The 144,179-nt window shown below is 44.1% G+C and overlaps 1 protein-coding gene across 6 annotated transcripts; it reads right to left on the bottom strand.

The window, feature by feature from the left end:
• Positions 1 to 13,088: 13,088 nt before the first annotated feature.
• On the bottom strand, positions 13,089 to 109,223 carry LOC141133212 (cAMP-dependent protein kinase catalytic subunit alpha). Of its 6 annotated transcripts, none has more exons than XM_073622440.1 (11): positions 109,032 to 109,223; positions 100,236 to 100,343; positions 45,694 to 45,755; positions 38,721 to 38,849; positions 36,167 to 36,265; positions 34,673 to 34,755; positions 34,466 to 34,592; positions 30,557 to 30,652; positions 23,699 to 23,821; positions 16,942 to 17,106; positions 13,089 to 15,423 (listed from the first exon to the last, which is right to left on the bottom strand). In XM_073622440.1, the coding sequence occupies exons 2-11, from the start codon at positions 100,279 to 100,281 to the stop codon at positions 15,298 to 15,300; spliced, it is 1,056 nt and encodes a 351-aa protein (XP_073478541.1). In that variant the 5' UTR covers positions 100,282 to 100,343; positions 109,032 to 109,223; the 3' UTR covers positions 13,089 to 15,297. The 6 variants fall into 6 exon arrangements, with proteins under 6 accessions (XP_073478541.1, XP_073478542.1, XP_073478540.1 ...); XM_073622441.1 differs by having other exon boundaries at positions 108,965 to 109,223; XM_073622439.1 differs by having other exon boundaries at positions 108,935 to 109,223.
• Positions 109,224 to 144,179: the final 34,956 nt, after the last annotated feature.

Below are 144,179 nucleotides of genomic sequence, written 5' to 3' on the forward strand. Positions count from 1 at the left end.
ATCTCTCTTTTTCCATGCAGAGAGAAAAAACAAAATGTATGTAAAAAATAAATTTAAAAAAATACCTAGATCATATGGGGAGGGGACTCAAATGTAGCGTTTGACCAGGGCCTAGACAAAAATGATCCTCTCAAAGGCAGACTAACACGCCCCACAAAATTAAGCACCAGAATAGCTAAAATGATTCACTCCCAAGGTTAAGTAGATATTTGGCGGGAGCTGAATCCCACAGGTAGGGACTTTACACACTTCTCCTCTCCCCACCAGACCTACGCAAGGATTGACCATATACTCACTCCGACTAGCCTCATCCCCCTTTCCTCTAAAGCTAAAATTCTAGATATAGTCTGGTCGGACCACTCACTGGTCCTCCTGACTTTGAAAAATGTTCTGTCGCGGAGCGGGGGCTCTTATTGGAGACTGAATGAATCTCTCCTGGGGGATCCGGTCCACGCCAAATTAATTGCTGATGCTATCAAAGAATACTTCAGTATAAATGATGTGGGAAACATCTCCCCTGAAACCCTTTGGGCAGCCCACAAGGCCTCGGTCCATGGCGAGCTCATCAGATTAGCCACTCAAGTTAAAAAGGAAAGGATGATAGACATTCATAGACTAGAGCAAAAATGTATTACTTCAAAAATCGAACACAAAAAAAACCCATCTAGGGAACTTAATGAACAATTAAATGCGATCAGATTGGAACTCAACCTAGCTTTAACGGCAAAAGCCTAAAAACATATTAGATGGAGTGGAGCAAAATTTTACTGTCATAGGGACAGAGTCGGGACGATGTTAGCCACGAAGCTCTCCCCCAAGCTCCACTCTCACACTTTCCCCAAATTGCGCATTGTGGGCCAACCTCCTACGGCCAAACCATCTAAAATCATGAAAGCCTTTCACGAATTTTACTCTGAATTATACAAAACCACACAAAAACCGAGAGACATCTCGATCGCTTCCTTTCTCTCGAGTCTTCACCTGCCCTCTCTATCCAAGGACCATAGAGATCTTATGGAAGAACCCTTTACCTCAGACGAGATAAGGGAAGTTATTAAAAACCTTAAGACAGGCTCGGCCCCGGGGCCGCACGGTTTGTCAGTTCCTTACTATAAGAAGTTCGGGGATATACTGGCCCCCCATATGGCAAAATTTTTCAACTCTAAGAAATCAGGCTCTCCCATGGACCCCCATCTGAACACAGCATTCATAGCAGTTATTCCCAAACCCAATAAGAACCACGAAGAAGTAGAGAACTATAGGCCCATTTCCCTAATCAATAATGATCTCAAGATTCTCACTAAAATCTTAGCCAACCGTCTCGCCTCCTTTATCAAACAGTACGTCCACAAAGATCAGGTAGGATTTATCCCGGGGAGGCAGGGCCCAGATCAAATTAGGAGAGCGGTGGACATTGTCTCCATTCTCCAATCTAATTGGGAGGGGGGCCCTAAACAGGCAGGAATGCTGTTGTCCTTAGATCTGCATAAGGCCTTCGACTCGATCGAATGGCCTTACCTTTTTTCTCTCCTGGAGAGCTGGGGTTTCGGGGCTGGCTTTATAGAGACTTTGCGATCCCTCTATTCCAACCCGGCAGCAGTTATCCGATTACAGGGCCAATATTCTAAACCCCTGCAAATAGCGAGAGGGACGAGACAGGGGTGCCCTCTCTCCCTTCTGATTTTCGCCACGGCCATAGAAACACTTGCGATAGCGATTAGATCAAACCCAAATATTCACGGCGTATCCTGTGGGGAACAAGTCCACAAGTGTGGGCTCTTCGCTGATGATATGCTCCTTTTTATAACGTCTCCCACCACATCACTCCCTAATTTATGCAAACTACTGAAAGAATTCTCTAGTATCTCCGGCCTTAAGGTCAACTATTCTAAATCATCGGCTTTAAATATCTCCCTCCAGACAGAAACAGTATCCGCACTTCAAAGCTCCTTTGACTTTAAATGGAATGACCAATGGATAGACTACTTAGGAATTAAACTTACAACTAAAACGGAACAATTATATCCCATTAACTTCCCTCCAATGTACCGAAAGTTAGCGCCTGATCTGGGAACATGGTCCAAGGGAGAGATTTCTTGGTTGGGCAGAGTTCATGCAGTAAAGATGACACTTTTGCCCAGACTCCTATACCTATTCAGGGCCATTCCGATAAACATTAACAAGGAACACTTATCCAAATTCCAAAAAAAGATCACCAAATTTATCTGGGGGGGGAGAGGACATAGATTTCAACAAAGAACCCTATTCCTCCCTAGAGCTCAGGGGGGCATGGGGGCTCCTCAGCTCTTCTGGTACTTCCAAGCTGCTAGGCTAGCCCAACTCTCCACCGTATACACTAAGGCTGAGAAGCCAGATTGGATTCAGATAGAGAGACGGGCAGCCCCCTCATACACCCTGGACTTTCTCCTCTGGACCACCCCCAAAAAGAGACCCCCAATACTATCCCCAATACTCTCCCCATCTCTATCTCAATCGTTTCACTTATGGGATAACCTGAGAAAAAATCCGGCCCTAATCTCGAGATGTCTTCCACTAGTGCACATCTTCAATAATCCTGATTTTGCCCCTGGGTTGGATATTAAAGCTTTTCGTTGGTGGCTGGACAAGGGACTGTACCGAATCGGACATTATTTCACGAATGAGGGACCAATTTCCTTGGAACTAGGTGCAAGGCTTCTTGAAATTCCGAACTCCGAGCATTTTAGATTCCACCAAATAAGACATTTCCTCTGCCAACTTTGGAGAGGAGGCACTCCCTCACATAACGCCTTCACGCCATATGAATTATGGTGTGGTCGCTCTTTGGAACAGAGGGGGGGGATCTCCGTTATCTACCAGTCACTAGCCCTCCACACCCAAAAGACTCCTTATATGTTTGACTGGGAAAGGGAACTTGGCATTGAATGGGAAATCTTTAAATGGATAAGCTCCTTTGACAGAGCCTTTAAAGGCATCAAAAATATCTCCTTAATTAAAGGTAGTATTAAGGTTATGACAAGATGGTATTTTACTCCTGCCAAGCTTTCCAGAATGTTCCCAACAGCTGACCCCAAATGTTTTCGTGGGTGTCAGCTCTTGGGCACAATGGCTCATGTCTGGTGGGAATGCCCTAGACTGAGGCCCTTCTGGGGTAAAATATTCTCCCTGATCCGGAAAATAACGCAGATTCAAATCCCGAAATCCCCGGCCATTGCTCTTCTCAATGATTACTTGCCCAAGACTCCAAAGCCTTCACGCAAACTTATACACTTCATCCTCCTAGGTGCAAAACTCACCATTGCTAAGGCTTGGAAACAGCCCAAAGTCTCGGTGAAAGCAGCAATTCGTAAAATTTCCTGGATTATGGCCCAGGAGAAATTAGCAAGTATTCTAGACGACAAAAAAACACAATTTGAAGCTATTTGGGAGCCTTGGGCACAGTTCGTTGGCATCTCTCTCATACCCGGAGTCCAACCCCAAAACTAAAAGTGGACAATTGGCGGGGCGGGGGCCCCTCCAGATGGCCAGCTAACCTTCCTTTCTTTCTTTCCTTCCTTCTCTAATTCTCTCCTACTCTTCCAGTTCTAGTGTTTTTGTTTGTGTTCACCCACTGGGGGAGACTAGGACAGATCCTTCTGTAATTGATGCAGTGTGTCTCTTGCACAGAGATTCTTAGTATTGGGACAGTTACCTGATTTTCGTTTCTTGTTTCACACAGAATGTTTATATCCCCCAGTAATTAATATGAAACGATTTTTGGACCCCAGGGCCTAAAGACAATCGTAGGGGAAGGGAGGCGCAGAGGCTCCTACTGTGCACAGCATGATCCCTTTTGGGGTGCCGGTGGGATCCCCTAGGGCCTCTCTAAGAAACGGTCATTGACCTTAGTGGTCCTTCTTTATATTTGTTCCAGTAATATTTCAATAGGTATTGGTCCTCTAGGCAATACCTAGACAGTTATTTTTTTTCAACCTTCTCACTGTAAGTTTATGTCCCCCTCAGGGGTTTGAGGTTTAAATACTGATGTAACTTGATCTTTTGATACAGATTTTGTATTCTATTCTATTTTTTGTTTTCTCGAAAAACCAATAAAAGATTTTGAAAGTAAAGTAAATAAAAAAAAATACCTAGATCAAAGTATGATCTGGGTCAGTGTTTGGGTCAAAGGTCAAAAGGTCATGGCCAGTAGATATTGGGCTGGATTTTTTTTTTAATTTTAAAAAAAAGCATTTTTTAAATTGGTGTCAGTGTGTTTTAGGTAGGATAAAAAAAAAAAAAAAAAAAAAAAAAAGTAATGCGCACTATTGTTTTTGAGCAATACTTATGCCCCATACACACGGTCGGATTTTCCGACGGAAAATGTGTGATAGGACCTTGTTGTCGGAAATTCCGACCGTGTGTGGGCTCCATCACACATTTTCCATCGGAATTTCCGACACACAAAGTTTGAGAGCAGGATATAAAATTTTCCGACAACAAAATCCGTTGTCGGAAATTCCAATCGTGTGTACACAAATCCGACGCACAAAGTGCCACGCATGCTCAGAATAAATAAAGAGATGAAAGCTATTGGCCACTGCCCCGTTTATAGTCCCGACGTACGTGTTTTACGTCACCACGTTTAGAACGATCGGATTTTCCGACAACTTTGTGTGACCGTGTGTATGCAAGACAAGTTTGAGCCAACATCCGTAGGAAAAAATCCATGGATTTTGTTGTTGGAATGTCCGAACAAAGTCCGACCATGTGTACGGGGCATAAGGGTACATAGAACTAACATACACATATGAGGTAATGCTGTGATCATCCGGACCAGGAAAATTTATTTTGCGTTATGTTTTTGGTGGTAAGTTATGGTAGTAACAAAAAATATACAGCCAATTTAAAAAATAATGATTTTTTTTTCTTTACAATTTTGCGCCCGTTTTCCTATGATAATTAAAAAAAATGAAAAATGCACATTAAAGCCCAACTTGCCCTGAAAAAAAAAAGGTATAATGCACAAAGTAGTTGGCAGGCAGGGGACAAATAACTACTTGCCCAGCACTGCCTATGTGCTTTGTGCAGCTGATCACTTCCCTATTACTGACTCACCAAGCCTTGTTCTGCACTGCCTGTGTGGAGTCAGCCATCTTAAGAGGCAGGCGTTTCGTCAGATTAGGCGACCCGTCAGAATGTGTAAGGCAAGTGACGTTCTGTCGCCACCATCTTGCTACACCCCGCACTCCTCCACAGTAAGTATACACCAAGAAGGGAGTAAGTAGACATCTTGTTACACCCACCAGAGTTTTGCATTTTACACTTTTTATTTTAACCACTTCCCGACCGGCGCACGCCAATGTACGTCGGCAGAATGGCACGGCTGGGCAAATGGGCGTACCTGTAAGTCCCGTTTGAATTCCCCGCCGTGCCATTGCGTGCGCGCCGGTCGGGAGCTCCGTGAGTCGGGTCGCGGGTCCTGCGGACTCAATCGCCGCGGGGATACCCGCGATCGCCTCACGGAGAGGACGAACAGGGAGATGCTAATGTAAACAAGCATCTCCCCGTTCTGCCTAGTGACAGTGTCACTGATCTCTGCTCCCTGTGATCGGGAGCAGAGATCAGTGATGTGTCACAGCTAGCCCATTCCCCCCATACAGTTAGAAAACACTCCCTAGTACTGACTTAACCCCTCCCCGCCCCCTAGTGGTTAACCCCTTCACTGCCAGTGTCATTTACTCAGGAATCAGTGCATTTTTATAGCACTGATTGCTGTATAAATGACAATGGTCCCAAAAATGTGTCAAAAATGTCTGATGTGTCCGTCATAATGTCGCAGTCACAATAAAAATTGCTGCCATTACTAGTAAAAAAAAAAAATATTAATAAAAATGCCATAAAACTATCCCCCATTTTGTAAACACTATAACTTTTGCGCAAACCAATCAATAATCGCTTATTGCAATTTTTTTTTTACCAAAAAATATGAAGAATACGTATCGGCCTAAACTGAGGAAAAAAAATGTTTTTTTAATTATTTTTTGGGGATATTTATTATAGCAAAAAGTAAAAAATAATGCGTTTTTTTCAAAATTATCGCTATTTTTTTGTTTATAGTGCAAAAAATAAAAACCGCAGAGGTGATCAAATACCACCAAAAGAAAGCTCTATTTGTGGGGAAAAAAAGGACGTTAATTTTGTTTGGGAGCCATGTCGCACGACCGCGCAATTGTCAGTTAAAGCGACGCAGTGCCGAATCACAAAAAGTGCTCTGGTCAGGAAGGGGGTAAATTCTTCCGGGGCTGAAGTGGTTAACAGTAAACTGAGTTTATATAATGAAATACAGTACTTACAACTCCGTGTGCATGTTTACATGCTGAATTTTAAAAGCAGCGAACTTCTGTCCGATTAGCAAACTTGTGAGATCCGCACGCTTGCCGCTGCTTTTAAGATTCAACATCTAAAAACAGTAAGACGGAGTTCTAAGTACTGTATTTCACTATATAAACTCAGTTTATTGTTAAAAAAACGTGTAAAATGCAAAACTCCGGTGTGTGTAACAAGATGTCCGCTTTCCCCCTTCTCAGTGTATCCTTACTGTGGAGGAGTGCGGGGTGTAGCAAGATGGCAGTGACGAAATGTCACTTCCGTTACACATTCTGACGGGTCGCCTAATCTGATGAAACGCAGGGCGTGTTTCATCATTGCAGAGCTGACTCCAGTTATTAAACTGCAACAATGTACCTAGCCCCAGGTGAGAGGCTGAAGCAGGGGTGGATCTGTGCTAGACATCTGAACACAACCAATAGCTTCACAGGCACCAGGAAATTTCATGACATCTCTAAGCCAGGATTTCCATCCAGGATGTAGACACTCACCCTTAATGTATGAACAAAGGGCTCTACATTCTGGAGGGAAAAACAGATAAGGGAGTTATTTGAGAGGAATCATGGACTTTACAGGCCCCAATGTATTAAAAAAAAAAAAAAAAAAAATTATTTATAACAAATGCACAAAGAACAAACTACAGCGTAGTAGCGTCGGCGGTAAAACGCCGCTATTTTTAGCGACGTTTTACAGGGCATTCACACTGGAGACAATGCTGCAGCTGTTTGAGGGCGGATTGCAGGCACTATTTTTCACGCTATAGCGCCTGCAAAACGCCCTCGGTGTGAAAGGGGTCTTATATACAGTATCTCACAAAAGTGAGTACACCCCTCACATTTTTGTAAATATTTTATTATATTTTTTCATGTGACAACACTGAAGAAATGACACTTTGCTACAATGTAAACTAGTGAGTGTACAGCTTGCATAACAGTGTAAATTCGCTGTCCCCTCAAAATAACTCACCACACAGACATTAATGTCTAAACCACTGGCAACAAAAGTGAGTGCACCCCTAAGTGAAAATGTCCAAATTGGGCCCAAAGTGTCAATATTTTGTGTGGCCACCATTATTTTCCAGCACTGCCTTAACCCTCTTGGGCATGGAGTTCACCAGAACTTCACAGGTTTCCACTGGTGTCCTCTTCCACTCCTCTATGATGACATCACAGAGCTGGATGTTAGAGACCTTGCGCTCCTCCACCTTCCGTTTGAGGATGCCCCACAGATGCTCCATAGGGTTTAGGTCTGGAGACATGCTTGGCCAGTCCATCACCTTTACCCTCAGCTTCTTCAGCAAGGCAGTGGTCATCTTGGAGGTGTGTTTGGGGTTGATAATACTGTCCTATGGCCCAGTCTCTGAAGGGAGGGGATCATTCTCTGCTTCAGTATGTCACAGTACATGTTGGCATTCATGGTTCCCTCAATGAACTGTAGCTCCCCAGTGCCGGTGTTCTGTCAATATGTGTCCTCCATCGAAAAGTGCCCGCGAATGCGCAGAACGGAAGGGAACTCCAGCTGATTTGCCGATCAGCTGGAGTGACGTCACAATAGCGCATGCGCACATCGTAGGAGGGTTTTTTCGATGGGAGATACCATTTCACAGGCACGATTGAAAGCTTTGCAAAGAGCGGAGGGACACCGTAGATATCAGATTATGCCTCACTGTAAACCGCAACAGTGAGGCACAATGACAAATAGTGTCCCTCCGCTGTTTGCATAGCATTAAATTGTGCCAGAGAAATGTTATCTCCCTTCAAAAAAAGGCTCTTACGGTGTGCGCATGCGCTATGGTGACGTCAGTCCAGCTGATCGGGAAATCAGCTGGAGTGCCGTTCCGTTCTGCCCATGCGTGGGCACTTTGACGGCGGGCACATATTGACAGAACACCGGCAGCACTCATCCAACCCAAGACCATGACACTCCCACCACCATGCTTGACTGTAGGCAAGACACACTTGTCTTTGTACTCCTCACCTGGTTGCCACCACACACGCTTCACACCATCTGAACCAAATCTTGGTCTCATCAGACCACAGGACATGATTCCAGTAATCCTTATCCTTAGGCCCCTTTCACACTGGGGCGGTTTGCAGGCGCTAATAATAGGGCTTTCACATTGAAGCGGTGCGCTGGCAGGACGGGAAAAAAAGTCCTGCTAGCAGCATCTTCGGAGCGGGGAAGGGGCGGTGTATACACCGCTCCTGCCCATTTTAAACAATGGGACAGTGCGGCTATATCGCCGGCAAAGCGCCTCTGCAGAGGCGCTTTGCGGTGGTTCTTAACCTTTTCTCGGCCGCTAGTGGGGGGTAAAACCACCCCCTTAGCGGCAGAATATCGACGGTAAAGCGCCGCTAACAATAGCGGCGATTTACTGTCGACGCCGCCCCAGTGTGAAAGGGGCCTTGGTCTGCTTCTGGGACGACAGCCATACAGTAACAGAGGGGGAATGGAGCGCTCACAGGTGCTGCTAGTGGGTAGATAAGGGGCAGTAGCGTGGGGGATAGGATATGTCCAGGGGGTAATAAACAGTTAAAGATGGTTAAGGCTTCTATGATGAGCGGTAGGCGGCTTGTCAGAGTAGAAGGGACACTGTGGTATGAAAAAGCAAAAAGAAAAGCAGCGCTGCTCTAAGGGTAGTATGTAGTTAAAAACACTATTTTATTGCAAATTGTACACTCATATTTGTGTGATAAGAAATAGGCATAGGTAGGTTCTCCTGGGCAACGCAGAGTCACATCACGAAACAGCTGGGCTATGGCGGGGCCGGCCTCGACCGCTTGCGGTGGTGTCCGTAGCTTCCGATGGCTTGGGGTTCCCTCAGACAGCGCGTCAGCAGGTTCCTAGGAAGATGACGTCAGGTGGAGGAGAGCGGGGGGGCGTGGCCGTAGCGCGCTCGCGTTCGGAGCATGCGTGCTCCTTCCTCAGGCCTGGCTTAGACCAATTTGATGCAGTGTGCGGCGTATGGTCTGAGCACTGACAGGCTGACCCCCCACCCCTTCAACCTCTGCAGCAATGCTGGCAGCACTCATATACTGTATCTATTTCCCAAACACAACCTCTGGATATGAGGCTGAGCACATGCACTCAACTTCTTTGGGCAACCATGGCGAGGCCTGTTCTGAGTGGAATCTGTCCTATCAAATCGCTGTATGGTCTTGGCCACCGTGCTGCAGCTCAGTTTCAGGGTCTTGGCAATCTTCTTATAGCCTAGGCCATCTTAATGTAGAGCAACAATTCTTTTTTTAAGATCCTCAGAAAGTTCTTTGCCATGAGGTGCCATGTTGAACTGTGTGGGAGAGTGAGAGCTATAACACCAAATTTACCACACCTGCTCCCCATTCACACCTGAGACCTTGTAACACTAATCGAGTCTCATGACACCGGGGAGGGAAAATGGCTTATCGGGCGCAATTTGGACATTTTCACTTAGGGGTGTACTCACTTTTGTTGCCAGCGGTTTAGACATTAATGGCTGTGTGTTGAGTTATTTTCATGGGACAGCAAATTTACACTGTTACACAAGCTGTACGCTCACTACTTTACATTGTAGCAAAGTGTCATTTCTAAGTGTTGTCACATGAAAAGATAGAATAAAATATTTACAAAAATGTGAGGGGTGTACTCACTTTTGTGAGATACTGTAGACAGTAATCAGCACATCCAACTCGAGCCGCTGGGCCCGGGTCAATAGGTTTCATGACCAGTGGGGGTTCCCTGAACAGAGTGGGAGCAGAATACTATTTTTAGAGGTACAAGCTCAACATGTTTCACGATATAACACTTCTTCAGGAGCTTATCAATATTTTTCACAGAGAGGAAGTGTATGTATATTAAAAAAAAAAAAACGACAGACACCTCTCCACCAGTAGACCTTACCTCCCGGCCAGGAATCCTAACATGATTGGGATTGCTTGCTTGCTCTGAGAAACTTGCACTCAATTATACCCAGGACACCTGTAGGAATTCAAAAAACCATTGACCAGTGCGGTCTATTAACACAATACAATAGCCTGTGTGAGCTTTATCTTCTCTATGCAATGATTACATGGCATGCACTTACTGTGTTTGTTGAGATGACATTCTAACTTTGTGAGTTGGCTACAAGCCTTTTGGCTCCCCTTGTATGCTGAACTACCTACATAGAGGAATTACACCTCATGGCCTTTTTATATACCGTACATACACTTACTCTCTGTGAAAACTATTGATAAGCTCCTGAAGAAGCGTCATGTCGCAAAACATGTTGAGCTTGTACCTCTAAAAATAGTGTTCTGCTCCCACTCTGTTCAGGGAACCCCTAGTGGTCATTAAACCTATTGACCCGGGCCCAGCGGCTAGAGTTGGATGTGCTGATTACCGCCTATACAAGTCTGTATTTTATATGTTTTTAAGTCATTTTTGTACATTTTTTTATAAATAAAAATTATTTAATACATTGGTGCCTGTAAAGTCCATGATTCCTCTTAAATAAATGTAATCTAGTTAATAGGACTTGGCACTTTTTACCATTATCTATACAACCACAGTTCCATCCTGTGGTGGTGTATTGGTGCTAGTTTATGTGCAGATGAGGGAGTTGTCAGGGGGGGAATACTGAGATCTCTACTTAAAAGAGAAGGAAATGTTGGTGTAGGCAACAAAGCTAGGACCCCAAGCAGCAAAATCCCAGTGCTAATGCTCCCATTGAATAGAAGCTGGAAGGATGTTTCAGTCCACCTGCATTCACACATACAACCCCAATTCCAAAAAAGTTGGGACGCTGTGCAAAATCTACATAAAGAGAATGCAATGATTTGCAAATCTCAAACCCATATTTTATTCACAATAGAAAACATATCAATTGTTTAACCACTTGCCGTCCGCCCACTGTCAAATGACGGAGGGGCGGTGCAGCACTCGTTCTGGGATGACGTCATATGACGTCGGCCCAGAACGGCCACTCTCGTGCGCAGGGCGGCGATCGCGGCCGTGCCGTATTGCTAGGACACGGTGCAACCCCGATCTCTGTAGAGCCGCGGCTCTTTAACCATGTGATCGGCTGTGTCCAATCACAGTCGGTCATAAGTAAACACGGAGGTGCCAGTAATCGGCTCTCATCGCTTCACGCTGACAGAGTGCGTGGCGAGGAGAGCCGATCAGCGGCATCTCCTCGCAGGGAAACATCTACACATGTAATCAGGGCACTGATCATCAGAGCCCCGATTACAATATAGTGACAGAAGTTAGCACCAGCAATCAGTGCCCATTAGTGATGCCAGTCAGTGCTGCCCATCAATGTCCATCAGTGCCACCTATCAATGGCTATAAATGCAGCATATTAGTGCCTCCTCATCAGCGCACATCAGTGAAGGGGAAAAATTACTTATTTACAAAATTTACCTTTCCATACACACTTATGCACCCCCCATACCATCAGAGATGCAGGCTTTTGAACTGAGCACTGATAACAAGCCCTCTCCTCATTAGTCCGGAGGATGCGGTGCCCACTGTTGCCAAAATGAATGTCAAATTTCAATTCATCTGACCACAGAACAATTTTCCACTTTGCAACAGACCATTTTAAATGAGCTGTAACTCAGAGAACAAGGGAGTTTTTGAATCATGTTCAGATATAGCCTCTTCTTTCCATGATAGAGTCTTAACTTACATTTTGGATGGCATAGCGAACTGTGTTCACAGACAGTGATTTTTGGAAGTATTCCTGAGCCCACGCAGCGATGTCCATCATAGAATCATGCTTGCTTCTAACAAAGTGCTGACTGATGAGCCGAAGATCACAGGCATCCAATATTGTGTTTTGGTCTGCGCACAGAGATTTCTGACTCTCTAAGACGCTCTTTTTATACCCAATCTGGTTACTGACCTGTTGCCAATTAACCCAACTAGTTGCAAAATGTTCTTCTAGCTCTTGTTAGTAGCACTTATTTTGTCAGCTTTTTGTTGCCCTGTTCCAACTTTTTTGAGACGAGTTGCTGCCATCACATTCAAAGTTACGTTATTTTTTCCTAAAATGGCACATTTTCTCAGTTTCAACATTTGATATGTTGTGTCCATTGTGAATAAAATATGGGTTTATGAAACTTGCAAATCATTGCATTCTGTTTTTTGAGGATTTACACAGAGTCCCGACTTTTTTGGAATTGGGGTTGTAGCTAGATAAATCATTTAAAGCGGGGTTCCACCCAAATTTTGAACAATATCTGTATGTATTCTCTTCCTTGCCTAGATGCTGACATGCCGTTTAAAAAAATTTAAATCGCCGTAATTACCTTTTATTTTTCTATTCTTCTTTGCACTTCCTGGTTCTCCTCCCGTGGGAGTAGGCGTGTTTCTAGCCTCTCCCAGACTCCTGGAAGCTAGTTTCAGGCTTCCCAGGATGCCACTGAGCATGTGCGGGAACGAGCGGTGAATGCTGGGAGCACAGCATTCACCACATCCAGGAAATAAATGCTTGTGGGCTTCAAATGCCCACAATGAAGATGGAAACCGCCTGCAGTGAATAATATAAGTTATTCTTTCCGACGAAATCTGACACAGGCGGACATATTACACACAATATGTGAGTATGTAATGCTGAGAAGAAAAGTTTGTGAATGAACTAAAAAAAAATACCAAAAAAACGATAGATAGGTGGACCCCCGCTTTAAGCCGGAGGCAGAAAAAGTTTGGTATGCTTGACAATAATACCATACCAGGATGTACAGAAAAAACATTTGACATTTTTTTTTAAACAAAACTTTATTGGTATTTTTTTCTCAAATGTTTACAGTATAACACATGTAAGAAGTGAATGTGTGTTTGTGTGTGTGCATATATATACACATATATATGTATATATATATATAGAATTTAAGTGAAAACGCAATTGAAATTCACAGATCTGCCCCCAAATTATCCCACTTCCCTCACCACGTCTGTAATAAGCCAACCCCTCATGACAAATATTTGGAAAAGCCTACCTTTCATGTTTTATCACCCTCATGCTGGATTAAAAATGGTCCTTTCCAAAATTGACCCTCCTAACTTAAGTCTTTAAAGCCACAGCACAGCTGGGGACTTGGTATTACTTCCAAACTAGTATTTAGCTCCGCAGAATGTACATTATTATGTAATAAATCAGAGAGATTGTCCCAGGACCCTACTATGCGGATCATGGGGGCATGATTATGGTTATTGAAGTCACAAATTACCAAAAACCCATTTCACCTAATGTTCTGTGGATCTGCCATTATTGATTGTATTACACTCAATCAAAGTGCTTGTTTGTTTTAAACATAGAAGCCCCCGTGTGCCATTTTGTTTAAAACAGCCTGTCAACATGCCATTGTTCTAGGACCACAAGGAATGCCCTTGGAAACAGGCCATTAAAATTAAGGATGTATCTGCTAAAATTGATTTAGGGATGATATTCAGAGTCTGTACCCAAATGAATAAAGCAGAGAGCTTTACGGTCCCGTCTTTCCAGCTACCAAAAACCTTCCCATGACATCAACTTCAAAATTGTGCTCTACTGGAAACATGGTTCCATCAAAAAAGGTATGAACCTCCATAAAAAGGGGCAGTTTGAGGTCTCCAAGCCAAGACAATAGGATAGCAATGGTGATGCTGGAGATAAACACATATATATTTATATATACTGCCCATTTTTTTTGTAACATTGAACAAAATCCACAAGAGTATTCACTCATTTGAAAAAAAAAGACAATACCTGTAGTGCAACGTGGACTGGAAGAGACCTTCAAGGTGCCCAATATTCATTGAAAAAAAAAAAAAAAAAAAAACACTCCCATTAACTGAAAGGTTTGTTGAATGGTACAGGTAAACAGGACAGAACCTACTTCTGGGCAGAAAAAAATAAATAAATTCTAGGCTTACTACATATTTTAAAAACAAAGCTAAATCAAGCCTTTAAACAGAATGAAGGACCACATCAACTGACTTTGTCCTAGACAAAGAAGCCTCACTATAGCCAAAAACGTATGCTGGTACTTTGAGATACCACGACTGCTGTATTGCCATCAATTCCCAAATTTTTCAAGTTAAGCTACAACTGCAGCTGAATTATATCAAGTCCCTCTTGACTTGAGTAAAAGGACTCACCAGTAAAATGGCACTCAAAGACAACAGGGATGACAAAAGCCACAGAAGCAGTCCAACGGCCACCACCTCCCTTTCAGAAAATAATTCTGAGGATTGGTAAATAACTTACTTTAAATAACCCCCCCCCCCCCCCCCATTATTCTGGTTTTGTGTATAAACACCAATAAAGGACCTACCAGACAAAGATTATGGCATCGATGATGGGAGAAGTGGTTAATACAGAGGCAAAAATGTGCTACGTGAACTAAACAGTGGTGTAAGGTGGGGATAAAAACTGGCACTTTCAGTTTAAAAGTCATTCTAGGATAGGGAAAGCTGGGAAACAGGACAGTGATCGGTGGGGAAAGAATTCAGATTAAAACAGTTCATTATTAATAAACTATGTAAACTAAATGATTAAAACCATTAGCCAAGCTCTTCGAATGAAAATGGTTAAAAAAAAAAAAAATAAAAAATAATAATAACAGGCCCCAACTCCTGAGGAATATGGGCCTGCCCCAAAGGTTCTGGCTCCACCCTAGAGGAACCACTCACATTTAAATAACTCTTGGCCCCTCAGATCTGTCAAGGAGAGAAGCAAAAGTGTGAGCGAGGTGGGGTATGACAGAGAATGGAGTTTTCTCCAGGACCAATCGAAACCAGCACCACCAGATCCAGGATAAAATAAGATGGCCTCCAAGTTGAATCTGCACCACTAATAAAAAGCTAGAGAGGTGGGGAGTGTGAAAGGGAAGGAGAAGTTTGTGTGCCGGTCAGTGGCGTTCTCTCCATCGGTCTCACTTGATCGCGGGAAGTCTTGAGTAATGGCTCCTGCTATCAGGGCGCTCTTCAGAACTCTGAGAATTCTTTGGCGCATTTATCTGTAATGGAGATTCTGATCTCTTCCTCTTCATAATCATCAAAATTACTTGTGTCACCCGGCCCTTTGCATTTGGGTATGAAGGGTGCCTCCACCTAAAACACAGACAAAATCGGTTTACAATCAAAGGACTAAAACATGGAAGATAAGACAGAAATATTTCAACTATCAAATCCCACTTCAGCTTACCCAGCAGTATTTCCCACAAGGAAAATACAATACAGTGCATGTATGTGGAAATCAGTTTTTTTTTTTTAGTAAAGCATACGGTTAATTGCTACAGCAAAGACATTTCAGACTGGGGGCCGGAAACCAGTCGATCGCGGACAGGCAACCGGTAGAATGTGTCCCTTCCACCCGACCCCTGGTACCTGGACAGGAGGGGTGATGGGGGAAGCATTTGCTGGAACCGATCCCCCTCTAATCATCCCCCTGCAGCAGCTGAAAGCTGGCTTCTCCTTCACTCCCTCCTGCCAGCATTCATCTATTGCAGGAGGAAAACAGAGGGGATCAGTTCCAGTAAATGCCACCCCTCCTGTGCATGGTTCCCCTTCCTTCTTCTGCCTGTCCCCACCGTGTGCTCTCTCCCCTGCAGCGCTGCCAGCTTCCCCGCCTCTCCTGATGGCTGCTGCAGGGATTCTTTCAGGACAGAGAGCAGAGGAAGAGGCCGGTAAATTTCATTTACCGGCCCCTTCCTTTTCTGAATGGACAAAGTGAGTGATTGTTACCACTCACTTTGCTCAATCATAGCTGAAGTATAGTAAACTGTTTACTATAATTCAGTTTGAGAGTGAACAGGGAGACTGCAGAGCTCTTCCTGTTCATTCATTCTGTGCAGCTGAGGTGCTGAACCCTAGTGATCTTTGATCTCCTATATGTTGTTCAGGTAGATCTCTGCCTCTCAAAAGTTTGCTTATCCCCGTTTTAGACTACTGTGTGCTTTCAAACTTGTGGCCAACGCAGAATGTCCTTTACTGTTCTAGCATGACTGTGCTCTGTGCCCAAAGTCAGCTCTATAAAGACATAATTTGATAAGTTTTGTCTTAGAGGAACCTGAATGGTCCTCCAACACTACAACCTCTGTTTAGATTAATTGTACTGCCAACTGCAAGCCAAGATCTTCTCGTCCAAAATCAGTACACTACCTCTCAAATTCTCCTTTGGCTGAAGGACTACAAATTCACTCCAAAATCTCTCGGAAAGAGTTCCCGAAAGAGTGGAGGCTGCTATAGCTGCAAACCATGTCCATGGTTTTGGAATAGGATTACCAACAATCTCATAGGTGTCCTCAAACATTTGGCCATAGAATGTATTACTTACAATTGTACCGAGGAGACAAAATGTCAGAGATCACCTACACCTGTTTACAAAGACAAATTGACTGTTGCCTGGGAATTCTGTAATTTGGTGGGAAAACCCTGTAATTTGTACAAAATGTGTATGCAATAGATTGTAAGCTCTTGTGAGCAGGGCTCAGCGTGTACTAAGAAAAATATGGTTTATTCTGTAGCTAGATGGTAGGGTAACAATTCATTTTTTTGTTAACAAATTCATCCTTCAGCTTTCCCTTTAAGATTCAGGTTCTCCCAATTTCCTTGTCTGTTGTCACATACCTTCTTTTGATAGACTGCAATCCAGTCCGTGGTGCTGAACCATTTATGGCCCTTGATATCACTCACGCCATTCTTCAGATTCCCAAATCGTTTGGTAAGGTCAACCTGCAAAAGGTTTCTGAGAAGATCCTTCAGATCAGAGCTGAAGTGAGAAGGGAAGCGTACCTGTAGAAGTAACAGAGTTCAGTGAGGGAAAATGGTAAGCCTTGGCGAGGGGATGCAATTCAAGCTAAACTCTAGGCAGACACTAACAAATTCAGCTCTGTATTCAATAATAAATCATTACATTTATTTTTTTTAAATGCAGCCAGCCTAATACCTCATTTAAACTAGTATGGTTTTTTTTTTTTACAGTCCCCTACACTGCAGCACTAAAACGGGTGGTCAATCAGTTTGGAGGCACGCAACAGTATTGCCAAGAACTGTGCTAACAGGACAGGGCAGTGAGCAGAGGGATGACCTCATCACTCTGCTGATGCTCTTTAACTGTCTAGTCAGTAGGTTAGCAGACGAGAAAAAAAAGACGCCATTGAATTCCCTAAAGTGCATCAAAAATAAACAACAACATTTTAATGTATTGCGATTTGCCATTCCTTGGGTGGCTGCATTCTTTTTTTTTTCTGAATATTTTTTCCTTTCATTTTACCTGATGAGCCTGCCAGTAATACACTTCTTGTCCTACAATGACAGACTATACAGGAACCATAGCCAGCACTTATTTGAACTACAAACACCTCCCCCTTCCTTTACCACCATAACAAAGGAGGTGGTGTATTGTAGTTTGCAGAAGAGAGCTGGTAAAACCTGATAACAATGTGTGAGATTTCAGTTCATTGCATAAGAGATTACATAGACACTGGATTACTGAAAGGATCAACAGGTCATTTTTAGTACTTGCATAATTTGTACTAAAAGAAAAATTCTAGGTAACCCTACCTGATCTTAAAAATACTCCAGCCCCACTCCAAACACCTATGCTTGCTAAGCAGAGTAAGAAATATTCATATACCTGCCTATTTTAATGCCGCACCGGTCTGGTCACATGATCTCGCGGTGTATCAGCCAGCAGCTGGTTACAGGAACGGAGGAGAGTGCGCAATGCCTGAGTGGCAAGCCACCCATAGGCGTACTATGGCCCATTCATCACTGGCACTCCCTAACCTCTCCTGCTGTGGAAGAGAGCTGGATCTAATGACCAGATCAGTGTAGCATAAAAATAGGCAAGTATATAAATCTTTTTTACACAGTAATGCCCTGTACACACGGTCGGACATTGATCGGACATTCTGACAACAAAATCCATGGATTTTTTCCGACGGATGTTGGCTCAAACTTGTCTTGCATACACACGGTCACACAAAGTTGTCGGAAAATCTGATCGTTCTGAACGCGGTGACGTAAAACACGTACGTCGGGACTATAAACGGGGCAGTAGCCAATAGCTTTCATCTCTTTATTTATTCCGAGCATGCGTGGCACTTTGTGCGTCGGATTTGTGTACACACGATTGGAATTTCCGACAAATTTTATATCCTGCTCTCAAACTTTGTGTGTCGGAAAATCTGATGGAAAATGTCCGATGGAGCCCACACACGGTCGGAATTTCCGACAACACGCTCCGATCGGACATTTTCCATCGGAAAATCCGACCGTGTGTACGGGGCATAAGTGTTAGGAGGGGAGAGAGGGAGTATCTTTAAGATTAGTTGGTGTATCCTAGAATTCTACTTTAAAAAGTGAAGTTCCGCCGAATATTTATTTATTTTATACTGCTACAGCTGCTGACTCTTAAAACATGGACACTTACCTGTCCAGGGCGCTTGCGATGTCAGCACCTGAAGACGATCTGTGACTCGGCTCTCGGGTGGAGGCACCGCCATCTTCGGTAAGGGAGTCAGGAAATGAAGCCTTGCGGCTTCATAGCCTGGTTCCCTACTGCGCATGTGCGAGTCACGCTGCGTGATCCCACTGGTCCCTGGCGTAATCCCACTGGCGGAGGGGGGGCGCAGCGGAGGAGGTGATGGATATGGCATAGATATCCGCGGATACCCAGGCTACCTATGTCTGTAAGTGGGAGCCAACACCTGGAACAGGTATCTGCTCCCCCCTGAAAGGTGCCAAATGTGACACCAGAGGGGGGGAAGGAATCTAAAAAGCGGAAGTTCTATTTTTGGGTGGAACTCCACTTTAACTTAAAAAAAGGAAACCAACGCACCCTGTGGATTTTCTGCATATGGTCTAGGAATGTGATAGAGTTAGGACTTTTTGGTCCCAGATGACTTCCTTTATTTCATCCACATTTAATCTCCCCAAGATCTGTAATCCCAAATGGTGCTTATTGGGTGTCTTTGAAGATTTGGATCTTAGTGCCATGCAAAAAACACTTTCTACTAATTCTTCTATATATTATGCTAGGAAAATAGTGGCGCCCCAATGGATATACACAGAATCCCTCCATATTACTATGTGGAAGAGACTAACTAATCAAAAAAATGCCTCTATATAAACTAACCTACAAGGCTAGAACGTCCACATTTTTCTTATTAAATTTGGGGTGCCTGGTTACATAGTTAAGTTGACTCCCCTTTGTCCTTGATTATTCCCCATCACTTTAGAAAACCCTGCTTTTTATGACGTCCCTACAGATATACTGAGTAAAAATCAAAAGACACGGGTATAGTTCTCTATGAGAAGGGTTTATTTTGGTTTAGATGGCAGGTGAAAAATAGTCATGATCTGGCAAGTCCTTTTGTACTTTTATTTAAAGCTACCTTGGTTTTGTTGTCCTCCATAATTTTATTTTATCTTTTACATATATCAGTTGATTGTATATTTCACCTACAGTATTTCCTGCACAGCTGTTTTATCATCTCCTATATACACTTCACTGCCCCCTTTATTAGGTACACCTTACTAGTACCAGGTTGGACCTCTTTTTGCCTTCAGACCTGCCCTAATTCTTCATAGCACAGATTCAACACGGTGTTGGAAACATTCCCCAGAGATTTTGGTCCATATTGAGATGATAGCGTCACGCAGTTATGCAGATTTGTCGGCTGCACATCCATGATGGGAATCTCCCGTTTCATCACATCCCAAAGGTGCTCTATTGGATTGAGATCTGATGACTGTGGAGGCCATTGGAGTACAGTGACCTCATTGTTATGTTCAAGAAACCAGTGGTGAGATGATTTGAGCTTTGTGACATGGTGCATTATCCTGCTGAAAGTAGCCATCAGAAGATGTGTACACTGTAGTCATAAAGGGATGGACATGGTCAGCAACAATACTCAGGTAAACCATGGTGTTTAAATGATGATCAACTGGTACTAAGGGGCCCAAAGTGTGCCAAGAAAATATCCCCCACACCATTACACCACCAGTCTGAACCATTGATACAAGGCAGGATGGATCCATGTTTTCATGTTGTTTACACCAAATTCTGACCCGACCATCTGAATGTCACAGCTGAAATAAAGACTCATCAGACCAGGCAATGTTTTTCCAATCTTCTATTGTCCAATTTTGGTGAGCCTGTGCGAATTGTAGCCTCAGTTTCCTGTTCTTAGCTGACAGGAGTGGCACCTGGTGTGGTCTTCTGCTGCTGTAGCCCATCTGCTTCAAGGTTCGATGTATTCTGCATTCAGAGATGGTATTCTGCATACCTTGGTTGGAACGAGTGGTTTTTGCGTTACTGTTGCCCCTCTATCATCTCGAACCAGTCCGCCCATTCTCCTCTGACAGCACCAAGGCATTTCCATCCACACAACTGCCGCTCACTGGATATTTTCTCTTTTCCAGGCCATTCTCTGTAAACCCTAGAGATGGTCGTGCGTGAAAATGCCAGTAGATCAGCAGTTTTTGAAATACTCAGACCAACCCGTCTGGCAACAACAACCATGCCACGTTCATAGTCACTTAAATCGTCTTTCTTCCTCATTCTGATGCTCGGTTTGAACTTCAGCAAGTCATCTTCACCACGTCTAGATGCCTAAATGAATTGAGTTGCTGCCATGCGATTGGCTGATTAGCAATTTGTGTTACCAAGCAACTGAAGAGGTGTAAAACAGAAAATTATGTTACGACATAGAGATTATGTTGACACATATCATTCCGATCCCCACTATTACCACCAACCTCCCCTTGCCACATACAATAGGTTCTCTCCCCTTAGAGGGATGAGGGATGATGAATACAGAGAGGACTATAGACATAATACTGGATCTTGGCATGAACGATCATATTATCACCAACCCAATGCTAACCAATACAGTGGCCAGGTTTTTCACGAGGACCAAAGACCACGAAAAAGGGGCCCAGATCTAAGAGAGGCACAAGGGGAGGGAGGAGAACACAATGGAGGAAAAAGAAGGAGAACTTGAGAGGCCAAGGAGTTTTCAATTTAAGTGCCAAGTCATTGACCAAGGGTAGGACCCCACTGCCGCCATACTTTTACAGCGCTGATTTTACGAATTTCATGTGAGTGTATCTCTTTTTTAATAAATTTGGTACTTGTTTTACAGAATCACACTATGTGGCCTTTTTCCTTCCTGCTACACAATACTGCTATCTGCTTCCCAACATCATCCCGAGGGACCTACTAGCATCCGGTTTGCTCTTGGATTTCCATCCTCACCACTCCTCCGGAACATCTACCATCACCCACCACCCAAGTCTAATTCGACCCAGTTGGGCGTATGCCCCCTTGGGTCTACGTGATCTGGTAAGCCTCCCTATTGGTGGTGGTGGTGTGTCTCCTCTGTGTTCACTCCAGATGTCACACATTTGATATGTTCCTCACACGAAGTCACTGAATTTACATCAACCATTTTATGAGTCTTATATACATGGAGGACTTTCTTCTAAGTTTTTCTTCGATATTTTTCATCATTGGTTGGACATTGTTTTCATGTTGAACTTTTAGCGCTACACATAATTTTCTGTTTTACTGTCATATGCCCATATCCTATTGGCCGTGTTAGCTGCTTATTCCTCTTTCTAGGCAGTGCAGAATTACTTGTTATCCTTCTCTTAATTGAAGAGGTGTACCTAATAAAGTGGCCAGTGAGTGTATACTGCACTTTTCTCGTGAAGTTTGACTCGATACCACTTCATTTGATAATACTTTAAACTATGTTCAAAAGAACTCCAAAGATCCCATCACCACATGTTACACTCACCAGATCACAAAATGAAATTCACCTTGGGGTAAAACCACCTTCTCACACCCCATTTAACTGTGCCTGGGAATCCTCTTCTCATCAGGAACTCCCGGTATACACTACACACTATGCACAGCAATCCACTCCCATAAAAGTTCATTGGATACTAGGAGCTTTCCCTCGTCAGCCGTGACCAACAATAAAAACAAATGTCTCATAGCGTAACTCTGTTATATTTATTTCTCCAGTAACCCCCCCCCCCCCCCCCCCCCCCAACAATTGCACTTACAATCTTAAAACCTTTAAAAGCACGTATACAATCAGATCATAAGTCAGCCATAGAGCTGCACGATTCTGGCTAAAATGGGAATCACGATTTTTTTAGAAGATAGATCACGATTCTCGCGGCGTAACATCATCTTTCACATTAAAAGGGCCAACTTTACTGTTTCGTTTTTTTTTTTTTTTTAATTCATTGAAGTGTATTTTTTCCCCCAAAAAATTGCGTTTGAAAGACCGCTGGGTAAATACAGTGTGACATAAAACACTGTATAGAGATGGAGATGGTCAGGGGGGTTGAATCGAGAATCACTATTTTTTTTTAACGATTAATTATGCAGCTGTAGTGAGCCACTGCGTGAAGCTCTCATCGCTCGTAGAACAGCTGATCGCGGTGGAGCCGGGTTAATCCACACACTTGTTGACTGACTCTATAGCCACGTGGTCACGACCTAATGCGCTTCATCATAGACTTCGTCTGAGGATGAAGCTCCTAATATCCAATGTACTCTTGGATTGCTGTGTGTAGTGTATACCGGGATTTGCCGATGAGAAGAGGATTCCCAGGCACAGTTAAATGCAGTGTGAGAAGATGGTTTTACACCCCCAAGGCAAATTTCATTTTGTGATCTGGTGAGTGTAACATGAATAGGAAGCGAGAATCCACGAGGTGTGGTGACGGGATCTTTGGAGTACTTTTGAATGTCTTCCCCTGCTCTATATGAGAGATCTCATTAACTCTTGGACTCACTTGGTGTACGGTTAGATTGCGACTATGACATTAAACATATAAATTTAGCGCTGCCAACACTTTCTCTCTCTCGGCGGACAAGGCATTTTGAACATTTTTCATGTGGAATTTGGTAGTGGCTTTCTATATACAGATATTTTTTGTGTATGAACTTTAATGTAATATATGTGCGCTAGGGGAAGTGATATTACACACATCTCTGATGTGACAACATTGCTTTTTATAGAATTCTTTGAATACTGTCAACTACTTAATATACCGCAACTTTGCATTGTGAATGTGCATGTATTTCTTTTTGTGCATATACAAAAAAAAAAAAAGAAACTAATGCAGCCACCACAACTAAGAACTGGTAATATTCAATATATATATTTTTGGTTTAGATATACTTTAAGTTATGTCATCCACCTAGCTGCACTGTGGCAGAGCTATGCAAGACTCAGGACTGAATGGACAGAAATACAAATCCTTTGACAGCTAAAACAGCTCCCATTTTTCATTTTATCTGTAAATGTCACTGCTGACCTGGAGTTTAGCTTTAAAAGAACAAACATGAATTATGTACCTTCCCAGATACAATCTTTTCATAGATCTGAATGGGCTGATCTGCAAAGAATGGAGGATAACCTGCAGCCATCTCATAAATCAGGACACCGAGCGCCCACCAGTCCACAGCTTTATTATATCCCTAGGAGAGAGAAGAGAGAAACCATTATAGACCAGGAACTAGCATGATAGAATTGTACTGCTGGAGTCCTGTGTAGGTTCCCTGCCTATACACATGGAGTGTAGATTTTTCCCAGGTTTATGTGAGGTCCCTGCTGTGTGTTGGTCTCTCCGTACAATCCATAAACACACGGCTGGCTAAATGAGCAAACTGCCAATACCGAGTGGATGTGGGATACGTGACATGTGTGTAACATTAACAATCCTTCAATGTCCATCGACAGGGCTAGGCTCCACCGACAGGGCTAGGCTCCACCGACAGGTCTAGGCTCCACCGACAGGTCTAGGCTCCACCGACAGGTCTAGGCTCCACCGACAGGTCTAGGCTCCATCGACAGGTCTAGGCTCCATCGACAGGTCTAGGCTCCATCGACAGGTCTAGGCTCTGGTGTGAGGGTCTCCATCAGGTTAAAGAACCAGTTTGGTAATTAAAATGGTTTTAGGGCTCATTGTCATGGCCTTAGAATGAACATATTTCTTTAGAGGGTATGGCTAAGTGTTTCCGATCAGCTGTGAACAGGAACCCTGTACAAATCAGAGACAGGCTCCATAGCTGTACATCTGTAATCTCATATGGAGAGATTACCTGCGGCTAGGGACCGGTAGGTGGCCCTGGTCTATGTAGAGCAACTCATCTATTCCTAGCTACAAATAACCACTCCTTGAGTAATTACATGAGAACAGCCAATCAACAGCGTCAGCCTGTCATTGATTTGTATAGGCCTCCTGTTCACAGATGATCTCGAACACCCGGCCATACCTGGCACAGAAATGGCCTATTCCGGGCGGTGTACACCCTGAACAATCGCTAAGACTAAGCCCTTTCTGCACATCCTTGAGGGTGTAGATACAACTGTGCATGTTCTTTATATACAGTCCTGGTCACAGTGAAGGGAGCCAAAATTATAGTTCTTGACTTCTAATAAAGTGAAGTGATGCGAGACGAAACCAGATGAGTGCCTGTCACCCAATTTATCAGAAGGTGTTGCCTAAACGCAGCCACCACACTGCTTGGTTTTATTAGCCAGAACAACCTCCTCTGTGTACGGCTCAAAGTAGGTTTTCACCTGTTAAAAAAAAGTCAGCTTTTATTAAGAACTAACCCCCCTAACTGCCAATGAGTGGGTCTCCGTGACAAGAAGACTCATATAGCACAACAGTACAAGGGAATAAGGCCCCTTTTACACGGGCGCTCTGATCAGGTTGGCCTGTCAGTTTTTCATGCGGACCTGATTGGAAGCTCCATTCACCTCTATGGGGCAGTGGATGTCAGAGGTGACATGTCCGCCAACACCCGCTGCTACCCGATCTGTGAAATCCAGACAGATAGGAGACCCGATTTTCCATTCAAACAACAGACTTGGGGGGGCACACCCTAAAAATGAATTTACATTCAAAATGATGCTGCTACAACCAGAACAGAACAAAATATATTATAGTGCACACATATAAAAATGACATTAAAAATACCCCCCCCCCCATTACCTCTTATTAGTGTCCACCTGTGTTATAGGAGGAATCCTTATAGTCCTCCCACAAAGAGGAGTTTGTCTCCCATGGTTGAGAAGTGGGATCTTCCATTCTATGATTAGTGTAGGACCCACTGATATTGGGGTACTTTGACGCAGTAGTGGGCTTAGGACTATAAGGCCATATTGTGTGACCAAATCCCCATTTTTTTTTTAATATGTTCAGGTGTTTTAAATAGCCTTGCAGGATTTAATATCATTTTTGTATGTGTGCACTGTAATCTATTTTGTTCTGTTTTCCATCCGTCTGAAGGATCGGATGAAAATGGACCGGCGGTCCATTTTTATCCGCTCTTCCATAGAGGAGACAGGCTCTGACAGGTCTGTCTCTGCACAGTAAGCGGACACGGACCTGTCTTCTGCCTGCTCAATGGATCGATCCCCTGCTGAGTAAAGCAGAGTCCTTATGAAAGGACCCCAACAGTTGTTATAGCTTTGCCCTGATCTTACCATGCTTTGGTGAGATGAAATGCTATTCATTCTGAATGGCACTGCATCTACAAAATGCATGTAATGCATGTAAGCTGAAAAGCAACGCAGCACAATGCATGGCATCCCGCCGTTACAAGGTGCTGCCATAAAATGCAAACAGTTCCTATTTGTTCATCTGTTGAATTGCAGACCAATTATTTTGAATGGGCTGCTTAAAAGGCATAGCCCACCTTTTGCAAAATTATTATTATTAAAGTAGAAGTCTGATCAAAACCTAAACTTAAAGTATAACTATAGGGCAAAACTTTTTTTTTATAGTATTGGACAGAGTGGAGAGGGATCAGAACACCAGTCAGTTTTTATTGCTGTCTGTGTGAGATTCACCCTCTCTACTTGTCCTGTTTAACATTATCATTGAAAATAAAATCCCACATTTTGGGTTGTCCCTAGAAAAGTAATAGAGGGGAAATCTTCCAATGGGGACACTAGTTCTGATGACTTAGAAGGCCCAAAGGAATTGCCTGAACTTGCATGGAATACCTGTCACTTCCTGTTTGAGGATGGGACAGGAAGTGAAGAGAACTCTCAGCAATGGGACACAGATGTCAAAAATGAAATAGATAATTCTACTTTAAAGTGGTTGTAAACCTCAGACATGAAAACATATCCTCCTATAGTGTGCGTTGTTTCAGTTAAGAGCACTTCATGTAATTTCTGGCTGCTGCTCCGTTCCTCTGCTATGAGTATGAATCACTTCTGACAAGTTTTCCTGAAACCAGGAGAAAAATGGTGACAGAGGAGGGATCTCCAACACACAGCCTGTGATTGGCAGCCTCAGCTCTGTTCCTGTGTGCTGTGGGGCGTGTTCCTTCTCTCCAATCAGCTCTCGGCTCTCCTCACTGAACTCTGCAGAGTAACTTCAGCTCTCCGCCCCAGCTCAGACACGCTTTATAAATCCTGGACCTTGAACAAATGTAGAGACGAGAAGACTGCAGATAAACAGGTACAACTTATGTAGGAGGATTTGTTTCATCTCTGTGTATCATCTGAGGCCATTCACTTCACGGGGTGTATGGAGGGTTTATAACCACTTTAACCATGTTCCCAACCCCATTCTAGTAGGTTTAAGCTTAGTTTTACTGGGCTTCAGCTTTAAATGTTGGCATTGAAGGCAGCAGAACATTGCGATAATGGTGGGTGCACTGCATGCGCTCCTGTAAATTCTTCCCCCAGCCCTCCGTACTAAACTTCAGTTATAGGGCTGGAGGAAGTAAACATTGGACTACAAGTGTAGTGACATCAACCGCACTTGTGCTCCACTGAGATCCGTCGCCCTCCACCATGGTGTTAAATAGGATTGTAGCTTTTCTATTAAAAGAAATCTGTGAATTGATGACGCAGACGGAGCCATGCACAGCCATACTAAATTTAAAAGAAGAAAAACAGGGAGAAGCTCCCTGCCATTCAAATAAGTCGAGGTGGGGGGGGATATGCAATGTTTGATGTTACAGCCTAAATATGGGTGCAACATAAAGCATGATCCCAAAGGTGGACTCTGTTTTAGCACCGTGCACCATATTGCACGAATGGGCCCTAAAAAGGTTATACCAGGCATCCTATGGCCCCTGCTTTTAGGCAGAACTTTTACTTTACTTACTTTACTTACATTTAAAGGGGTTGTAAAGGTAAAAATTTTTTCACCTTAATGCATTCTATGCATTAAGGTGAAAAAACTTTTGACAGTACCGCCGCCCCCAGCCCCCCCGTTTTACTTACCTGACGCCTCAAATCTTCGCTCCTCGTCCTCGTCAGCTTCATTGCAGCTCAGCCTGGTCGCTGATTGGCTGCAGTGGATGGATTGAAAGCAGCGCAGCCATTGGCTCGCGCTGCTGTCAATCACATCCGATGACGCGGCGCGCCGGGGGGCGGGGCCGAGTGATACAGCGAGCGGCTATAGCCGCCGGCTGTATCACGGGAGCGCGCCCGCAAGCACTCACCACCGTGCGAGGGAGCTCGCATGAAGGTGGTAAATGCTTGCGGGGAGGAGCTGAAACAGCCGCCGAGGGACCCCAGAAGACCAGGTTCGGGGCCACTCTGTGCAGAACGAGCTGCACAGTGAAGGTAAGTATAACATGTTTGTTATTTAAAAAAAAAAAAAAAAAACATCTTTACAACCCCTTTAAAATAGCTGACAAGTCTGTTTAAGCAGTGCTAACTTGCAGTTTATATGGGTGTGAGTGACAGTAGGCAAAAGGAAGTTTATCTGACAACAGAGAGAGGAGAATTATATATAAAAATAAATGCTCGTCCTTCAAATATATGCAAATACAACAAACTAGTTTAAAATGTGATCTCATTTACATCTTTGATAGCACATGTGTCTATGGAAGTGTACACACACACACACACACACACACACACACACACGTGTCCATGGAAGTGTACACACACACACACACACACACACACGTGTCCATGGAAGTGTACACACACACACACGTGATCCTGCACTAAGGAAATTACAGAAGCATGTAGATTCACTGTACATCTGCTAGTGTAGGTTGTAGCTTGTCATAGCAGAAGTCTTTAAATTTTTCTTATGTCCTCCATCATGGACCAGAGCTACTAAGTGCAGCCGCTTCTGCTGCTATAAGCCACAATTATTGCATTCACAAAGTCTAGGCACAGAGAAATCACATAGAAAGCCTTTGTTATATTAACCATTTGCCTACTGTAGGCTGTGTGAGATATATATGATAGAGATAGATAGATCTCTCTATCTATACACACATCTCTATCGAGATTATATCGATATATATCGAGAGAGATTATATATAGAGAGAGTCTCTCTCTCTCTCTCCAAACCATGTACGGACAGGCTGATTGTACCCAAGTCAATACATGGATCGACTTTGGTACAAACAGCATGTCGTATTTTCAGGATGCAATTATTGCCAACAGCTATAGCCGCTAGCAATAATCACTGTGTTCTCCTGGCAGAGGCAGCTTCCTGCTGGACTATATTGATGGAGACAGAGTTATTTTCTTTCCTGCAACCCATGGGTGCAGGAAAGAAAATTGTATAATTTATGGCTAGCATAAGAGACCCCTTATGTCTCAATAAAGAGTACATGTTACTGCTCAAAGCTATGATAAGGGGCTTGTTCACCTGTTGTGATAGCAATATTTACTTAACCTGTTGCCGACCAGCCGCCCTCATTATATGGCAGCAGGTTGGCACGGCTGCAGTAGGTGTACGTCAGCCGCTTTAACAGCTGTGGGAGGCGCGCGTGCCTGGCAGCCACGATGTCCGCCAGCCACCCACGATCGCTCCACAAAGAGCCAGAATGGGGATGTGTCAATGTAAACAAACAGTTGCCAGTTCTGACAGGGGAGGAAAGAGATCGTTTGTTCCTAGTGATCAGGAACAGCGATCTCTCTCCTCCTCCAGTCGGTCCCCTCCGCCAACAGTAAGAAATACCTCACAGGGAACACATTTAACCCTTTGATCACCCCCTAGTGTTACCCCCTTCCCTGCCAGTGACATTTGCACAGTAATCAGTGCATTTTTATAGCACTGATCGATGTATAAATGTCAATGGTCCTAAAAAAAGTGTCAAGTGTCCAATCAAGTGTCCACCACAATGTCGCAGTCCCGCTAAAGATTGCTGATCACCGCCATTACTAGTAAAAAAAAAAAAAAAAAAAAATGCCATAAATATATCCCCTATTTTGTAGACACTATAACTTTTGTGCAAACCAATCAATATACGCTTATTGCAATTTTTTTTTTACCAAAAATATGTAGAATACATATTTTAATACATGAAGAAATTTGTTTTTTTTTGGATATTTATTATAGCAAAAAGTAAAAAATATTGTTTTTTTTTCAAAATTGTTTTTCTTGTTTAGAGCGTAAAAAACAAAAACCGCAGGAGGTGATCAAATACTACCAAAAGGAAGCTCTATTTGTGGGGAAAAAAAAAGGATATAAATTTTGTTTGTGTACAATGTCGCACAACCGCGCAATTGTCAGTTAAAGCGAAGCAGTACTGTATAGTAAAAAATGGCCTGGTCAGGAAGGAGGTAAATCCTTCCAGGGCTGAAGTGGTTAAATAAAATAAAAAATAAAATAAAATAAAAAATAATAATAATTTCAAAGAAGCATCCCTTGTGCTCACAAGCAAATGCTAACACACATGTAGGTGAGGCATGCATATGTAAACATTACACCACATGTGAAATATCGCCTCGAATGTCAGAGAGAAAAATAATTCTAGAGCCAGATCTCACATTTAACTCTAAACTGGAAACTTGTAAAGGTTTTAAATGGGTCGTCTATGAACAATTTTAGGTACTGTAGGTACACAATTTTAAATCTTGACATGTTTGGCATCTGTTTACTCAATGCAGCATATTTTAGATGTTACCAAAAAGCATGGTATTATATTGTGTTTGTGTGCACTAAAATTCATTTATGTGTATTTTTTTCCTAAAAATTTGCGTTTGATAAATGGCTGCCCAAATATCACCTGGCATAAAAAATTGCAACAACCACCACTATTCTCCACAGCCTCCCCTTTCAGAAAATATATAATGCCTGGAGTTCTAAGTAATGCTTTAGCAAAAAAATGATGATTTTAAATGTGCTGTATGGGGGAAAGAAAGCACAAAATAAAAATGCAAAATAATCCCAGACGGCAAGTGCTTAATGAATACCACAAACATAATCTCACCTTGCTGAGGATGATTTCAGGGGCCAAGTACTCTGGGGTCCCACACAGAGTCCATGTTCTTCCTTTGACTCTCTTGGCAAAACCAAAATCTGTCACCTAGAAGAAAGAAACAGGACCAATAATTAGCTCAGATTTAACGTGCATTTCCTGGACACAATTCTAGCATCAGTTGGCAGATGTCTGTTACTGCAGGTGCTGAGATCCCCCGACCCTTCAACACAAGCTAGTGACTTTTTTTTTTAAAAATGATAACTTCTCTTTTATGACATACTTTATTATAGACCCAGTGATGTGCTCACTAGGTCTCTATGTCATGCAGACAGATCAAGGCTGGCAGGAGAGTCCAGCAGGGTCGTTGTACACAGCTTCCGAAGAACCATCAAATCACCCCGGCCTCAGTGCTTCTCTCAAGAATCCATGATCCTGATACAAGCAGGAAGCCAGGAAATGGCTTACAGTGTGCAGTGAAATCAGAGTAAACTGTTTAAGTACAGGAGACGAGCCGGTCCAACTGTGCAAGACTGAAGGTGAGGCTGGAGTTCAGCTTTGAAGTGCCAGATCAAATGTATTGCATCAATTTCCTCTTTATTCAGTTCAATGCTTTATATGCACCTTGAATAGTTGCGTCTTTATGGCCCCTTGGGGAGGGGTAGTTCTAGCAGACAGCAGATACAATACTAATATCTCTTATACACTGCAGTATTTAAAGCGGAGGTTCACCAAAAAATTGAACCTCCGTTTTCGTAACCCTCCCCCCCTCCGGTGTCACATTTGGCATCTTTCAGGGGCAAGGGGGGTGCAGATACCTGTCTAAGACAGGTATTTGCACCCACTTCCGGGCATAGACTCCCACGGGAGTCTATGCCTCTTCCCATCCCGCTGCGCTGTCTGCTGGGACACACACGGGTCCCAGAGACAGCATGGACCATTCAGATTGCACTGCGCAACTCGCGCATGCACAGTAGGGAAACGGGAAGTAACCCTGCAAGGCTTCATTTCCTGATTCCCATACCGAAGATGGCGGCGGCAGCATCCGTGGAACGAGGGACTGTTCGGCCTCGGGTGTCGACATAGCTGGACCCTGGACAGGTAAGTGTCCATATTTTAAAAGTCAGAAGCTGCAGTATTTGTAGCGGCTGAATTTAAAAAAAAAAAAAATTTTCGCAGGACTCCCTTTTTAACTAAAGGCAAATGTACTTTGTTTTTAGTTTTGGATGGAGCAGGGAAGGATTAGAACACCTATCAAGTTTTTTTTGCTGTCCGTGTCCCTGTTAGAGAGAGGTTCACCCTCATTCATTAAAGGATATCTAAAAGTTTGTTTAAAAAAAATAAAAAAATAAAACAAACATGTCATACTTACCTCCTTCTGTGCAGTTGGTTTTGCTGTTTTCACTATAATATCACTGCTTTATAAATAAAGTAATATTGTGTCTTCATAGAAACTAGAAGTGCTAAAATATTTTCATATTTATTATTATCTATTTATCTGATCACAAAAAAACAGCAAAGTAGAATATAAAAAAAAAAGAAAGAAAAAAAAAAATGAAAAAAAAAGGGTTTGACACACTTTAGAAGGAAAAAGAAAAGTTGCCATCAACAATTCTACTTTAGCTACAGTTTTGATAAACCAGCACCTGTGCACATGACAGCTAGAAAATTAAAAAAAAATAATTATAATATATTAATTACAATAATATATCGAGCCTGTAGATGGCAGTGTAATCAGTAAACTAAAACCATGTAAATCAGCAGTAATGCAAATAGTTTGACATTCAGCACACAAGAGCACCATCTAGAGGCTCCAATGAAAAAAAAAAACGCCCATTGGATCTCATCTTGGTCTTAGCCCAGTGCTTCCCAGTCTTAGCTCAATGAAAATCTGTTGAATGAATACCAGATTTTGTATTTAACAAGTGCTGGTCTTTAAAGCTGAAGGCTAGCTGTTTTTTTTTTTTAATCAGCACCAGGGACCTAACTAACTGTAATGAAGTGTGCCCCATGCACACAGTAGGTATAGAAATCTATTGCAGAGTCCCTCCTTATATTGCCGAACTTCTGGCGCTGCTTGGGTTAACAGCAGCGCCTCCTCCATGCAGATGCGAGGTGTTCTGTGATTGGAGAAGGCAGATCTTGTCATTCATGTGCCCATCCTCCATTCACAGGAACCCTGTGTGTTCTAGGAAAGAATACTACAAATGAATGAGTTGGGCAGAAGGGGAGGGTGCAACTCTTTCACACTTGTAGTGGCTGATCTAAAAGTGGTTTAAAAGAGTCAAGGTTTTTTATCTTCATGCATTCTATACATGAAGGTGAAAAAACCTTCAGTGTGCAGTCCCCCCCTCCCTGATACCTACCCAAGCCCCATCTCAATCAATGTGCTCGAGAGCAGAGGCTCTCCCAGGTCTCTCTCTCCTTATTGGCTGAGCCACAGCAGCGGGAGACACTGGCTTCCGCTGATGTCAATCACAGGCAGTGAGGGGGGAGTGGGACACACAGAGACACACAGAGGAAGCTCGGGAGCGAGCATGCATGAGTAGCCCAGAGTAACCACTAAGGGGCACTAAGGGAGGGGGCCGAGAAGCAGAGGATCCAAGCTGCTCTGTGTAAAACCATGGCACAGAGCAGGTAAGTATGATATGTATTATTTTAAAGAAGTAGTACAGCCAAAGCTCATTTGGCTGTACTTCCCTTGATGAAGCCCGCTGTCGGCTGTTGTCACAGAGCCGGTCCAGCCTTTCAGCGGGCCGCTGAGAGCCTGAGTTGGCAGCTCCCATCCCTTCCACACCCCAGCGCTCCAGTGAGACTGACGGTCACCGGCTCTCTGAGAACCGAGCGATGGGTGGTGTTTGAGCGATCAGTTCTCAGTGTTCGAGATGGTGGGGGACAGAGGCAGCATCCAGCTAGGCAAGTATGATTCTTAAAAAAAGGAAGAAAAAAAAATAACAAAAAAAAAAAAAAAAAAAACACCCCATTACCATATTTCTCTTTTAAAGGAAAAAAAAAAAAAAAAAAAAAAAAAAAAAAAAAAAAAAAAAACACTAAACCTTTAGAACTATGTTAACTCCAGCAGTGCCAGAAGATCAGCACTGTGTGGAGAAGATTCTAAACCTATACAGCAGCCAGCTGGAAATGAGGCACACTTCTTACAATTCTTTTTTGCTTTTGTATAGTAAATTGGTTTGCTTTATACAATATAAGGGTTCTCATACACTAATTATCCTACCAAAGGCACTTTGTTACTTGTAGCAGCCTTGGAATCCACCTCCTTGAAAGATAACAGCATGATCAGTTCGAGGTAGGGGTCGACCGATTATCGGAGTGGCCGATTTTTTTTTTGGGGGGGGGGGGTTGGGGGGCGATATTCACATTTTTCAAATCATCATTATCGGTCAGGATATTACAGATATTGGTCCCCTGTCCCCCGTGCGGCGCTCACTGCAGTCTCTGCCAATCTCTGTAAGCGGGGCGGCAGAGAAATGACATCATCTCACTGTCCGCCTTGCATAACCGATGTTCCGCCCCTACAGCAGGGCCGCGAAGGTTGCGCCGCTGGGGAGAGGCTGCCAGAAGTAGTGTAAGTAGTGACAAGGTGCATATGGGTGGCAGGAGACAGTGGCAAGTGACGGTGATGAACAGATTATCGGCACCTGATATTGGCCTGAAAGGCGGCCGAAAAAAAAAAAAAAAGCTATCGGCCCTGAAAAAACAATACCCCTAGCTCGAGGTTCCCAACACTAAATGAAGGTAAAAGACTCTGCTCTGTTTGGGATTCCTGCCTACCAGAAGGTAGGAATATTGTACTAACCTGAACATGAAAACACTGGATAACACATATAATGCAATAGGACAAATATCAAGGTAAAATGGATCTCTCTGTTCATATTTAATCAGCATGCAGATGTACAATACCTGTATGTAACCTTGCTGGTCTATGAGCAGGTTTTCTGGTTTCAGGTCTCTATAGATTAGATCCAAAGAGTGCAGATACTCGAACGTTAATACAATCTGAGATGCATAGAATCGGGCGTGAGGTTCACTGTATGGGGAAAGGCAAGATGTTAGCGACACATGGATGGAAATACTCTCTTCATCTTTAAAATGGTAACAGCGCATTACCTGAAGCGTCCGATCCGGCGCAAGTGAGAGAACATCTCACCCCCTGCTACATATTCCATAACCATGTACAGGTTAGTGTTGTCCTGAAAAACAGAACAGAGGTAGAAGATAAATGGGGAAACTGGAAAGGTTAGAGGCAGGAGACCAACGACAAGACTGCCAGTAACGAGGTGGAGGATGATGGAGCCCCAGACAGGGAGTGGTGAGGTAGACTGGTGATAATGGGATGAGAGCATATTGGGAGGACACCGGGAGATAAACCGGTGATAGCAGTGCATGGTCAGAGAGGCAGGAGGTAGTAAGGAAGATAGGTTATGATTGGACAAGTCCATCAAGGTTGGACTTGATGGACGTGTGTCTTTTTTCGACCTCACCTACTATGTAACTATGATGGTGGCGATAGTACAGAGGCTGGGCACATTACAGCAGACTGGTAATAACACTGTGCTGGCAGAGAGGCAGGTGGTAGTGGGGAAGGTCAGTAATGATGGTGGTGATCGTATAGAGACAAGGCACATTACAGCAGAGTGGTGATAATATTGTGCTAGTAGAGAGACTAGTGGGACAGACCAGTTCTGATGGCAATGATCATATAGAGCAGCCTTGCTCAACCTTTTCAACGCAGAGGAACCCTTGAAATAGTTCTCCAGTCTCAGGGAACCCCTGCTAAAAACTAGAAATCTACAACTCATGATACATTAGTGTGATGGTCAGTGGGAAGAATGGTCCTTACACTTGTGGCCATTGAGAAGAATTACCTCCTCACAGATAGCTAAAAAGATCAGTGGTGTCATTGGGAAGTTATCTGAGAGGCAGAAATTGCCCAATGCTGAAGGAACCCCTAGCAACCTCTGGAGGAACCCTAGTTGAGAATCACTGATATAGAGGCAGGACATGTTACAGCACAGTGAGAACATTGTACTAGCAGAGAGACAGGGAGTAATGAGGAAGACCAGTTGATATTGGTAGTATGGAGGCAGGACACATTACAGCAGAATGGGGATAACCCTGTGCTGGCAGAGATGGGCGGTATTGAGTAAGACAGGTTATGATGACAGCAATGGTATAGAAGCAGGACATATTATATCAGAATGGGGATAACACTGTGCTGGCAGAGATGGGCGGTATTGAGTAAGACAGGTTATGATGACAGCAATGGTATAGAAGCAGGACATATTATATCAGAATGGGGATAACACTGTGCTGGCAGAGAGACAGGAGGCAGCGAGGAAGACCGGTGAATAAATGATGACAGTATAAAAAGGTAGAATACTGCAGCAGACTGGGGAGAACACTTTGCTGGGTTGGAGACATGATGTATAGAGGCAAACTGATGACAACTGAAGATGGTGGAGATACAATGAGAGTTAATTGTTATACAGTCAGAAAAAAAACCCAAAAAAACAAAACAGATCTGAGGAGGTTGGAAAAAACAGAGTAAGAAATGAAGTTTTACCCCATATACAGATATTCAGTGTGTTTCACGTAAGTTACCTTAAATGAATACTCCAACCGAACAAGAAAAGGGAAATTAACAGCCTGTAGGATCCGCTTCTCATTCAGCGTGTGCTCAATCTGCTTCAATTTCACCACCTGAAGACCAAGCAGAGGGTCATAATTAGTGTCTTATGGTCCTGCAGATGGTAGAGGAAGGTAGAACATACCAGCACAATCCTGGTGTCCACCAACAACAAACAAAACTTGGTTACATGAGGGTTGGCGTGGTGAAGGCAGAAGAGGACCCATCCCAGGAGGAGCAAGGAGTAGTTGGCCAACCAAAAACCCAAAACCTAGAAAAGTGTGAGTTTCGCTCTGCCTGACCCCCAAGTAATGAGATTATTACTCAAGAACAGATCAAAGCTCAACAGTCAATGCCATTAATAAAAGAACTGGAGGGATGAATTAGCTAAGGTACTAAAGGGTAGACATTACGCTATGGGCCAGTCTGCTCTAGGGCTTGTTTAGACTTGCGGTTGGAAAGGGAGGGGGCGGTAAAAACAGGTGGCTGAGCCTAGTTTTTAGTGCCCCTCCCCTTAAGCTGGACGGGGGTATTATACATGCTGTGACAAAAAGGATTCCTTCTGATACATTTGGCAGGCAGTACTGCCACAAACACGATCTATTCAAGTGAATGGGGCCACGCTGTAACTATCCTGCAATATCGAGTAATGCACACAGTGGCAGCATGATGGTGTGGCATTTACAGGGTTAAAACAGGCGGTGAGGCGGAGACATAAAACCTGGTTATAATGGGGTGCCCCCAACTTCCTTTGCTAGAGGTCATAAGGGCCTGTAGCCTAATACGTCTTTGTACCAGGAATATATCACACAATGATTAAAGCGGTAGTAAACCGCTGCTTTTTTTAATCTGCAAGGCAATGGCATAATGTGCTAGTATGCATCGCATACGTTTAGATATTTACGCTATCTATAGGTAAGCCTTATTATGGCTTACCTATATGTAAAAATGATGCATGGAAATTTACTCCCACTTTAAGGGTTAACAAAGTCTACAAGGTAAAGGGACTCTTGCTGTTCTGCAAATATTAAAACTTGCCCTGCAAAAGAGCATGCAAGCCCGATGCCCAGAACTACAAAATGTATTTTTTATGTGGACAAATCAAAATAGCAGGAAGGGGTAGGTATCCTAGAACAGTGGTTCTCAACTCCTGTCCCCAGGGCCCACTAACAGGCCAGGTTTGCAAGATAACTGAAATACATTACAGGTCATATCATTTGCTGATCAGCGATTGCAGAATTCTAGTCTGCATCTCCTCAAGGTAATACATAAAACCTGGCCTGTTAGTGGGCCCTGAGGACAGGGTTGATGACCACTGTCCTAGGCTATACCAATCACGTTATGATCGCTGTAAAATCAATCAACTACAAAAAACTATATAACGAGGGCCTAAACTATTCCCCCAATCTGTAACCATCCAGGCAGGTCATTGCCTCAACATGGGCGCCCTGACTGGTCTGCAGCTACACAGCCCCATACACTACAAACTGCGATGCTCTGTGTGTTATGACACCTTTCTATGAGAACCAGCATTCACCTTTCCAGTTTTGAGTTACAGTATCTCTTCTATTGGATTTGGACTACATAGGCCAGCCTTAGCTCCCCACATACATCAATGAGCCTTGGCCCGCCAGTGACCCTGTTGCCAATTTTTCCTTCCTTGGACCCCTTTTGGTAGGTCCTGACCATTGCAGACAGGGAATATCCCATAAGAGCTGCAGTTTTGGAGTTGCTCTGACCCAGTCATCTAACCATTACAATTTGGCTTTTGTCAAAGTCATGTTTAAAACCTTATGCTTACATTTTTTCTATTTTCAACACATTAATTTCAAGGACAACATGATCACTTGCTGCCTAATATATCCCACCCACTTTCAGGTGCCATTGTCACAAGTTAACCAATGGTGTTAACTTTACCAGTGGTCATAATGAGAGAATATCACACACACACACATAGATACAGATACATATATAATATATAGATAGATAGAGAGATAGAGAGAGATATGATGTAGATGGAGATGATAGAGATGGAGATGATGTAGAAGGAGATGATAGAGATGGAGATGATAGAGATGGAGATGATAGAGATGATAAAGACGGTGATAGAGATGATAGAGATATATCTATCTATCTATAAAATTCAGGTAGGTTACTTCTATTGTGCCTTAGTACGTTATATAGAGATCAGTGTCAGGGTGGACTCCCAATATTCCACCAATATCAATAGTAAAAAAATATAAAACGACGGGACATGTTCTCCAATGCAAATATGTATTTATATCAAATGCTCTTCAAGGCATATAAAAGTTACATAGCCATGTAACTATTTTATGCCTTGAAGAGCATTTGATATAAATACATTATATATATATATATATATATATATATATATATATATATATATATATATATATATATATATATATATATATATATATATATATATATATATATACACACACACAAACATAGTTTTCCTTTAAATGCATAATATCAGGTCCATGAGATTCTGATTACAGGCCTTACCTTTTGCTTGTCCAGGATCTTCATAGCATAATGATGCCCATTCTCCTTATGTCTTACAAGCATCACTCGTCCAAACGAGCCTGTGCCCAGCGTCTTAATGCGTTCAAACTGGTCCAAATGAGCAGTGTTCTAAAGAATGACAGATAAGGAGGACTAAGAATACATCTGCACTGTGGGGGACATGCTGGTTGTAGGCGGTGTACTGTGTGTATGGGTCTATACAATACATAGAGTTTCTACAGCTTACATGTTCAACACTATTCAAAAAAAAAAAAAAGGCCCAAGTCCCACACCTGCAGCAACCAATCAGAAGTCACCTTGACCTGGTCAGACTTCAGGTTTGTTAAGCACTTTCAGCAGCTGATTTAAACACTTACTGGACATGCAGCTTCTTTATCTTTTATTCCTTGCCTATGTCCCAGTTTAAGCTGGCGCCATGCTTGCTGCCCCAGGTTTCCGGTTGGCTCCTTTCTATTGCAGCATCCTGCAGAGTCATGCAGGGACTGAAGTTGTCTGCCTACACTGTGTGCATCATAGAAAACACACAGCCCAATAGCCCAGGATGCCAAGGCACTCCCCTGCTAACAGACTGACAGGAGACTGCACTGTCCACGGTTAACTCTTTCCTGTGCAGACCGGATGTTCCAAGAAGCAGCACTGAAATCTGTAAACTGCAACTGCTGGGCTAAGAATTCTAAAAAACTGGCATATGTGTTTTTTTATTATTGTGCTCAATGTATTACACTAAAAACCCTGAGGGTTTAATCCTGGTTTACACGGCCATGACTTCTCATGCAACTTGCTGTGACATAGAAAGTTGTGTGACAAATCAAAACACATTTATTTCAATGAGTGTCATCTTTTCTGCACCTTCCTTGGGACAGGAGTGCCATAGACTGCAATATTAAAAATCACAAAATTCACAAGGAAGTCTTTTATTTGTCTTATCTTTGCGACTTTGGCTGGGAGTTTAGAGGGATTTGCACGTTCAATAATATGTGTCACACTCTGTATTGTTGATTGGCCAAAGTCACAAAACATCAAAGCTGTATTAAAGTCCATTGAAGTTGCAAGCAAGTTCCAATGCAAAGTCACCCTGAAAGTTGCATGCCCTTGGGGTTCCAGCAGTGTGAAATGAGCTTTTATACTACTTTAAGTGCATTCTGATTGGCTGCTAAAGATTATGGATTTTCTTTTTTCTTTTTTTATTTCATGCCTCGATTCTCCCATTGTTCCTGCTGCTTCTGGCTCAATCATTTAGATTTGTTATAGGATCCATTCACATTACAACACATTGAACAGTAGGCAGCACAGGACCCCTTAAAGCAGGGGTAGGCAACCTCGGCTCTCCAGCTGTTTTGAAACTACAAGTCCCATGAGACATTGCAAGACCCTGACAATCACAGGCGATGGGATTTGTAGTTTCACTACAGCTGTAGGGCAGAGGTTACCTACCCCTGCCTTAAAGGAGAAGTTCACCTTTCATAACATGTTACACCCATATTCCTGATGTAACATGTTATGAATGCACCGGCCCCTGCAACTCCCGCGGTGATCTTTCCCCTCAAAACAGAACGCGGTCCTGCAGGGCTCCGCCCACCCGCCTGCGTCGTTCATTCACATCGCTCTGTAAATGGAAAAGGACAAGGATCGATAGCCTTTGCGGCTCTCAGCTTGTAGTTTTCAATGAACTACCAATGGTGCTGTGGTAGTTCATTCATACAAGTTACAGGCAAGCCTATACACTGACAGGTCTGCATGAGACCAGCATAACACCAGCGACCTGCTGATTACCGGTGCAATGCTTTACAAGCTCCTGCAACTAAAATAAATGCTTTTTTTTTTTTTTAATCTGCAAAAAAAAAAAAAAAAAAAAAAAAAAAAAAGTGCATTTATTATTTTTTGTGAAAAGGTGAACTAACTTCTCCTACAACACCAGGTCATTGTGCCCACGCTCGTTACCTGGGTTGATTTACTAAAAGGTAAATAGACTGTGCGCTCTGCAAGTGCAGTCGCTCCAAAGCTTAGTAAATGAGGCAATGCTTCACTTTGCAAAGATTGCAATGAGAAAAAAAAAAAAAAAAAGAAAAAAAAAGCATTTTTACTTGCACATGATTTTATGGAAGTCAGCAGCGCCCCCCAATTTACTAAGCTCTGGAGCAAATGCACTTGCAGAGTGCAGTCTATTCCCCTTTAGTAAATTAAACCCTATGGTGTCATTCATTATATATTGCACACTAATGCATAGGAGCTCTAATGCACTGCAACAAATGCAAACGGCACCTATTTTACATGCAATGAGGTGCATCACTGATAAGTTCATTATACATTGTGGAATACATGGGCCCTAACTGAATGCTGCCTGCTGTTGGCATGTGTTCATGGCACACTGCATTGTGCTGGGCTTCAAAACATTTCAGTGCATGTAGATTCTGGAGGTGTGTTAGGGTACCATTCAAAAGCTAGGGAAATACATAAAAGCGTTACCTGTGTTATCTTTCCTGCTGCGGATTTGAACTTTGCAATACAGAATGCCTATCTGATAAGACTTTCGGTGCTAAAAGCTCAACTCCAGGCACCGTAAATCTTTTTGTGTAAAGGCATTTGAAGAGTCCTTTGCCTTTAAACCCACCTCCAGTGATGATCACTCTTCGCGCAATCCGTCTAGTTTACTTACTGGAGGATGTACCTCTCCCACTTCTGTACTGTACTTCCACCCTGCTAGGATAGACGCCCCGCAGATCTCATAGATCCAAGTGCTATGGTTATGTCTCCGGCCCCCTCTCCCCTTGGTCATTCATAAAAAGAAGCCTGGGCCTGCATGTTTTGTAAATGGCCTGGAGGGGATGACAACTGAAAAACAATTGTAGTGCAGGGGACCATCAGACCTGCAGTGCTTACATCCTAGAGGGATGGAATTATTATTATTATACAGGATTTATATAGCGCCAACAGTTTACGCAGCGCTTTACAACATGAGGGCAGACAGTACAAGTACAATACAATTCAATACAGGAGGAATCAGAGAGCCCTGCTCGTTAGAGCTTACAATCTAGGAGAATTATAGTAGGAGTTGTACTCCGACCCCCCCCCCCCAAAGTGTAACTAAGACCTCGTTCACCCGAGTGGCAGTAAAGAAACAGTATTTGAGCTGCAGTATTATTTTATACAGATATATTCGTGGAAGGGATCCAAAATTTTACCCACATGTCATCAACCCAAAAAGAGGAACAAAGAAAGAGGAAAAAAAACACTCGTGGTCTAGGATGGCTCATTGGCAATAGATAAAAACGTCAAATTCTAAGATATCATAATTTATTATAAACATAGCATAAAATCTCAGAACAAATGGGTATAAAGAGCTCATCATGTAACATGCTAAACGCACCGCGCGGTCGCAAGCCGCTTCTTCAAGACTCTATATTTGCATAGAACAAAAGTTCTTTCAAGGATTTATATCAAATCTAAAAATTAGAAAAGAGTATAATGGAGATAACATTCCAACGGTGCAGAGACAAACATATACACGGCATTCTTATCCTGAAAACCACATGAAATCAATCCTGCCCATCAGGAGAATGCAGCAAAGGACCAAGAAAAAAATTACTTTATATAAATCTGGATATTTTTTTTTTCTTGGTCCTTTGCCTTCTTCTCCTGATGGGCAGCATTGATTTCATGTGGTTTTCAGGTAAAGAATGCTGTGCATATGTTTGTCTTTGCACCATTGGAATTTTATCTCATGATCTTTTTTTCTAATTTTTACAATTGACTCCCTGCAAACTCTTGCAAGAAATTTGTTATATGCCAATATACACTCTCAGGCCACTTTATTAGGTACACCTTGCTAGTACCGGGTTGGACCCCCTTTTGCCTTCAGAACTGTCTTAATTCTTCATGGCAAAGATTTAACAAGGTGTTGGAAACATTCCTCAAAGATTTTGGTCCATATTGACATAACATCACACAGTTGTAGCCATCAGAAGATGGGTACACTGTAGTCATAAAGGGATGGACATGGTCAGCAACAATACTCAGGTAGGACGTGGTGTTTAAATGATGCTCAGTTGGTATTAAGGGGCCCAAAGGGTGCCAAGAAAATATCCCCCCCACCATTACACCAACACCAACAGCCTGAACCATTGATACAAGGCAGGATGATCCATGCTTTCATGTTGTTTACACCAATTTCTGACCCCACCATCTGAATATCACAGCTGAAATTGAGACTCATCAGACCAGGCAACATTTTTCCAATCTTCTATTGTCCAATTTTGGTGAGCTGGAGCGAATTGTAGACTCAGTTTCCGGTTCTTAGCAGACAGTAGAGGCACCCGGTGTGGTCTTCTGCTGCTGTAGCCCATCCGCTTCAATGTTCAATATGTTGTGCGTTTAGAGATGGTATTCTGCATACCTTGGTTGGAACGAGTGGTTGAGTTACTGTTGCCTTACTATCATCTCAAACCAGTCTGCCCATTCTCCTTTGACATCAACAAGGCATTTTCCTCCATACAACTTCCACTCACTGGATATTTTCTCTTTTTCGGACCATTCTGTGCAAACCCGAGAGATGGTTGTTTGTGAAAATCCCAGCAGAACAGCAGCTTTTGAAATACTCAGACCAGCCCCTCTTTCACCAACCACGCCACGTTCAAAGTCACTTAAATCCCCTTTCCGATGCTCGAACTTCAGTAAGTCACCATGTCTAGATGCCCAAATGCATTGAGTAGCTGCCATGTGATTGGCTGATTAGCAATTTGTGCTACCAAACAATTGAACAGGTGTGTCTAATAAAGTGGCCAGTGAGTGTAGAGTCATGAAGAAGCGGCTTGTGACTGCGAAACGCGTTGTACCATGTGACATTTGTAAAATGGAAGAATTAATTTTCCCTAATTAAATGACGTGATCGCACCATTTGTTGGGAGATTTTTGCTGTTTATAATAAACTATGATATTTTAGAATTTGACGTTTTTTTTTCCATTACCAATGAGCCATCCTAGATCACCTGGTTTGGTTGTTCTTTATTTGAGCTGCAGTATTACTGTCTACCATCCGCTCACCTAAAAGAACATGCAGCCACTCAGAGCTGTACACATCATGGCCACCACACAAATACCACCCGAAATGTTACCCATAAATGACATTAAACAGGACAAATAGAGAGGATGAATCTCCATAACAGGGGAACAGACAGCAATAAAAACTGGCAGGTCTTCTAGTACTTCTACACTGTATCAAAAAAAAAAAAAAAAAGAAGTTTTAAGTTTTGCCTTAAAGGGGTTGTAAACAGTCGTGTTTTTTCACCTTAAAATGGATGTAAACCCGAAATTATTATTTTTTTTTTGATGTCATAATGTAGAGTATAAGATTTCCTATCATTTGAGCCCAGCCTTGCCACAAAGAGTTAATCCAGCTCTGAGCAATCCTCTTTTATTGTTCAGTGAGATAAAACTTGACAAAGAGAAAAACTTTGTCAAATCCTCCCCCTTGCTGTGAGTGACGGGTGAGTGCACTAGCCTAAGACATGCATTATTTTTTTAATTCCCTCCCACTCCTTTCTTCAGCAGCTCTACAAGGATTGGCTGTTCCACACCTCAGCATGATTTGGCATTCTGAAGTCATGTGGTTACTTTTCTGTCTTTTCACTGGATGTTAGAGATCATAGCAGAAGTTCAGTGTAAGAAATACACAGGAGAAAATGCATATTGACAAGGGGAGTGTAGAGGTGGGCGGGGAGTCTACTGACATCACGACTCCACCCACCGAGCTCCAGACAACAGACCCACCCACAGAATCTGTAGTTTTTTGGCTCTCATAACAGACAGAGGGGAGACATTTGACAGGTAAAGATACATGCAGGAGGCATGTATATCCTTATAGATAACCCCTATGGCAGTAGTTTAGAAAGGATGAGAGTGGGTTTACATCCATTTTAATGTATCCTGTAAATTAAGGTGAAAACTTCTGACACTGACCGGCCCCCCAATTTTACTCACCTGAGCCCCGTTCGTTCCCTTGGCGGAGACGTGCTCTAGCTCTCTGGCCGGGGTTCTCGTCTCTTGATTGGATAGATTTATAGTAGCGCAGCCATTGGCTTCCCCTGCTGTCAATCAAATCCAATGATGCGGGCACCGGGGGGCGGGGCCAAGTCTGGCATTCTGTGTCTATGTACGCAAATGCTGGGAGCGCGCCCGCAAGGTACCCCCCCCCCACCCCCGAAGAGCGCTTCTCCCAGGGGATTTATTAATGCGAGGAGCCAAAAGCACCGCCGGGGGACACCAGAATGTAATGATCGGAGCCACACTGTGCAAAACTAACTGCACAGTGGAGGCAAGTATAATATGTTTCTTATTTAAAAAAAAAAAAAAAAGAAAAAACAAAGGTTTAGTCACTTTAATTAGTTCTACATTGAGCTCCAGGCTGGGTTCACACTTGTGCGATCACAGACATTGCATGCGATTCGCACCACATTGCTGTGCAGATCACATGCGATGTCTGTGCGATGCAAACTGTATGGCTGAAATCGCATCAAAATGGTGCAGGACCCTTTTTTTGGTCTGCACTGGAATTGGATCGCATTGGGTTCACACCCATGCGATCCGATTTCTGCACCATTTGACAGTTCGCACTGTGATCTGCAAACCGATCTGGGGGTATCATTAACTTTACATCGACACCCACAGCGGTTAGCAGACCTCAGTGTGAACCAGTGTGTGCGATGCAGGAACTGGCACTGAATCGCAGAGTTTCCCCGCATTGCATCAGTGTGAACCAGGACTGAACTATCAAACTTTCTTTACTGAAGTGTGGATATCAGCAGCAGGAACTTCAGACCAGAGATTTAATACAGTTAATTGTTCGGTAAATGTCCCCATCTTTATAAAGCGGATTGGAAGCCATACTATAGACATTGTCCCTGCGTATGTAGTAGGTGATGCAATGTGCACAGCACATAGAGCTGTAGAGTGTTACCTGTGCGGGGTTTTCCCATTTCTTCAAAAAGTCTTCCTTTGCTTTGGCTAGGAATTCTTTCACTGAAGAAAAAAAAAAAGAAAAAAGAAAGATTAAGAACCTGAAGAAGATTCTGACATTCTAGATAAAACAAAAATTGTAACTCCACAACAAAACCTCTAAACAAACACTTTGAGGTCCTCTTCCAAAAACACTCGTTGGACGAACGTCACATTCGCACAGGCTGTATGAATTTTGGCCATAATTTCTGTAATAGATGCATTCCTTTGTCAGCGCCATCTAGTGGCAGAAATGCAATACAGCATTCCGACATTCCTCAATGCGAAAACTGTACTGCATTTTGACCACTAAGTGGAGTGGACGATCGTAGGAATCATTCCATTACAGAAATACCTGCATGAACGAGTGACATTTGACCAACTAATAAAAGTACACACTTTAGTCATCATGGGAACTGTTTTAACCACCAAAGGAATTGGCTTGCTAATTGGACAACAAAGAAGAAGCAGATAGATGGGGTCACCCTTCTGCTCACTCCTCCTGGTAGCACATGTGTACTGCAGCAGAGCAAGATTGGCTCCTAGAGCTGCCCCTCCATGTACACTATATTGTCATGAGTATTGGGACTCCTGCCTTTACACGCACATGAACTTTAATGGCGTCCCAGTCTTAGTCCATAGGGTTCAATATGGAGTTGGCCCACCCTTTACAGCTTCCTCTCTTCTGGGAAGGCTGTCCACAAGGTTTAGAAGTGTGTCTATGGGAATGTTTGACTATTCTTCCCGAAGCACATTTGTGAGGTTAGGCACTGATGTGGACGAGAAGGCTTGGCTCGCAGTCTCCACTCTAATTCATTCCAAAGGTGTTCTATCGGGTTGAGGTCAGGACTCTGTGCAGGCCAGTCAGGCTCCTCCACCCAAAAGTCACTCATCCATGTCTTTATGGACTTTGCTTTGTGCACTGGTCCAAATCATTTGGTGGAGGTGGATGTGGGGTTGTCTTTCAGGGGTTGGGCTTGGCCCCTTAGTTCTGAAGAGAACTCTTATGCCCGGTACACACAATGAAATTATCGGATGAAAAAAAAAAAAAAAAAATCAATAAAAATGCCATAAAACTATCCCCTATTTTGTAGACGCTATAACTTTTGTGCAAACCCATCAATAAACGATTGTGATTTTTTTAACCAAAAATATGTAGAAGAATACGTATTGGCCTAACCTGAGGGAAAAAAAAAAATGTTTATTTATTTTGGGGGGATAGCAAAATATTATAGCTATTATAGCAAAAAGTAAAAAATAATGCATTTTTTTTCAAAACTGTTGCCCTTTTTTGTTTATAGCGCAAAAAATAAAAACCGCAATCAATCAAATACCACCAAAAGAAAGCTTTATTTGTGGGGAAAAATTTTGTTTGGGAGCCACGTGTCATGACCGTGCAATTGTCAGTTAAAGCGACGCAGTGCCGAATCACAAAAAGTGATTGGTCAAATGGTCCGGGGCTTAAGCGGTTAAATAAGGTGAATGCGTTTAGCCAACAATTGACAGAGTAAACGCAGTCTCAAAATTTATTAGAATAGTCATGCAAACATAAACTGGGCCCTCAGGGGATATAAATTGAGGCCTAGTCATGGCTGGGATCTGTATGTCACTTCCTGTTTCCCTCACATGCAGCAGTTTACTTCATTTGAGGGGAGTCCACACTCCTTGATGGATGTTATTCACTCCATTCACTCCCTTCACATTTCAGCACTTAACTTTAGCATGGTCTGCCATATACATTGTCTCATACATCACTGTATTCACTCTCATGGTTCATTCATGTGCACACCATTACACATTCATCTCACTGTCTGAGTTTCCAAGTCCATCTAGCTTCTATACACACACACACACACTATATTATGTGTGAAGATAGATATATATATATATATAATGTTTTTCATTACATTGCATACTCCATGGTTACTCTGTTGGTATAGTACTAAAAAAAAAAAAAATAATATAGTATTAATCAGTCAAAAAAAAAACAAAAAAAAAAAAAACACAGCACTCGATTCGAATCGTGAATTGAGTTTTTTTTTTTTTTTTTTTAAAGATTTTTTTTTTTTTTTTGAGAAAATCACCCAGCTCTACTAGTAGTGCATCGATAAACATCAAGACTGTTGCTGAATCCTGCTCAATGTGTCCAAGGAATCAATGCAGCTCCAGACAGACACCTGGGAGTAGAGGGAGTTCATAGAAAGAATTTACATGCAGATCGTGGACCTGGAGACAATCTTATTTAGGAAAAATACCGTGGAGACCGGAGAAAAGCTGCAATGATTCCTTGGACACATTGAGGAGGATTCAGCAACAGTCTTGATGTTTAATCGATGACCTGAAGTGACTCCCAGATAAAATACCCATATATCCTACTTATGGGTGTATTTATTATATATATATATATATATATATATATATATATATATATATATATATATATATATATATATATATGTATGTATGTATGTATGTATATATATATATATATATTTATTATTTCACATAATCAGTGAACCTCTTATGGTGATTATCTGCAGTTTTTGTACTATAAAAGGGCTAATTTGTGTTTTTTAACCGCATCATTACAGGTGGAAAATAAATAAATAAAAACATGCTGCTGCTACTAAATGTCTTTTGCTGGTCGATTTTCGGACGTGAATATTCTTTGTACATTCACAAATTTCTCCTGCTTTTAACATTCAATTTTAAAAAGAATGTAATTTCTGAACGAAAAGCACATACACTGTCTGGAAAATTCCTTCGACCTAAAAGTTTTCTATTCTGCTCCTTCCAATTTTACCATCACTGTGGTCACAACCGAACGTCGATTTGACCCTACTAATGATAAGAAAATTGAACGAACGTCGTTAAAAATGAACATCTTGAAAAGAAAAAATGGTTTGTATATGACCAGCATAAGTGACAGCAGGCGCAGATTGTATCAAGCTACCTGCCTATGACAAGAGAGTCCGTCATGCATAATAATATATTACAGTCCTGTCTAAAAATCTGCAAAACAGCGTTTTAGGTCTGTTTACATTTTTTTTTTACCTTTGAATAAAACTTCTGATCTGATGCTTTTTACCACATTCAACCTTTAATAGTGTATATATATATCTTCTGTCTGTTATTCTCAGAGTGGATTAGATATTTTGTTTCTTAACCATATAGCTGGTTATTTATATTACCACTGCATAGAGATATTTAAGAATAAATTATCTTTTTTTTTTTTAAACTTTTTTTTAACTATATATATTAGCTACATTATACACCAAAACTTTCTTTTTATTTTTATCCTATTTAAAGTGGAGGTCCACCCTAAAAAAAGCACATTTGAAAAAAAAAAAAAAAAAAAAGAAAATTTTAAAACTTACCTAAACCCTTGTTGCTAGGAAGTCTTGGTAATCTGCCTCTTCCTATTCCGTGGCGTGTTCTGCTCCTCGGTGAGCGGCCCCGCTGCCTTCTGGGAACTGTGTTTGTTCCCAGAAAACCACGGGGCCATTCACAGAGCGCTCGCGCGTGTGCAGCAGGAAACTGGCAGTGAGGCTCCACTGCCTGTTTCCCTTACTTAGGATGGCGGTGCCGGGACCAGAGAGCCGAGGGACGGGTCGGCCGACATCGCGGGCACCCAGGACAGGTAATTCTACTTTAAGTCAGCAGCTACAGTGTTTATAGCTGCTGACTGTAAAAAAAAAAAAAATTTCGCTGGCTGGAATCCCACTTTAATTGAAAAAATAAATAAATAAAAAATCAGCCAACTATTTGATTATGAAAATAATAATTAGTTGCAGCCCTAATTATGAGCAACCAGCTTGTAGCGTTCATTCTTCCTGTGCAGGTTAGAACAGTCTGACTGGTTACAATGGCTACCAGTGACTCTACTATGGAGTTTCTGAGCCGGCAGACGAATGGCGCGCTCAGACACATCCTTCCCGCTGGACCGTGTTCCACAACTGTTCTACATCAGATAAGGAGGTCATCAGCCGTACACCCACAGTGCTGGAAGTTTCCACCTGTCTTACCAGTGCAACATAAATAACGATAATAACATAGTAAATGGGGTGTATGTGCTGAGTAGGTGGACAAGAAATGGCTCATCGCCTCACATGTTCCCACAGATAACAAGAAAGTTTATTATGGCTTCTGTCCTCAGCAATAGACAAGAACTACTTGCATAACCCCCCACCATCCTTCTCCGTCACAACGGTCCCCCTAAAGCCCCTTTCACACTACCGCAACTTCAAAAGGCACACTATCCTGCCGCCATTCCAGGTAATGCCTGTGTAAAATTGAGGTATATGGACCTCAACTCGCATGAAAGTCGGACCAAAGTAGTACAGGGACTGCTTTGAAGTCAGTACAACTTGAAGTCGCACATATATGAATGCTTATCATTGGAAATTGTGGGGGGGGGGGGGAACTTGTCATGCAACTTTGCAGTCCCAAATCACACAAGTTTGAAAGGGGCCTAGGGCAGACCATACATTATTTTTTCATTCAACCAGTGGGTTGATTTTTTATAGATAGATAGATAGATATATATATATATATATATATATATATATATATATATATATATATATATATATATATATATATCTATCTATCTATCTATCTATCTATCTATCTATCTCTCTATATACACACACACACATACATACATACATACACACACATACACATATACATACACACACACACACCGTCCCCCATCACCACACTCAGTGTTGATGGGGGGAATGCTTCCCACAATACTACTGTTTGGTGCCAGTAGGGAGCCTCCCCTGCCAGCAGGATGTAGGAGGGTGCAATGATCAGTGTTGTCAGCTATAGGCGGCAGCACTGATTGCACGGCAAAAACCCGATCAACAGACCAACTTCTGTACAACCAGCCTACGTACACATGGAGTGAAATTCGGAAGTTCCTGCTGAACTGCTCGAATTTCGATCCATGTATGGTCAGCTTTACAAGGAAACGCACTTGATGATACACTCCACAGACACTGGGGCCTCTAGAACAGGAAGTGAAGGGAAATCTCCCCAATGGGCCACAGACAGAACAAAACCTAAAATAAATAAAATGGTTTGGATTTACATGTACTGTACTTTAAAACGTAACAAAAGGACTTCAATACATATTTCCTATGTAAAATGCTGCTGCCGGCTCCCTGCACTGATGTTTACATGTTTGAAAGATAAAAACACTTCATCTCTGCTTCTATTACTTGACTATTAAAGAGGAAGTAAACCTTGATGGGTTTTACTTCCTCTTTATTTCCCTGCAAAGGCAAAGCATAATGGGCTACTATGCATCGTAAAGTAGCCCATTATGTGTCACTTACCTGAAACCGAAGCCTGAGATGTCACCGCTGTCTCCACTAGCAGCGAGCGGTCATCTTCACCCCTTTTCCTTCCGGGGCCGCGAAATCCGGCTCTGTGACTGGCCAGAGTCGGGTGACATCACTCCCACGCATGCGCGCCAGATACGCCAGTCATGGCATTACCCCCTTTAGAAACAGCACGATCTGCCCTTTCTAAAGTGCGCATGCGCAGCAGACATCAGCGCACGGCTTTATTGTACATATCTCCTAAACGAGTGGTCATCAACCCTGTCCTCAGGGCCCACTAACAGGCCAGGCTTTATGTATTACCTTGGGGAGATGCAGACTAGAATACTGCAATCACTGAGCAGCAAATGATATCACCTGTGATGTATTTCAGTTATCTTGCAACCCTGGCCTGTTAGTGGGCCCCGAGGACAGGGTTGATGACCACTGTCCTAAACCATGGCGGTTCAGGATATATTTGCAGCACCTACAATATAGGCTCACCTGTAGGTAAAAATGGTTGTACAGAGTGTACAACCACTTTAATCCAAGAAAGACTTATAAGGTAAATTCACCTTTATAGAAAATCTGTAAGGTGATCTTACACTGGACTCCCTCCCTCCCCCCCCCCCCCAGGTCCCGCTATACCGGAGTCTCGCAATCCCCCACTGTGAGACGCCACTTTACCAGTCCGGGGATTTGAAATTCTCCTGGCTGTCTCGGCTTTCCTCCAGCGTGAACAGGATGGTCTAGGCAGGTTCTGATTGGTCAGCGCCGTCCATGTGACAGTGTCGCCCACTTAGAATGCCCTCTATCCGTACACACTGAGATTAACCACTTCAGCCCCAGAAGATTTGCCTGCTCAATGACCAGGCCACTTTTTGGGATACGGCACTGTGTCGCTTTAACTGACAATTGCGCGGTTGTGCGATGCTGTACCCAAACAAAATTGACGTCCTTTTTTCCCACAAATAGAGCTTTCTTTTGGTGGTATTTGATCACCTTTGCGGTTTTTCTTTTTTGCGCTATAAACAAAAGAGCGACAAGTTGCGTTGCTGCAAAATGAACACAGAAGATCCCTCCCTCCGTATGGGTGCCAGAGGGAGAATGCTTTGCATTTGCACAATAAATGCAAAGTGTTCTCCGATTGGATGAGGGGGAGAGGTGGGGTTGTGAGGTCACAATCTTCACCTTGTCCAATCAGACAATGCTTTGCCTTCACTAAGAAAATACAAAGTGTTCTCTGAATGGTGCCTGTGCCGAGCGGGTGACCTCCTGTGCTTAGTAAGCAGCACAGCCACTCGGCACAGGATGTGGAAACTAGTGGAGATCACTGGAGTGGAGAGTCTACCAGCTTCCACAAGGATCCCACAGGTACAGTCAGGGAAAAAAAGTGTTTGATGCCCTGCTGAGTTTGTACGTTTGCCCACTGACAAAGAAATCTTAAGTCTATAATTTTATTGGTAGGTGTTTTTCAACAGCGATAGACAGAACAAAAAAAAAAAAAAAAAATCCAGAAAAACGCATTAAAAAAAAAAAAAAAGTTATATATTGATTTGTATTTTAATGAGTGAAATAAGTATTTGATCCCCTATCAATTGGCAAGATTTCTGGCTCCCAGGTAACAAGCTGAGATTAGGAGCACTCTCTTAAAGGGCTTGTTACCTGTATAAAAGACACCTGTCCACAGAAGCAAATCAAATCAGATTCCAATCTCTCCACCATGGCCAAGATCAAAGAGCTGTCCAAAGATGTCAGGGACAAGATTGTAGACCTACACAAGGCTGGAATGGGCTACAAGACCATCGCCAAGCAGCTTGGTGAGAGGGCGACAACAGTTGGTGCGATTATTCACAAATAAAAGAAAATACAAAATAACTGTCAATCTTCCTCTGTCTGGTCTCACCTCGTGGAGTTTCAATGATCATGAGAACTGTGAGGAATCAGCCCAGAACTACACGAGAGAATCTTGTCAATGATCTCAAGACAACTGGGACCATAGTCACCAAGAAAACAATTGGTAACACACTACGCCGTGAAGGACTGAAATCCTGCAGCGCCTGCAAGGTCCCCATGTTCAAGAAAGCACATGTACAGGCCCATCTGAAGTTTGCTAATGAACATCTGAATGATTCAGAGAACTGGGTGAGTGTTGTGGTATATGAGACCAAAACTCGAGATCTTTGGCATCAACTCAACTCCCTGTGATTGGAGGAAGAGGAATGCTGCCTATGACCCCAAGAACACCATCCCCTCCGTCAAACATGGTAGGTGGAAACATTATGCTTTGGGGATTTTTTTCTTCTAAAGGGGACAGGACAACTTCATTGCATCAAAGGGACGATGGATGGGGCCAAGTGCTATCAAATCTTGGGTGAGAACCTCCTTCCCTCAGCCAGGGCATTGAAAATAGGTCTTGGATGGGTATTCCAGCATGACAATGACACAAAACACACAACCAAGGCATGATCATTTATTTGTCAGTGGGCAAACGTACAAAATCAGCAGGTGATCAAATACTTTTTTCTCTCACTGTACAGTATATGCATAGTTACAATGGCCCAAACTGGAAAAATAGTCCTATGTGGAATTCAGCTTTAACATAGCTTTTTTTTTTCTAGATACAGTAGGTCAACTTTACAGAAAAACGTAACCTGCATGTTTAGGGAACTATCTAAAGAACGGTTCTCTATCTCAGGCCAATCACTATTAAGAGACCATGACCTCCATCATGTGGGGTTGTGGCTTCCTATCTCCTCCAGAGTCTTCAGCCATGATAGTCCCCAGCACCGCACAGCAAGCAATCGGCAGTCCAGCACAGGCACTCCCTGAACGGTAACTCCTCCCACCACCTAGCCCGGTACTGGGGGGTGTGCACTTGTGGGATCTTGAGAATTGGAGCTGGGTGTCAGATGGGGCTCAAGTACCAATTTCTCCCCCTGCGGCACCTTGCCGTCATATGATCAAAACATTTGCACAAAATGCAGCGGAGGAAACCTACTCTAATAGACACTTTCCTAGCACTGCATGAGTATAGGATTCTATGGCACATGTTCTTTTTATGGTACGAGATCTGGAGCTGGACAGATGTGTTCCTATATAATGCCTGCTATATACAGTATGTCTATTGACTATGTCTATAGCAAACATGCTATAATCACACAAAAAAAGTTTATACTCGTACAATAAAAGTACGAGAATATCTGCAACTCTATGCTTTTATTGTATACCAGTGTAAACTTTTTTTTTTTTTTATCCCTCAGGCCGGATTTACACCTCGGAGTGGCCATAATGCACGTAACATGCATTGCTGTATTGGGTGTCACTCAATTTACATTTCACTCATTTTTTAAACAAGAAAGGTTTATAAAAATGTTAGATATTACACAAATAAAAATGTACAGCAGCAGTACTGGGTTTGCATAAGAGACAACACAAATACAAATCCAACAGTCGTAAGAACAGATCAGTTGTTACAAAGCAAATTCAAGAGAGCAAAAGTATGACCTTGCAAGGTCATATCCATAAATACAGAAAAGTGGAATCAGCGTCGACCCCGAAGGTACATCCACATAAAACTGCTAAGTAGTATGTGGAAATACTGGAAAAATACAACCGCAAAATATAAGCAATAAACATTTCTATTTAAAGTGGTTGTAACCCAAAAAAAAAAATTATAAAAAAACCCCCTGTAAGACAAAAAGCCATAATGAGCTAGTATTGCAATGGATACCAGCTCATTATGAAATACTTACCTTAGATTGAAGCTGTTGCAGTGGCCCCACACACTGCTGTGACCGGCGACATGTCTCTCCGGGTTCGCGGGCTCCGTTGTGATTGGCTGGACCCGCAATGATGTCATAGCACGCTGCCGAACAAACGGCACGAGTGGCCCGTTTCTTCAGTGTGCATGCACTGATAACGTTGGAGCAGGCCTATATGGTAAATATCTCCTAAACCGTGCAGGTATAGGAGATATTTACAGCACCTACAGGTAATCCTAATTATAGGCTTACCTGTAGGTACAAGTGGTATATCTAGGTTTACAACCACTTTAGGTTTTATGAAAAATAATCCATTGAGGGTCTGTGCTAGCAGATGCATTAATCTTTACAGTATGAATGTTATATTCATTTCCTTTTATAAGGTTTCGATATGCTGTCCATATTTTCCATTCTGTGTAAATGTCACTCATTTAAAATGACACACCAACATGCTAAGGTAACACACAGGGATGTTCAATTCCTATCACCCGACGCTTGGGACATGCAGATCTGGGCACCAGGCAAGACTTTTTTTTTTTTTTACTTACATTTAGCCCTGCTGTGGGCAAGCAGCAGGGTTTAGGGTCGGTTCACACTGGGACGACTTGGGATCCGACTTGTACGCCCTCAAGTCGCCCCAAAAAGAGATTCACATTTAAGTGAATGGGAGCGTCTTAATAGACACTACTGAAGTCGCTCCGACTTCAGAGCGTACTCCCTGTACTACTTTGATCCGACTTTGATCCGACTTCAGCCTATTGACTATCATTAAAGTCAGATCAAAGTCGGATCGCCGTCTCGCATGATCCGACTTCGGCATGCGACTTGTGCTCAGATGATCTTGAGGGGGAACTCCGCGCCAAATTTTAAATAAAAATCCGGCATGGGTTCCCCCTCCAAGGGCATACCAGGCCCTTGGGTCCGGTATGGACCTTGAGGGGAACCCCCTACGCCGAAAAGGCGGCGTGGGGGGTCCCCCAATCCATACCAGACCCTTATCCGAGCACGCAGCCCAGCCGGACAGGAATGGGGGTGGGGGACGAGCCAGCGCCCCCCCCCCATCCTGAACCGTACCAGGCCGCATGCCCTCAACATGGGGGGGGGTCGGTGCCTTGGGGAAGGGGGGCGCGCTGCGGGCCCCCCCCCCCCAAAGCACCTTGTCCCCATGTTGATGAGGACAAGGGCCTCTTCCCGACAACCCTGGCCGTTGGTTGTCGGGGTCTGCGGGCGGAGGGCTTATCAGAATCCGGGAGCCCCCTTTAATAAAGGGGGCCCCCAGATCCCGGCCCCCCACCCTATGTGAATAAGTATGGGGTACATCGTACCCCTACCCATTCACCTAGGGAAAAAGTGTCAATTTAAAAAAAAAACACTACATAGATTTTTAAAGTATTTTATTAGACAGCTCCGGGGGTCTTCTTCCGACTTCGGGGGTCTCTCCGGTTCTTCTCCGCGCTCTCCGGATCTTCTGCCGGGCTCCTCCGCTATTTTCTGCTCTTTTGCCGCTCTTTTGCTATAGCGAAGGAGCCCGGTCTTCAATCTTCTGCCTTCTGCCCTCTTCTCCTGATGTTGACACGACGCTCTCTGGGGCTGGAATGCACTCTGAGCGCTCCGCTCTGACTTATATAGGTGGTGACCACGCCCCCTTATGCCGTCACAGTCCCTGGGCATGCTGGGACTGTGACGTTTTAGGGGGCGTGGTCATCACCCAATGACCACGCCCCCTTATGCAGTCATAGTCCCAGCATGCCCAGGGACTGTGACGGCATAAGGGGGCGGGGTCACCGCCTATATAAGTCAGAGCGGAGCGCACAGAGAGCATTCTAGCCGGAGAGAGCGTCGTGTCAACATCAGAAGAAGAGGAGAGGGCAGAAGGCAGAAGACGGAAGACCGGGCTCCTCCGCTTTAGCAAAAGAGCGGCAGAAGAGAGCGGAGGAGCCCGGAGGAAGATCCGGAGAGCGTGGAGAAGAACCGGAGAGACCCCCGAAGTCGGAAGAAGACCCCCGGAGCTGTCTAATAAAATACTTTAAAAATCTATGTAGTGTTTTTTTTTATATTGACACTTTTTCCCTAGGTGAATGGGTAGGGGTACGATGTACCCCATACTCATTCACATAGGGTGGGGGGCCGGGATCTGGGGGCCCCCTCTTATTAAAGGGGGCTCCCGGATTCTGATAAGCCCTCCGCCCGCAGACCCCGACAACCAACGGCCAGGGTTGTCGGGAAGAGGCCCTTGTCCTCATCAACATGGGGACAAGGTGCTTTGGGGGGGGGGGCCGCAACGAGCCCCCTCCCCCAAGGCACCAACCCCCCATGTTGAGGGCATGCGGCCTGGTACGGTTCAGGAGGGGGGGGGGGCGCTCGCTCGTCCCCACTCCCATTCCTGTCCGGCCGGGCTGCGTGCTCGGATAAGGGTCTGGTATGGATTGGGGGGGACCCCCCACGCCGTTTTTTCGGCGTAGGGGGTTCCCCTCAAGGTCCATACCAGACCCAAGGGCCTGGTATGCTCCTGGAGGGGGAACCCATGCCGGTTTTTTATTTAAAATTTGGCGCAGAGTTCCCCCTAAAGATTCATACCAAACACAGTGGCGGGGATCCAAGTCGGATCCCCGTTCATTGAAAGTCGGACACATGTCGCAGGGCAAAGTCGGATCCTGAAGTCGCGTTGCAAAGTCGCGTTGAAGTCGTGTTGCCCCTGTGTGAATCGAGCCTTAGAGGTGATGGTTGGCAATCTTGTCAAAGCAATTCAAGCAGTCAACTAGCCACTGGATCGCTTTTACAAGCAACGGGAGGGGATGTCCCCTCCCCCCCGTCACCTTCTGCTGGCTGTTCCATCCCACCGCGATACCCAATCGACCAGTTGGCAGATCATAGAGGCAGACAAAGACAGCTCTGTCCGCATCTATGCTATAGGACAGTGTTTCTCAACTCCAGTCCTCAAGGCGCCCCAACAGGTCATGTTTTCAGGATTTCCCTCAGATGAAAGGGCTGTGGTAATTACTAAGGCAGTGAAACTGATCAAATCACCTGTGCAAAATAATGGAAAACCTGAAAACATGACCTGTTGGGGCGCCTTGAGGACTGGAGTTGAGAAACACTGCTATAGGAAATGATGAGCATAGAGTTGTGCTCATAAGTTTACATGGCAGAATTTATGATTTCTTGGCCATTTTTCAGAGAATATGAATGACACCACAAAAACTTTTTTCACTCATGGTTAGTGTTTGGCTGAAGTCATTTATTATCAATCAACTGTGTTTACTCTTTTTAAAATTATAATCACAACAGAAACTACCCAAATGGCCCTGATCAAAAGTTTACATACCCTGGTGATTTTGACCGGATAACATGCACACAAGTTGACACAAAGGGTTTTGAATGGCTATTAAAAGGTAACCATCCTCACCTGTGATGTGTGCGCGTGTGTGTGTGTGTGTGTGTGTGTGTGTGTGTGTGTGTGTGTGTGTGTGTGTGTGTGTAAAAGGTCAATGAGTTTCTGGACTCCTTACAGACCACGGCGGACTTCCAATCACAGCGGGAGCGGTGCTGCAGCGGCACGCCCCGGGCCAAGTAGATTGGGACCCCGATTTAGTCCCTTGGACAAGTAGTTTTTTTTTTATAAATCCACACCCCTGAACACATCTGAATTGTAGCACACAGAAGTGCTTTGCCGTATGTTGCATTACAAAAAAAGGGTCATGGGTGGTTTCCAACACACTGGGGGTTATTTACTAAAGGCAAATCCACTTTGCACTACAAGTGCACTTGGAAGTGCAGTCGCTTTAGATTTGAGGGGGACATGCAAGGAAAATAAACAGCATTTTAGCTTGTATATGATTGATTGATAAAATCAGCAGAGCTTCCACTCATTTCAGATCTTCCCCTCAGATCTAAAGCGACTGCACTTCCAAGTGCACTTGTAGTGCAAAGTGGATTCGCCTTTCGTAAATCAACCCCAACGTGTTGCATTGGCAGCCCATTCACATTGAATGGGCTGACTTGACATACGTTAGCACATTGCAAAGTAGTAAATGGGTGCTTACCGTTTTTGGCACAGAAGGTTTTGTAAGAATTTACTGGGCCCCCATCTCACAAAGGAGAGATCCACTGCTCAAGATGAATCCACTCACCAAAATCACAGCCACCTGCCACTTGAAAGCACTTGGTGATATAAACCAAAAAGACTAAAAACAGGCCATAGATTATGTGATTTTCTTTCCTGCAACCAAGGGGTGCAAGAAAAAAAAAAAAACTGCTAGATTCCCCCATCCACACAGTCAGTGTTGATGGGGGAAGCCCTCCCGTGAAGCGATTGTGTTCACCCAACGGGGAACCGTCCTTGCCGGTGTTCTGCCGAGAAAGGTCCCCTCAGCGCATAATGACCCCCCTGTACTGCTCAAGCACAGCGCTTGCGCAGTACGAACAACAAGGGAGCTGCCGAAAATATCCGAAGCTGAACAGCTGTGAGTCAGCTGTACACGGCGCCTGCGCAATGAGCAGGACATTGTGCCCGACGCTGCTGCACGCTCCCGATGCTCGTGCTACTCTGCAAGGGGCGGATGTATTACTGTGATATCACATAAGCATAACAATATACTGTGGCAAGTATTGTGAGAAGTATTGAAATCGTCCATGAAGATGGCAAAACCCGCCCTTAATGTGTTGAAACATGCCGTAATATAGCTGCCCCTTGCAGAGTAGCAGGAGCATTGGGAGTGTGCAGCATTGTCTGGTAGCATCGGGAGCGTGTGGTAGAATGTGGTGTTCAATGTGGTCTTCATTGCGCAGACTCTCAGCTGTGTATGTTCGGCTATTTTCGGCTCGGTAGTGCTTCGTACTGCGCAAGCGCTGTGCCTGTGGAGTACAGGGGGGGGGGTCATTATCCGCCGGGGGGAACTTTTTCGGCAAGACACCGGGACAACATAGAGATTACTGCTAGTGGTTATAGCTGCTTGCAGTAATCATATGCTAAAAATCTAACACGCTGGTTGTATCCCAGTCATAATAATTTATAATATATATAAAAAATATACACACACACACACTTAAGTACAATTAGCCTGCCCGTAGACTGATCGAACCTTGGCTGGTCCCTGCTGAACTGCCAAATATTTGATGCATCTATGACTGGAATAAGAGTCAGCTAGTCTGCGTTTGGGTGCTTACCTTATGGCTGCTTCTACACTGGGGCGTTTTTCAGGCACTAAAGGGCTAAAAGTTTAGCGCCTGAAAAATGCCTCACCTGTAGCCCCAGTGTGAGCCTGAGTACTTTCACACTGTGGCGGTGTGCTTGCAGGATGTTAGAAAAAGTCCTGCAAGCAGCATCCTTCGGGGGTGCGGGAGTGTTGTATACACCACTCCTCCACCGCCCCTGACATTGGAATCAATGGGCACCGCTGCTGAAGAGCCTGCAAAACACTTCGGCAGCAGCGCTTTTCAGCCTTTATTTGGCCGCTAGCGGGGGTTAAAAGCGTCAGCTAGTGGTCAAAAAGCACCGCTATTACAGCGGTAAATCGCCGTTAAAATTAGTGGCGCTTTACCGCTAACGCCCCCGCCCCAGTGTGAAAGTAGCCTAAAGAATGCAGCGTCATAACAGGAAAATTGTACCATGTACCAGACTGTGTGATGTGGAAGAGAGACAGTCAAGTGACTCAAGTGGTGGCATTAGCCAGTGACATACAGCTACCACATAATAATATACTATTCAGTCTATACAACTAGTAATGATTGGCCAGAATTTTAAATAGACATGCTGAATGACAATTAAAGCTTAAAAAACGACACTAATATACATGAAGTTAATTTTTCAAACACTTCAATATAAATGTGCATGTTTATGCCTATTAAGGAGGGGTGACGGTCACCCTAAAAAACAGAACACCATCGCCCTGGCTATTGTTGAAAGAAAAATAGTAAATGGCCACAAAAATCCAACTCTGTTAACTCTTTCTGTAAGGGTGGGTTCATCTATGCGAATTGGATGCGTGTTTCCCAGCATCAAATTTGCTTAGCAGGAGATTGTGATCAGCTCTCTATGGAGCCGGTTCACATATCTCCGCTGCGGCTCCGGTGCCAATTGCCCAGTAGTCCTGTGGGTCTTCAAGGCTGAATTCAACCCAAAATTCAGGCTAAAATCGGACCTGAAAAAGGTGAATGGAGACGCACCGGACCCCTGCTGTGAGCCACTGCGTGTTCTAGTGTGAACCCAGCGTAAAAATAAATAAATAAAAAGGCACAGCTGAGGGATGTCCAGAGCCGGCCATACGAGCAAAGCAAATTTCTTTCCTGCAACCCAAATTTGCTTAATTCCCCCCATCACAGATAGTGTTGATGGGGAATCCCTCCTGCTGGGCCCATCATCTTACCTCAGCGGGGGGCAGGTAGGAGAAGCCGTCCCCGCTGGGAGAAGACAATGATTATTGTTAGTGGCTATATATAGCAGACGATAGCGATAATCTCAAAATAATCCCATCAACTTGGTACATTCAGCCTGCCGCATGTGATGCGGTTACTGTGCATTTCAAAAAGTAATGCATGCAGGTTTCAGCCCATTCAAAATGAATAAGGATAAAATTGCACTGCACAGAACTGCAAGTTGATCGCACAGGAACCGCACAGTGTTTGTGGGATTCACATGCAGTTCCTAGTGTGATTGGGCTTCCAGGCTGGCCATACACTGTACGAATTTCAACTGGTTTCTGACCCAACCAAAACTCACTCTGTGGGTGGCCCTGTTGGATGTCTCCCTCCCAACATCCATTGAAAAATTGAAGGAGCAACGCAGAACATTTTCAGCTGAACAGTGGCTGCATCTAATCAAATTCAGGAGCCATTTGGATATTTGAATAGCCAATGGGGCCAGTTGTCAAAATACAATAGGTGCAGCGGGAGATTCGCCCATCCTTGCCATTAGCCGAAGAAAAAAAAAAAAAAAATCTAAAAGGAGTATGGCCAGCTTTACATTGCTTACTAGTCTAACTAAAACCAGCAGAATCAGGCGACTTGACTTTAGTGCTATAAGCACCTAAAAGGCAAAGCAACAGACTTGCCTTAATCCCCCCACACTTATCAGAATGAAATTGAAGCCCAACTCTAGGAACCATGAAATGATCCCCTGCACTGGCGTTGTGCTCATCCATCCCATCCATTTAGAGCCAGGAGATAAAGAAATATCACATATTCCAGGTGCTTGTGCACCCAAGAAATGACAGGCCTTCTGTGTAGCCTGCCTGTTGAGAATCAATGAGTGACGGAGAGATGCAGAGGCTGTACGGATCTTCCCGCACATATCAGCGTTTACATCAATACAGAGAGAGACTCACAGCTGTACATGCAGATCATCTACTTCCAAAGCTATGCGTCCATTCCAGTATGGATCTAACCACTGGCGTTTGCAGGAAGATCTGTACAGCTGTTGACAGGTCAGGCACTGTTGGACGAGAAGGCCTGGCTCGCAGTCTCCTCTCCAATTCATCCCAAAGGTGTTCTATCGGGTTGAGGTCAGGACTCTGTGCAGGCCAGTCAAGTTCCTCCACCCCAAACTCACTCATCCATGTCTTTATGAACCTTGCTTTGTGCACTGGTCCAAATCATTTGGTGGACAGGGGATTATGGGGTGGGGTTGCTTTTCAGGGGTTGGGCTTGGCCCCTTAGTTCCATTTAATGCCTCATACACACGCTCCGAATATCGTACGACCGTTCTCGCTTAAATAGTCGCAAGTAGAAATTGAATAGCTAATAAAGTCACGAAAATTCTCGTACGACAGACAAAAAAAAAAAAAATCGGAAGTGATGTCATGTGTTGTAATGTATTTGTATTGTATTTTCGGACGACAACTATACCAACTAAACGAAAATCATACGAGGAAAATTTTCGTGTATGTCCGATCTAATAATATTGGATGAACGATGGTGATCGGCTGTCGAAAGTAGTGTACACACAATCCGAATATCGTACGATCCTTCCTCGGACGACCGTTTTCGTACGATATTCGGATGGTGTGTAAGGGAACTCTTAAGGCGTCAGCATACCAAGACCATACCAACTTTGTGGGAACGGCTCCTTCCTGTTCCAACATGACTGCACACCAGAGCACAAAGCAAGGTCCATAAAAACATGGATGAGCGATTTTGGAGTGGAGGAACTTGACTGGCCTGCAGAGAGATCTGACCTCAACCCGATAGAACACCTTTGGGATGAAATAGAGCGGAGACTGCGAGCCAGGCCTTCTTGTCCACATCAGTGCCGGACCTCACAAATGCGCTTCTGGAAGAATGGTCAAACATTCCCACAGACACACTCCTAAACCTTGTGGACAGCCTTCCCAGAAGAGTATTATAGCTGTAAAGGGTGGGCCAACTCCATACTGAACCCTACCGACTAAGGCTGGGATGCCATTAAAGTTCTTGTGCATGTAAAGGCAGACATCCCAATACTTTTGGCAATATAGTGTATAGGCCCATTTGAATGAGGCCTTATAGTGTGGATATAGTTGCGTTATTGCAGGTGGTTTATAACCAGGAAAACCTCGACACCTCTGCAGTGTAAGGACACAGAAGAGCAAAATGGAACCACAATCTCCTACAAAGTAAAAAAGTTTTCTCCTTAGCAGTATAGAGAGCAGGGCTCCTTATCCACCTAGGACCTGCTGTGTTCCAGGTCTGTGCACAACCAGAGATAAGAAAGATAACACGGAGGACGGAGCTGCTTCCACAAGGTCCTGCAAGGTGACACCAGCTGAACGCTCCGATTTCCACCCTGCATGTAGAATGGAGTGGCTCCAGCTCTGATAGAATGACATGAGCTCACACTAGACATCAGTGCTGTCAGACGGGAACATCATTAGGCAATTGTAATACTTTACCGGAGGCCACTCCTGTCGGCAGCACAGAGGCAAACCGGTTATGTCAGCTGTGCGGAGGGCGTAAAAGATTTTATAGACGGATTACTAGGTAACTCGTAAAAATTCCATGTAAATGTGGATCCATGATCACTTCTAATGACAGGCCCATGGCACTGCCATTATGGGGTGATCATATTTTAGGCCTTATATTAGTCACATAGGCAAAACATATGGCTTTGCTACTGCAGGACCAACATAAAGTTGTAAAGAGGACATTCTTTTGTAAGAGGAGACGCTCAATTTATACCTCTGGGGGGTGGGCAAGCTCCGACTCTGCCGTCTATAACCCCTTGCTGCACGGCGGATCCTTAAGCCAATGAGACGGAGGTCCTGATCATGCGACCACTGTAATTGGCCATTACATGATTGGGAGTCCATTTCACAAGCTCCTTATCATAAATGGTTACTGGGAGCTCGGATCAGAGATGGGCATTAAAGTGGAACCAAATCCATTTATTTAACAGTTTGAAAATACAGTTACATTCCTGGCACTAATATAACAAATTGTGCTCTCAACCAAACTGTCAAACCATCAAATAGCTGGTGTCATAACTGATCACATGTGCAGCATCATGGTAGTGGAACATCAGAGGCCAAGATGGCAACTTCCCTGGCTTAAAAGGATAGAAAGGTTTAGTTCCGCTTTAAAAAAAGAGGAAGTAAACACTGATGGGTTTTACTTCCTCTTTTGCTCCCCGCAAGGCCTGCAAATTAAAAGCATAAAGCGCTAGTAGCATCGCCTACTAGCCCATTATATGATACTTACCTGCAAACGAAGCCCGCGCTGTCCTCTGTACAGGCCGCGTCCATCTTCGCCCTTCTTCCTTCCGGGGCCGCGGACTCCGGCTCTGTGACTGGCCGGTGGTCCGTTTCTTCACAGCACATGCGTTCACGGCGCACTACAAGTGAATTCTGTTCTACACGGCACATGTTTAGGAGATATTTCCACAAGCTATAGGCAAGCCTTATTCTAGGCTTACTGTACCTATAGGTAAAGGTCACACAAGGGTTTACAACCACTTTTAGGCCCACACACTGCACGTTTACATATGTGAGTTACGCTGGCAAGAACTGGTTAAAACATACATGTGATTTTCCTTGCCATACAATTCTGTGTGACTCAAGTCACATCTGAAATCGCACTAGTGTGAATGGAGCCTTAAAGTGGAACTTTACCCATAACTTGATGATAATGTTCTTTAGCAAGGTACATCCATTCCACATTAATAATTATGCTGCCAAAACTAGTGTGTGCTGTAAATTGCCTCCAGCATTGCTCCTGTTTCTTCTTGCTGGAGGCCACAATTTTACAATTTTACAACACTCCCAAACCACCCCAAAGATGCTTCTTGCAGAACTTTTCAGAACGTCCCGCAAGCACACCGCCCCAGTGTGAAAAGTTACACTCAATTGAATAGGGAGGTGTTTTTTTCAGGCGTTAGAGGCCATTTCTAGCGCTACTGAACTGCCTCCGTGTGAAAGCAGCCTAAGGGCCATATTTCAAATCGTCCATTACATTCTACAGAGGAAGTGTATTGTCACAATGTGGTTCTGTATGGGAGCTTCTCACTTGGAGATGGATTTCATGCTCTATTGATCCCTGTAATTCGGGATCAACACTGTTTGGTAAGAGGCCCTCTTCTCTTTTTTGAAGGAGCACTTCAGCACTTTTTAAAAGGATTCTTCTCCGCACCGAGCACCTTTATATCCATTATTTATACAAGGACTTTTTATTAAGAGACTCTTTATGACCTTTTTTGATTATTGACATCAATTGAATTTATTTGTACATTTTTTATTTACTGCTTGATTTGCACCATTTTTTTTTTTTTTTGCACAATCTTTTGCTTTTGTGGTTTACGTTACATACTGCTTAACTTACACGTTTGTTTGCACATTTTGTACTCTGAGTTCATAGATTAAGGCAGTTTTGGATTGATTTGATTATTACATTTAAAAAAGGGGCAGCAAAACTTTGTTTTAGATAAACTAGCCAATAACCAAGCCCAATAGCTGTTACATGGGATCAACTGTGGGTATAGGATGGTGTATGTGGCATTGTATAGTTTTGTTTTCCCCTTTTATAGGTTGAACTAAATTGACTTGTGTCTTTTTCAACTCGACTAACTGTAATTATATGTAACTAATGCAACTCCAAACCAGCGCAAGTTAATCCGACTTACACTCTGGCACGCAAATCGCAAGAAAGTTGCATCGAAGTAGTTCAGGAACTTTTTCTAAGTTGCATAGATTTGAACGGGTTCCACTAAAATCAATGGGCTGCGACTATCTGTCCAAAAATACTGGATGAACTTAGTGTGCAGAGGGTTCATCCAGTATTTGTAGTGTTAATATGTGGTCACACCCCTTAAGCACCTGGTATATTATAGGCATGTACAACTATTGGGCTCTGAGCATAGGTATATCTTGTTTCTTTTTTTAGGTGTCCAAATTCGCATGATAAGCTGCACAAGTATAAAAACAGAGCTACAGCCAAAATTCCAGTGCATTTTCTCGCCTGGGTGCCTACAGGTGCTGTGTACAGCTGCCTATGGACGGCAATGACAGGATAGGCAAAACATACTGTGCCTTAAATAAGTATTCATACCCCTTGACATTTTCCACATTTTGTAATGTTACAACCAAAAACGTAAATGTATTTTATTGGGATTTTATGCGATAGACCAACACAAAGTGGCACATAATTGTGAAACAAAAAGAAAACGATAAATGGTTTTCAACGTTTTTTTACAAGGAAATATCTGAAAAGTGTGGCGTGCATTTGTATTCAGCCCCCTATATTCTGATACCCCCAACTAAAATCTAGTGGAACCAATTGCCTAAAGAAGTCACGTAATTAGTAAAAAGAGTAGTGGAACCGAGTCCACCTGCGAGTAATTTAATATCAGTATAAATAACAGCTGTTCTGTAAAGCGCTCAGAGGTTTGTTAGAGAACCTTAGTGAACAAACAGCATCATGAAGAACAAGGAACACACCAGACAGGTCAGGGATAAAGTTGTGGAGCAGTTTAAAGCAGGGTTAGGTTATAAAAAAAAATATCCCAAGCTTTGAACATCTCAGTAAGCACTGTTCAATCCATCATCTGAAAACGGAAAGAGTATGGCACAACTGCAAACCTACCAAGACATGGCCGTCCACCTAAACTGACGGGCAAGGAGAACATCAATTAGAGAAGCAGCCAAGCTGCCCATGGTAACTATGGAGGAGCTGTAGGGGTTCACAGCTTAGATGGGAGAATCTGTCCACACGACAACTATTCGGGCTCTTTCACACGGGGCGGATCAGTGATGATCCGCCACGTGAACACACGCTTGCTCAGCGGGGATCGCTCCGCCGATCCCCGCTGAGCAGGAAGATGACAGGTCCATCGCTGCACAGTGTGCAGCGACGGACCTGTCAGAGCGCCGCTCTCCCCTATGGGGGATCGGGTGATGACGGACCGTAGTGTCCGTCCTCACCCGATCCGAAAACGGATGGAAAAGTAGGGTTTTCCTCCGTTACACTTTTCGGATCGGAGCGGGTCAGATGTCAGCGGACATGTCACCGCTGACATCCGACGCTCCATAGGGATACATGTATGTCCGTTTTTCATCCGAAAACGGAAGGATGAAAAACGGACATACGGATCCCTCGTGTGAAAGAGCCCTTAGTCGTGCACTCCACAAATCTGGCCTTTATGGAATGGTGGCAAGAAGAAAGCCATAAGAAGTCCCGTTTGCAGTTTGCAAGAAGCCATGTGGGGGACACAGCAAACATGTGGAAGAAGGTGCTCTGGTCAGATGAGACCAAAATGTAACTTTTTTGCCTAAAAGCAAAACGCTATGTGTGGGGGAAAACTAACATTGCACATCACCCTGAACACACCATGCCCACCGTGAAACATGGTGGTGGCAGAATCGTGTTGTGGGGATGCTTTTCTTCAGAAGGAACAGGGAAGCGATTTTGAGTTGATGGGAAGATGGATGGAGCCAAATACAGGGAAATCTTAGACGAAAACCTGTTAGAGTCTGCAAAATACTTGAGACTGGGGGGTGGAGGTTTACCTTCCAGCAGGACAATGACCCTAAACATACAGCCAAAGCTACAATGGAATGGTTTAGATCAAAGCATATTCATGTGTTAGAATGGCCCAGGCAAAGTGCAGACCTAAATCCAATTGAGAATCTGTGGTAAAATTGCTGTTCACAGACGCTCTCCATCCAATCTGACAAAGATTGAGCTATTTTGCAAAGAAGAATGGGCAAAAATGTCACTCTCTAGATGTGCAAAGCTGGTAGAGAAATCCCCAAAAAGACTTGCAGCTGTAATTGCAACAAAAGGTGGTTCTATAAAGCATTGACTCAGGGGGGCTGGGTACAAATGCACGCCACACTTTTCACGTATTTGTAAAAACTTTTGAAATCATCTTTCATTTCTTTTTACTTCACAATTATGTGCCACTTTGTGTTTCACATAAAATCCGAATACAATACATTTACGTTTTTGGTTGTAACATGACAAAACGTGGAAAAATTCAAGGGGTATGAATACTTTTTCAAGGCACTGTATACATCAAGGTGTACAACTTTGAACTCAGTCTAAATCCAGCGTTGTATGCCCGTACGCATGTGTGCGTTTCTATACACTGTGCGTATACACGCATGTAGCCACGTATGTAGCCACGTATGGCCACTGACTTCTATAAGCGGCTGTACACAGCACCTGTGGGCACCCTGGTGGGGAAATATGCCAGATCTTGCAGGTGCCCTAAAATACACATAGGAAAGTCCCAGTTAATGATGAGGTCACAGAACATAAAACCAAATTCTGGATGGACAAGCTAGATGAGGGCTCCGCGATCCATTCTATCCAATCAGATCCCTACATGAATGACCGACTGGCAGCAATTGACCACCAATCACCTGGACTTTCCATATTTTCTGAGGGCAGCAGAAACAGAGCAATCTGACTCAAAGCTCAAGCCAGTGTGATCCCAGCAGTCAAGGCTCAGGCTGGCACAGTGACACATGTCATGCAGAGCCATGGAGCTCAGTGATAAAACTCCAGAAAAAGAAAAAAAAACCCACAGGAAACTGCAATGACAGATTAAACTGAACAGCACCACCAAGCATGACCTACAATGGATTGCAGAGCATTGCACAAGCCCAAAGTTATTTAGGGATTATTTTAACTAAACATTAAGAGGGTGAGATAACAGAAGCATGCAGAGTATCGTGGAGCAGTGTGCATGCCAGGACAATGTTCAAAAGTAGAAGCGCCACAAGTATAAACGCAAATACCTTGCAGACTCTCAAAAGCGACCAGCGCACAAGGACATGCTTCATATACAGATACCAGAACATTTTAGAACTTTCCGTAGAACACACACACAAAAAAAAATTCCTTACAGAACATTGCACAATGCTGACAACTCCACACTGCAGAGCGTTTCACCTTACCCTGACCAAAACAAGAAAAGAACTGCAGTAATGAAGGGCACTGCGCAGTGAGTCGTAGGTCCCTACCCCGCATAGCATGGTGCACACTCACTCTCCCGATCCCAGCTTAGCACGTTGCTGGGCAGGCTGGGTGCCGGAGGGCTGGTAGGAGGCCCCGACTCCCTCCCCGGCGCTGGACTGCGGGCGCCACGGCTGAACACCCGCGAAGCCAAGTTCTCCAACTTCTGTAGGGCCGACATCCTGGGGCCAAAGTTGAAGATGGGGCTACTGATGAGGCCGTCACATTCAGCTTGGGGGGGGGGGCAGAGGAGATAGATGCCAGTAAATGGAGAAAGAGGGAGATTCAAAAGAAAACTGGGGAACTAGACAAGGCAAGAAGACAGTAAGAAGGGTCTACAACGGAGAGAGGGGAGGACAGACATGACCAGATCTGCTCTGGGGTAGAGAAGTTCTACAGAAGAGGGAGACGTGACCAAGGTAGCACACGGAGAGAAAGATCATGTTAAATATTAGGAAGAGGTGAAGAGGAAGGGAGGATAATCAGCCCTTCAATGAAGAGGCTGCAGGGCAGACTGAGCAATCTAGAAGTAAAAGAGCAAGCGTGCGAGACAGGAGGAGGCAAGACAAGACAAGGACAGACAGATGTACTACCAGGAGAATGAAGGAAGGAGAAAGGACTAGGCACAGAAGCTCAGCCTGCCTGCCCTCTTATCAGCTGGTTACAGGTCTCTTGTTGACAGGGGGGTGGAGGGAGAGCCAGATAAATACAAAGGGGAGGAGAAAGACCTGGAAGTGAGAGAGGAGGGAGAGAAGTAGAAACAAGAGTGATAATTAAACCGAGGGAAGATGACGGGCTGGATGGAGAGCCACACAGGTATACACTGCAGGTGAGAACGGGACAGAAATGGAGACCAACGATGAGGACGGAACGGGAACCAGCAGAACCGCACTCAAGGGTCACCAATAACAGAAGGGGTTAAAGTGAAAATATAAAAATATAATAGAATATATATCTATATCTAAATATAAAATATAATATAATATAATATAATATACACACACACATATATACATACACACACTCTTTAAGCCCCCATTCACACTTGTATTATATGTTAGGAAATTGAGGCTTTTTTTTCTGTGCACGTTTCCGTGTTTTTAGGAAACACGTATTTCCATGTTTTAGGAGTGAAGTGCCATACAGACGCTTCTTTGGCTGGAGCTGCGCATTTTGGTCTCATAGACTTATGCTTCCATTTAAGCCAATGGGGCCAGTAGATACAGTGGCTACATTCGTTTTTCATTTTTTGGGATTTTTGACTTGCCAGTAAAATCCTTTTTCTTGCAGGACAGGACAAAGGATCTTAAGAGAAGTATGGGGCTTTTTTTTTTAATTAAATAATCATACTTAAGGGGTTGTCAACCCTCATATATTTTCACCTTAAAGCGGAGTTCCGCCGAAAAAAAAAAAAAAAAAAAAAAAAAAGTAAAAGTCAGCAGCTACAAATACTGCAGCTGCTGACTTTTAATATATGGACACTTACCTGTCCAGGGCGCCCGCGATGTCGGCACCCGAAGCCGATCTGTCCCTTGGCTCCCGGGTGCAGGCGCCAGCATCTTCGGTAAGGGAATCAGGAAGTGTTGCGGCTTCACAGCCTGGTTCCCTATTGCGCATGCACGAGTCGTACTGCGCGATCTCACTGGTCCCTGCTGTCTTCTGGGACCTGTGTCTCCCAGAAGACAGCCGGGGGGGGGGGGGGGGGGGGGGGGGGGGGGCGCCATAGATAGCCCCAGATACTGCGGTGATCTATGCCCAGAAGTAGGAGCAAATACCTGGATTATAGGATTATACAGGTATCTGCTCCCCCCTGAAAGGTGCCAAAGGTGACACCGGAGAGGGGGGGGGATCCAAAAAGCAGAAGCTCTATTTTTGGGTGGAACTCCGCTTTAATGCATTAAGGTGAAAAACCTTCTGTAGTGCTGCAGCCCCCTCAGTGCCCCCGTTTTACTTACCTAAATGCTGTCTCTCTCTGGCTGGGAACGAGCACATCAGCTCTAGCTGGTGTTGTGATCTGATTGGATAGATTGATAGCAGCACAGCCATTGGCTCCCGCTGCTGTCAATCAAATCCAATGATGTGGGCACCAGGGGGCGGGGCCGAGTCATGCTTTCTGTGTGAATACACGCAAAAGCAGGACTCGGGAGCTTGCCCGCACGGGTGTCCACCAAGGAGAACACTTCTCCAAACATTGACACCCGATGCGGGCAGGAGCTACCAGCGCCACTGAGGGACCCCAGAAGAGGAGGATCGGGGCCACTCTGTGCAAAAAGAACTGCACAGTGGAGGCAAGTATGACCTGTTTGTTATTAAAAGAAAAACAAAAAAAACGAGGGTTTACAACCCCTTTAGCTAGGTGGATGCAGCATCTGTCCCCTGGCGCCTCTAAGACTGAGAACCGAGCAATCAAACACCGAAGATCGCTCGGTTATCACAGCTCCAAACACAAAGCTGGAATTTGTCAGTCACCGGCTCTCTGCTCTGCCTCCCTGCCACAACCCCCCCTCCCCCACACTCACTGGAACGCTGGGCTGTGGAGGGAACGGGAGCAGCTGGCTCAGGCTCTCGGCAGCTCGCTGGGAGGCTGAGCCGGGTGCCAGTCCTGACATGTGGGCGGATCCTGCCCAAGCCTGGACTGGCTCTAATGTCAGCAGACACCTGACTTCAACCCAGCGTCTGCTGAAAATGGGTAACAGGAGTGCAACACGATCTGCACTCCGGTGATCCACAGGAAAATTACAGCCAAGCGAGCTTTGGCTGTACTCCGCTTTTAAGCAGCCCATAGATGATACATTTTTTTTGTTCGACCAGCGAGAGAAAAAAAAAAAAAAAAACCCAAACAGTTTCCTCCATCCACACACTGGCAACTGCTGCCGTTGAGCAATTGTGTTCCGATGGTGGTAAGATCCTTTTTTTCTGCGGTCCTCTACGGGCGCTCTAAGCTACTTCTCTTTCATGCACCGCCAGAAGAAGCTGCTTCCTATGGGGTGAACCTGCGAGCACGTTGCGACGTGGCTCTGGTCCACAGGCGATGTGTCTATAGATGCACACAGCCCGGCTTGATCCCACCCTCATTCCCTCCTCACAGAATTTGATTAATAGCAGCAGGAGCCAATGGCTGAAATGTTTCCTCCAAAACCAATTCTTTAGGCAGCGCATCAGAAACTAAACTTACAAGAGACTAAAGAGGCTCTTTTGTGACCCCTGTGATCTATGGCTTCCAAGAGAACCTAGATTCTTCCTAAAATATCAGATGCCGTGGCAGAAAATTCCTCTATAGATAGGAGGAAGGGTTTACAGCTGGTGGGCCAGAAGAATTTCCAAAGGAAGGTCGGGCTGCAGGCAATAAGGGGGCACCAGGGTCCTCTGGAGAAAAGCTATTAATCCCCTGATCTGTTAGAGAAGCAGGGCCATCTGACCCCTTGGTGCCTATGATCTGCCAGGACTTTTCACTGCTGCTGAGAGGCAAGGGTGAAGACTTTTTGTCAGGCATTGGAGGCTGCTGAACCCAGGAAGCTCCTTAGGATTGCTGTGCTTTTTTTTTATTGGAGCCAACAGTCCAGCTGCCAAAAGGAAGCAAAATGGTGTGTAGTGGAGCCAAAGAAATCGAAGCCACGCAGGCGCAGTAGTGGTCCATGTGACAGACTTGCGCTAAAAGGGACCGAAAAAAAATGGCATGAAATTTTAAAGACTGGTGCATGGCTGCAAAACAACCTCTAGAAGTACTGCAGGCCACGCTCTGCTATAGCCACTATACATCAGAGAGCCAGCACACTGGGGAGAAATTCCTAAACAATTTATCATGGTTGAGGTCTCCCACTCTGGGCAGGATAACAGGAACCATCTCCATCCTGTATTCGCCCTCCACAATTAGCACATCTCTGAAGGGGACGTCAGATGCAATGGAGATGAACAAAAGGCAGGCATGTTTTGCAGTCCAGGTTGTGTGACAACCATGGTTCCCTCCATAGATATAAGTGGATGACATCAACCATGCAGTGAAAAAATGGGTGTAGGTAGGAAGGGACGGGAAGTGTTTTTTTGCAGGATCAGATGAAAATAAAAAGGGAAAAAGGGCTGAAAAAGAAAACAAATGCAGCTACAGCATCTAGAAACAGGTAAGCTATAATATGTTACAAATTTAAATAAAAAATGTGGCACTAATATCAAAAGGACACACACACACACTTTTTTTATATACACATACACATACATACATACTTATTATAAAAATAAATGTTGGAAAATCAAAGTGTGCGTCCTAGTGCCAACAACAAAACAATAGTCCCAACATATGAAAACAGTCCCAAATGGTAACTGAATCCGTGAAGAATTTTAATATATGAATATAGTTTATTTTTGTTCAATTTTCATTTACCTATAATTTTCAAAACTTTGATGTATGGTAATATCAGAATTGTATTTGTATTTTTTGTAATGCAAAGTAAGCAGTAATTGAAGTACTCTTATGTTTGATTCATCTAATAGATTAGAAGCTGGATTCTACATTGCATCCAAATGAGGCATGGATTGCGATTGTTTTTTGTGAAATAGAGGCTTGGGTATTCACGGTACTAAAGTAAGGCTTGGGTTGCAGCTTGTTCCGCCCCACATTTGGTTTCCCTCATTACATTTACTATATATGTAGCATGGTGACGAAACGCAAAGGGCAGAGCTATTACTTGTGACGTCACCATGCATCTTGCAACCAGGAAGTGACCAGTGTGATTTCCAGGATTGGAGTTCTGTATTGACAAGCACGCTCTGTTTTTAACATTGTAAGTGGTTAGTACTTTTTAAATAGATTCTCCCTTGTGGTTTTACGCTACGTGTTTTTTCTGACTCTCTCTCTCTTTGTGTCATGGTAGAATACCCTTTACATGCAGATGAGGCGCCCGTGAGACCATAAAAATGGAGACCTGGAGGTGGTACATGTTTTTCAACCAAAAGTACAGTAAAACCTTGGATTGCCCGCAAAATTGGTTCCAGAAACATGCTTGTTATCCAAAGCATTTGTATATCAAAGCAAATTTCCCCATAAGAAATAATGGAAACTCAAACAATTCGTTCCACAACTATTTATTCATAGGTCTTTCAGTTTATAGTCCATATAAAAAGATTATAGCAATGTGATACCATAAAATGGCCATCCACAAATGGAAGCCTCCACAAGGGGATTAGAAGCAAAACCCAGGATGAGCTACAGTGTAGAAAAGAGAAGAGAGGCGCCTCTAAGTGTAGCAATATGGTTACATTTAATGAAGGTACAACATTTAGCAACTCACATGGATAATGATTAAAACAGGCACATCTAAGTATGCAGTCATCCGGGGTAAAGCACAGAGCGTGCTTGTCAATACAGAACTCCAAACCTGGGAATCACACTGGTCACTTCCTGGTTGCAAGATGCATGGTGAAGTCACGAGTAATAGCTCTGCCCTTTGTGTTTCGTCACCATGCTACATATATGGTAAATGTCATGAGGGAAACCAAATGTGGGGCGGAACAAGCTGCAACCCAAGCCTCATTTTAGTACCATGAATACCCAAGCCTCTATTTCACAAAAAACAGTCGCAATCCATGCCTCAACAGATTCCTCGCGCCGCCAGCCACTACCCTGCAGTAGAACAATCTGAAAGTGAGGCGTGGAGCGCAACGTGGAAGGTGGTGACGTCGATGGCATTGCGGAGGATGGTCTATGTGGACAGTTTTACTCCGGATGCCTGCATACTAAGACGTGCCTCTTTTAATCATCAACCATGCAAGTTGCTAAATGTTGTACCTTCATTAAATGTAACCATATTACTACACTCAGAGGCACCTCCTCTATTTTATACTATGCGACATGACGCTACTTGTATATCAAATCAAAATGTATTTAAAAATGTTATTCGTCTTGCAAAACGCTCTCAAACCAAGTTACTCTTAAACCAAGGTTTTACTGTATACACAACTGAATGTGACTTTGTTAGTAAACAGTCCACTAGCTCCGGTAAGAGTCTTCTTACACTTAAGGTGGTGGTACACTTATGGTGTTTGGAGTATCCACCGATTTATATAAACCAGGATTCTTCACAGCTTCACTTACCACTTGGGACTGTTTTCATATGTTTGGGACCATTATCTTCATAATGTATTGGCTCTAGGATGCATGCTTTGCTTTTCCAACATTATATGTATGTCCTTTGATATTAGCGTGGCATTTTTTTTACATTTGTTACACAATTTATCTAAATTGTTATGCCAGCTGTTTGTTGGTCTTTTAGTGCGATTTCTTTTTTCTTTTTTTCTTTGCAATATATTACACTTTGGTTTTCGATATGCCAAATACATTATTAACACCCAATGCTTTACTGAAAAGTGACTGAAACAGCCAAAGTCTAAAGCTAATGAGAAGGGGATTCTGGGAATCAGGGCCCAGTCACACCATATTGTGTTGAGGTGTTGCATGTGCAGCAATGTAATGTAATGTGCTGTGTTACTGCAAACCTGGTCACACGGCCAATGCCAAGGTACTTGTCACATGATCTCCATCAGAGAAGACTGAAGAATTGATGTTTAGGCAGAGTCTTTCCGAACGGAAATTCCCTTCATCAGAGTCCAAGACTTTGGCCTAATGATTGGTTATGTGAACTGGTGTCAGCCATACCTATGCGCTCATGTTTTATTAAAAATCTTCCAAGTTAAATATTAATTTGAATAGGAATGCTTTTTGAATATTTTTCAACCCTTTTTATTTCTGTGTAATCTTGTATGGTTAGATGAAGCTTCATCACAGACCCTAGATTTAACCTGACCTGGCTCTGGTCCAGGTGGTGCGTCCAGATGCATGATTTTCTATAGGTAGAAACAGTTTAAGCGCTTAAAGGACAATTTCACTTTTTTTTTCTAAATTCCAGCTCCCCTATAAAATATAATAAAACTGCTTTCCATTTATACACACGCTTACCTCACTCTCTTTATGGCTGTTTAAAAACACTTATCTATTACTTCTGCCTTACTTCCTGGATAGACTTTAGGTCATGACACAGGAAGGAGTTAACCAGCTGAGGGTCGATGATGCATGGTGTGTGCCAATGAGATCAGTTGGTCAAATCCTTCCTGTATCATGACCTAAAGTCTGTCCAGGAAGTAAGGCAGAAGTAATGGAAGAGTGTTTTTGAACAGCCATGAAGAGAGTGAGGTAAGTGTGTGTAGAATAAATGGAAAGCGGTTTTATTTTTGCAAAAGAAGTACATTAATGCTATATTGGTACATAGGGGAGCTGGAATTAAAAAAAAAAAAGTGAACAAAGGGTGAACTTAGCCTTTAAGTTAATGAGATGTGTTTTTCTGCATTCAACACGTGTTTAAAACGTGCTTTAATTGCAACTCAGCCAGACCTATTGAGATCCGCTCCTGCTGCTTCAAAGGCTCCTCAGTTATAGATTAAACACAGGCTCTACACTGGGCCATTTGGAACTGCACTCAATCACTGCTACTGTGATAAAACAGTTACAGTAAAAGCACCCTGTTTACATATTCAGATCAGGGGTCAACAAAGGATACCAAAGACAAAACTAACAGAGTAAATTCCTAGACACAGCGATCTGGGGCATCCAAGGCACTTAACAAATGGCTGACCTGACATACCCATGCTTGATAGGCACCCGTTATGGCGTACAGTCAGCGTTTTGGAGAAGTGAGAAGTGGAACTTCACCCTACCTTGGTAAAACAAAAATTCACTCTAAAAAATTGTCCCTGTAATACAATAATAAAAAAAAAAAAATCCTAGTTCATGAAGTCCAGTATGGTTCTTCTTTGCAACCAAAGTTCTCCTTGGTATAAACAGGGCCAAGGAAAAAAAAACAAGCTTACTTACCGACCAGCTCGCAGACAAGCGAATAAACCTGTCTAACTGCTCAAATGAACTGAAAAATTCTAAAATACTGAAACAAAACATCAATTGAAGCCACTCTGCTCATCATATGCAGCCAATTGTGCCCATAATATGCAGCCAACTGTGCTCCATCAATTACAGCCACTGTGCCCCCCCCCCCCCGCCCGCTGTCTGCCCGGCACTTACCCCATCGTGGTGGTGGGTCAGGCAGGTCAGTCGGCGAGCTGTGGGAGGTGTAGTGCGGCGATGGATGACGTGTCATCCGTGCAAGTCTCCTTCCTGTTCTGCACGGCGGCCAATGGGATCGCCTCTACCTTCAGGCAATCAGGTGCCCGGTATTACATCCGGGCCTCATGACTGGCTGAGAGGCGATTCTGTGTTAGCAAAGATTAATTTGCTTTGCTAACACACCTGGGTGCACTGTGAGCGCAGTGCACCTTTTTTGAAGCCTATTAGAGCCTATGGCTCTAATCAGGGGCTTCAAAAACACCCACCCGCTGCTGGAATTCAGGCGCCCCCGCAAGGGGCCAGACACCTGAATGGGGGTGGCTACAGCGGCCGTGGACAGATTCGTACAATGCATGAATCTATCCATAGTACACAGAGGGGGTGGCTGGAGAGAGGGGGCGGCACCCGAGTGCCCCTAATGGACACACCGCCACTGTGTCTAACAGTATGCGTTAAAAGCAGGGGTTTAGTCTGCACGCATTTGCAAATGCATGTGTAAGCTACAGAGCCTCGCCAAGGCACCCTGGTATCTGTAGTTCCTATCACTAACTTATAAGTTGCCCCCCAATGCTGCTTACTGCAATAGCCAGTTATAGGTGGGGGCAGTGGCGCCTTTTTTGTATCACTGTATATTGGTCAGGCAACGCACTGACACCTTTGCAGACACTGAGCTATATGCTGGGTGTTCAGTATGCTCCTGTATCTTTATGGAGGGGTAGGCTCCCCTTCAGTCCATCTGCCCTCCATCTATCCATCAGAATGCATGTACTTCCACTGTGGTGTCACTTATAAGTTAGTTAGTGATGGGAACTACAGATACCAGGGTGCCCTGGCAAGGCTCTGTAGCTTATGCATGCATTTGCAAATGTGTGCAGACTAAACCCCTGCTTTTAACGCATACTGTTAGACGGGTTTATTCGGTTGTCTGAGAGCTGGTCGGTAAGTAAGCTTGGTTTTTTCCTTGGATTTATCCTTGGCCCTGTTTATACCTTAAAGTTGCCCTTCAATGCTGCTTACTGCGATGGCCAGTTACAGGTGGGGGCAGTGGCGCTTTTTTGTAACAAAGTTCTCCTTGAGCTGCTATGCCTCCCTTCTGCCATCTTCGAACCCCTCTTTGGAGTGGCATTCCGATTTTCCAGTGCCTGCAGAGACATGCCACAGGTGTTTCCCAGGTACATGGGAACTGGCAGAGACTTGCGGTCTGTCTTTGCAAGTGCAGGATTCCAACAGAAGGAAGCAGACCACCAGACCACTGCGGTCAATGAGACATGCAGTGTTTATACGCTAGTGGCCCGCTGAGCCATGAAGGTTCTACAAACCCCTGTTTGTAAACATTTGAGGGATGAAGAAGAAAGCATACATGAGTCTTTAACCCCAGGCAAGCCTATTGTGCTCCAGGTTGGGCTTTAAAGCAAACCATAGTCAACACTTTTTTTTTTTTAAGTCCACCTTCCACCCAGGGTGCTGACTACCTGAATAAAAATCTAATAGATAAGGTGAGGGGGAAGCGTCTTCCCTGCTGGACTACAGAGCACCTACCCTTCCTTATCTCCATAGGCTGCAAATGTTCTGTAATTGAGCAAGGGAAGAATGGAGGTAGTGCTGATGACACTGGTTCAGATTTTAATGCCATCAGCTCACAATACGAATTTAGGAGCTCATTGGAATTCTGGCAGGATCATTAGGCATTTTCTGTACTTGCAGGATGTTTAAAGGGATAAAACATAGGACATGTGCATGTATTGCAGAAATGACCGCAAGCCATAATCCGTCAAGGCACGGACTCCACTAAATCTCTGAAGGAATGTTGTGGTATCTGGCACCAAGCAGTCGGTGGCAGATCCTTTAGGTCTGTAAGTTTTGAGGTGGGACCTCCATGGATCGTACTGGTTTTCCCAGCATATCCCACAGATGCTCCATTGGATTGAGATCTGGAGAATCTGCAGGACAAGTTAACACCTCACACTCGTTGCTGTGTTTAAAACATTTTTAGAATTCATCAGACCAGACCGCATTCTTCCATTGCTCCATGGTCCAGTTCTGATACTCACATGCCCATTGTAGGCGCTTTTACATTTCGCCTAATAAAAGTGGACCGCCAAACACTTAAACAAAAAGTTCAGACTCACTAAAAATGCATCCACCATTGAAACGAGACATCCCTAAAATAAATTATAATATATATATATATATATATATATATATATATATATATATATATATATATATATATATATATATATATATATAATTTTATATTCCCAGACATACATTTTCAGGTTTATGGATCACAAGAACGCAACACCACCTCAGCGCTCACTCCGTCCCACATCCGATGGTGTATATGTGGTGCCCAAACCGATGCTGCCCTCCTTGAATGGGGAACTTCAAGTAACACTGAGAAAAGACACAGGAGGGCACAAACATCAAGTGCATTACCACCATCAAATTTATTGAATAAAAAGCAAGAAAAACAAACAAACATACTCACAAACATGAGAAGGTATGAGCAGATCAGGAAACAATTCCAGCTTAGGCGATGCTAAAGTAGCTGTAGCTGACGTGTTTCAGGGGACATGCCCTTTTCCTCAGAGCTCCGAGGAAGGGGGCATGTCCCCCAAAACATCAGCTTTCCACGAGCGGCTACTTTGGCATCGCCTAAGCTGGAGTTGATTTTCTGATATGCTCATACCTTCTCATGCTTGCGAGTATGTTTTTGTTACTTTTTATTCAATAAATGTGGTGGTGAAAATGCACTAGGCACTTGCGGCCTCCTGTGTCAGGTTTATTGATCTTACCTACTGACATAGCATGCAACAGCTAAAAATAGTTTTATCTTATCTTATTCAAAAGAGATACACAATGTTATGTGACCCACAGTTGCAGTGATTTGACTAAACTGACAAAGAACAAGAAACAACTGGCCAAAATGTTCCATGCCATCCAATACATTTTCAAGTGAAGGTTTGATTGACAGCTTTACTCCAAGACACTTTTCTACCCCCCAATAAAAAGGACCTGCTCTTCCAGATTTGGACAGACTGTCTGTAAATAGCGGCAAGCAGAGTTCATGTTTTCTTGTTATTGTTAGAACATAACCAGATTTACTCATTTTTTTCAACCGTTTACTCATTAATTAGCTCTCAAGCATTATTCCTTTGGCATGGTAAATAAGTAGCCAAAGCTGCTGTGCAGCACAGCACCCAGTACAGTGAACTGACCAGGAAAAACATTAAAAGGAGAATCACAGCGAAGTCTAGAAACCAAATAGAAACCGCACAGCTGAAGACATACAACCTCCTTGAAGACACCAAGCAAAAGTGGGATATAACCTCAGCCCCCCAAGTTTTTTGTGCCAATCTCCCACAGGTTACAGTAATCCCCATGGATGATAAACATTTTTTAAGAACTCTGAAGGTTCTTAATTATCTAGGTCAGGGGTCTCCAGACTTTTAAAAACAAAGGCCAGTTTACTATTACTTCAGACCTTGAGGGGGCCGGACTGGAGAGCAAAAATGCCCTGGCATCAGTGAACAATGTCTCAGGCTTAGTGGTCAGAGGGAGTAAAAAAAAAAAAAAAAAAAAAAAAGACATATTTGAGGAATTGTGCCTCATTGTTGGCGTCAGCTGAAAAAAAATAGCGTGCCACTGTTCTCATCAAGGAAAGGAATGGTTCCCCACTGTCAGCGTCAGTGGAAGGAAACTCCTCATCGGTGTCAGTGTGAAATATGCTGCCCCATTGTTGAGGTCAATGAAAGGAATGGCTCCCCATGGTCAATGACCGTGGAAAGAATAGCATTCCGTTGTTGGTGTCAGTAGAAGGCATGGTGCCCCATTGTTAATGTCAGTAGAAGTAATCAAGTTATTGGTGTCAGTGGGGGGGGAATGGTGCCTCAATGTTGGTGTCAGTGGGAGCATCTGGACCACAATTGAGACCACGGATCTAGGTCATGGCATATTTAGTTGTAGTTAGTGACATTCAACCTTTACTTGTTCTGTAATGTTGAAGAAATTTTGTAATTTATCCAAGCAGCTTTTTGAGTTCTAATAAGTGTCCCTTCCCTGAATAGAGGCGCCACTTTTGACACCAGTCTTCCCTATATAATGTCATTTTACCATCTCTACTCTAGCAATTTGACAATTCACACCTTTAGTCAAAAACACCTCTGTAGCCTTTCTGACACCAAGGATGGGATTATGCAACTAAAACAGGACGGTACCACAACTTTCACACCTCCCATCATGGTCTTGGAAATCAACTTTTGCCTTCACACATTCTAAGGTGACTTTGGGATTTTTGTTAACGTAAAATCCTTTATTCTGAGTTCACTGGCAGACACAGCCCTTCTGAACCTTGACCATAAAGTTATATATCGCCACGTACAGGAGTAGGACACTAGGCAGAAAATAACTCAGCACCGCTTATGGCAGGGGTGCCCAACCACCCTCTGATGTGGCCCGCCACTTCCTGCTCTGGGACGGCAGGTTGGCAAGTCAAGATGGCGGATTTTCGACCCGCCATCCCTGAGCATTAGCACGAAGACCAGAGCCGGCGCTAGAGGAAGCAGAGCCGATGGTTCCTGTATAAAACAGGAATGTGACAGGAGCAATACAGGAAGCATAAGCTCTGCTCTCTACTGCAGCTGCATGCTTCCTCCAGCACAGGCTCCTGTCACACTGATGCTCGGGGATGGTGGGTCGGGAACCAGCCAGCAATACCCACTAACAGTACCTGCCTGTTTTTCAGGTGGACCCAAATCAGACAGACACTCTATTCACATCTATAGAGTGGCAGATGTAAAAACGGACTTGAGTCCATTTACACCGCCCCATTTTCCAATGCGATCCACTTAAAAAAAAAAAAAAAAAAAAAAAAAACACAGAAGGGGATCCCTCCCGTTCTGTCTGGGCGGATAGGACTGCCTGCTTCGCTCATTGTGGCCCGCAACAGTTTACCAAGTCGCTAAAATGGCTCTTGCTCCTCAAAAGGTTGGCTTATGGGCAGCCCCTTCTAGCATAAAACCCCCTCTCTGCTATGCGAAATCCAGTTACTAACAAAGCAGTGGCAGAAAGCATAAAATGCCAACAGAGGGGTGGATGCTGTGTCCATCAATGAACTAAGAGAAAGGGATTTTACAGTGAGGAACAAAAAACAAAAAACAAAACAAACAAACAAAAAACCAACAATTTTCTCTTACGTTTGATGGACACAGCTCTTCGAAGTCTTTACCATAGGAACGTCCCAAAGCAGTGCCTCAACAAGGGGTGGTCAAACCAAAGGCAACTGGAGCAACCAGGCCAACCACAAAAACAACCCCTAAAAAAGGGGCAAACCTTAAACAGCAGTCTATAGCATAAAGGGGGTTTTATGGCAGAAGGGACTGCCCACAGGCGGTACCGAGTTCTTTTCTGCCTATTGTCCTACTCCTGTAGGTGGCTATATTCCCCCAAGGTCAAAATTCAGAAGAGCAGTGTCCATCAATGAACGCAAGAGAGAGAAATACAGTTGTTCTCATAAGTTTACATACCCTGGCAGAATTTATGATTTCTTGGCCATTTTTCAGAGAATATGAATGATAACACAAACATTTTTCTTTCACTTATGGTTAGTGTTTGGCTGAAGCCATTTATTATCAATCAACTGTGTTTACTCTTTTTAAATCATAATCACAACAGAAACTACCCAAATGACCCTGATCAAAAGTTTACATACCCTGGTGATTTTGGCCTGATAACAAGCATACAAGTTGACACAAAAGGGTTTTTTGAATGGCTATTAAAAGGTAACCATCCTCACCTGTGATCTGTTTGCTTGTAATTAGTGTGTGTATAAAAGGTCAATGAGTTTCTGGACTCCTGACAGACCCTTGCATCTTTCATCCAGTGCTACACTGACATTTCTGGATTCTGAGTCATGGGAAAAGCAAAAGAACTGTCAAAGGATCTGCGGGAAAAGGTAGTTGAACTGTATAAAACAGGAAAGGGATATAAAAAGATATTCAAGGAATTGAGAATGCCAATCAGCAGTGTTCAAACTCTAATCAAGAAGTGGAAAATGAGGGGTTCTGTTGAAACCAAACCACCTCCAGGTAGACCAACTAAAATTTCAGCCACAACTGTTAGGAAAATTGTTCGGGATGCAAAGAAAAACCCAAATAACTTCAGGTGAAATACAGGACTCTGAAAACATGTGGTGTGGCTGTTTCAAGATGCACAATAAGGAGGCACTGGAAGAAAGATGGGCTGCATGGCCGAGTCGCCAGAAGAAAGCCATTACTACGCAAATGCCACATAGTATCCCGCTTACAATATGCCAACCAGCACAGAGACAAGCCTCAAACCTTCTGGCACAGTCATTTGGAGTGATGAGCTTTTTGGCCACAACCATAAACACTACATTTGGAGAGGAGTCAACAAGGCCTATGATGAAAAGTACACCATTCCTACTGTGAAACTAGGGAGGTGGAAATTTGGTCAAATTTGATGGCAAGATGAACACCGTAGGTTATCAAAAAATACAGGAGGAACATTTGCATTCAGCCAGGAAGCTGCGCATGGGACGTACTTGGACATTCCAACATGACAATGATCCAAAACACAAGGCCAAGTCGACCTGTCATTGGCTACAGCAGAATAAAGTGAAGGCTCTGGAGTGGCCATCTCAGTCTCCTGACCTCAATATCATTGAGCCACTCTGAGGAGATCTCAAACATGCAGTTCATACAAGACAGCCCAAGAATTTACAGAAACTGGAGGCTTTTTGCCAAGAGGAACGGGCAGCTTTACCATCTGAGAAGATAAAGGGCCTCATCCACAAATATCACAAAAGACTTCAAGCTGTCACTGATGTTAAAGGTGGCAATACACGGTATTAACTGGGGTATGTAAACTTTTGATCAGGGTCATTTGGGTAGTTTCTGTTGTGATTACGATTTAAAAAAAAAAAAAAAAAATTAAAAACGGTTAAATCTGTTTTTACATTATCACATTTTGCAGCCAAAAATGAAGGCACCGGGTGTGGGAGGAGGAAAACCAGTCTTTATCTAGGAAGCAGAGTGGTTGATAACGGCAAATAAAGCTCCAGGGATCGGGGAAACCCTAGAACAGTGATGGCGAACCTTGGCACCCCAGATGTTTTGAAACCCCATTTCCCATGATACTCATGCACTCTGCAGTGTAGCTGAGCATCATGGGAAATGTAGTTCCAAAACATCTGGGGTGCCGAGGTTCGCCATCACTGCCCTAGAAGGTTTACACATAAAAATAGAGCTGGAACATTCACTTGGAGGGCCTGCTTTATGGATCTGGAGCCACCTTACAAAGTAGGGTGAGCCAACTGGTTTACTTTAACAGTTTCCTGTAACATGGGCAGTCTCTAACACGACAGTCTTCCCTGTCAAGAAAGCACAAGCCTGCTTTATAATCTGAACTTAGACAGAATATACCCCTGCAATGAGACGCCCCGCACTGCAAGGGTTAAATGCTTCTTTAGTCTGGTGGTGCAGGGATAAGGTACATTTTACTTCCCCTATCCCTTGGTCCAGCAGGCTCCAGCACTGTTCTCTTCTGATCAAAACTGAGGACTTTGGGTGGTCCCTCTTCTTCATTACAGGGCAATAAACTGGCCATAACCGTAGTAACCAAGATCCAAAGTGCCTTCGAGAGGCGGCAATGCATGGAAGGAGGGAGCCTGCAGAAGTAAGGAGCATCAGCATTTCACCTTATCCCTGCCCCTCTATAATAAATTCACAATTAACCCTTGCAGTGCTGGGGGAGGGTGGTTGGGGCGCGACCCACTACAAAGGTAGATTTTGTCCAAATCTCTGAGTGCCACAAGTCTGTATTGGAGATATAAATCTCCAGCCCCCAGGTTCTATGATCATTACCGTTCCTAAATCTGGATAGAACTGTTCCAGACTCCCAGGTCAGTCTGAAATCGTAACTCATACATCCCTGAGTTGCAAAATCTGATGCGGCTTATTAATCCCCCTTGTCAAAAAAGCATTCAAAAACAAAAAAACTTACACATGAGCGATTAGACATTCTTATGCCTGCCTTAGAATTCTCACCTACAGAAAAGGCAAAAACCTGCTTCCTAAAACTGAGCAACTGTTATCTCAAGCTTATACTGTAGCGCCACCCAGTGGGGAGTCTATTTGTGGAAATTTCCAGCTTGTTGTGTGTGAATTGCACTGTCACACAGGGGATGTATGATTTATAATCTGCTTCTACTATAAATTAACCACACCCAAGAGCACCGAGGTCAAGTTTTGTGTACATACAAACATTGCAAATTTCTCCACCCACAGCCCTTCAACTGTCTCCTCCAGTCACCACCCAGCACTGTACAGATCTCCTTTGCAGAGTGCGGCCTGCTCCATATTTGGCCATAAAGCCCTATTCTTGAACTACCAGCTTTCCTGTGCCATCCTCGCCCCAGAGTGCATGGTGCATCTTCCACAATGGCACCACCAGCTCTCTTGTGCCATCCTCACCTCAGAGTGCATGGTGCATCTACGGCAATGTATTTCCAACAATGGCACTGCCAGCTCTCCTGTCCTCACCCATAGTGCAGGGTGTATTTCCAACAATGGCACTGCCAGCTCTCCTGTCCTCACCCATAATGCAAGGTGTATTTCTAACAATGGCACTGCCAGCTCTCCTATCCTCACCCATAGTGCAGGGTGTATTTCTAACAATGGCACTGCCAGCTCTCCTATCCTCACCCATAGTGCAGGGTGTATTTCTAACAATGGTACTTTCAGCTCTCTTGTGTCATCCTCACCGCAGAGTGCATGGTGCATCTACCGCAATGGCAATGCCAGCTCTCCTGTCCTCATCCATAGTGCAGTGTGTATTTCCAACAATGGCACTGCCAGCTCTCCTGTCCTCACCCATAGTGCATGGTGTATCTACCACAATGGCACTGCCAGCTCTCCTGTCCTCACCCATAGTGCAGTGTGTATCTCCAACAATGGCACTGCCAGCTCTCCTGTCCTCACCCATAGTGCATGGTGTATCTACCACAATGGCACTGCCAGCTCTCCTGTCCTCATCCATAGTGCAGGGTGTATTTCTAACAATGGTACTTCCAGCTCTCCTATGCTATCCTCGCCCCAGACTGCATGGTGTATCTACTGCAGTGGCACCACCAGCTCTCCTGTGCTATCCTCACCCATAGTACAGGAGAGATTCACCAAACTAACACTGCCAGCCCTCCTGTGCTATCCTCACCCCAGAGTGCAGCATTTATCCACCACAATCATAATACCGGCTCTCCTGTTCTATTCTCACCCTAGAGTACAGAGTATTGTTACCACAATGGCGCTGCCTGTTCTGTACTTTCACCCCAGAGTTGTTATTATCCACCACAATGGCACTGCCAGCCCTGCTGTGCTATCCTCACCCCAGAGTGCAGTGTATATTCACCACAATGGTACAGCCTGCTCTCTTCTGCTATCCTCACCACAGAGTGCAGGATATATCCACCACAATTGTAGTACCTGCTCTCCTGTGCTATTCTCGCTGCAGAGGGCAGGATATATCTACTACAATGGCAATGCCAGCTGTCCTGTGCTATCCTGACCCCAGAGAGCAGTGCATATCCAGCACCATGGCACTGCCAGCTGTCCTGTGCTATCCTCACCCTAAAGTACAGAAAATATCCACCACAACGGCATTGCTTGTCAGCCTTTCTGCACTATCCTCGCCCCAGAATGCAAGGTATATCCACCCCAATGGCACTGCCCACTTTTCTGCACTATTCAGTCCCAGAGTACACAATGGCACTGCCCGCTCTCATGACCCGTACTTCATACCCACTAAAAGTGGGCTCATTCTCTAAAATTTCATATGAGCTTATACATGTTAATGCATTTCTGCAGCTTTCATTAAAATAACCCCCCCCCGTGCTCCTGTTCATGACAATGCTGTTTCCTAGCTGTGTTCCTGCATTGTCACCCTGTCACATGGGCTTCTGATGGGGACAACAAGTAGCCATTTCAACACATATTGCGTCAGGAAAATAGAGAAAAGCAATGCAGCCATGTAGGAGATCAGAGCTGAGATGCAATAAAGGATGAAAGAGACTTTTTTAAATAAAATACAAACAAGAACAATGCTGGTACTGAAGGGGTTAAACAATGGATCTTGATAATGGTGCACTAGAGATATTAAATGTACAGATCATACACAGGGGGAGGAGGAGGTGAAGGTGTTAAAGTGATCGTAAATGCATGATTTTTAAAAAAAATTAAAATAAACAAAAAAACAAACATGTCATACTTACCTGCTCTGTGATATGATATTGCAGAGAAGCCCTGATCCTCTCCTTCTAGAGTCCCCCACTGGTGCTCCTGGCTCCTCCTCCCCACTGAGTGTCCACCATGGGATGCCACTTACTATAGGGGCGTGTGTGCATGCTTGCTTCCGAGCCCCACTCTGTGTGTCCATTAGACACAGAGCATGGCTTGGCCCTGCCCCCTCCTCACTGGCTGATTGACAGCAGCAAGAGCCAATGGCTCCCACTGCTGAGTCTCAACCAATGAGAAGGTAGAGAGCTTCTGCTTTCACGCACATCACTGGATCGAGATCGGGCTCATACTGGGGTTTCCACCTCATCCCTTTAAAACCAAACACATATTAAATTACACAGGATCTGTGGCTGATCAATGTGGTAATTAAATTCATTTAGTGCCTGGAAGTACATCCCTCATTCTCTATTAAACCCATCAAAAGCCTAATACAGAATCCCATACCGTATCGTTCCAGCCCCTCTTGGTCCAGGGCAGGAGTGGAAGAAGTCAGGTGAGAAGTAGCCAGCTTCCAGCGCCGAACGATGCCTACGGTGGAGAGCATGGGCTGCTGAAACCGAGCATCTACCGAGAGTGGGTGCAACACTTTGCAGAGCCATAGAAGTAGGGGGGGGCAGGAAGAGACGCAATTGCCCACAGCTGACCCTGTTATGAGGGGTTGGGCCTGCTATTAATAACTGCTAAAGGGGATTAACCCGGGATAAAAGCTCATTAGCAGTGACCTGCGGTGTGGTGCGATTAACCCTTCCTTCATAGCGGCTCGGTTCCGCTTCCAAAAATCGTTCGAGTGTTCGATCGGTGCCTCATTAACCCATCACATGCCACATCCTAGTTCCTTCTGATCCATTTCCAACGTCCTACACTTCTCAGTTACCTGTAAGCCACCACCACCAAGAAATTAGTAGAAAGCGCCTACCACCCCCCCCCCTCTGGACAGAGCTATGAACGTCATTGATAGTCATAGGAAGCAGCAACAAGTGAAGTCAGCAACTCCATCAATGGCGTACAATCATCTCAATCCTCTGAGTGCACATCATCACAGATAACATCAAAGCTTTAATCTGTTTAGTGTCAGAAACGTACACGTCAGCTTATGTCAGGTTTCTATCCATTGCTAGAGAATACAAAAAATGAGCATACAATCTAAACCAGCAAGACTACATGCAAACTAGAAGGCTTATTTAAAGTATATCTATATATCCTAATGGAAAGATTTTTCGTTTTCTAAAACACAGTGCATCAAACAATTTCCATGGTTTTTCTTTCCTATAAAATACTGTTTTGCCTTTTTTTTTTTTTTTTTTTTTTTTTACCCTTTGTTGCACATCAGCCTATTTTATATGCCCATTGGTGGCACAACATTGCTTTATATTGCCTTTCCGCTATAATAAAAGGTGGACCATGACTGTGCAATGTGAGTCAGCACAACTGTTTGTAGACTTTACCAGAGGTGCATGTGACAGGGTCATAATGCAGGGGCACAACTCGTGGACACCCCAAAACTGGAAATGCATGGCAGGATCAGCAGGTATTATTTAAATAAAAGTTGCAGATTTAATAAAATTAAAAGCAACTTTTGATAGACCTACAATAAAAAAAAATTTAATAGCTTATATATCATATTTTATTGCTTGGGTTTAGATCTACTTGAGCTGCCAGGATTGAAAAAAAAAAAAAAAAAAAAAAAAAAAAAAGGGAAGAGCACAGGACCAGGGACAGAAAGGCTGGGGAAGAAAGCGGTAAATGATGCTGGATGTCTTCCAGCCAGGAAATGAGGAAGTCTCTGACGGGCTGCAGCTTCAAATGCACACTGTAAGAAGCACTCAGTGTTCAGTGAAATCAGAGTAAGCTATTTCAGTAGAGAAGAGGACCATGTACAACTGTGCAAGACTGAAGGCAAGTCTGGAGTCCAGCTTTAACCACATCCCACCCAGCCTATAGCAAAATGACAGCCGGGGAGAGGTTTAAAGCAGTGCTCCGTCCACCGCTGCAAAAATTAAGAGTCAGTAGCTACACATACTGCAGCTGCTGGCTTTTAATAATAGGACACTTACCTGTCCTGGAGTCCAGAGATGTCGGATGTTTTCATCAGCTGTCGGGTGCTGCCGCCGCCATTGTGGGTAAGGGAACCCGGCAGTGTAGCTTTGCTGCTTCACACCGGGAACCCTACTGCGCATGCACGAGGTCCCACACCTCTCCTACTGGCCCAGGGGCAGGGAGAGGTGGGGGGGAGCTGGGTAGTGACGTCATGGGCCACTCCTGGAAGTGGGAACAGGATACCTGTCAAAGCCCCCCACGAAAAAAGGTACCAAATGTGGCACCGGAGAAAACAAATCAGCGAAAGTACCACTTTTGGATGCAGCACGGTGATCGATCGGACACACCGCATCTCCGATCACAGTAAAGAGTCCATGATGTACTCTTTACCATGTGATCAGCTGCGCCAATCACAGCTGATCACAATGTAACTAGGAAGTTTTGGTTATCGGCATGCCTTTACTCACGCTGACCGCACATTAGTAGAGGAAAGCCAATAAGCAGCTTTCCTGACAGGGGAAGGTCTGTGCCGATAGTCAGTACAATGATTAGTGAGGCCCATCACCAAAGCCGGCCAGTGCCAACCAGCGATGCCCACCAGTGCCGCCTGTCAGTACCTCCTCATCATTGCCGCCCATTAGTGCTGCATGTTAGTGCCCCTTCACCAGCGCACATCAGTAAAGGAGAAAAATTACTTATTTACAACATTTCATAACAGAAACCAAGAAAAACGGGGGGGTTTTTTTCAAAATTTTTGGTCTTTTTTCATAAAAGAAAAACTCAGTGGTGATTAAACCAAAAGAAACTATCGGTCACAAAAAATTATAACAATTCTGTTTGGGTGCAGCGTTGCATGACCGCGCAATTTTCATTTAAAATGTGACAGCGCTCAAAGCTGAAAATTGGCCTGGGCAAGAATGGGGTAAAAATGCCCGGTATTGAATGGATTAAGGTCAAACCATGATCAAGGACTATTTTTGGACATTTGCCCTGTGAAAAAAAAATAAAGAAAAGAAAAAAACACTAAAAAACGAAGCGTGTGCCATGTATGGCTGCTGCGTTTGGGAAGACTCGTACTTTCCTACTTTCAAACAGCCTGTACAACAAGCACTGAACGTCCAACGCTTTCAACTGGAGTACAAAGATTACAGCATTTTGCTGGCTCTGCAGCTCATCCAATCTGAAAAACGCCTTGTATTCTTTTCAGAGAGTGCAAGGCATTCTGAGATTGGAGAAGGGGAGATTGTGACATTCATCCCCACCTCCTCCATTCACAGAGGATAAAGTTGGGTCTAAATAAATTAAACCAAGATTAGAGGAGTGCACAGAAAGGCTATTCTGGTTTATAATAGAAAAGAGTTCTTGCTCCAAGGCAGGATTTCCAGGTTTAAACAAATTTAAAATCTCATAGGTAGCTATAAAAGCTTGTTTATTTCTCAGCCATAGCTCCCCACTCCCCTCTTTGCGCTCTATGGGTTTTACTGCACCAGCGACAAGATGCATTCACCTTCCACGGCTGAGCAAAGATATCATCCATACAAAGCATGTCTAAGTACTACATAAACACCGGTGGTTTCCGATTGCAAAGGAAAGTGTCCCTGCACACGTCGCTGTTTGTTCTGTGCTGTATCTGAATGGAATTTCAGTTCTTTCTTACAGATGAAAGGAGACTTTCTGGACAGCCCCCCCCCCGAAAATATTTGCCTTTATTCAATAAGGTGTCATCCAAAATACAGGTCACAGCAAAGTGGAACAAAGCTTACGCGTTTCGCACTACAAGGAGTGCTTAGTCATAGCTATGACTAAGCACTCCTTGTAGTGCAAAACGTGTTAGCTTTGTTCCACTTTGCTGTGACCTGTATTTTGGATGACACCTTATTGAATAAAGGCAAATATTTTCAGAGTGCTGCTGTCCAGAATTTCTTTGATGTCTAACTGTCATAGCATTGCCAGCACCTGGACTTCTAGACTGAAGGAGATGCCTTTTACCTTGATCTGACCCACCTGGAGCGGTGATACTCTCTCTCTAGATGAAAGGAGACGGTCAGTGCTGCAGCTAAAACCATCTAGCTCAGCCATCCTCAACCAGAGTTGAGTGGAACCCTAGGGTTCCTCCAAAGGTTGCTAAGGGTTCCTTGAGCTTTGGCTGATTGACCTCCTATCCTAAGGTGTCTGCATAGTTCTGGGGTCAACGCCACTTGGTAGAGCCAGTTGCATGAAGACAACAATATTAAGCTATCCGTAGGGATTGCATTTTGACCACCACTGTAAGGGCTGCCTTATTCCGCATGACCACAAATGTAAGGGGCATTTTTTTTTCACTGACCACCATTGAATTGGTTTTAGTAAGGGTTCCTCGAGACCTGAAAATTATGAATGAAGGGTTCCTCTGGGGTAAAAGGATTGGGAAAGACTGATCTAGCTGATCTGAAAGGGCAGAGCAATAAAGTGTGTCTGCAAGATGCCTCTAATTAGTAACCTGAATGAGTCCTTTATGTACACAGCCACACCCTTTCATTTTCTTCCTCAATTATACAAGACAAATAGAGGACTTCCACTAGCTGAGAGCTATTCAAACAGCTACACGATCAGATATCTAGAGACAACTAGTGGCTATTGACTGGGGTGTGTACCCCATATAATCAGGGGGTCTCTACTGGAACACATAGAAAAAAAAAACTCAGCTGGTGGCAATAGTAACCTAGCTGGAAAGTCAGATGAATGGCTTCTGATTCATCATTTATTGTTTTCATAATCAAACATTCAGGTACCAGCTAGGGTGCAGGCCCTGCATAGTCCAAAGCGGGGGTCAGCAATCAGTCAATCGTGGGTAGGTGAGGGGTAGACCGCGATTCATTCCTTGCCAACCCCCAAAACAGAAATAAGAGGTGGCGGGAGTTGCATTTACTCTAACCAATCCCCTTTCCTCCTGCTGAAAGCCACCTCTCCTCCGCTCCTTCCCAGCAGCATTCAGCAAGTGCAGGAGGAAAGGGGATTGGTTACAGTAAATGCTGCCCCCCCACCGATCCTTCTGTTTGTTTGGCTACCCGACCCCTGTGTGCTCCCTTGGTCTCTCCCCCACCCCCTGCAGTGCTGCCAGCTTTCCCCATCCTGCCAGCTGCTGCGGGGGTTGTTTCAGGATGAAGAGTGGGGAAGGGGGCGGTAAAACATGTCACTCACTGCAGCTGCAGGCATCATTCAGATATCTTTTACAGGCAGCGATTCTGTGCACCGTAAGAACAATCATAGTGGCAGTTCAGCCGCTTGATCGTTCTTACAGGTGGCGGGAGGGGACATCCCCCTCCCTCCGGTGCTTCTACTGGTTCGCATGTGCGACCGGCAAGCTGAAGAATGAATCTGCTGCGGCCTTAAGTTGAGCATAGAGATTTCTGGTGACCAGATGGTCTCCAGTCATCTCCATGACCTTCGGAGGCCCAGGCGTGACGTTATGAGGTCATGTCCGGGCCAGCGGAAGTAAAACATTGCTGGGGACGCAGCTGGAAAGGCCGAGATTTTTTTTGGGTCTTTCCAACCTGAAGGAGAGATGTGGGGTCTTATAGACAAAGAGGACCTGTCACGCACTATTCCTATAACAAGGGATGTTTACATTCCTTGTAAATAGGAATAAAAGCGATAAAAAAAAAAAAAAAAAAAAAATTTAAAGAGAGAGTGTAAAAATAAAATAAAAATAAAAAGTAAAACAAAACAATAAAAAATAAATAAATTGTAAGCACTCCCGTCCTCGCACACAGACGCAAACGCATACGCAAGTCACGCCCACACATGTAAATGGCGTTCAAATCACACATATGAGGTATCGACGCGAACGTTAGAGCAAGAAACAATTCTAGCCCAGGGCCTCCTCTGTAACTCTAAACTGGTAACCTGTAAAAAAATTTAAAAGCGTCGCCTAAGTGTGAGCAATTTTAAAGCGTGACATATTAGGTATCCATTTACTCGGCATAACATCATCTTTCACATTATACAAAAAAAATTGTGCTAATTTTACGGTTTTGTTTTAATTAATGAAACGGTTTGTTTTTCTTCAAAAAAATGAAAAATGGAAAATAAAAATAAAAAAAGCGTTTGAAAAATTGCTGTGCAAATAAAGTGTGACGTACAAAGTTGCAACTACCGCCATTTTATTCCCTAGAGTCTCTGATAAAAAAAAATATTTGGGGGTTCCGAGTAATTTTCTAGCAAAAGAAATGATGATTTTTACATGTAGGAGAGGAGTGCCAGAATAGGCCCAGTATGGAAGTGGTTAAAGCATTATATGCTCAGCTATCATAGTTGAAGGCTAGTATAGTATTACTATAAGATCCAGTGAATGGACTTCCCTTGTGATGTCAGGGAGGAATATTTTTCCCCTAGGAGGCACCGTCGACCAATGGGCATTTGGCTTCCTCTAGTCTATACCAGACCTGCTAGAGTTGTGAAAGGCACTTGATGAGCGGAAGTCTACCTGGTTGACTAGCTTGTTCCTTTAAAGTGCAACAAAACCCTAAAACAAAAAAAAAAAATTATTATATTGCAGCTCATCGGTCTCAGTGGGTTGACTGCATTAGTTTACGTTTTTCCCCATTTTTGCTTACCCTAAAAAGTGTTTTAGCTATAAAACTAATGCAGGCACCACATTTAAGGACTGGAAAGCTGTAATACATACATTTTTAGGTTTGGATACCCTTTAAGCAACAGCTGTTTTTTTTTAATGAAAGTCAATCACTTAAAAGATGTGCAGTAAATAAGCAGTATTTATGTTTCATGGCACATCCAATGCATCTACAGATTTCCATCCGAATTCCATTCATCTGCACAACACAACATTTATTAAAGCAAGCTCTGATTACAGCCAAATAACCCAGCACTAGAAACATATGCATCGCTGTAGTTCTAATCTGCTCAGTGATCAGACTGCGTACTCCTCCACAGGGGCATATAATCCCTCTTCTGTATGTCAAACACCCGCTATGATCAGAGGGGTAGAAGAGGCTACGAGGAGTACTATGGGTGGGAGTCAAGAGCACTTGGCCAACACAGGAGCCCAGAGAAGAAGACCACTGACAGATAAAAACATGCAGGTGCCGATTCCCAATACCTATGGAGCTGAAAACTAGAGAGAGACCAAGACAAAAGTAGGTTGCAGTTATGGGTGGACACCTGTAGGCTGAACCACCGAGATCTCTAATGCTGTTGTGTGTGTTGAGACAACAGTAAGGCTTGTATATTATTATTATTATTATTCAGGATTTATATAGCGCCGACAGCTTACGCAGCGCTTTACAACATGAGGGCAGACAGTACAATTACAATACAATTCAATACAGGAGGAATCAGAGGGCCCTGCTCATTAGAGCTTACAATCTAGGAGGGAGGGTCAAGTTATACAAAAGGGTAATAGCTGTGGGGGATGAGCTAATGGAAAAAATAGTGCAGTTGTTAGATGGAGGCAGGATAGGCTTCTCTGAAGAGGAAAGATTTCAGGGATCGCCTAAAAGTGGAAAAATTTGGAGACAGTCTGACAGATTGGGGTAGGGAATTCCAGAGGATGGGTGAGGCTCGGGAGAAGTCCTGGAGGTAGATATGAGAGAAGGTGATGAGGGAGCTAGAAAGCAGGAGGTCTTGGGAGGAACGGAGAGGGCGATTAGAGACTAGGTTAGTGATGTAGCTGGGGGCAGAGTTGTGGATGGTTTTGTAACTTATTGTTAGTATTTTGAATTTAATTCATTGGGCGAGTGGCAGCCAATGGAGGAATTGGCAGAGAGGGGTAGCAGACACTGTGTGGTTTGTAAGGTGGATGAGTCTGGCAGCAGCATTCATGATGGACTGAAGGGGGGATCGTCTATTTAAAAGGTAAGCCAATGAGGTATAGACACAGCGTGCCGCAAGGTCCTATTGTTAGCCTGCAATATATCACACGCAGCCTTATCTAGTGGCATGTTCTAGTGCTGACCAGTCAAACGGTGGCCCTACACGCTTTGACTTTAATATCGGATCGATGTGTCACTTGATCAAAACGTTCCACCTGGCAAACGATCGAAAAGGCACAGCTTCCTTTCTGATCAATTTAGACTTGATTTAGATTGGATTGGATCAAAATGACATAACGGAAAATGACCAAATCGGCAGCACTAAGATGCTTTGTTAACGAATTCCGCTGCGCTTCAATTGATCAGATTAAGAGTCTACGTGGTGGAAAGATTTCATTGATAACTTACAATGGCATCTTCCAACTATTGATAGAAATCCACTTCCCTGTGTGTCCATATCAGTTGAATGGGTTGGCGATTATAGATCAATTATTTCTACCATAGTGAAAGAGCGTTTGTAAAAGGAAAAAACAAAACAAAAAACGGTCATATGTCAAAGCGTTTTTGACCACTAGAAGAGCTCACAGATCAAAGCTCCGAGGACCACTACAAAAGGGGCCCAAGCAGAAGAGGAATGCACAAAGACCTGGCTTACTTGCCAATTTCCAACATGGCCACGCTCGTCTCCGCAGAAATGCATGCAGACGTTTTGGAACAGTTACCCCGTGCATGCGATAGTTACTGGTGCCCAGTCCCTTGCACACAGATTTCTCCAGATTCTCTGAATCTTTTGATATCATGTAATATAGATGATGATATATTTAAAGTCTTTGCAATCTTACATTAACGCCTTGGTGCCGAGTGCATGCAAATATGCGGCTTCTCGGCGGTCTGGCCTTTGGCGCAGAGAGGTCACATATTTGCGTGCAATAGCGCCCACAATGCTGTGCCTAGAGTGCACCCCCCCGCACAGTGATCGGCAGCTCACAGAAAGCTCCTGATCAGGAGTTTTCCGATCATGTGATCGACAATCACGGCGGAAACATGGTCACAAGCCCCACCCCCTGGCATTCCAATCCCCTTAAAGGGCCAGCGGGAGCCGGCGCCAAGGGGTTAACCAGTTCAGGTCCGCCCTATAACAGGTTTTACTGCTACAGGGCGGCACCTGTGCACCGGATTATATTATATTATATATATATATATATATATATATATATATATATATATATATATATATATATATATATATATATATATATATATATACACACACATATACACACACACACACATATACATATATACACACACATACTATATATATATATATATATATATATATATATATATATATATATATATATATATATATATATATATATACACACATATACATACACACACGTGTCATCCAATACTTCCAGATAGGGGGTGCCGCCAGCAGCTCGCTCCCGCTGTGATTATACACACCGGGAGCTGATCTGTGGGTATCACGGACTCAATGTCCGCAGGCACCTGCAGATCATGAGGAAACACACAGAACAGCGATTTGCCTATGTAAACAAGGCAGATCACCATTCTGACAGCAGGGAAGGGATGGAATGTGTGTCCCTGCAAAGCAGGGAATACATTTTCTCTCTCCCTAGTAAAAGCACCTCACACGCTACACTAAAACACTAGCTAGGAACACAGTTAACCCTTTGATTGCCCCTACCCAGCCAGTGTCATTAGTACAGAGACAGTGCATATTTTTAGCACTGATCACTGTATTGGAGTCACGCAGAGGTGATCAAATACCACCAAAAGAAAGCTCTATTTGAGGGGGAAAAAAAAGGACATCAATTTTATTTGGGTACAGTGTTGCATGACTGCACAATTGTCAGTTAAAGTAATGCAGTGCCGTAGCACAATAAATTGCCTAGTCTTGAAGGGGGGTAAATCTTCGGGAGGTCAAGTGGTTAAGGAACATTATTCTGTAATTGTTTAACATTTATTAGATGCACCTTTTCACAGATTGGTGAACCTCTGCCCTTCTTTACTTCTGAGACACTCCGACTCTCTAAGATGCTCTTTAACATAGCCAGTCATGTGAAGGACCTGTTCCCAATTCACCTAATCAGTTGCAAAATGTTCTTCCAGCTTTTCCTTGTTCTTTATTGCTGCCATCAATGACCTTACTTTTTTTCTTACAATGGTAGATTTTCTCAGTGTAAACATTTGATATGTTTTCTATCGTGAATAAAACATGGGTTTATGAGATTTGCAAATCATTGCATTCTGTTTTTATGTACACTGGGGGGAATAATTATTTGATCCCCTGCAGATTTTGTACGTTTGCCCACTTACAAAGAAATGGAGTCTATAATTGTTATCATAGGTGTATTTTAAATGATAGAGACAGAATATAAACCAAAAATCCAGAAAAAAAAAAAAAAAAAACACACATAATACAAAAGGTTATAAACTGGAGTTGCAGTTCAGTGAGTAAAATAAGTATTTGATCCCCTACCAACCAACAATTTTGGCTCCCACAGACTGGCTACATAATGTGTTCATGTGGTACACAGATTAGTCCTGTCAATTTAAAAAGGTGCTCCTAATAACAACTTGTTATGTGTATAAAATATACCTGTCCACAGAATCACTTTCTTCCATTCAAATCTCACCATCATGGGCAAGACCACAGAGCTGTCAAAGGACATCAGGAATAAGATTGTAGACCTACACAAGGCTGGAATGGGCTACAAAACCATCAGCAAGAAGCTTGGTGAGAAGGAGACAACTGTTGGAGCGATTATTCACACATGGAAGAAATACAAAAGAACCATCAATCTCCCTCGGTCTGGAGCTCCATGCAAGGTTTTGCCTCATGGGGCAAGTATGATCATGAGAGAAGTGAGGGATCAGCTCAGAACCACACGCGAGGAGCTTGTGAATGTTTTCAAGGAAGTTGGGACCACAGTCACCAAACAAACCATTGGCAACACAATACGCCGCCATGGAATGAAATACTGCAGCGCCTGCAAGGTCCCCTTCCTCAAGAAGGCACATGTACAGGCCTATCTGAAGTTTGCCAATGAACATCTAAAAGGATTCAGAAAAGGATTGGGAGAAAGTGCTGTGGTCAGATGGGACCAAAATTGAGCTCTTTGGCATGAACTCAACTCGCCGTATTTGGAGGAAGAAAAATGCTGACTATGACCCTAAGAACACAACCCCTACAGTAAAGCACGGAGGTGGAAACAATATGCTTTGGGGCTGTTTCTCTGCTAAAAGGTACAGGCCAACTTTGCCGCATTGAGGGGCCCATGGACGGGCCATGCATTGTAAAATCTTGGATGAGAACCTTCTTCCCTCAGCCAGAACACTGAAGATGGGTCATGGATGGGTCTTCCAGTATGACAATGATCCTAAACATACCGCAAAGGCAACAAAGGAGTGGCTCAAGAAGCACAATAAGGTCATGGAGTGGCCTAGCCAGTCTCCAGACCTTAATCCTATAGAAAATTTATGGAGGGAGCTAAAACTGAGTTGTCAAGCGACAGCGAGGAAACCTTAAGGATTTAGAGAAGATCTATAAAGAAGAGTGGACCAAAATACCTCCTGAGATGTGTGGAAACCTGGCTACTAACTACAAGAAAACTCTGACCTCTGTGCTTTCCAATAAGGGTTTCTCCAACAAGTACAAAGTTATGTTTTGCTTAGGGATCAAATACTTACATTTTACTCACTGAACTGCAAGTCAATTTATAACATTTGTATCATGTGTTTCTCTGGATTTTTGGTTGATATTCTGTCTCTATCATTTAAGATATACCTATGAAAAAAAATTAGACCCTTCATTTCTTTGTAAATGGGCAAACTTACAAAATCTGCAGGGGAACAAATAATTAAAATTTTCCCCACTGTAGGTTGTACACAGCGTCCCAACTTTTTGGGAATTGGCGTTATATGACTCACAGGACGTTGCTTGTCACTGTGGTGCTGAACACTATGCCAGACTAAATAACATTTAAAGAGAACCTGTTCTGTGGAAGCTGTGCCCAAAAAAGGCAAGAAGAGGGCAAATGACTAGTTACCAGTATTGTCTGTAGTCTCCCAGCAGATACCCTTTTGTCCATGCTACTGACTTACCATACCTTGTTTGACACTGTGTGGAGGTGAGCATCTGGGCAGAAGAGCAGGGCTTTGCTTCCTCATGTTACAGCTGTCCCCCAATGACTGGGGATTTGATGGCTGGTGGGGTGAAATTCATAAAGCAGCCAAGATCAACAGAATAACAAAGCAGGAGCATTTAGATCCTTGCACCGTGAGACTTCAGGCTCTCTCTCTAGCAGGAGCAGCACAATAGGGATCTTACCAAATCTCACTCCAAATCTTGTAAGACAACAGTGCCTTTCAGGGATCATCAAACTACGATCCTCCAGCTGTTGCGGAACGACACGTCCCATGAGGCATTTACAGACATGACTAGGCATGATGGGAATTGTAGTTCCTGAACAACTTGGCTGCATAGTTTGGAGACCTCTGCCTTAGATGATCTCACACCAATATACAGCTATTAAGCAACAGAACACGGTCACATGTTATCAGGAAAAAAAAATCAAACCAAAAAAAAAAAAAAGATACATTTTAAAGGGTACAATTATATCTAGATGTTCCATATAACATAGCAAATCTTTTAAAGGTCCACTTTTAACCCATCACCTGTAATCAACTTACCACTTTCTATCTCGCCGCCCTTCTTGGCCGTAGCCGCGTTGCCCATGGTGGGGGGCGGGCAGGGCCTCTAGGATTAGGACAGACGCCCCCCACCTATATGTTTAGGACCTGTCAAGAGAGAAAAGGAAAAACGTTATACATTTTTACAATTAAATGGGCATTTCTCCCTTTTGTCACAATGCTTTCCCTGTATAGCCACATAAAACTAATCAACTTGTTAATTTCAGCAAGTAATACAATCCTCTACTGTCTGCTGGATTTTTCACAGGAATGTATGGTGACTCCAGCCAAGACTACACCATTCAGCCTGAGAAAGAACATGGCACAGAACTGAAAGTTTATGACAGGGTTTCCTCTCAGATAGTTATGTCAGTTCGATAAATTTACTGACCGCTCCTGACTTCCGTAGTATAGAGGGTGATCCTGAGGAATGGAGAGTAGCCCACCAAAATGTGCTGCAGTGCAGGATCATCTTCTTGCAAACTTTGCGCTACTCAACATTCTCCGAAATCTCACAGGAAGGCTGGATGATGTCACCCTCACCTAGGCACTGTGGCCAGGAGAAAGGCAAGTATATATTATTTAATCCCACACTTCCCCAACCCACCAAACCCCACCCTTCCCCAACTGTTTTTTTTCTGCACTTTCATCCAGCGTTTAGGTGGTGGTGGGGAACACCTTGAATAAGCGGACCTTGGTACTTAGGAACAAGGTCCTCTCAACTCATCAGAATTTGAGTCAGTAGTCTTGGGTGGCTTATCAAAGATTTGGCATTTCAATTTGGGTAGAGGATAGTAGATTGATCACCCTAGTCCTCTATGTCCATCTTGAGGACTCCAAATATCCCAGCTCCCCCCCACAAAACAAATTCAAGGAAGACAGACCCTTTAAAAAGGGCATTCCATAAAATGAATCTGTGAGAAAAAGTATCGAGGTGCCTACACATTCAGTCATAAAATCCCGAAATACAAAGGCCAAGTATGTGATCTATGCTAGTCCTAAACAAACCCAAGTTGGACTTCTGAAAGCCCTCCATATTCCACAAAGCACAGAATACATCCCTCTGGCAGAGAGCTTGACTTGGAGATTCCAGACATGATTAGCATAGAATGTGTGCTTATTTTTCCCCAAATCTCATTGGGCAGGTGAAGACATACTGTTGTGTTTTCCATAGGGAATATATAAATTTAAGACATGTTTCCTATTGTCAGGTCCACTTTGTTCAACTGCATCTTTGGTGCTTTACACATTAAACATGTTGATAGCTGAAGATGCTAGAGGGTGTTTTTCAAAGTGATTTCTCAATAAAATTAAAACATGGAGACATGGATGGGGAAGTTTGCATTAAATATTAAAAATGAAATAAAATAGAATTTTCAGTCTTTAGTGCTCAGATCCATTTGAAACCAGACTAAAGCCTCGTACACACGATCGGATTTTCAAAAAGGGAATTGTGTGATGACAGACTGTTTGCCTAAAATCTGACTGTTAGTACGCTCCAGACAATTGTTGGCCAACTTTCCGCCAACAAATGTTGGATGGCAGGCTAGTACCTTTTCGGCAGACAACGGTCTGTTGTCAGATTTTCCTATCGTCTGTACACAAGTCCATCACACAAAAGTCCAAAGTACAAACACGCATCAATGGTCACCAAACACACCATTAGCAGAAGGTGCCCAAAGGGTGGCGCTCAAGAGCTGAAATTCCACGTAGTACGTCACTACGTTCATGTTTGTTGGCCGACAATTGTGTACCGGTTGTATGCAAGACATGTTCACAGCACACGCCCTTCGGACAAAAGTCTGGCGCTTTGTCTGCCAACAATCCAATCGTGTGTACGAAGTTTAAGGCAGGCCATACATTACTTGATTTTCTTTCTTTAAACCACAGGTGGAAGGAAAGAAAATCACTCAATTACCCTATAAACACATTCAGTATTGATGGGGGAATGCCTCCTGAAGGATAATTGTACTCTGCCAGTGGGGGGGGGGAGCGTGGGGAGCACTCCCAGCTGGCAGAATACAATGGTTACTGATAGAGGCTATAGCCGCTGGCGGTAATCGAATGTGGAAAATCCAACAGGCTGGTTGTACCCAAGTCGATCGATCGACAGACTTGGGTACAATCAGCCTGCTCATACATAGATCGAAATTCGTCCAGTCCCTGCTGAACTGGATGAATTTCAGTCCATGTATAGCCACCTTAAACTCACCGATTTAACAGTTTCAAAAAGCAGTTACATTCCCAGCATGCCAGGAATGATAACTGTCACATCAGGTTGTGCTCTTAAACAAACTGTCAAAACTGCAGCAGGAACCAGAAGATTGGATTCAGAGGAAGATTTCTCTTCAACGAAGCAGCTTTTGTTGGTGCCAGTAGAAAGAGAGGTACACTTCTTCTGTAGGGAGAGTTTTTGGCCAATTTCTTTTTTTTAAATAAAGGTTTGCTCTAATAGCAAAAGGTCAGCGCTACTCATGCAAATACCACACAAAAGTGTCAAAAGAGAACAAACAAGCAGTAAAACATGTCAGCGGCAAGTCTACATTTCACGTCAGTCTACCAAATGATGTGCAAGAAATGCTTTGTGAAAGATGGAAACATAGTGCCAAAAAGCCTCCTTAAAAAACCTAATGTATTTCATCTTACAGATGGACACTACATTTTGTAGATAGAATATAAAGTAAAGTATACTAAATATAAACTACATACGATTATACTTAAGGAGAGGCTTCAGCCAGGTATAGAAAAATTAGAGTGGCTTAACAACCACTTTAACATTTAAACACCATCAGCTAGAGCTGCACGATTAATCGCTAAAAGAACGTGATCTCGATTCAACCCCCACTCACAATCTTAACCCAACATTTCCTCAATTCTACGTAAAAAGTGGAGAGCCGCTCAGAGCTGTCAAAAAAAAAAAAAAATCCGGAAGAGAAGAGATACAGTGCATCTCTTGATTCTTTTAGAACAAAAGGAATGAACTCCCCTGTCTGTAAATGAGGTCAGTTTAAGACCAAACCTTTTCCTGACACTTGTTTACAAGCTAAAATCAGTATTATATATAAACACACACATACATATATTTTAGCAGAGTCCCTGGAGAATAAAATGGCGGTTGTTGCAATATTTTATGTCACACTATTTGTGCAGCAGCCTTTCAAACACATTTTTTGGGGAAAAATACTCTTCAATGAATAAAAAAAAAAAAAAACATTAAAGGTTAGCCCAGTTTTTTGTATAATGTGAAAGATGATGCTATGCCTGCAAGAATCATGATCTTTATGCCAAGCAAAAAAAAAAAAATTGTGATTCTCATTTTAGCCAGAATTGTGCAGCTCAGCGCTGTCTCCTATTGTAGTGTCCCCCTCTGTGTGCAATTTATAAAAATAAATGCTGTACATAACTCATTTCAGAGTGGCGATTTGCGATCACATGACCGGCCGGTTCTCTCCTTTCCTCCTCTGACAGATGCAGCGGGAGGGGCTGAGATTCCCCAGTGACGACAGCGGGGAGGAGAGAGCAGGCCGGTCATGTGATCGCCGCTCTGAAATTAGGTATTTACAGCATTTTTTAAAAATAAATCACACACAGAGGGGGACACTGCAATTGGAGACAGCGCTTATGGTGTAAATGTTAGAGTTATTCAAGCAGCAGGAGGGGAGGGGGGGGCACTGTCACTAGCTGACAGGCAGGGAGGGGAGGGGGGTCAGAGGAGACAGAGAGCAGGGCTGCGGATAACGGAGGCAAGTTAACTGACCAGTGTCAGGGCTCAGCAGCCATGATTACTGTGGTCAGTTTACAGGGGGGGGGGGCAGAAACTGGCAGGAATAGCCAGGTATTACAGGGGGCCAAATGACACAGCACAAGCATTGTGTTGTATAACATGTTTTAAAGGAGCAGGATCCATTTTTATTTTTTTTTGGGGGGGGGGGGGGGTGTTAACAAGCGCTTTAAAAAGTTAGCATCTAAAAAAACAGAAGCTGCTGACTTTTATTAGACAGATACTCACCTGTCCAAGGATCCAGGAATGTCCTCACTCGGGCCGGGCCTTTGGATCCTCAGCATGGTAACTGTGGGAAGTCAGCTTCAAAGCCAACCCTCAATTGCAGGTGCGCGAGCCACACTGCGCCCCTTGAATGGTCCCACAACTTTCTGGGACCGGTTGGAGGCTGTGGGCAGAGAGGAGGGTGGGGGGTGTTGAACTTCCTGCAAGCGGGCTAAACAAATAAAATAAAAAAACTGACAAGTTCCTTCATCCACAAACAAGGTAGATGGAGGAATCCACCTTCCCTGCCTCCTCCCCTGGGGACGATTGATTCCTTTCGAGCAGGGACGACCAAACTGGGTTGGTCTCTTGCTGCTTGCTGAATCAGCAGACATTTGTTCAGTGTATGGCCAGCTTATAAAAGAATTCCAGGCTTGGATGTTGCATGCATATATATATATATCCATTGAAGCTATCAGCCATAACCCTGACATCTTTTTTTCAGCCATTGGCTAGCTTTATTATGAAAGGGATCTGAGCAGCTCATTAGCCACTGGATCGCTTTCCAAAGCAGCGGGATGTCCCCCCCCCCCCCCGCCGCTTGTCGGTGTTTCTCAGGCTTACAGTTTGCATTGGAAACAATCCGACGGTGTGGCCAATTGGTCAGAGAGGGAAGGAGAGAATAGATCATCTCCGATTACCTCTATGGCCTTGGAGGACCGGAGCAATGTCATGACGTCACTTCTGGTCTAGGGTGGAAGTAAACACTTTTTTTTTTTTTTTTTTTTTTTAAAAAAAAAAATCTTTTGCTTAAAAAAAAAAAAAAAATCTTTTGCTTAAACTCTTTGCTTTTTAAGGTAAAGGAGAGATTTTGGGTCTTCCCCCCTAAGATCTCTCCATAAAGAGGACCTGTCATCCTCATTTCTATTACAAGGTTACAAGGGATGGTCACACTCCATGTAATAGAAATAAGTGATAAAAAAAAAAAAAAAACGAAAGGGACAGTGTAAAAAAAAAAAAAAAAAAAATATGACAGTGCCCCCATCTCTCAGTGCTCGCACGCAGAAACAAATGCGTATGCAAGTTGCATATGCAAACGGTGTTTGCGCCACACATGAGGTATCACCAGAAACATTAGAGCGAGAGCAATAATTCTAACACTAGACCTCCTCTAACTCTAAACAGGTAACCTGTAAAAATGTTTAAAACGTCGCCTATGGAGATTTTTAAGTACCATAGCTTGTCGCCATTTCACGGGAGTGCACAATTTTAAAGCGTGACATGTTAGGTATCTATTGACTCTGTTAATTGGGGTATATCGTGTGCTTTTTTTTTTTTCTTTATTCATTAGAAATTTTTTTTTTTCAAAAAAAAAAAAAAAAAAAAAAATTGTGTTTGAAAAAACGCTGCACAAATACGTGCGACATAAAAATTGCAAGGATCGCCAGTTTATTCCCTAGGGGTCTCTGCTAAATCTATCTATCGTTTGGGGGTTATAAACTATTTTCTAGCAAAAAATACGGATTTAAACTTGTAAACAAAAAGTGCCAAAAAAAGACCTGGTTTTTAAGTAGTATATTGGTCCAGCTGGGAGCAATGTAACCATGTATATACCATACCTAGCCTATCCCCCCTGGAAGCCATACGCCACTTCTACAATGATCTCCACTTCCTTCCAGGCCCAGTGCTGAGTGGCTTCCCTTCTACAATATGAACACAGGAGGTCAGCCACTCTGCACAGGCGCCATACAGTGATTGCTTGGCATCTTCTGAATAAATGCAAAGCATTTTCTAATCGGACAAGGTGAAGCGGTGAAGTCACGCTCTCTACTTTGCTCAGAGAATGCTTTGCATTCATTCAGGAAAATGCAAAGCAATTTTCCCAATAGTGGCGAGCAGCCAAACTCCTGTGTTGACAACACATCAGGCCGGCCACTCAGCACAGCACACTGGAGGCTATTGGATATCACTGGAGCAGCGGCGTCTACTTTAGTGATTTCCAGGTATGGTATATACAAAGTCACATTGACCCAAGCTGGACCAATGTAACTATGTATAAAACACCCATACCTGAAGTTTTTCTTTAACCCCTTGACACCAACACAAATACGTGGCCCCAATACACTGGGCTTTTTTCCGTGGGGCCACATATTTGCATATCTCCCTTTGTGATGAGAGCGCACCAGCACAGAGACCGGGGTCTCACCGAAAGCCCTGTACTAACGTTCAGGAGCCGGAATATCAGATTCAGAGTCACCCGATTGCTGTGATTGGCTACCACAGTGATCAGTCACTTTAAAGCCTGCCCCCATGTTTTCTCTCTGTGAAAAGAGGAGAGACATGCATTGTATTTCTTTTTTCCTTGCAGAAAGATCAAGGTTTGATCTAAATTAGTGCCAGGGTCAATATTTATTTTGGATGGGACTTTTTTTTTTAAATCAGTATCAGTGTGTTTTATAGGATTAAAAAAAGAAAAATGCGCACTATTGTTTCTGGTCTGTACTACGGGTACAAACAACAATGAACATACACATATGTGGTATCGCAGCAATTGTCAGGAGCTGAATTTATTTTTGGTTGTTCTTTGGTGGTAGGTTATAGTAGTAGCAAGAAAGATACAGCTACAATTAAAAAAGAAAAAAAAAATGTATTTTTTTTATATCATTTTGGGCCAGTTTTCCTTTAATAATAATAAAAAAACAAACAAAAAAAAAAAAAACAGATCATTCATTACCATTTAACACCAAATGAAAGCCCAGTTTATATATATGTGTGTGTATATATATATAAAACTCTCATGACTGACGTTATATACCGGGGTTACTGGGGCAGATAGCTGCCATAATCCTGGTATATTTTCACACAGTGGGCGATCCTCTTCCAGATAAAAGTGGTCCCGGCGGCGGATTCGCCACGGGATCACTTTTATGAGTGGCGAAGAGGTGCTGGAGTGATGGGCAGGAAGTCAAGTGAGGGCAAGATGGCCCCCACTCAATTCTATGCCCTTGGAGGACCAGAGCGACGTCAAATGTCACTTCAGCCCTTAAGGGCCCAATTTTTTATTTACATGGAAAAGTAAAATTTAATTGCGGTTTCCCGATCCAATTGCACATGGGAGATTCCTGCGATCACACAGGATTGGAGCCACTGTGAGAGGGGGGATGGGGCCCTGCGATCGAACAGGGGAGGATCCGCCGGTGGGCTCTTGCGGTCGCACAGCGGAGGATCCGCGGGGGGGGGGGCTCTTGCGGTCGCACAGGGGAGGATCCGCCGGGGGGGGGCTCTTGCGGTCGCACAGCGGAGGATCCGCCGGAGGGGGGGGCTCTTGCGGTCGCACAGCGGAGGATCCGCCGGAGGGGGGGGCTCTTGCGGTCGCACAGCGGAGGATCCGCCGGAGGGGGGGGCTCTTGCGGTCGCACAGCGGAGGATCCGCCGGAGGGGGGGCTCTTGCGGTCGCACAGCGGAGGATCCGCCGGAGGGGGGGGCTCTTGCGGTCGCACAGCGGAGGATCCGCCGGAGGGGGGGGCTCTTGCGGTCGCACAGCGGAGGATCCGCCGGAGGGGGGGGCTCTTGCGGTCGCACAGCGGAGGATCCGCCGGAGGGGGGGGCTCTTGCGGTCGCACAGCGGAGGATCCGCCGGGGGGGGCTCTTGCGGTCGCACAGCGGAGGATCCGCCGGGGGGGGCTCTTGCGGTCGCACAGCGGAGGATCCGCCGGGGGGGGCTCTTGCGGTCGCACAGCGGAGGATCCGCCGGGGGGGGCTCTTGCGGTCGCACAGCGGAGGATCCGCCGGGGGGGGGGGCTCTTGCGGTCGCACAGCGGAGGATCCGCCGGGGGGGGGCTCTTGCGGTCGCACAGCGGAGGATCCGCCGGGGGGGGGGCTCTTGCGGTCGCACAGCGGAGGATCCGCCGGGGGGGGGGGCTCTTGCGGTCGCACAGCGGAGGATCCGCCGGGGGGGGGGCTCTTGCGGTCGCACAGCGGAGGATCCGCCGGGGGGGGGGGCTCTTGCGGTCGCACAGTGGAGGATCCGCCGGGGGGGGGGGCTCTTGCGGTCGCACAGCGGAGGATCCGCCGGGGGGGGGCTCTTGCGGTCGCACAGCGGAGGATCCGCCGGGGGGGGGCTCTTGCGGTCGCACAGCGGAGGATCCGCCGGGGGGGGCTCTTGCGGTCGCACAGCGGAGGATCCGCCGGGGGGGGGCTCTTGCGGTCGCACAGCGGAGGATCCGCCGGGGGGGGCTCTTGCGGTCGCACAGCGGAGGATCCGCCGGGGGGGGGCTCTTGTGGTCGCACAGCGGAGGATCCGCCGGGGGGGGCTCTTGCGGTCGCACAGCGGAGGATCTGCCGGGGGGGGCTCTTGCAGTCGCACAGGGGAGGATCTGCTCAGTCTGCACACAATAGATCTTTGATCACACAGCAGCTGCACTTCACCCCTCCAGCTGTCAGACACACTGACCCCAGCAATGCAATGTCTCTGATGACAGTGGAGGGGCCCCTGTATGGCATACACAGAGGGGGATGGGATAGTGATGACAATACAGGGGCCCCTGTAGGGTGGTGGGATCTCAGGGCCCCTGTCTCGGTGAGATCCCGGAGATGTCAGGCCTGGTCTCCGCTGTCATGTGTCGGAGTAGAGCCCCCCCCCCCATCCAGGCCTCACCCTCCCTGTACACAGTCCCCTCTGACCCCCCCTTCTCCTCCCCTCTCTGTGCCGCACCTCGGCCAGCCGCCCGGCCTCTCCCGTCACCTGTAGGACCCGCAGGCCGCGGAGCCTCTTCCCTCCTCCTCTGCGATACCTCTAGGACCCCGCTCACCTGCTGGCCACGCCTCTACTGGCGTCATTCAACAAACGTCAGCCAATCCTCTTAGGAGCCCCGCCCAGCCGTCAGCGGCGGCCGCCAATCCGCTTTGCTCTTCTTTCGCTTCGCAGCGGACTCCCCTTTCCGGCCGGTCGGTTCGGGCTGGTCCCTCCTCCTCCTCCTCGCTGGTCACCCGGGAGACGGTGAACGTGACGTCACGCCGGTAGCAAACCAATAGCAGGGCGTGGGAATCAGAGGGCTCCGCCCCTCGTCGCTCACTATTGGATGAGACCCACTGATTGATAGATAGAAAAGGGGGCGGGACATGATATGTGTCATTGACTGGGACCCGCTCCACCGGAGACGTCACTGCGCTATTTATAGCTACAAACACATCCCGCCTTTTAAAGGGGACGGCGGACCAGTTGTGATCGAGCTGCTGTTATCATGGAAGAGAGAAGAGCTCCGCTCGGTGTGCTGGGATTTGTAGTTCCTCAGGATTGTACAACATACAATGGAGATTATATAGCTGTAGATGGATCCAGTCTTTATTCTAAAGAGGCTGGGAGGAGAACTCAACTCTTTTCTGCCAGAGACTATTATTTTTTTTTGGTACACGTGTTTAACCCCTTCAAAGCCGGACATTTATACCCCCTTCCCATAGCGCCTAACTGTCCCTGATTTCGAGGGACTGCCCCTGATTTGGAGAAATGTCCCTCTGTCCCTCTTTCCTCCTCATTTGTCCCTCATGTTGGTCTGATCTATATAGATGTGTATAAAATGCACTTTTTATCTTTCAAAAAGTGTTTTCCAGCACTAAAACTTTCAACTGATTTCCAAATTGCTGCATTTGTAAATTCCAAACGCCAATATGAAGGAATAGTAGTGGTAAAAAAAAAGCAAAATCTTGTTTTTTTGTACAATTTTCCTTTAAGGGGCGTGGTAAGGGGTGTGTCCTATGCCTGCATACCTTTGCTGATAGGTGTCCGTCATTCCCATCTCGAAAAGTTGGGAGGTATGCCCTTCCTGCCCAGGACAATTGTCCCATGTCAGCGCTGTCACACTTTGAGTGACAATTGTGCGGTCATACAGCACTGTACTCATATGAGATGTTTATCACTTTCTTCCCACAAACAGAACTTTCTTTTGGTGGTATTTGATCACCTCTGCGGTTTTTATTTTTTGCTAAACATACTAAAAAAGACAGGAAATTAAAAAAAAAAGTTTTTCTTTATTTCTGTTATAAAATTTAGTTTTCTCCTTCACTAACGGGCACTGATGAGGAGGCACTAATATGTCGAATTGATGGGCACTAATAGATGGCACTGATGAGGAGGTACTGACAGTCATTACTGATGGACACTGATTGGCATCTGTGAAGGGCACTGACAGGCCTTACTGATGGGCACTGCACTGATTGGCATTTTGGTGGGCACTGATTGGCATTGTGATGAGCACCTCTGATGGGGGCTGCACTGATAATCAATGCGCTGATAATCAGTACGCTGATATAATCAATGCGCTGATAATCAGTACACTGATATAATCAATACGCTGATAATCAATGCGCTGATAATCAGTACACTGATAATCAATGCGCTGATAATAATAATAATCAATTAGCGCAAATGAAAATAGTCAGAATAAATGAAGCAGCTGGGCACTCAGGGTCAATAAACCAAAATCCCAGTATAGTAATTAAAAGCAAAATAGTGCAGCGCTATAACATTGAATAAACGAAATATATTCATGCATTAATGTTCGAGTGTTAGAGTTCCCGAAACGGTGACCACTGGTGAATCATATTCATGTTGGTGACAACGTGCAGAACCTCCACCATTGGTATTACTAGTCCCTCACCTCTGATCGTGGACCCCCTGAATTACCAGATAGGTCACTTACGCCTTCCCATAGGGTCAATTCCAAATCGATCAATGAGAGATCATATGACGCCCAGTGAGGATAACGGAGCCACATTGCGGACGTCAATCCGCAATGGGGCGGGCGGGAAATGGTTAACTACTTCCAGGCCGGGCACTTTTACCCCCTTCCTGCCCAGGCCATTTTTCAGCTTCCAGCGCTGTCATGCAACATTGTACCCAACTGAATTTGTAATCATTTTCTTCACATAAATAGAGCTTTCTTTTGGTGGTATTTAATCCTTGCTGTTTTTTTTTTTTTTACTAAAAAAAAGACCGAAAATTAAAAAAAAAAAGTTTTTCTTAGTTTCTGTCAGTAAATTTTGTAAATAAGTAATTTGTCTCCTTCACTGAAGGGCACTGATTAGGTGGCACTGATGAGGAGGCACTAATATGCCGCACTGATAGGCAGCACTGGCGAGCACTGATAGGCAGCACGGATAGGCGTCACCGATGGAGAGGCTCTGATGGGCACTGACTGGCATCACTAATAGGCACTGATTGGTGTCACTGATGGGCATTGCTGGGCCTTTACTGTAATCAGGGCACTGATGATCATTGCCTTGATTACCTGTCCTGGTGTCCCCTGCAAGGAGATGACGCTAATCGGATTTCCTCACCACACACTCTGTGTGTGGCGAGGAGAGCCGATAAATAGCACTTCCACATTTACATGTGACAGGCTGTGATTGGACACAACTGATCACATGGTTAAGGAGTCGTGTTATTGGCTCTTTACAAAGATCGGGTCACACTGCGTCCAAGGAAGACAGCGCTGCCACAATCGCCGCACTACACTCCCCCACTGGCGCGCAAGAGCGGCTGTTCTGGGGTGATGTCATATGCACATCATCCCAGAACAAGAGTCGCACCGCTCCTCTGTCATTTGATGGTGGAAGGGCGGCAAGTGATTAAAAAAATAATTTTAGGTCTAAAGATTAGTGAAAACCTCCAAACGTGATATATTTTCTGAAAGCAGACACCCAGGAGAATAAAATAGTGGTAATTCCAAATTTTTTTTTGTCACACGATATTAGCACAATAATTTAGGAAATGCAAAATCTCAGTAAAAAAAAAAAACACATTTTAGGGCACACAAACACAATAAATTACCCACTTTCGAGGTAAAAATAGAAAGTTGAACCAAGTAAATAGATACAAAACATGTCAAACCTTAAAGCGGTGCTCCACCCATAAGGGGAAGCTCAGATTATCTGCCTCCCCCCCCCCCCCCCCTCCCCTCCACTGCCACATTTGGCAGGTATCCGCTCCCACTTCCGGCTGATCTCGCCGTGGCAAAGTCATCTGGAAGTTTGGACCCCCTCCTCCTCCTTCCCCCACCACCAGGCCATTCACAAAGCAAAGTGCACTTTGCGCATACGCTGTAGGCTGTGAAGCCACAAGGCTTTAATGCCGGTTTCCCTTAGGCCCCTTTCACACAACCATGACTTCAAAGTCGCACGATTTTGCCGCAATTTCAGGGAATGCCTGTGAAAACTTGAGGTATATGGACCTCAACTCGCATGAAAGTCAGACCAAAGTAGTACAGGGACTACTTTGAAATCGGCATGACTTGAAGTCGCACTAATATGAATGGTTATTATTGGAAATCATGGGGAGCGACTTGTCACGCGACTTTGCAGTCCCATAGGACAAGTCGCACAAGTGTGAAAGGAGCCTTACCCGAAATGGTGGCGGCAGCACCCGAGAGCTGATTGAAAAATCGGCCCAGGTGAAGACACCGCTGGATCCCTGGACAGGTAAGTGTCCTATTATTAACCACTTGCCGACCGCCGCACGCCGATGTACGTCCAAACTTTGGCGGCGGATATCGTTTATTAACTAGCTGCTGCCATAACAACGATATAACAACGATAACAACGAAATCCGCCACCAAAGTTTGGACGTTTATCGGCGTGCGGCGGTCGGCAAGTGGTTAATAATAGGACACTTACCTGTCCAGGGATCCAGCGGTGTCTTCACCGATTTTTCAATCAGATCTCGGGTGCTGCCACCACCATTTCGCACTAATATGAATGGTTATTATTGGAAATCATGGGTAACGACTTGTCACGCAACTTTGCAGTCCCACAGGACAAGTTGCACAAGTGTGAAAGGGGCCTTACCCAAAATGGTGGCGGCAGCACCCGAGAGCTGATTGAAAAATCGTCTCGAGTGAAGACACCGCTGGATCCCTGGACAGGTAAGTGTCCTATTATTAAAAGTCAGCAGCTACAGGATTTTTTCTGACGGAGCATGGAGCTCCTCTTTAACACTGTGTGCGCCCGTGACTTTAGTACCTTATATTTTCCATCGGTGACACTTTAAAAGCCCCTACAGGACATCAGTGTGGAGCAGGGGTGCCCAAGCTTTTGAAGAGCAAAGGCCACTTAAGCGACTTAGTAACCAGTCGTGGGCCACAAATAGCAGAGCGGACAGATGACAGGTCCGTGTCCACTCTGCATATGCAAAGCAGACACAGACACAGCCTGCTCGGATTGGAGGTAGGTGGGTGTAAACGTGTACAAATCCGTTTACATCTGGTGCTCCATAGAGTGAATGGAGGGTCTGATTGGGTCGGACCAATCGTATGAAATGTGGACTAAGGCTGCTTTTACACTGATGGTCTGCAGTTTACCCACATTGCGGGCGCAGTGCACCTGTGGCTTCCCTGCGGGTTAGCTGCACTTTGCCATAGAATTCTATTATATCCTGCAGGTGTTGTGCACTTTCTGAAAGTGCACCAAACCCACAGGAGTCTATGGCTCCATGCAGGTTACCTGCTGGTGAACTGTGCTACACCTGCGGATCAGTTTGAAAGCAGCCCAGTAACCACTGCAGAACAGATATGTCCATATACTGTACAAACTGTGATTTTAGCAATAGACTTACCTTTAACCACCTCAATACAGGGCACTTACACCCCGCTGTCACATTTTGAATCACAATTGCGTGGTCATGCAACACTGTAACCATGTGAAATTGTTACTATTTTCTTCACACCAGTAGAGCTTTCTTTTGGTGGTATTTAATCACTCCTGGGTTTTTTATTTTTTCTTAAAAAAAAAAAAAAAAAAAGACCAAAAATTTTGAAAAAAAAAAAGTTTTCTTAGTTTCTGTCAGTAAATTTTCGAAATAAGTAATTTTTCTCCTTCACTGATGGGCGCTGATGAGGCGGCACTGATGGGCCCTGATAGGCTGCACTGATGAGATGACACTGATGAGGCACCACTTATGGGCACTGATTAGGTGGCACTTATGTGTAGGCACGAATGCTCTACCCCAATCCGTCCGATTCTCTCCTACTTTACCCACTTTCAGACGATCCCTGAAAACTCATCTCTTCAGAGAAGCCTATCTGGCCCCCACCTAACAACTGTACATTTATCTTCTCAATCAGCACATCACCCACAGTTATTACCTCTTGTATCTTTTGACCTTCCCTCTTAGATTGTAAGCTCTAAGGAGCAGGGCCCTCTGATTCCTACTGTATCAAAGTGTATTGTATTTGTACTGTCTACCCTCAAGTTGTAAAGCGCTACGTAAACTGTTGGCGCTATATAAATCCTGTATAATAATAATAACTTATGGGCACTGATATGTGGCATTGGGCACAGATAGGCGGCACTGGTGGGCACAAATAGGCAGCACTGGTGGGCACAGATAGGTGGCACAGATAGGCGACACTGATGTGTGGCATTGATGGGCAGCAGTGATGGGCAGCACTGATAGCCAGCACTGACTGGCATCACTAATGGCCACTAATTGCTGGCAGTTGTGGGCACAGATTGGTGGCAATTGTGGCCACTGATTGGCACTGATTGCCGGCACTGGTGAGCACTTAATTGTAATCAGGGCACTGATGATCAGTGCCCTGATTAGATACCTAGCTGTCCCCCTGTGAGGAGATGCCGCTGATCGGCTCTCCTCTCCTCACACTCTGTCAGTGTGAGGCGAGGAGTGCCAATTACTGGCATCTCAGTGTTTGTCCAAAAAAAAGTAAAAAAACAAATGTCTTCATCAGTTTAGGAAGATATGTATTCTTCTACATATTTTTGGTAAAAAAAAATCGCAATAAGCGTATATTGATTGGTTTGCGTCTACAAAATAAGCAATATATTTAAAGTTTTTTATTATTTTTTTTTTTTTTTTTTAGTGATGGTGGCGATCTGTGATTCTTATCGGGACTGCGGACAGATCAGATACTTTTGACACTATCTTGGGACCATTAACATTTATACAGCGATCAGAGCTAAAAATAGCCAAATAGCCACTGATTACTGTATAAAAGTCACTGGCAGGGAAGGGTTTAACACTAGGGGGCGATCAAGGGGTTAACTCTGTTCCCTAGGTGTGTTCTAACTGTAGGGGGGATGGGACTGACTAGGGGAGGAGACCGATCGGTGTTCCTACTTAGTAGGAGCACATGATCTGTCTCCTCTTCCTTGAGAAAACCGGGATGTGTGTGTTTACACACACACATCCCCGTTCACGGTCTGTAACGAGCAGTGGCCGGCGGACATTGCAACCGCTGGGCACGCGCGTCGGCTCCGGGGACACGTTGTGGGCGCGCGCCTGCTATAGTGTCTTAAAGAGCTGACGTATAGCTACGGCGATTCGCTCAGCCGTGCCAACCTGCTGCAGTATAACTGCGGTGGCTGGTCAGCAATCGGTTAATAACAGTCTTCCAATCAGATAATGCCAGCTGTTGCTGTCCCAGGCAGAGTACATTTGGAAAATGGCCATTGGGAAAACTGTTTTTTATGTAGCCAAGAGAGCTCTTTTAACTGAGACCATTGTGTGGCTTGGATGCAAGTCACCATCCAACGCTAATTGGCTAGTCAAATTGCCTAGTAGGTACAATGAAGATATGAGACCCCTTTCATAACCAACAAAGGTTGATTCTCTCTTATTGGCCACTGGTGCGTGAGCATGCGTGCCTCCGTTTCTTCGTTTCTTATCTTTTTAGTAAAATTACTTGCCAGCCTAAGAGAATTTTATACATTAGAGTAGGTTTTGTTTAGTAGTAATTTTTGAAGATTAAGACCTTTCACCAGTATTCCTGTATTGTCTCTATTAGCACCCCACGACAGCAGCAGAGGGTGTGCCCTCCTCCACCATTAAATGCTGCATTCATGTGGTGTCAAAAATATAGAAAATACAAAGTTGGCCTGTAATTTCAGTGAGAACAACCTCAGAAAGCAATTACAGCTCAGACAATTCTGGCTTTACAAAGCAAAGTCATTGGGTCTTAATATTTCTCACTGGAAATGGTTGCGAATGGAATGGGGTGGGACCTTCTAACATTGCATACTGAAAGTACTGACAACCCCATGAAAACACAAATGCAGCAATAGACAGCACACCTCTGGGCTTCAGGCATATTACCCTCTCACTAGTGCATCTCCAATTGTGGATAGCAAAGTCTCAACCATTCCTCTCTCTAGGCCTCATCAGAGAGAAGGGCGCCATTCCATTCAAAGCAGATCAACAAATCTGTTCGATTCCATCCCCATGTTCTTTTCATTTCTTCCTCCTAAACCTCAACTGAGACTGCACCTATGGTCTTTCTTTATCGGTTGCCAACCTCTTCTTGTAGTTGCCAGCATTACCTTCAGCAGGTAATCGTTATTGTGCGAATGGTGTAATTGGAGTCCACCTGAACAATGTAAAGTATACTGCACTAGAAAGGTTCTTCTCAATAGTACAAACATTAGGCTCTTTCAACTTCACAATTCAAGCAGCAATCTTGTGGTTTAGGTTGCAGTAACAGCAGGGGCGTTTTGTGTTTGGACCACTTACTCTTTGTAGAGGACCAGGAATTCTACCTCATCTCTGTAGAGGTAGTAAACTCAAAACCCCATAAACCCTAGGTATATGATATTCCCCCAGAATGCTGGTATGCCCTCTCTTATTACAGTTTTATGAATGTGAAACCCACAAATTACAGAGAGCAAGATGCACAGGGAACTGCTTATGGAAGAGTCTTACAATGTTTGAATCCATTCCTCTTACCATAGGGTAACAACAGAGTTCCTCTGCTCCATTTGGAGGAACTCTCTCCCCAGTCAAGAGAAGAGACACCAGTTGATCAATGAAGGGGATCATTGCCCATAGTCTGTCAGACCAGGCATATAGAATTAAAACCATCAACTTGACAACCAAGTAATTGGTATTCTCATGGTATTCTATGACAGGTCTCCTTTTAAACATTGTATTTTCAAGACTTTATGCTTGCTGTCACAGCAAAGCTAAACATGCAGCTGCAGTGTGCTAGGTAACATGAAAATGTTAAATATTTAGTGGTGAGTAAGCCCTAGCCATTTCAACTTGAAAAAAGTATTCATTCTTTATAAACTTTGTTACCCTATATATCTTACACAGCTTTAATTTATACCCAAACTTTGAATTTCTAAACATGTTTTCTTGTAATAAAGGGAAACTACAGTATTACGTGAATACATACAGCGGGTAAAATAAGTATTGAACACGTCACCATTTTTCTAGGTAAATATATTTCTAAAGGTGCTATTGACATGAAATTTTCACCACATGTTGGTAACAACCCATGCAATCCATACATACAAAGAAACCAAAACAAATAAGTTTATCTGTAATAAAATGGAATGACACAGGGAAAAAGTATTGAACACGCTAACTGAAATTTCTTTAATACTTGGTACAAAATCCTTTGTTGGTAATAATAGCTTGTAAGACAACTCCCGTATGGAGAAACTAGTCGCATGCATTGCTCAGGTGTGATTTTGGCCCATTTTTCCACACAGTGTTCAAATTTTGAAGGTTCCTTGGGCCTCTTCTATGAACTCTGATCTTTAGCACTTTCCATAGATTTTCTATTGGATTTAAATCAGATGATTGGCTGGGCAGCTGTATTTTCTTTCTTTGAAACCAATTGAGAGTCTCCTTGGCTTTGTGTTTGGGATCATTGTGTTGCTGAAATGTCCACCCTCGTTTGATCTTTATCATCCTGGTAGACGGCAGCAGATTTTTATCAAAAATGTCTTGGTACATTTTTCCCATTCATCCTTCCTTCAATGCACATAAAGTTTGCCAGGACCGTACGCTAAAAAAACAGCCCCGCACCATGATGTTCCCACCTCCGAACTTCACTGTTGGTATGGGGGTGTATTTGGGGTGATGTGCCATTTGACCTCCAAACATAGTGTGTATTATGGTATCTAAAGAGTTCAATTTTGGTCTCATCTGACCAGACTATATTCTCCCAGTATTTCACAGACTTTTCTTAATGTTGTGCAGAAAACTTTAAACGAGCTTCAACATGCTTTTTCTTCAGCAATGAAGTCTTGCGTGGTGAGCACGCATTCAGGCCATGACAGTTGAGTGCATTACTCCTTGTTTTCTTTGAAACAATTGTACCTGCTAATTCCAAGTCTTTCTGAAGCTCTTCACACGTGGTCCTTGGCTCTTGGACAACTCTGATAATTCTTTTCACTCCTCTGTCAGAAATCTTGAGAGGAGCACCTGGTCTTGGCCGGTTTATTTCCACTTCCTGATTATGGTCCCAACAGTGCTCACTGGAAGATTCAGAAGTTTAGAAATCCTTCTGTAACCAATGCCATCAGTATGTTTTGCAACATTAAGGTTGTGAAGGTCTTGAGAGAGCTCTTTGCTTTTACCAATCATCCAATCATGAGATGTTTCTTGTGTGACACCTTGGTAATGAGAGGGTATCAGTTGAGACTGAACCAGATGATATTAATTTGCACTGACAAGGGGCAGGATTGCTTTCTAATTACTAATAGAATTCAGCTGGTGTCTTGGCTTTCATTGACTTTTTGCACCTCCCTTTCAATACTTGTGTTCAATACTTTTTACCTGTGTCATTCCAGTTTATTACAGATAACTTAATTTCTGAACTTATTTTGTTTTGGTTTCTTTGTATGTATGGATCGTATGGGTTGTTACTGACATGTGGTAAAAATTTCGTGTCAATAACATCTTTAGAAATATATTTCCCTGGAAAAATGGTGACGTGTTTAATACTTATTTTACCTATGTGTGTGTGTATGGAGGTACTATTACAACACTTAGCTTAAAGGACAGCCTGACTTTTATTGAAGGCGTCTTTTAATTAATCTCTCTGCCCTCCCGAGTACAGCCGATCTGGTATAATACCTTTCTCCCCAATCCAGTGATCTTTTCCCTGACGTGATCTCGACTGCCTTCTATTCTTACTGCGTAAGTGCACTGAGGCCCCATTCATTCCTTTGTGTAAGCCCTACACCGAGGGACCTCTGAAGGCAGCCATGACTATGGCAAAACATAGGAATGAATTATTGTGTTTTCCATAGTGTATGCACAGTATTAAAAGGAGATGTCTGGGACCTTGTCAGAAGAAAGATTGCCAGATTGGGGAGAAAATAGGTATTATCATAGATGGGCTGCACTCAAGAGGGTGGGGAAATTTAGGCAGACCTCAGAGCACTATGATTTTAACATCTTTCCATTGTTATAATCCCCTTATCAAACCAGTGTAGTAATTTTATTTTTCTGTACTTTAAATTACAAAAAAAAATTCCATTTTTTTTTGTATGCGTTGGTAGAGCTTGCACCATACTGACATGGACACTGCCTGGCCACATTGTCAAAACCCAGGTTGTGCTTTAGAATAAGAAAGCGTACATAGGGGACCCGGAGGTTTTTTTAATGTTAAAGTGCACCTGTGCCAGGACTATGAATATTAAAGTATTTACATAGTCTTAGCAGGCAGTAAAAGAGCTTTAAAACTCAAGCCTTCACTGACCTTTGTAGCTTTAGAGCAGGCATCACTAAATGTCGGACCTCGGTCCTGAAACAGACTAAGTGATAGTTCTTTCTGGACCACGATACATCCAGCCAGTCCCCAGTGCTAGTTCCCCCTCCTACCCCTGCGAGTTTCCCATGCATGCCTCGCCCTCAACATTACAAATAGACATGTGCAGAACATGTCTATTTGTTTTGTTTAATTTCGTTATTCTAAAACATTCGGAGCCACGCGGCTTGGAACCAATGCGCTCGCTGACCCATATTGTGTTCATATTTGGCAAACAGGCAGGGTCAGTTCAGGTCCTTCAAAACATTCATGCCTAGAACAACAGGCACTGCTGGGTGACTGAGTCACCACTACCCCTACCCACTTCACCACCTGATCTTCGATTTGGATCCTCACCCAGGTGATGCCTTCTACCAGAATGGGTAGATTATTGGCCGCTCTGAGGGATAGCCAGCAGGGGTCCAACTGTTCTTGTGCTCCAAATCTCTCTAGATAGAAGTCCATAACTGTGACCTCTGACCCAGTGTCAATCAGGCATGGGACTTCTTGCCCGTTAACTAAGGCAGCTGCCGTTGGGCTTGGTGCAAACACGTCCTCTGACTTGCTTGGACTTTTGGGTTGTCTGTCCCTCTGCCCGGGAATCAGTAGTTTAAAGATGGCCTGGAGAGGTTTCTGAATCCAGACTGCCCACAGTTCTTGCCCACAGGGTCCCTGCACAGTGGGACTTCACCCTATAGGGTTGGGGTGAGTCCTTCTTAGAGAAGGCTTCCTCCTGTTTCAAGGCGGCCACATACTGAGCTAATTTCGTCAGTGCAGTGCGCATGGCTGATAGGGGTGAAAGTGCCAGGGCCTCCTCTTTGAAGTATGCAGGTTCAAATTTCTTGATTACTGCTACCGTCATATCCCTTTCTTCCTGTCCCTGTGCAACCGCATCCACCACTGCATTATGGAAGGTGGGGGGTTGCACCTTAACTTCCTCTTGCAATGCCCTCCGGAGTGAGCCAGCATTTAGGCCCACTATAAACTGATCCCTTAGCATGAGGTCTGCGTCAGTTATGTCAGTGCATCTCCAGGCACCTCCACGGGTTCATCATGGCTGCTGAGTAATGTGTGAAATTCTCATCCACCTGCATTTTCCTTAGGAAGAACCTTCACCTCAGCGGTATCTCCTCCCCAAACAGGCCATCCAGGTGTGATACAATCTGTTCCAAGGTAACTCGCTCGTGTTCTAGCAGCACCATCACTGTGTGGTTTCAGTCACCCTCTAGGGCGTTAATAGCCAGCTCCACCACCAGCTGGTCCGGAACCTGATACATGCACGTGGCTCTCTCCAGTCTCTCCTCCCACTCTGTGTTGGGATCAGGGGGGTAAGCAGGCTCTTGGCAGACAGTTCAATAAACTTAAAATCTGCTTTATTTATCACCAAACAGAAAAGCGACAGGCTTTGTCTTCAGATTCAGTTTAAACACGACAGGTAAATCTTCCCATCAGTCTTACTTGAATAATTTTAGCATCCCAGCCACAGCATACACATATTTCTCTGATAAGCTGCCTAATAAACAGGCCTGAAGGGGAAGCACCTGCCCTCTACAATTAACTTCCTCCAAACCTGCCCTCATTCCGCACCTGCTGCAAAGGACATATCCTGCCGACTGCTGCCAAGTGTAGGTGGGGTGCAACGCAGTGCAGCAGGAATAACACACTCAGTCCCAGTACAATGAAAGAACTTGTACTGAAATAAAGCAGAGACAGTTCACAAATAACCTGGGGAAGTCAGCCCAACCGGGAACACTCACGGTTCCAACAGCTTGTAGACAGCAGGATGCAGCCGAACTGACAGCGCCTGTACAGAGGGGAAGAATACGGCCTGACAGGTCCCACACAGGCAGGTGTCCAGAGAAGTTGCGAGCCCTACACTTTTCCTCCTTGTCAGGAACCTTTCCCTGCCACTAGTTCTGTCCCTATTCTACCAACTTGCAAATGCACGCCAAACCTGGGAGCCAGGGCTTTAAAATGGTTTTGCCTGACCCAAGATGGCGGCCAGAGTCACATGGGGTGGCAACATCCAATGGGATAGCTTCAGCAGTGACCCAGGAAATCGAGGAACCCTGTTCCTCCTGACTTTCTCCCTTCGGTGCTGCTGTGGGAGAGCACCATTTGCAGTGGAGAAAGCAGACTACACCTGCCTACACACTGCTTACTTTACCCTTTGCTGGAGCCTCTGACATGAGAAAGAAAGGCCCTGTTTCTACCAGGATGGCAAGCTCCAAACAAAGGTACAGTGTAGAGCAAGGCTTAGTAAGCCAGGTAATACCGATAAAAAGTAAATTTTTTTAAACAGCAGAGTTCAGTTCCTCTTTAAACCCGTTTTTCTAAAGAAAAAAAAACTGTTGCTATAACTGCTTAAACTAGACCAGGGCACTTTATAGCCCCTAGGCCACATCCGGCACTTTGTCAGTCCCTGTCCAGATCATGATGCCTTCACTGTCAGCTTCCACACTAAGGCAGCTTACAGACTAAAGGAAAGCTGACAGATTTCTGCATGGACAGCTGCAAGCATAGCCCTAAACAGTGTTAGCTGGAGTTGAGCTTGAATTTATACTGTAATGCCGCGTACACACGACTGGACTTTACGGCAGACTTTGTCCGGCGGACTTTTCGACGGACTTTACGACGGACTTTCCGAATGAACAGACTTGCCTACACACGATCAACCAAAGTCCGACAGATTCGTACGTGATGACGTACGACCGGACTAAAACAAGGAAGTTGATAGCCAGTAGCCAACAGCTGCCCTAGCGTCGGTTTTTGTCCGTCGGACTAGCATACAGACGAGCGGACTTTTCGACCGGACTCGAGTCCGTCGGAAAGATTTGAAACATGTTTAATTTTTAGGTCCGTCGAACTTTTGGGGAAAAAAAGTCCGCTGGAGCCCACATACGATCGAATTGTCCGCCGGACTCCGGTCCGCCGGACCAAGTATGCCATAAAGTCCGGTCGTATGTATGCGGCATAAGTCTCTTACTTAAAGCGCATATAAAACTACATGTCAATTTAAGAGTACTATGCTTGTAGGCTGACAACCCTGGCAAGGACTGGGGGAGAGGCACTGCACAGAGGAGCCGTGATTGATGGATCTGTTAAGGGTGGACCTGGTATTTACTAGCTTAGACCTATAATGACCCTACAGGAACATCAACGAGATTCTGCAGCCTATATACTTTGCGCATAGGAACCTCTTGGTACAACCTTAAAGTAGACCTTTTGAGGTACCTTTATTCTAGAGCTCACCATTGCACTGATTAGTCACCACATGAATAAATTATTTCTCAACAATATGTTGTTTTTCCACCCCTGAAGCCATTGAGCATATCTTAAACCATAACGTAGCTGGTTCTGCGGAAGGTCCCTGCGCTCACCTATCTCCAGTTATCAAGTATATTACCGCTTGAAGTCCACCTGGGGAAGCAGGTCTACTCTACGAAAGCGTAGAGGCAACAACAAGGTGGATCAGGACCCTATACTTAGAATTGGAAATTATAGATTATATACAGGGGAGTCCACATTACTAAATAAGGATTTTTTTTATTGCTCAAATTAACAGTGAAGTATACGTGTTTTTACTCATAAATCTTATGTAAATAAAGGTTGTAAAAGTTTTTTTTAGTTTGTTTATCCTTATGCACCCATGTAACGCTGGTTTTGGGTAGAGTTTTTTAATAAACAAATAGATTTTTAATAAATCTAAATCTAGAATATTGTTTTATTTTCCCTGGAAATCAAGTTTAAAGCCTTTGCCTTAGTGCACCTTCTCATTGTCTTTTGGTCACAAGGTACATCAGATTATAAATATCAGAGTCAATGAGGAATGCCTTAGCCATTTCATCCTAATGCCCCATACACACGATCAGAAATTCTGCCAGCAAAAGTCGGATGTGAGCTTTTGGTCAGAAATTTCCGACCGTGTGTATGCTCCATCAGACTTTTGCTGGCAGAATTTCAGCCAGCAAAACATTGAGAGCAGGTTCTCTATTTTTTGGTCGGAAAAAGTTCCTATCCGAAAATGCTTTCGTCTGTATGCAATTCGGATGCGCAAAAAATCACGCATGCTCGGAAACAATTCGGCGCATGCACGGAAGCATTGAACTTCATTTTCTAGGCTCGTCGTAGTGTTGTACGTCACCGCGTTTTTGACGGTCGAAAGTTCAGAGAACTTTTTGTGTGACCGTGTGTATGCAAGGCAAGCTTGAGCAGATTTCTGTCGGAAAAAACATCCAAGTTTTTTCTGACGGAATTTCTGATCGTGTGTATGGGGCATCAGACTCTCTGTCTTCGATACCATAAACTTCAAATAGAACTGCAATCTTCTCCAGCTTCTGTTCTCAGGGACTGTCAGTCCTTATTCAGGACAAGAGCATATACCTGTGATTAGATTCTACACCTCCTGCAGATGCTTCTGTCTCCCAAGAATTTCTACTACCGTATACTGTATCTATCCCATTTGTGCTGTCACAGGATGATGAGAGACATCTATCATTACACTTTCCAGTAATTCCTTTTCTAGGCATCCTCCAGAACATTGCCTTGGTAATTACCTACTTCTAGTAATTTTCAATGCTTTTTTAAAACCAGCCCTTGATTTTTAAAAATGAATTCTAGGTATGGCAATTTTTACATAGTTACTCTGTTCCAGCTTGGACCAATGTGAGTATGTACAGTATCTCACAAAAGTGAGAATACCCCTCACATTTTTGTAAATATTAGCCATTTAGCCATTTTCCCTCTCTGGTGTCATGTGACTCATTAGTGTTACAAGGTCTTGAATGGGGAGCAGGTGTGTTAAATTTGGTATTATCGCTCTCACTCTCTCATACTGGTCACTGGAAGTTCAACATGGCACCTTATGTCATAGAACTCTCTGAGGATCTGAAAAAAAGAATTTTTGCTCTACATAAAGATGGCCTAGGCTATAAGAAGATTGCCAAGACCCTGAAACTGAGCTGCAGCAGGGTTGCCAAGACCATACAGCGGTTTAACAGGACAGGTTCCACTCATAACAGGCCTCACCATGGTCGACCAAAGAAATTGAGTGCACGTGCTCAGCGTCATATCCAGAGCTTGTCTTTGGGAAATAGGCGTATGAATGCTGCCAGCATGGCTGCAGAGGTTGAAGGTCAGCCTGTCAGTGTTCAGACCATACGCCACACACTGCATCAATTTGGTCTGCATGGCTGTCGTCCCAGAAGGAAGCCTCTTCTAAAGATGATGCACAAGAAAACCCGCAACCTGTTTGCTGAAGATAAGCAGACTAAGAACATGGATTACTGGAATCATGTCCTGTGGTCTGATGAGACCAAGATAAACTTATTTGGTTCAGATGGTGTGGAGCGTGTGTGGCAGCAACCAGGTGAGGAGTACAAAGACAAGTGTGTCTTGTCTACAGTCAAGCATGGTGGTGGGAGTGTCATGGTCTGGGGTTGCATGAGTGCTGAATGCCAACATGTACTGTGACATATTGAAGCAGAGCATGATCCCCCTCCCTTCAGAACTGGGCCACTGGGCAGTATTCCAACATGATAACTACCCCAAACACAGCTCCAAGACGACCACTGCCTTGCTAAAAAACGCTGAGGGTAAAGGACGGTGATGGACTGGCCAAGCATGTCTCCAGACCTAAACTCTATTGAGCATCTTTGGGGTATCCTCAAATGGAAAGTGGAGGAGCGCAAGGTCTCTAACATACACCAGCTCAGTGATGTCATCATGGAGGAGTGGAAGAGGACTCCAGTGGCAACCTGTGAAGCTCTGGTGAACTCCATGCCCAAGAGGGTTAAGGCAGTGCTGGAAAATAATGGTGTCCACACAAAATATTGACACTTTGGGCCCAATTTGGACATTTTCACTTAGGGGTGTACTCACTTTTGATGCCAGCGGTTTAGACATTAATGGCTGTGTGTTGAGTTATTTTGAGGGGACAGCAAATTTACAGTTATACAAGCTGTACACTCACTACTTTACATTGTAGCAAAGTGTCATTTCTTCAGTGTTGTCACATAAAAAGATATAATAAAATATTTACAAAAATGTGAGGGGTGTACTCACTTTTGTGAGATACTGTATGTGCATACCTGTGAAATCCCCCGGGAAGCTGGAAATCACTGTAGTAGGCACTGCTACCACAGCGATCTCCACTAGCTTCTGGGTCCCTTGTCCAGAGGCTGCTCTACTGCAATGTGAGCACAGGAGCTTGCTCGCTCGACATGGACGCCATTCAGGGAACACTATGCTTTTCTCAATACATGCAAAGCATTTTCCGATTGGACAAGGTGGAGAAGTGGGGTGGTGACATCACAATCTTCCACTTCTCCCATCAGAAAACACTTTGCACTTTTGCATTCTCTGAATGGCGCCCGTGCAGAGCAGGTGACCTCCTGTGTTCAGTAAGTAGCAGTGCAGTCGCTGGATGTGGATACAGGAAGTGATTTTTAGCTTCCATTTGGGAATCCACAGGTATGGAACATTCTGTTTTGCTTTGCATCTATTAGGGACACTTTTCAAAAAGGCAAGGAAGCATAGAAAACCTCTGTAGTGTATTCATGTGCTTTTATTAAACAAAAATTGCTATACATACAAACTACTACAATTGCAGGAGTACAGTACAAGACTGACAGATATTACAAAATATGCCTACAACATGCACAAGCTATCCATCCTTCCTAACAAATAAGCATGTACAATGTACGCAATAAGTATACTAAACATCTTCTTAAAGTGGTTGTAAATGCATTCTATGCATTGAAGGTAAAAAACCTTCGGTGTGTAGCAGCAGCCCCCAGCACCCCCAATACCTACCTGAGCCCCATCTCGATCAATTGATGTGCACGAGAGCCTTAGCTGTCCTGGGTCTCTTCCTCCCCATTGGCTGTGACAGCAGTGGGAGCCATTGGCTCCCACTACTGTCAATCACAGCCAGTGAGCCAATGAAGAGAGAGCGGGGCAGAGTCACCGCTGTGTGTGCATGGACACACAATGCAGCAGCTTGGAAGCGAGCCTGCACTTGGCAGGAGGGAGGGGCCTGGAGCACCAGCGGAGGACCAAAGAAGAGGAGGATTGGGGCTGCTCTGTGCAAAACCTCTCAGCCAACCAACAGAGCAGGTAAGTATGACATGTTTGTTCTTTAAAAAATAAAAATAAAATATGCCTTTACAATCACTTTAACTTGGAGTCTTCTTATGAGCCATGACTAAGGACTGATGGTTAAAACACATTGGCTTTTTTGACTGTGGTTCACCTGCATTAATAAAAGGATGTTTTAGCCGATTTCCATGGCACCAGCCTTTCTTCCTTTTCCACACAGATTGCACATGGAGGTTTGCAGAGACTTCTTAGGCTGAGTGCCCTGTTCTTGAGGCTGACCAGGTATTACACAGGAGGTAGTAGCTCGGATGCGCCTGTTCCAGAAGTCTTCTTATGGCTCCTTCCTTCTCAGAGTCCAGCAAACAACTGTTTCTTATGCCGCGTACACACGGTCGGACTTTTCGTCTACAAAAGTCCAACGGACGCTGACGGACTAAAGCTGGCTGGTAATCCGATCGTGTGTGGGCTTCTCCAGACTTTCAACGGACTTTTTTAGCCTCAAATCCGGCGGACTTTAGATTTGAAACATGCTTCAAATCTTTCCGACGGACTCGAGTCCGGTCGAAAAATCCGCTCGTCTGTATGCTAGTCCGACGGACAAAAACCCACGCTAGGGCAGCTATTGGCTACTGGCTATCAACTTCCTTATTTTAGTCCGGTGTACGTCATCACGTAAGAATTCGACGGACTTTTGTGTGATCGTGTGTAGGCAAGTCTGTTTGTTAGAAAGTCCGCCGCAAGTCCGTCGAAAGTCCGTCGAAAGTCTGTCGGACAGGCTGTCGGACTTTGGTAGCTGAAAAGTCCGACCGTGTGTACGCCCCATTAGTCTTCCAACACATGGCTTATTTAAGTGCTTTCCCCTCCCCCTATTTTATGTAGCATTATTTCCTGTGCTGAGCTCACAAAGCAGTCCAACAGGTTCATTAGCACATGAATAGGGAAGGCCTAGCTTCTAAAACAATACATGGTCATCATTCTATATTTATGCTATAAAAATCACTAAATTAGCCATAGCAACACACATACATACTTACATTGGTCCAAGCTGGGTCAATGGAACTGTGTTAAATTTGCCATGCCTGGAATTCAGCTTTAAGAATTGTGCAAGAACTACTAACTGTTGCTTATGAAGCCACACAAGTTTTATAATAAATTGTACGTGTATAAGAAAATGTATTTGTAAACCTTCCATACTTTCTAAACAAAGAAACAAGGAGCTAAAAACCTTGTGCATGCAAATCCCTACTCTGTCGTACCACAGCTATAGGGCAGTTAAGAAATGTGGCAGAGTGGGGTCTTTTATCACCCAAGTTCCAACTAAAATGTAGTACTGTTAGAGAAACTCCCCAAAAAAGAAATTGCCAGCACATGTAAATCTTATTTTCCCTACTAGACTACACTGACTGGGATATGTCACCTAATACTCACTTTGAAACATGCAAAAAAAAAAGTCAAAGCCAATGTGAAGGCACTCAAGTGGCTTTGACCAGAATCAACAACTCCTTGCCGATAGAACCCATTAGCAGGAAACAGTACTGTATATGCTGTGGTGCAGCAAAGGCAGTGCAATACTTTAAATGTCCAGTGGATGGGGCATTAACCTAAAGCAAAACTCCTGATCTGTACTCCTGTTCCTGGGGGGCAAAGACTTGGAATGTACTAAAGTTATTAAATCAGCATGCCACACCGGTCCCCTTACCCCTTCCCAACCAGCCACCGCAGTTATACTGCGGCAGGTTGGCTTCCCTGGGCGAACCGATGTAGCTGTGCGTCACTTCGCCTTTTCACCACTAGCGCCAGGGCACCGGGCACCCGGGCACCGGGCACCCGCGATCACTCCACAGGGAGACAGAACGGAGATCTGTCAATGTAAACAGACAGATCTCCGTGCTGTCAGGGGTGAGGAGAGCGATCTGTTGTTCATACTAAGTATGAACAACGATCGCTCTCCTCACCCAGGCAGTCCCATCCCCCCACAGTTAGAATAACTCCGTACGTAACACAGTTAACCCCTTGATCGTCCCCTACTGTTAACCCCTTCCCTGCCAGTGACATTTACAGTAATCAGTGCATTTTTATAGCTCTGATCGTTGTATAAATGCCAATGGTCCCAAATTTGTGTCAAAAGTGTCCGATCTGTCCGCCATAATGTCGCAGTCCTGATAAAAATCGCAGATCACCGCCATTACTAGTAAAAAAAAATAATAATAATAAAAATGGCATAAATCTCTCCCCTATTTTGTAGACGCTACAACTTTTGCGCAAACCAATCAATATACACTTATTGTGATTTTTATTACCAAAAAAATGTAGAAGAATACATATCGGCTTAAACTGAAGAATAAGTTAGCTTTTTTTTTTTTTAAAAATGGGGATATTTATTATAGCAAAAAGTACAAAATATTGTGTTTTTTTCAAAATTGTCGGTCTTTTTTTGTTTATAGCGCAAAAAATAAAAAGCGCAGAGATGATCGAATACGAGCAAAAAAAAAGCTCTATTGGTGGGGAAAAAAAGGACGTCAATTTTGTTTGGGTACAGCTTCGCACGACCGCGCAATTGTCAGTTAAAGCGATGCAGTGCCGTATCGCAAAAAAATGGCCTGGTCATCGAGCAGCCAAATCTTCCGGGCTGAAGTGGTTAAGACTCTAGAAGCAGCTTGATGACATTAGATTGATGAGTGGCAACCAGACCATTTGGCATGCTGCAGTATTAGATCAGCATTCTTCACTCTTAGAAGAGGAGCCATGGTGAACCATAAGAACAGACTCAGGACAGTGAAATATTGCTTTGAAAGGGTTTTGTTTTTTTTTTCTAAATTGAATTAGGTTTGTGAATCCGTGAGAGCAGAGTGGGCAGTAAAGCCTAAGCACAGAACAACATTTGCCATTGCCCAGAGATGGACTTTAACCACTTCAGCTCTGGAAGGTTCACTCCCCTTCTTGATCAAGCCATTTTTTGTGATATGGCACTGCAATGATTTAACTGACAATTGCGCGGTCGCGCGATGCTGTACCCAAATAAAATTGATGTCTTTTTTTCCCCACAAATAGAGCTTTCTTTTGGTGGTATTTGATCACCTCTGCGTTTTTAATTTTTTGCGCTATAAACAAAAAAAGACTGACAATTTTGAAAAAAAAACATACCCAATAAAAAAAAAAGTAAAAAATCTGATTTCTTCATCAATTTAGGCCAATATGTATTCTGCTACATGTTTTTGGTAAAAAAAAAAAAAAAATTTATAATAAGCGTATATTGATTGGTATGCGTCTACAAACTATGGTACAGTAGTATGCCTTTTTTCTTTATTTTACTAGTAACAGCGGTGATCAGCGATTTTTAGCGGGACTGCTATGCTGCAGCGGATAAACTGCAGACACCTAACTGACACTTTTTGGGGAACAATGACACCAATACAGTGATCAGTGCTAAAAAAATATGCACTGTCACTGCACTAATGACACTGGCAGGGAAGGGGTTAATATCAGGGTGCTCCCCTCAACCCTAATCAAAGGGTTAACTGTGTTCCCTGGGAATGCCTTCTTACTGTGTGGGGGATGGTTTAACTGAAGGAAGACAGAGATCCGTGTTCCTGCTTAGCAGAAACAGAAGATCTCTGTCTTCCATACTAGCAAAACGGGGATCTGCCTTGTTTACATAGGCAGATCGCTGCTCTGCCTCTCTCGGAACGTGGTAACGTGACTTGTCATGCCACTATGCGTCCAAAGTCACATGACAAGTGACAGCTAATTGATTTTACTGGTACCTGTTCCCATCTATGCAACTTTGAAAATCAGTCAGTCGAAAACTTCGAAAAGGTACCTGCAATTTATTTTATTTTTTTGTACCTGCAATGCTTTGATGCGACTTTGATCCAGAGAGCATAAAGTTGGATCAAAGCCGCACTCAAAGTCGCACTCTAAATCGTGCAACTTTGTGGTTGCAATATTGGAAACGTAGACTAAGGCTCCACTAGTATGAATTGTCACGCGTCTTTGGACATATAAAGTCGCATGACAAGTCACAGCCCAATGATTAGAAATAACGTATATATATGATACAATCTTTCTATAAACACATACCACATACACTGCATATATAATTTATACTTATAGTTTACCATTTGCCAATAAAAAAATGTCCCCAGATTTCATTTGATAAATCTGGTCACCTTACCCCATGCAGAATTCAGAAATAAGGATGTAAGGTTGTCCCTGAAGAACAGGAAGAAGCTGATTGTTTAGCTTTGATTAGACTTTATAAGCGACACAAACCGCTATACAGAAAATGAATAATGTCATAACGATAAAAATATTTTACATATAATTAATAGAAACATTTTCATTTTTTAATGGACTTCCGCTTTAAGCACATGGTTAGGATGGAAAAGGACCTGGGGGTCCTAGTAGATGATAGGCTCAGCAATGGCATGCAATGCCGAGCTGCTGCTAACAAAGCAAACAGAATATTGGCATGCATTAAAAAGGGGATCAACTCCAGAGATAAAACGATAATTCTCCCACTCTACAAGACTCTGGTCTGGCTGTACCTAGAGTATGCTGTCCAGTTCTGGACACCAGTCCTCAGGAAGGATGTACTGGAAATGGAGCAAGTACAGAAAAGGGCAACAAAGCTAATAAAGGGTCTGGAGGACGTTAGTTATGAGGAAAGGTTGTGAGCACTGAACTTATTCTCTCTGGAGAAGAGACGCTTGAGAGGGGATAAGATTTCAATTTACAAATACTGTACTGGTGACCCCACAATAGGGATAAAACTTTTTCGCAAAAGGGAGTTTAACAAGACACGTGGCCACTCATTACAATTAGAAGAAAAGAGGTTTAACCTTAAACTACGTAGAGGGTTCTTTACTGTAAGAGCGGCAAGGATGTGGAATTCCCTAGCTTGGAAACTAAAGTTTTCTGTGTATTTATTTGCTTGGGGAAATACCAAACTGTTGTTTCTAGAATTATAGCTGCTGTGCTGTGATAGACTTGTCTAAATTTTGCTCTCCAAAATACACCAGCTCGCTGCATCGGTTCTGGTTTGATCAGATGCTTTTGAGTGCAGAGGAGAGATCTGAGGTCTATTGGACCCCAGATCTCTCAGTAAAGAGTACCTGTCACCATGGGTGTCTGCAGGGGGGGGGGGGGGGGGGGCAAGTTCCCCTCCCCCCCGTAATCAGGGATCAGCAAGGTGTCTGCACAGGGACACTGGCCGCCACAGATTTTTTTCTGAGTCTGCTGCTCTCTGACTCACTGAGACCATCCCTCCCCTCACCTCCGATGCAATGGATCGGCCACTCAGCTCAAGTCCCTCCCTTTGTACTGTGTAGAGAGAGATGTAGATTCGTCTGGCGCCGCCCACTCAAGTGGAGTGGTGGTGGAGTCCTGCCTGCGTGCGGAGTGATCTGTGGGACTGTCTGGGGGAGGGGCTGTGCAGCGGCCGTCCAGCGCGGGAGAGAGAACCAGTAATCAGGCAGGCAGCCTAAGCCAAGGAGGAGGAAGCAAGGAGGACTCGTGGAGTGGAAAAAGTTCTACGGACGCTCATGCCTATAACTGCCCATACGATCACAAGAGATGTTGTTCATCCCTTTTGATAAAAAAAAAAAAAAAAATGTATCAACTTTATGCTAAAGAAACAGCATTACAAAAGTAAAAAAAAAAAGTAAAAGTGCCCCACCCCCCTCATACTTATGCACAAAAGGCAATGCATACATATGCCCCCCTCACATGTGATTTGCGACAATACCTCACGTGAGGTGCAATGTCAGAGTGAAAGTATTGTATGAGTGGAAGCCAGTATGTCTACATCTGGTTTTCCCCACCACTGACAGAGATTTTAAAAGATTTCAGTGTGCAGTGATCACTCCCCTGGGACTAGGCATTGGTGAATTATATAGGAAGTCTGCCTGCCAGCCAATTATCCACTCCAGGGATGTGGACAGCTGAGAGATGGAATGTAAGTTTCCACCCAGGAGAGCAGAAGACTACTTTTGCCGCATACACATGACCAATTTTGCCGTTGGAATAAACTCCGAAGGTTTCTCCGACGGAATTCCATTCAAGTGGTCTTGCCTACACACGGTCAACCCAAAGTCCGACCGTCAAGAACGCGGTGATGTACAACACTTACGACGGGACTAGAAAAAGGAAGTTCAATAGCCAGTAGCCAATAGCTTCCATCTCGTACTTGCTTCAGAGCATGCGTCGTTTTTGGTCCGTTGTAATGGCATACAGACCATCGTTTTTCCCGATTTTGGTTCTGTTGGAAATATTTAGAACATGTTCCATTTCTAGGTCTGTCAGAATTTTCGAAAAAAAAAAAAGTCAGATGAGGCACACACACGATCGGAATAGACGATGAAAAGCTCGGACTTTTTTTGTCGGACATTCCGCTCGTGTGTACGCGGCTTTTCTCTTAGGGCAGCTGGACTTCTTGTGCTCCCCTGATGGTTGATATAGGCCACTGCTGTGGCAATGTCTGATTGCACTCTGACTGGGTGGCCTTTAAAAAATGAGGTCCAGTGTTAGAGATAATATGATGGATCTCAGTTCCATAGTTAGGTTGAAAAGACAGAAGTCCATCTAGTTCAACCAAAAAAAAATAAAAAAATAATAATAATAATAATTATATATATATATATATATATATATATATATATATATATATATATAAAACACAATCCTTCACCCACAGTTGACCCAGAGGAAGGCGAAAAACCCCAGAAAGGCATGCTCCAATTTGCTACAGCTGGGGAAAAAATTCCTTCCTGATCCCCCGAGAGGCAATTGTATTTTCCCTGGATCAACTTTACCTATAAAGGTTAGTACGCAGTTATATTGTGTACATTTAGGAAAGAATCCAGGCCTTTTTAAAAGCAATCTACTGAGCTGGCCAGAACCACCTCTGAAGGGAGTCTATTCCACATTTTCACAGCTCTTACTGTAAAGAAACCTTTCCATATTTGGAGATGAAATCTTTTTTCTTCTAGACATAAAGAGTGCCCCCTCGTCCTCTGTGATGACCTTAAAGTGAATAACTCAACACCAAGTTCACTATTTGGACCACTTATGTATTTGTACATGTTGATCATGCACCCCCCCCCCCTTAATCTCCTGTTCTCAAGATAGAATAGATTCAGTTCCTCAAATCTTTCGTCAAAGCTGAGCTCCTCCATGTCTCAGTTTGGTTGCCCTTCTCTGCACTTTCTCCAAAATCCAGTTCCAGAATGTTAATAAGGAGTATCAACTCCTCTAGGGACCTGGTCCCCCAGACAGTCAGGGATTCATTTTCTATTGCAGGGCAAGACTGAAGATCATACTCAAGAAGCGCCTTGTTTGGCTGGATAGAGTTTTGGGAGATCCGAGGATTAGATTTGCTGGTTCTACATCATAAGTACATTTGATTGAAGAAGTCTGGAGTGAAACTGGGCAGGGGGACCTGCCTTGAAGAAGGAGATTACCATGGCACATAGAACCCCATTGCAGATACAAGCACAAGTGTGCCATTTTGAACTGAGAGTCCACAGGACTTGACAAAACCCATGGGTCACGGTGACAAGAAATTGCATCCTGGCGCCTGGGCTGCCGTCCAAATGTTCCCCCACTCCCTTTATGTATCCCAAGCTCCACTTGCCCATCTGTGGGCCCGTAACCAGAGAGAGGAGAGCAGACACACATCCGCTCTCCTCCCCCTCTCGTTGCTGACCCAGAAGCGATGTGTATGACATCATTTCCAGGTCCCCAATGACAGTTTCACCAACCATCAAGTGCGATGGCATTACATTCAGTGTAGCACAGGGGAGTCTTTTTGAACCAGGACATCTCATTGAGGAGGAGTTCTGCCCCCACAAAAAAAAAGTAAAAGTCAGCAACTACAAATACTGTAACTGCTGACTTTTAATATTATGACACTTACCTGTTCAGGGTTCCCATGATGTCAGCACCCCAGACGATTTTTGGAACGGCTCTCGGGTGCTGCCGCCGCCATTCATGGTAAGGGAAACTGGCAGTGTAGCCTTTCGGACCTTTCGCTCCACCGCTCCGCTTTAACCACTTCCCATCCCGCATATAGACATATGACAGCCGCAAGGTGGCTCTGCCATCTTGGGCAGTCTTTATACAACGTCCTCTGCTTCCCGGCTGTCTAGGGGAGCCGATGCGCGTGCCTGGCGGCCACGATGACCTCCGGGCACCCGCGATTGCTGGTCACAGAACGGGAACGTGGATCTGTGTGTTTACACACACAGATCCACGTCCTGTCAGGGGAGAGGAGACTGATCGTGTGTTCCTTTGTAAATAGGGAGACTGATCGGTCACCTCCCCCGGTCAGTCCCCTCCCCCCCAGTTAGAATCACTCCCTAGGTAACACATTTAACCCCTTGATCGTCCCATAGTGTTAACCCCTTCCCTGCCAGTGACATTTACACAGTGATCAGTGCATTTTTATAGCACTGATCGCTGTATAATTATATAATTGCCAGTGGTCCCAAAATTCTTCAATCAAATGTCAATGGTCCCAAAATAGTGTCAAAAGTGTCCGATATGTCCGCCGCAAAATCACAGTCCAGACAAAAAAAAAAAAATCGCAGATCGTCGCCATTACTAGTAAAAAAACAAAAACCAAATAAAACAAAATGCCATAAACCAATAACCTATTTTGTAGACGCTATAAATTTTTCACAAACCAATCAACATACAATTATTTTGATTTTTTTTTTACCAAAAATATGTAGAAGAATACCTATCGGCCTAAACTGAGGAAGGAAGGTTTTTTTGTTTTTTTTTAATTGGGATATTTATTATTGCAAAAAGTAAAAAATTGTGTTTTTTTTCAAAAGTGTCACTCTTTTTTTTGTTTATAGCGCAAAAAATAAAAACCAGAGGTGATCAAATACCACCAAAAGAAAGCTCTATTTGTGGGGGAAAAAAATGATCAAAATTTCATATGGGTACAGTGTTGCATAACCGCACAATTGTCATTCAAAATGTTACAGCGCTGAAAGCTGAAAATTGGCCTGGGCAGGAAGGGGGTGAAAATGCCCTGTATTGAAGTGGTTAAAGGAAACCTGTCACCAAAAAAAAAAAATCATCACATAGGGGACTTTTTGTCCCCTATGTGATTAACCAATTCAGGCCCAGAAGGATTTACCCCCTTAACGACCAGGCCATTTTTAGCGATACGGCACTGCGACGTTGTACCCAAACAAAATTGATGTCCTTTTTTTCCCCACAAATAGAGCTTTCTTTTGGTGATATTTGTTCACTTCTGCAGTTTTTATATTTTGCTCTCTAAAAAAAGAAGAAAAAAAGACAAATTTGAAAAAAAAAAAACTAATTTTGTTTACTTTCTGCTATAATACATATTCAAAAAATATATATATATATATAAAAATAATAAAATGTATTCATCAGTTTAGGCCGATATGTATTCTGCTACATATTTTTGGTTTAAAAAAAATAAATAAATCGTATTAAGCGTATAGATTGGCTTGCGCAAAAGTTATAGCGTCTACAAATAGGGGAAAGATTTAGGGACTATTTTATTTTATTTTTTTTTACTATTAATTGCGGGGATCAGCAATTTTTAGCGTGACTGCCCACATTGCGGCTGGCAAATATGACACCAATACAGTGATCAGTGCTATAAAAATGCACTGATCACTGTATAAATGACAAAATTCTGGCTTGGGCCGAGTCCAAGATTAGACCCAGGTACTCCAGACAGAGTGAGGATTAGAGAGCAGAATTTGGAAAAAAAAAAAAAAAGATTATCCAGCCAATGGCTTGAAGAAAAGGAGTTGTCTCTTTGAACAATCGGCAGACAAGATTATGACTGAGTCCTTCGGTAAAGCCTAGTACACACAATAAGAATATCAGACAAATGATGGTCCTTTTTTGCATGCTAGTCTCACATCGAAAATGAATAGGTTACTAAAGCTACGAAAATTCTCGTAAGACAATATACAACCTTAGAAGTAATGTATTCTTTTGTTTCCAAGCATGTGTGGTCTTTTTTGTTCTGTTATCTTATGAGAAAAACTTTCATGCTTGTCCCTTCGATATTTTTGCATTAACTGTCTTAGCTCTCGAAAGCTGTGTACTAACGAATGCATTTTGTCCGATATTCTCATGTGTACAGTAAGAGAACATCTGGGTAACCTGTGACATGAATGCTCCAGTTCACAAAAGAGCCAGAAATGGGGTGAGTACTTGTGTGAACACTTAGGCCCCTTTCACACTGGGGTGGTTTGCAGGCGTTATTGCGCTAAAAATACCGCCTGCAAACCGCCCCTAAACAGCCTCCGCTGTTTGTTCAGTGTGAAAGCCTGAGGGCTTTCACACTGAAGCGGTGCGCTGGCAGGACGGTAAAAAAAGTCCTGTCAGCCGCATCTTTGGAGCGGTGAAGGAGCAGTGTGTTCACCGCTCCTGCCCATTAAAATCAATGGGACAGCGCAGCTATACTGCGGCAATACCGCGGCTATAGCCGCGCTGTACGAGTGGTTTTAACCCTTTTTCGGCCTGCCAGCGGGGGTTAAAACCGCACCGCTAGCGGCCGAATACCGCCGCAAAAACGACGGTAAAACAGCGCTAAAAATAGCGCTGTTTTACCGCCGACGCCCACACCGCCCCAGTGTGAAAGGGGCCTTAGGGTGCAGGGAAAACCCAAATGGCAGTGCTACAAATTGCAAGTGTTGGTCTCCCACAGCAGAACGCATTGATTTGAGGGGAAAATAAAAGGATGTTGGGATCTTGTATGTCAGACATTTCTCTTGCCTGAGGGTGAAGCAATGACAGATCCATTATCTTGGAAGACGAAAAAAATGGAAATCTCCTCTGTCACCTCCTTGCTTTTAGCCCTCCAAATCTGCAAGCTTCAAGCAAAAGGCAGCAGATTTAATGACTGCCACAAGAGGTGGCAGATCCAATTCCTTTTTCTGGTTTCAAGGTTTCCAGTCAAACCAATTCACAGTTCCAAAACAATATTGGGGCAACCAGTAGATTCAGGAATTAAAATCTCTAAACAAAATGTTTGCAGCCCTGTGAAATAACAAAATTATACTTAAGAGAAGAGATGGTAAAAGGCCAAAGTCTTTAATGCAAAAATATATTGGCTACATTTGAGCATTAAAAAGGAGAAGTCCAGCCTGAGCTCGTTTGGCAGGGCTTCTCCTATGGGTCACAGGAGTGCAAAAGTTTTGAAGTCCTGTGACCCGTTTTCAGCAGAGAGCAGTCTGAAGTCCGCTCTCTGCTGACGTCACTGGAATCAGTCCAGGCACCACGTCATCACGACAATAAAGTCTGGATCTGCCAGGTGCCTGGACTGATGCCTGTCTCAGCCTCTCAGTGAGCCATTGAGATGGCCGCTCCCCGCCCCTCCACAACTCAGCGCTCCAATGAGCATGGAGGAGCAGAGAGGAGAGCTGCTGACCGACAGGCAGCAGCTCTCCACTCAGGGAGATGTGAGGACTGAGCCATCTGCGGTTTGATCGCTCGGTTTTCAGGGCAGAGACGCCGGGGGACTGATGCTGCATCCACCTAGGTAAGTATGATGGGTTAAAAAAAAAAAAAAAAAAGACCCCCCCATACTTCTCTCTTAACCACTTCAATACCCAGCCATAGACATATGACATCCACAGATGGGATCTCCCATCCTGGGTGGACGTCATATGACGGCCTGGGCTTCCCGACCGCCTAGGGGGCGCGCGCGCCCGCCGCGTTGCTAGGGACCCGGTGCGTGTGCCCGGCGGCCGCGATGTCCGCCGGGCACCCGCGATTGCCCGTTAACCGGGCCGTCCTGTCAGTTCAGAGGAGAGCGATCTGTGATCCCAGTACAGCGGAACACTGATCGGTCTCCTCCCCTTGTACATCCCCGCCCCCTACAGTTAGAAACACTCCCTTAGGAATCATATTTAACCCCTTGTGTCCCCCTAGTGGTTAACCCCTTCACTGCCTGTCACATTTACACAGTAATCAATGCAATTTTATAGCATTGATCGCTGTATAAATGTGAATGGTCCCAAAAATGTGTCAAAAGTGTCCGATGTGTCTGCCATAATGTCGCAGTCACGAAAAAAAATCGCGATCGCCGCTATTACTAGTAAAAAAAAAAAAAAAAATAATTAAAAAAAAAAAAATGCCATAAATCTATCCCGGATTTTGTAGACGCTATAACTTTTGCGCAAACCAATCAATATACGCTAATTGCGATTTTTTTTACCAAAAATATGTAGAAGAATACATATTGGCCAAAACTGAGGAAAAATTTTTTATTTTTTTTTTTAAATTGGGATATTTATTATAGCAAAAAGTAAAAAATATTGTTTTTTTTTTCAAAATTGTCACTCTTCTTTTGTTTATAGCGCAAAAAATAAAAACCGCATAGGTGACCAAATACCACCAAAAGAAAGCTCTCTTTGTGGGGAAAAATGGACATCAATTTTTTTTGGGTACAACGTCGCACGACCGTGCAATTGTCTTTTAAAATGCAACAGCGCTGAAAACTAAAAATTGGCCTGGGAAGGAAGGGGGTGAAAATGCCCTGTATTGAACCGGTTAAAGCTGTTGTAAACCAAGGATGGGGGGGGAGGGGTACCTGCAAGAGGAAGGCATAATGTGCTAGTATGTATCATATACGGGCACATTATGAAATACTTAGCTTAGAATGAAGCCCTCAGTGGCGCCAGATCACTGCTGAGGGGGCTGACATCTTCTCCCGTCCTTTCTTACGGGATTGCTGGCTCTGGTATGGCGAGTGGCCAGAGCCGCGATGACATCGCTCCCACGCATGCGTGCGGGAGCCTTCCGTTCTGGCAAAAAGCTCTGAAGTTCCAGCACGATACGCAGGACCTACAGAGTGCATGCGCTGCTGACATCAGCAGCTGCATGCAGGGCCAATATCTCCTAAACCGTGTAGGTTTAGGAGATAATAGGATTTTTATAACAGCTTACCTGTAAAATCATTTTCTTGGAGTACATCATGGGACACAGAGCACCATAGTAATCACTACGTGGTATATAGGCACCTTCAGGTGATGGACAGTGGTATACTCAATACAGGAAGTTCACTCCCTATATAACCCCTCCTACCAGGAGTACCTCAGTTTTTGTAGCAAAGCAATATACTCAAACCCCAGAAAGAGGGGCAGGACCTCTGTGTCCCATGATGTACTCAAAGAAAAGGATTTTACGGGTAAGCTGTTATAAAAATCCTATTTTCTTTATTGTACACATCATGGGACACCGAGCACCATAGTAATCACTATGTGGGACGTCCCATAGCAATGCTATTTGAGGGGAGGGAGACACAACCCATTGGGCACCCCCAGACTTGAGGACTTATACTGCTGCCTGCAGCACACTGCGCCCAAAGGCGATATCCTCATGCCTACTCGCATCCACCTGATAAAACTCGGTGAATATATGCACTGAAGACCAAGTTGCGGCCTTACAGATCTGAGCCATGGAGGCCTGGTGATGCACTGCCCAAGAAGCACTAACTTGAAAAGGAGGAATCTTACCCCTTAAATCATAAGTCTGATTTATAACTTGCCGAATCCACTTAGTGACAGTGGATTTCGACACTGCTTGTCCTGTCCTTTCTTAGGATCCTCTGGCAGTACAAATAAGACATCCGCCTTCCAGATCTGAGCAGTCGTCTTTAAATAGACTTTGACCGCTCTCACTACATCAAGACAATGTAGTGACTTCTCTTCTCTGGAACATGGCTTTGGAAAAAACTGTTTGGTAGGAGGTGGATGGAAGGCGCGTGATCAAACGCTTGCATCAAGACATGTATGGTTTAATCATGTATAGGAATACAGACATATAATCATATAGATATAAAATCATACAAATACTATGTTGCATAAAAACAGGTAACAAAATAGGCACTAAGAAGTTAAAATTGGGGTATGCCCATGTTGAGGCAGGTATTTAAAAAAGGCTGACGCGTTTCGAGGGTAACCTCTTCATCAGAGCCAGGAGAACAGGAGCACAGTCTGTATGTGCCGGTAGGCCGACATGTGTACATGGGGAGAGGAGGTGTGGCTAGTAGGAGGGTATGTCCTGTGATGGATAATTGATTATTCCAAGTTCCATACCAGTCCACGTCCAGGTGTTCTAGGTGGGATATATATCAGAACAGTATATACCGTACACTACAGACTGGAGACGTAAAATGAATTTACATTGAAAATTCAAAAAGGTCAGATGTGAAGACTTAAAATAATAGAAAATATATATTAAATAGAAGTTACCATATATAACTAAATAAAAAGCATACATATATAAAGTAATACAAATATACATATATATATATGTGTGTGCACACATGTGTACACACACACACACATATATATATATGCATGCAAGCGTTTGATCACGCGCCTTCCATCCACCTCCTACCAAACAGTCCTTTCCAGACCACCCCTGGTCAGTTAAGGCAGCGGGACACACTCCATCATCTCCTCCAGTCCTTCCACTTTCTACAATACTACCCTTTCCTTACAGCAAACGATCTCACAAGCGCAGGAGTATTTTTTACCATACCTTGTTTACACTTTTGAAAAAAACGATGGCAGGACAATATCTTGGTTCAGGTGAAAACCTGAAACCACTTTTGGTAGAAAATCTGGACGATGGCACAACACCACACTGTGCTCATGAATAATCAAGTATGGCTCTTTACAAGAAAGAGCAGCCAATTCCGAAACCCTCCTTGCTGAGGATATAGCAACCAAGAACACCAGCTTCCTTGTCAGAAGGACAAAGGGAATATGCTGTATCGGTTCAAATGGCTGTTTTTGTAACACTGACAAAACTAAGTTCATGTCCCAAGGGCTCAAAGGTGTTTTAACTGGCGGATTAATCCACATCACCCCTTGCATAAAACCCTGGACCAAAGAATGTGTAGCAAGCGGTCTTTGAAATAAGACCGATAAGGCTGAGATTTGGCTCTTAATAGTACTCAAGGCAAACTTCATCTCTACCCCTAATTGTAGAACGGCAAGAAATCTGCCTATGATATACCTCCAAGGGTGCCAGCCCTTGGATTCACACCAGGAAACATAAGCCCTCCAGCCTCTATAACATATAGCTCTGGAAGCTGGCTTCCTTGCATTGATCAAAGGTAGATGACCCAGAAAGCCCATCTTTTTTTCAGAATGTTGGTTTCAATAGCCAAGCCATTAAATTTAGCATTCGTAAGGTAGGATGGAATATCGGCCCCTGTGAGAGTAGGTCCAGCCAAACTGGAAGGGACCATGGATTCTCCACCGCCATCTTTTTTTTTTTAATGATTTTTTATTGCATTTTTCAAGACAAACAATACATACACAACTCAAAAACTGTGGTGCCTATACAAGGTATCATACACATCCCATGGCGAAATACTATAATTTGTATTATTTATCCTATACCGAGCTAAACCCATGGCTTGCTTCTTCTTGTATCCATTTAGAGGTCACTGGAGACGTCAAGTCCTCTCCCCCAGTTGTAACCAATAAAAACTCAATACTTTAATTATTCTCAACCCCTATCATATTATTTTAGAGACTCAACAAGCTGTTTCCACTTCATCCAACCATGTACGCCAGTCTCTATCATACTTCATCGGGCACCCTCTATTGAAGTATGTGTCTTTATATAGAGGAAGGTTATTATTAACCAGACTTTTCCATTGTGTCAATGAAGGGGGGGTGGGCTTTTTCCATTGTGTGGCAATATTTTTCCGGGCATAGAATAGCAATAACCCGACCAGTGTGCATTTTGCTATTGTTGGTACAAGTGTTTCGATTAGCCCTAAAAGACAGACTTCCATGGCATGTGGCAGTGTAGTTTATGCGACTCTATTTACCATGTCAAGCACCTCACTCCAATATTGCTGAATTTTAGGGCAATGCCAGAAAATTAGGGGATTAGCCATCTATGTTAAAAGGTGAGAACCAACTAGGATGAGTGGGAGAGCGAACCAGGAAGCGAACCATGAGCAGCAAAATCCTTGACATAGTACACCATGTGTTAGCAGCATTTAGACTTATCCAAAACCATGCACCAAAAAAGAAAAAAAAGAAAAAACCTTTAAAACATTTTCAAACAAACCCAGGCACGATGTGCCTTTCCTACTATGCCCCATCTCTCTTCCAAAACGAGGGAGAAGGCTGGGGATAGTTTTACCCCTAAACAAAAAAGAAACCTTAGAACTGTAGTGGCAACCTTAACTCGGTGCACTACACTAACATGCCAGTCCAGAATCAGAGGGTAAACCTCCGTCAGTTCCTGTAGCTGGTGAGGCTCAAATAACAGGTAGCCAGGAGTGGATTATGACCATACAATACAGGTGTGAGTGGTGGTCTCCGGATCGATGAGATGGGGGGGGGGGGTTCCAGAAACCAGAGCGCATGCGGACGGATCACCGTTGAGGTGTCAAAAACAAAAGTCTGTATGATAGTTGCTGGAGCTCCTCAGGCAGGAGGAGCTAGCTTTAGTTCCATCAGCAAAGGGTACAGAGTAGAAGGTTAGGATGATGGCAAGGTACAGCAGCGCAGAAAGATGTAGGAGCAGATAATGGATTGTGCTGGAAGTCAACAGGGGATAGAAAGGAGGATCATTATAAGAAGGGGAGGCATTTAGCTGGGCCCAGCAAGCCGTAAAGCCATCAAAGTTCCAGTTGTTGTTATGAAACTAGCTGGTATCCAACCACGCCGCAGCAGCCTCGGGGGTGTCACCATCAGTGATCCTCAGCCTGCTGGGATATAGAAGGCCAAAACGTATTCCCTTTTCTCGGAGTCAGCGTCTGACATCTGTGAAAGATTTGCGGTGCTGCTGCACCTCTTGAGACAAATCTGGAAAGAAACACAGTCTGGTGTTTTCATATTTGATTTCCGGCATGGTTCGGGCCGCCACCAAGATACGGTCACGATCCCGGTAGTTCGGTAAGCAATGCAGGAAGGGACGTGGAGGGGCCCCTGAGGGAGTGGTGGGACCCTGTGGGCTCTTTACACTACAAAATTGGGTGTCACATTACCCAGACTAAACAAGGTGGATAATAACTGTTCAGTGAACTCTGCTGTGGGTGGAGGATGAGCCAGGCACCACAGGCCGCAAGATAGCAGCGGGCCTCGGGCACCCGGAATCCGCTCCTATGGATCCTCCCTCGGGTCCCCACACAGTCCAGCAGCCTCCCGGGGACCGCCGCTACAGGTGCGGATGTATTTGCCGACTCCCGCCGATCACGGCACCCGAGCCCGGGGATGCTGGAGGCTCCGTAGGCCTCAAGATGGCGGCGCCCGGGAACAGTCTCAATGGATCCCCCGG

Source organism: Aquarana catesbeiana, linkage group LG03 (assembly GCF_042186555.1).
Source record: "Aquarana catesbeiana isolate 2022-GZ linkage group LG03, ASM4218655v1, whole genome shotgun sequence".
Taxonomy (NCBI): Eukaryota; Metazoa; Chordata; class Amphibia; order Anura; family Ranidae; genus Aquarana; species Aquarana catesbeiana.

Bases quoted from the DNA above. Each gene is read 5' to 3' on its own strand.
- LOC141133212 (XM_073622437.1), bottom strand. From the start codon at position 69,427: ATGTCGGCCCTACAGAAGTTGGAGAACTTGGCTTCGCGGGTGTTCAGC. The intron at 38,850-45,693 runs GTAACACTCTAC...GTCATTCTTTAG, and splicing joins AATGGGAAAACCCCGCACAG to AACACTGCTCATTTGGACCA. The intron at 34,756-36,166 runs GTAACTTACGTG...TCTGTTTTTCAG, and splicing joins GGTTGGAGTATTCATTTAAG to GACAACACTAACCTGTACAT.